The 144,179-nt window shown below is 40.9% G+C and overlaps 4 protein-coding genes across 5 annotated transcripts; 3 read left to right on the forward strand and 1 right to left on the reverse strand.

Moving 5' to 3' along the window:
- The first annotated feature begins 5,662 nt into the window (after window positions 1-5,662).
- On the forward strand, window positions 5,663-25,646 carry CASP7 (caspase 7). Its single transcript, XM_030951202.1, has 7 exons — window positions 5,663-5,700; window positions 6,894-7,006; window positions 20,378-20,526; window positions 21,382-21,510; window positions 21,988-22,163; window positions 23,553-23,691; window positions 24,233-25,646. The coding sequence occupies exons 2-7, from the start codon at window positions 6,894-6,896 to the stop codon at window positions 24,454-24,456; spliced, it is 930 nt and encodes a 309-aa protein (XP_030807062.1). The 5' UTR covers window positions 5,663-5,700; the 3' UTR covers window positions 24,457-25,646.
- A 3,327-nt stretch (window positions 25,647-28,973) lies between these two features.
- Window positions 28,974-39,820, forward strand: PLEKHS1 (pleckstrin homology domain containing S1). The gene is given in 13 exon segments (XM_030951565.1): window positions 28,974-29,052; window positions 29,472-29,563; window positions 29,655-29,761; window positions 31,140-31,274; window positions 32,166-32,241; window positions 32,919-33,026; window positions 33,671-33,766; window positions 35,430-35,540; window positions 36,525-36,644; window positions 37,964-38,148; window positions 38,374-38,475; window positions 38,854-38,989; window positions 39,738-39,820. Coding segments are annotated over 13 exon segments (1,368 nt in total). The 5' UTR covers window positions 28,974-29,021; the 3' UTR covers window positions 39,807-39,820.
- Window positions 39,821-50,781: 10,961 nt separating this feature from the next.
- On the reverse strand, window positions 50,782-65,950 carry DCLRE1A (DNA cross-link repair 1A). Its single transcript, XM_030951682.1, has 9 exons — window positions 65,015-65,950; window positions 62,004-63,488; window positions 60,538-60,671; window positions 59,255-59,373; window positions 57,600-57,743; window positions 56,576-56,721; window positions 55,446-55,600; window positions 52,162-52,303; window positions 50,782-51,534 (listed from the first exon to the last, which is right to left on the reverse strand). The coding sequence occupies exons 1-9, from the start codon at window positions 65,427-65,429 to the stop codon at window positions 51,368-51,370; spliced, it is 2,907 nt and encodes a 968-aa protein (XP_030807542.1). The 5' UTR covers window positions 65,430-65,950; the 3' UTR covers window positions 50,782-51,367.
- A 473-nt stretch (window positions 65,951-66,423) lies between these two features.
- On the forward strand, window positions 66,424-100,129 carry NHLRC2 (NHL repeat containing 2). Of its 2 annotated transcripts, XM_030951045.1 has the most exons (12): window positions 66,424-66,609; window positions 69,348-69,537; window positions 71,419-71,571; window positions 73,763-74,218; window positions 76,555-76,676; window positions 77,755-77,884; window positions 87,840-87,939; window positions 88,348-88,579; window positions 89,032-89,154; window positions 90,227-90,436; window positions 91,496-91,721; window positions 92,530-100,129. In XM_030951045.1, the coding sequence occupies exons 2-12, from the start codon at window positions 69,375-69,377 to the stop codon at window positions 92,793-92,795; spliced, it is 2,181 nt and encodes a 726-aa protein (XP_030806905.1). In that variant the 5' UTR covers window positions 66,424-66,609; window positions 69,348-69,374; the 3' UTR covers window positions 92,796-100,129. The 2 variants fall into 2 exon arrangements, with proteins under 2 accessions (XP_030806905.1, XP_030806904.1); XM_030951044.1 differs by lacking the exon at window positions 66,424-66,609 and having other exon boundaries at window positions 69,154-69,537.
- Window positions 100,130-144,179: the final 44,050 nt, after the last annotated feature.

Genomic DNA, 144,179 nt, shown 5'->3' on the forward strand with positions numbered 1-144,179 from the left:
CATGATGGTAGAAATCCAAACTTCTATCTCCTACAGGAAAAACTTCAGAAAGGAACCATTTACTTTTTAATAGAGTGAACAAAGCAGCTATTTAACAGTGTTCACCAAGAGTAGACTGCAATAGATCAGAATATAAAAATTCCTTCACCAAAAAATGATAAGGAATGTCTGATATTAGGATTCAAGCAAGCTATTAGGTTTGTGAGGTCTGCTCTGAACAAAAGAAGCTATTAAATTCTACCAGCTACAAATGGTCAGGATTTAAGATTTACATCTTACCTAATCATAATACCTCCAGCTGCAGGGCTCCATAACCCTGGGACACAGCTAAGAGTTATCTCAATCTGAGTAAAACTCTCTTAGTGATCTCTGCATCTGCCCCACCGCCTGCAGCAGTCCTGGGATATTGCTAAGCACTTCCCTTTTCTATAAATTGCAAACAATTCCATCAAAATAGTTTCTGTCTAAACCTTCTGGGTATGCTTAGAGAGCCTCCTGTTCATCTCTCTGTTGAGAGATGCAGTTCTGCTTAACTTACTATTGCTACTTTTATTGAATGCTGACAATGTACTGGCACAATGTCCTGTCAGCAACTGGTGTGCTGAAAATAGAGTCTCTAATCTAAAGAGCAGTGGCACTAAGTCCTGAAAACACTTAAGGCCTTTCAAAGTAACTTTCAAATATCAGTACATAAACAGATGCATTTTCATTTTTTAAAAATGTCCCCAGAACATAATTTCTTATACTAAAATAACTGCTGAGTTACCTTATGTTATTCTTTTTGGGATCAAGAGAGAGTTATGTCAACCATATTACATCACAATAATATATTATCTCACTCACACCTGTGAACCAAAGTCATTTGGAAGGCTTCCAGTTCCCTTCTCACACAGCTTTGCATCTTGTCCCAGATTGCCATTCTGTTTTTGCAAGTGACCTGTATTAGGGTCACAGTGGCCAGGCTGTCTCCCCCTCACTTAGCACTTGGCACACTACCAGTTGTCACCTCTCTGGGTTCACCCACTCCAAGAGTCACCACACTGTGTATTTTCTAGACAGTCCCAGTGGTCTCCATGCTGTCTGAAGCCATGTTGGAGCCCTTGTCTCCCACTTTAGCAAGAATAAGAGTGCATGATCTGCTCCTGTCCCTGCATTGCTTAAGACCCTCCTGAAACGAGTTCAGAGAGGTGGTGAAAGCAGGACATCCCTGAACCACACAAACCCATGAAGACTTGGCAATTACAGAACAAATAATTAATCCAGGAGTCACCTGGACACTGATCACCTGGAGAGGACTCCAGCATGGATCATCATGCTGTCCCTATGGCTGTGTACCCACAGAGCACACAGACATCCCTGAAGGCAATGAGACCGTGTGCTCCTTCCAAGAGGAAAGAACAAATAAAGCCCTTTATTTCACAGATAAGTCCTACTTCATCTCAAGACATACAAAGCCTGTTTTTCTCTTTTCACAGTGACAGATACTACCAGCTTGGCTGGAAGTCAGCAAATGCATTTTCCAAGTTCTCCTCTTCTCCCAAGTCACAGCATGTTCAAGAGGAGAAGTGTGGTAAAACACATTGTCCTCTACAGCTACTGCCTTTCCCAGCCACACTACTTCCCTCACATCCATTGTGCACCAGTTCTGCTGGAGTCTCTTAAAGATTTTCCCATTTCTGAGGACCCCAAAGCTGTCCTGTTCTTCACCACCCTGGATTAAAGCTGAGTTGCTAACAAAAAAGGGAGTTTATTAAAAAGTAAACATTGAATGGTCTCATTACAAAGTACACGCTGCATTTTGATCATGCAAGGAATTAAATCACAAAACCAGGGCAAGTTTGTTATCTTGACAAATCTTAGCAAGACTTTTTCTCTTCAGTTAAAAGCTCATTGTGGCTTTTTTCCTCCTTTAGTAAGGCCTCATAAAGGCTTTTTGATATCAATGAAAATCTTAAAAGTCTTTACTTAACAGTAGAACCTTAATCAATGTGGTTTAAAAGTACTGTGGTTACACATAAAGTACAAGGAGACAGTACCTTGAAAGTGCAAATTAGTGGGAAGAAACATTGTTACCTCTGCAGCCTCCTTAAATTCATTGAATTAACTGCACAGAAAACTTCAAGCATGTCTGCATCCTTAATCTGATTGTAAAAAAGCACATATTAGTTACACAAAGTAACCTCTCAAGAGACATTAAAGTCAGGGTCACCTCCTCTGTCACTCCTGAATTGAACCTGTGCCCTTCCAACCACATGAAAAACAGGAAGGCACACATCACAAATTATGGCAACCCCATCTTCCCTCTGTTTGCAAAAAAATCCCAAAGGTGCTGGTTTACTACACAAAGTGGGAGTTTTATCCACTGGTAAAAGCTGCCTGTAAAATTTCAAGCACTCAACCAGCCTTGTCTATGTTCACCTTCTCTGAATGCTGGGGTGAATTACTTACCTGGGCTCAGGGCCTTTTGCCTCATACAGTCTCTCCATGCTAATCAAATTTAGCATGGTAGGAAATCGAGCTTGGAAAAATATTGAAAGAAAACTGGAAAAGATTAATCAACACCAAAATCTCACAAGACTTGAATAAAAACTTCTAAGGAACCTTCCAAACTTTTACAGTTGCTTTTTCTATTTTTGCTGTTTTGGAAACCAACCAACAACTGTTTATATTTCATGATTTAAAAGTTTATGCTTACACTTTCCCCTTGTTGCCAGTGTCAGGAAAACTTGAGAGTGTAGGGATTTTGCAAATGCTTCTAACAGAGCGAGATAAAGTAAGAGAAAAATCGAAAAAAGAACCAAGGGGCTAAGAAGATATCACTGTTACAGAGCAGAGAAAGAATGGTCAGGATGTGCTACAATGTAAGTTAAAAGCTTGAAGAAAAGTGTAAAAAACATGTTGAGCACAGCCCACATCACCACCAGTGTCCAAAAATGTCCATTTGTTGTGTATCACAACACAAATAAGACTCAAGTTTAAAACTCACAAAATATGGCATGTGCATTATTCTCATCTCTGCCTGATTACAGAGAAATCCTAACAAAACACATGCATCAATCTGACTGAGGTGCATCACTCTGCAGAATTCCATAAAGTTGCAGTGTGCCCAATCACCCTGCCCTACCCACATATTCCTCACAGCATACCAAAACCATTCATCCTTCCTTGCAAAACACATGAAAATCTTACAACTGTTGTTTAGAAGGGAACACATTCTGAGTCACTCAAACCCTCCATCCTAAAAGTGTCCCCACACCTCCCAGGTCTCACAAAAGCCCATCCTAGTTTTCTCAGCAGAACACAGGACACAGTTGTTATTCCAGACAGGTACTGTGCAGTTGCCTCAAGTCTTCTGGTTTGTACCTGCCATCCACCTTCCAGTTTCCCAAAGGCACACCCCATTTTCATCCTGCAGCTGCATCCAGTGGTTAAACACTTATTTTCCCCAATGTAAATATCGAGTCAAAAGCTCCATTGTTAATGTTTTTAAGGAGGAGGCTGAGTCTCCTGGGCAAAGGAGAGAAATGGTGATGCTACAGGTATCACACTGCTGGCTCTTTCCCCTGCCCAGTAATGCACACAGCCAGCTGTGCCATACTCTACATGAGAAGTTTTTCCTTCCTGACCGTTTCCTAGGTGGCAATCACTCCATGCCCTGAAGCAAGATACTTCCTTCTTTTTCTATTATATTTCAAATTTTCCCCCTACTCTATACTGAAAATAAGAAAGATTTTCTGAAAAAGAAGTCCAGCACCTTGGACTGCATTAAAATTAAGATGTATTTAAGAAAGGTATTGCAGCACACTGAGGAATCAAACTTTCTCTTTGTGAAGACCAGCAACCAACGTGAAAAGAAAATAGAAATATAGAAAATAGAAAGAAAACAGTTTGAGTATGAGAAATTCCCCACAACCAATTCTAATCGTAAACTCTTGAAAATTGGCAAGCATTATCAGACCACTTTTTTGATAGCAATACAATGATGTTTAGAAAAAAGCCATTTCTAGGTCTGCTACTTTGGATGTGGTGACCAGATGGCAATGGGTAAACATTTTCATGAAGATATAGAAGCAAGCAGTTTCTGTATTTCCTGGGTAACACCCATACATATCATCAGAAAAGCATATTGGGATGTTCTGAATTTCAGGTGTCACTGGCAGTCAGTGCTGGTGATTACAGAGTCCCTCTCCTCTCCTCTCCTCTCCTCTCCTCTCCTCTCCTCTCCTCTCCTCTCCTCTCCTCTCCTCTCCCTCTCCTCTCCTCTCCTCTCCTCTCCTCTCCCTCTCCTCTCCTCTCCTCTCCTCTCCTCTCCTCTCCCTCTCTCCTCTCCTCTCCTCTCTCTCCTCTCCTCTCCTCTCTCCTCTCCTCTCCTCTCTCCTCTCCTCTCCTCTCCTCTCCTCTCCTCTCCTCTCCTCTCCCTCTCCTCTCCCCTCCCCTCCCCTCCCCTCCCCTCCCCTCCCTCCCCTCCCCTCCCTCCCTCCCCCCTCCCCTCCCCTCCCCTCCCCTCCCCCCCCTCCCCTCCCCTCCCCCTCCCTCCCTCCCCTCCCCCCTCCCCTCCCCCCTCCAATCTATACATTTGATCTCTCCATAATGATCTGTACATTTCCAGTGTCTCTGCTGTCCATGGTGATCCATTATGGATTTGGAAGTGACGCTGTTCTCTCGAAAAGAAGCAGCTAACAGATGGCATGAGAGGAACCATGGGATTCTGCTAGTTTGATTTTCAGGAGAAAACTTTGGCTACACATCCAGCCAGGAGCCACAGGCACAATCCCAGGGAGCAGGGAGCAGTCCCAGTAGCAGCGTGCAGGCACACGGCAAGGGCTCCTCCATCACATGGAGGCACTGACCTGTCAGGGAGCCAAAGCCTGTTTGTTACCATGCCTGTGTTTTGTGCCAATTAGGAGGCAGTTACACTGAAAAATGTCTCTTTGATGTAAATCTCTTCAGGTAGTGAATGTTAAACACCACACACCGCTGGGTAGGTGTATGATTTTGCAGGATTGGAGCCTGCATCCAGGAGTAATTAGCAAGACTGTGCCAATCTTCAGTCCATGTACTGGACCGCTGGGCCTGATGCTAGGCCTGCACAGTGGGATACCGTAATTAGCAGAGATGCAACATGCACAATAATTGGGAGGATAAGGAAATGCCACTGAAGTTTATATAAGGGGGAAAATTTCCTTAGATCTAGACAACCTCGTGTCACCAAGAAACTTTCGACTCTTCTTTGGCGGGGGTGTGCGGGAGCACAGCTATTAAAAAGTGATCATTTTGTTTTCGCTGTGATGGGCCCGTCATTACCTGGGGAGCGGGGAGGGCCCGGGGGCTGTGCCAGGGACCCTCTGCCGGGGGGGGGGGGACAGATGGGAACAGGGATGGGGAAAGGGATGGGGAAAGGGATGGGGTCAGGCATGGGGACGGGGACAAGAGTCAGGGATGGGGACGGGGACGGGAGCAAGGGTCAGGGATGGGGATAGGACAGGACAGGGAGAAAGAGTCAGGGAAAAGGGTCAGGGATGGGGACGGGAACAAGGGTCAGGGATGGGGATGGGGACAAGGGTCAGGGATGGGGATGGGGACACGCCAGGGGAGCCCGCCCCGCCCCGGCGCCGCCCCGGGGGCACCGCCGGCCTCTTTCGCTTTAAGTGTTGCTTTAAGTTTCGCTTTCGCTCCCGCTCGGCCGGACCCAGCAGCAAGGCAAGCCCCGGGCCCTTCCCGGCCCTTCCCCTGCCCCTGCCGCCCCCGGCCCCCTGCCCGGCCCCCTGCCCTGCTTTCCTCCCTCGGTGCCCGCTCCTCGCTGCGCTCCGCTGCCCTGGCAGCCGCTCCCGGCACCGCGGCCTGCGCGCTCCGCTTGCTTTGTGTGGGGGGGGGGGGGTGTTTGCCGCTTGTGTGTGGGTGTGTTTGCCAAAACCGAGCTGGACCCGGCTTGGGGAGCTTCTCTTACTCTCGGGGAGCTGCTCTTACTCTCGGGGAGCTCCCAAAGCTCTGCCAGGGCTCCGCTCCCTGGCTGGGTGGTGCGGCCTTGGTGCCACTGGTGGGCTCTGAGCTGCTGCTGGTACCGGGGTGGTTTTCGATGTAAACGTGTGCTCTTCTCAGTAAATGGGTGATAAAAGCGAATTTAATCTGCCTAACTATGGGAAAGGGGCAGGAACCAGTGCTGATTTCCTGGTGAAAGTCTGGAAGCAGAGACCAGATGTTTCAGTGCATCCCACCCCGAGCGCAGATCCTGTGTGTGCCCCGCGCTGCTCTCCGCTGAGCTGGCGCTGATCCTTCTGCTGGGGTTTCCCCATTGCTTAATGATGACACTACAACCACCCATAGGAAACACACAGGAGTCTTTCACTTACACACATCTGACTATGTATGTGCAAATGAAAACACAGGAGCCCTTGCTTTCATCCCAACATGCTTCTTCCCAGACTATGGGAAACTATCTGGGAATTCCTTCTGTGATGAGGACAGCTCACTTGGGCACATGGCAGCATACTTGGGATTACCAGGTGTTGGACTTTGATGATCCCAGGGCATCCTTTACAACTCAGAATATTCTGATTCTATTTTATGATTGTATTCTATATTCTGTGATCTTTCACCATAGAATTATTTTTGATTTTGCTGTAATCTGCATTTTTGAGAGTGATGTTAGACGGGTTCCTTTTGGTAACTGGCACAAGAAAATAGAGATGGCTGAACATCTGCAATGCCATAGCAATTCAGGACCAGAAATCCATAGCCACTCTTTCTTCAGGAAGTATTGTACAATAAAACTGACTAAAACCCTCACATGTATCTTCTGTAAACCAGACCATAAACAATCTGGTTCATAGAAGTATTTCTAAAATGTCAGTGCTCACTGAGGGACACTTACATTCTTGTACTTTCATTTGTAGATGTCAGAGGATCAGCGTGGTGATCTCCCTGCTGGAGAGGGAGATGATGAAAATGGCTGTGATGTAGTTGATGCAAGGCCAGACAGAAGCAGCAGGTTCTCACTTTTTGGAAAGTAAGTTCCTACTTATACTCCTGTTTTTGTTGTTGTATCAGCTGCCATGGTACCCTTTTAATCATAGAAACATAAAAAGGCTTGATTTGGTGTTCAGTTTGCCATGTTCACAATGTTATTGATGGTCTGGATGGAAAGATGGTTTATGTTGTATGAGTTTAATGTATCTTCTCTGTACCTTAAAGCATTTCTTTGTAATATCCTCCATAGGGAAACCTATAATATCTCCCATAAGTTTTATTTGGCATCTAAGAGACCACCAAGTTCATTTAGCATCAATTACAGTCCCACATCTTAAACATTGACCTTTGGTGGAGCTGGGAATTGAATATGCCATTAATTATCTATTTTACTGCACTCAGCTCAGCTAATCTCCAGCATCACTGGAATCCCCTGCTGGCTGTCTAAGTTACTTTAAAGCCTGGATGTGCCATCTAGGTTGTAGCACAAAGAAGCCTCACCAAGTCTAGAGATGTAACCCCTTACAGAACACATTAAAAGCCTTTCATTTTAAAGCATAGCAGTCTCACTGAAGCATAAGCTTGCTTTCATTAAACCAGTGGGAAGCAAGAACTATTTACTGCTTGTCTGTACTCCTGAAAACAGTGGATAGATGTGATTGGAAATGCAAAAGATGAAAAATGAACATGCAAAGTTTATAAATACTGTTGAATGTCAGCAAATGGCTACTTCACGTTGGATTTAGTGAGATTGTGCAAGATATATTTGATGCAAAGTCTAATGCTTTTACATAGAGGTTTTCATTTTTTTTACTCTTGGAAATTTACATTAAAGTGAGCAGTGTAATTCAGACAGTACATGGCTAATATACTTTAATTTTTGCTGTTTATTCTATGAGTTTAATAGGGGTAACAAATTTGTGAGAGAAGTGAAGATGCATTAGTCTTAAAAGACTTTTGATGTGCTGTTAAGCAAATCACTGTACTTTCTCATCTAATTTTATCATTCCTCAAATTTGTTTCATGATGTGTATGTGTATTATTAATTTTAACAAATAGAGGAATGTAACATTTGTTTCTAAATCTTGTCAAATACTTTTTCAAAGGTTTCTTTTCAACTTTATAAAATGTGTGTTTTGATATTTGATTTGGTCTTCTTTATAAGAGGTGATATGCTAATACTATTACTAAATTATGCAACTCAAAGTTAATAATTGCCAAAGAAAAGGCAATAATCAGCATTTCTATGACTTTTTTCCATAAGAAATTTTTCTAATAATTTGGCTATTCATCAGTTTGAGGCATTCATCTTTTGGGAACTTCTTGAAGATGCAATTTACAACATTTTTCTTTAGAAGTAAAAAATTACTCACATTAAGTATGAGGTAATTGAGAGAATTCAACTTCGATTTTGTAGGAAAAAAATACTTTTGAGAAATCCAACAGAGTTTCTTGAAGAAAGTAGTGATTTCTTAAAGATTAATGAGGTGCTTGACAATTAAGTTATTTGTCTTTGTCTTACAGAAACTAAAAGTCTTTGATCTGTAGGAAGATAGGGGAGGAATGTGAGAGGATAAAGGAAAATGGGATCTGATCTAAACTATGATTGTGATAAAGGAGAAAGTGAAGAGAGAATGGTCACTCTTTGTGCCTCACAGGCAATTCTGGGGACATGCAATGAAAAGTTCATGCTGCAGGTTTGAAACAAGTGTTAAAATGTAATTTTAACATAGTGCAGAATGTCGCTGTAGCCAGGAGATATGCACATGTCAAGATTTTGGGTAAATTCAGAAGAGATGTATGTGTGGAAGAAAATTCCAGATGTTAACATCTTTGGTGAAGATGTTCCTAAGTCTCTGTGAGAATATATTCTGTATCCAATCTCTTTTGTTTGCTTTCTTCAGACTCATTCCTAGTCAGTACTGTAGATGTATTTGTACTTGAACCAGTGCGGCTCTCTGTCCTGATTGCCAAAGCTTCATTTTGGCAACATGAAGAAATACATCTTAAATAAGGTGTTCAGAAAGCTTCAGAGTGACTACAATTTTATTGTCCCTTTTAATTTGTTTTATCCACCCAGTCTTTTACCAGTTGTGCAGTACCCTCAATGAAATTCTTCACTGCATTTCATGTACTATTGCTTAACATAAGTTCAATAGGAAAACAAGGAACTTGTGATGTTACATAAGCACATCAATTTTAATTTCAGAGAACAGAGAAGTGAGAGGCCAAATTGAAAGCTGTGCAGAAAGACCAGCTGTTTCCAGGAGCTTCACAGCTCCAATTTGCCACTCCATGGCTGTGACTGGAGATCTGCCCTGTCACAGCAGTAACTAGAAGTAAATTAAAATCTTACTCACTGCAGCTTATTTCTCTCTGAGAAGTCTGTGAGGCTGCTGTACCAAGGAAAAGTGCTAATTCTTAGCTAATGTTGGTGAGAAAAACTGTCCGGTGGGGAAAAGAGTTGGAAGAAATTTTGGATTAAATGTGCCAGCCGGGTTTTTATTTAGCCACTAGATGGCAGGAGGGGATTAATTTTGTGTACTGCCAAAAGAGCAAAAAATGGGCTGTGCTGCAGCTGAGCAAAAAGTTATGTTCCACAAAGCAACTGGTGCACAGGCACATTTTTGGTGCACAGCCTTGCACATTCTGGCAAGGCTGTGCACCAAAAATGTTTAAAACATGTTTAAAGAAAGAGTCAGCTAAGGATTTCAAATGTGTATTTTATTTTCTTAGCTAACTAATATAATTTTTTCTATACAAGTTTGGGGTTTTTTACTATGCTATGTGTGCTCCTTTGACACTTGCAAAGATTTAAACAAAGTCTTGCTTCTCCACAGGAAGAATTAATAACTTCCTTTGGTATCTTTTTTGTTTTATTGGAGACCTCCATTAGGGAGTTTGATAGCAGCAAATGCATTTTAGCATCCAGGAAAGCTAATGTAACATGAAATGGAATAAAATTGCACTGTGTTAAGTAGAGTGAAGATTTCTCTTAATCCTAATTAAGATAAATTAGGATTTCTAATTTAAAAACCAACATAGGTTTTTTTTTAAAAAAGCTGCTTCCAGAAATTCATAAGGCTTGGTAGACTTGCATTTGCACTGTCAAGAATCCTGACTGCTCATGGGCTTCAGTGAAGGAACAGTACAGAAGAGTTTTGTTATTAGTAGTATCTAGGCACCAGTTTTATCCTAATTTAATTGTATAGAACCATTTGTCATCCGGTTACTTTTATCTGCTCCAGCCCTACTGTCTTGTTTTATAGTCAATATTCCCCTTCTCATCTGGAAACAGTTTAAATATCACAATTTAACTAAATTAAATAACACAATTTAAATATCTATTCAGAAATCTTTACAAATACTTAGTTACAAAAGGAGGTGTGTGATTCTATAGTGCCCTCAATGCAGACACATTAAATGGATTGTAAATAAATCCCACTAAGAAATTTTAGAGGTTTTGTGGGGTATGCAGTCACCAAGAATATTTTAGCTGTTTAACACTGCAAATCCAAAATATCTGTAAGATATTTATTTCTGTCAAGTCACACCACTTTAAAATTTGAGACTTTTGAGTACTTTGGAAGTTTCCTGGAAATGCCAGTGTGCCTCTCACTTTCTGTAGTGCAGTGGTTGTGATAGTTATATTGTTACGATACCCACCAGGTTTGTAATTAGTATTTAGATGAAAAAGATTCATGGGTATATAAATTTTCTTTTCGTATGTACAGTGTTTATTTGGGTTGTAGGACATCAAAGTGGGGAAGCGAAGATGTTACCAAAGGCTGTCTGTTTTAACTTCATGACCCTTGTCTCAGTACAGCCATATTTCTCAACATAAATAACCTTGTCCTTCAAAGAATAAATACTCATTTTTGAGATTCATCCTCAGCTGAACCTCAGGTCTGCAGTTGTAACAGGTGTAGAAGGTTGTCTTTGTTTCAGCTAAGCTTTTCTGGTGTTCCTCTGTCTTTTGGGGATCTATTTTTACAGTATCACATTCATTCTGAATTGGAAGGCACCCACAAGGATCATCGAGTCCAGCCCATAAGTGCCTGTATGGGCATTACCAACAGCTTATTTTTATATTGATTTGTCAAAGCTGCTTTCAGGTAGAACTTTTATGGAGAACAACTTCACAGGGATGCAGATACATATGTTCTCCAGTGTTGTCCATTCTGTTACACATTTTTCAGTGTCAGAATATAGTAGACCTTTCAAAATAAATATTGCTAAGAAAAGTATCTCTTTTATCCTTAGATAGACTAAAAATAGCAAGCTACTTTAAAGCAACTAACAGCTGATGAATCATTATCTGAAGTTATGTTCTGGGCTGCAGCTCAGATGTCTGAGCTGACCTCCTGTTTCAGCCTCATGTTTCCTTAATGTCTCTAAGGAAGTCACTGTCACAGCTCCAAAATCTGTCACAATATAATTTTAATTTTGTTCAGAGTTTGCTTGTTCTGCTTAGCACAAGGTAAATGTCAATTGTTTAGGTTCACCTGAAAGCATCAAACATAAAATTTCAGAAGTAATTTATAGTCTGGAAAACTTCCTACAAAGATAATTAAGAAATTGTAACAAAGAAAACAGGAATGTTTCATTTTTATTACTATTTTTTAAATCAGAGGTGGTTTTGGTTTGTTTTGGTTTTGTTTTGTTTGTTTGTTTGGTGGGGGTTTTTTTGTGTATATGTGTGTATGTCTGTGTTTTGGAGGTTTTGTTGTCGTTATTTTGTTAAAGCAATTTTTTTTAGCTCTGGAAGTCAGCTTCTGGAGAACACTGCAGGAATATTTAACAATGGGTGGAAACTGTGGCCAGTGCTTCTACTTTCCCTTGGATGCTTACTGCATTTACCTCATAGGAAAAGCCCAAGTGTCTTGAAATAGTATTTAGTCTCTATTACAAGAACTCATTGATTCACAGTCAATATTTGTTTCCAGTCTCCTTGGAGCCTTTTTAATGTGAAGTAGAGCAAACACTGTGTTATCCAGGAACTGTATCTGAAGTAATCACAGTCAAGTATCCTAATTAAGTTTTGTAATTAGTGTAGTAATTTATTTCCTTCATTACAACAAACTCTGGCCTGTATCATACAGAATTTGGAGGACATCTGTTTTGTAATGTGACATTTGAGGTTTCAGAGCAATCCAAACAAATTTAAGCCAAATTTATAATAAACCAAAACTGTTTGAGGGTAAATATGTCTCGGGGTCTTTTGGGTCGCCCCGAGATAAGTTAGAAAGTCTCTTTTCCCAGCCCAGCACTTGAAGAAGGAGGCAGGGCTCTTCAGTTCTCGGTCTCAAGGTTGTTTCTTGTATCTTATCTATAAAAAATGTTCTCCTGCCCTGCCGAGGTCTGTCCATCAGCACAGTCCCAGGCACTCTGCCTGCCCCGGGGCAGTGCTATGTCTTTATACTAAAAACTAAATATACAATGTTTACAATTACTTTCCACTACCTATCACCTATGTTAGACAGTGAGCTGCTACTCTAAACCAATCTGTAATTGCCAACATCACAGCAGAAGATGGAGGCCAAGAAGAAGGAGAAAGGCTGGACACGCCCAGATCCCTCCATCTTGCCTTCTGAACCCCCATACCAGAAACCCCAAAATCTACTTTTCCACCCCATGATAACTTCACTATTATTCTACCTAGACTGTTGTGGCTTGCTGATCTTATATAAGGCTGGTAATTTGCTCCACAGGTCATAATCAAAGCCACAGGTGTTTGGGCTCCATGCCAGGGCTTCTGAGCCCCCTGGCAGGGGTCTTGGCCATCCTGGACAGCCAGAGGGATGTTCTGGGTTCCCACAAATATGTAGGAAGTAGTTGTATTAGTTAAAGTATAGGGAGGCTTTGTAAACTAAGCATGTTAATTTGCATTATTGTGCTGGAAACATTAGTTGTGTGAATTATGTAGGAATGGCGGATCAGGTTTTGACAGAAGGAAGAGGAGAAGTGTGCTGTCCCACCTCCATCTCAAAATCTATTTTCCTGTGCTCTTGCACAGGAGCAGAGATAGAATGAGTGATGGGAGGGTGTTTTCTGCTTGTCAGCAAAGGTGGCTGGGGCTGCATGACCTCAGCTGGCAGGGTGCTGGCTCGGGGGCTTTGAATGGCCCCACAGAGCAGAACAGTCCAGCGTGGCCCAGCGCTGACACAGGCGAATGCTGGGGCCCGAGCTCACAGAGTCTCCTGCTCTCTCTGCAATGCAACCCCAGCATGGTGGGCTCCTAGCAGTGCCACAGAACACCAGACTTGCTCCTGAGCACAGGCTGAAGCTGTTTTCAGATGCAGTGTGGAGTACCATTTGATGATGAGCCAAGGTATTATAGAATGTTATTTACCTCCTTCCTTCTCTGGCACCTGTTTGGAAAAATCATGAGTTTATACCCTAAAACAGTTCAGTTTAGCTAATCCTAGCTCCACTGGCATTTTGCAATTGCTAATCCTTGCCAGAGTGTTCTCTAAGCATTAGTGTTTGGAGGGCTTGCTTTATTTTGAGTCATTTTGCGAGCAATCCATATGTACCTGTTAATTTCTCTTAGTACCTGTGAAAGGTAAAAGAGGCTTCATCTTTTTTTTTGCATAGAATTGTCAGTTGCCTATGTACATTGTACTGCCTAGGGTATGGTCATGCAAGATTTCAGTTTCCAGAACACCCACAGAAGGTATGGAGGTGCAGGTTTTCTAGAAATGAGCAGAAAGCCTTTCAGCAAGCAAAATCCTTTATTTGTAAAAATTTACCTTTTGAATGTTTTTTGGCTGTTATGTTGCATACAATATTGTGAGGCCTGCATGGCAGATATCCTGCAGCTAATTGGGAAGCTGAATCTCAATTACAAAGTGATGATTGAGAGTTTAGAACTCTGTTTTGCAGGCATCACACCACAAAATTGTCATGTGGGTTGTAAGTGAACCCTAAAATATTAAATGCACAAAACTAAGGGACTGCTACCTGTTTCTTTTCTTTTTACTTTTGTCTTTTTTTAACTGTTGTGAAATGTGGACAATATTAGATATTTTTCTGTTGAAACTTCTTGTCCAAAGTGCAGCTGGCTTAGTCCCAATGCACTTGGTCTGCTTCATTTGTATATAATAAATTAAATTGCAGTTGTGGTTTTGATTCGAATTAGTTAAGGCCATCACTAACACATACTTAAAAAGACAGGAAGGCATATTTAGATTAACTATCAGAACTTCAAAAGACATTTACAAAGTATGCCAGAAGTTGTAGTCTGAGGCTTGTTCTTTCAAACAGCTCAACTCTTGCATTATACTGTGAGTTGTTTTGGACTGAGTTTCTCAGTTTTCCAGGTTTTTAGAGAAGATTCTCTCTCCTAATTGGAGATGGATCTGAAACTAAAATGGGACAAAAAAGCTACAAGAGTAGCTTAGGGTCTGAAAAATGTCTTATAATGAGGTATTGAAAATGTATCCAGTGTTTCAATTGATGCTAAATAGTCATACAGGCACTAGCATTGTTCTCTCTTCAGGGAAACTAATGTGTAATAATCAAAGTTAGGAATTTTTTTCTGGACTGAGATCCACTGTAATCCTTCATAGTGGATGTTTACAATAAGAATGCAAACAATGACTTTACAGTAAGGATGGTTTGTTCAATGCCTTTTCTCTCCAGGGGGCACCTGTCAGTGAGCTAACCCACACACTCTAGACATAAACATTGCACAGATGGACAAAATGTGAATTTTGGAAGTATTCTAGTTTAAAATTATTACTGGATAGAATCCCAGAGTGTGTCAGGTTGGAAGGGACCGCAGTGGCTCCTCTGGTCCAAGCTCCCTGCTGGAGCAGGGGCATCCCAGAGCAAAGGGCCCAGGATTGCCCCTGAGATTGGCTCAGCTGGTTGGAACACGGGGCATCAGGTTTTGTACCACCATCCCCTTGGAAAGAAGCCACATGATCTGCAGTTGCTTTATGAAATACATTTGTTTAGACTTCATTTTGTGATGGAAGAACTGAGACCAAGAAATACGGAGTTACTTTCCCAAAGTTATTCCACAGCAGAAGCACAACTCATTTTGGTTTGTTTAATACCTTTCGTCAAGTTAAATGGGCAAAGCATAGCTAACATATGGCCTTAATAAATATATTTTATTCTCTGTTGTACTCTCAGATGTGGTATTAAAAAATGTAGGGAAATGCCAGGACTTCTTTAAGTAAATTGAAGAGGTTTATTTTGCAAATTTTCTGTGAAATCTGGTATAGTACTGTTTCATATGTCAGATCAAGAACAAAAGTACTTTTTTAGTATGACACTATTTTTTTTTTGGATGAATAACTCAGTTCAATATTGGAAAGAATTTTTTTAATGATAGCTTAGGTCCTTCCCAGCTCTAGTATTATCAAGATAAGTTCAAGGAAATAATCACATTGTTTTCCTAACTCCTTTCTTTTGATACTGCTACAGCAATATTCTCTGTTCAAAATGACTGTGTTTACCATTATTTGAAGGGCCTGTGACACGAGTTTCCAGATGAACAAGGGGTACTGTCCTAGTTGGTTCCTGACTTCAGATTCATTCAAAGAAAAGACTCTGCCTCTGTTGGCTTTGTCTAGTCAGCTGACAATCTGATTCCAAAGATGCCCTTAAGAAGTCATGAACTAATGAGCATTCAAAAAGATGCTGAAGGCTGATTAATTCCTGTGGCCCTGTTCTTGAGAGCATTTACAGTCATTATTTGATTGCCTGAGCAGTCCTGCTGCTCCCAGGAGGGAAGTGGAGTGGGTTTGTTGGGGGCTGTGGTGTTCCAGGAGTCACACTGGCCATTCCCCTTTATTCCACCCATTCCCAAAAATGACTTTCAAAGTTTGGACATTTCAGCAAACCAATACATAAATAGGCAAGGGCAGCACAGACTTCGTATATCATCAATAAATATGAACTTCAGACTCCAGTATTATCAGCTTAGCCTGTTTCACTGAAATTTTTATTTCCTTTAACAGATGAAACAAGATCCTGACAGGGAACAGAAATCTAGGAACACTGGGTTTTTTTGTGTGGTATTGTGTTTTTTATGTTTGCTATTCTAAATTGCAGCTGTCAGTTTTCATGCCTTTTGTGTAAGACATCTGTGTGCCATGGTTAGCAATGTAGGGGAAATAATATTTAAATGCCTTTTTGGGGAACTTCTGTGTGCAGTTTTGTAGGATCACTTTTCTTCTCTCTGCTAAATGAAGACTTTCTATTGTGTGAAAAATATCCTGACTTTAATATTAGAATTTTTTTTCAGTTTTCTTTTGACATCTATCTGGAAGATATTTTAAAATAACCTTCTAAAGACTGGTGATTTTGTTGGTGCTCATCTATCAAAGTCAGCAGTCCTTTGCTAACATTTGCTAATAGGGAAATTGAAAGTATGCAATGCTTACTTGAACTTCCTCCTATTCACTTGCCCATTTTTCCTCAGGAGACTTCTGTTTCAGCTAATCAGCTTTTTCTTTCAGTTTCTCTCGTGGCACATAATTTGCAAGCCTGAGTATGCACTTCCAAGTGCACTGTAATACAGTTTTAGTATTTGGCCTAGACCTTGAGGTTTAGCCTTCATCCCATTTAATTTATGCTTTCTGATTTTTAACAGTAAAGGAATATTCATTTTTATGAAAGACAATTCAAGTAGTGACACATTGTTCTCGTCCAGAAATGTTGCTGTTCTGCCAACCTGATGCAATATTAATGGAAAAAGGCAACAGGATAATCTGTTATTTGCATGCAATTCTAAATCTGTATGACACTACCAAAACAGATCTGACAAGAACAAAGAGTGTGGCTTAGGGAACTCAAGATCTAAAAAGCTCTAGTCAGGTTTAACAAGTGTCTTTTGCTTGATATTGCCCACAGGGTTCAAGATTAAAAAAAAATTCAAAGTGGGGAGAGTGTACAGTAATTAGAGGTGTATAATACAGTGAAATTAGACTGGATAAAGGCATTAAAGCTGAATAAAAGTATTAAAGCTGGTAATTTGAAGAGAAGTTTATGTAGAAGTAGGAGATCATAATGCACGATCATCAGAAAGCATCAAAACTATAAATTATGGAGCCCACATCAGATCACTAATTATTGAGGCTAAAGTAGAAACATAGAACAAAATATTGAACCATGTTTTGGCTTATTTATAAATTTTGTTTCCTGTTCATTTTTTTTTAATGGATAAATCTAAATTGATCTCTAGCACACTCAGTTTTACTGCACATAGCTTAGTGATGCCTTGGAAGGGAAGGATCAGTGACTACTAATGGTGTGAGGAATAATGGCACAGATGTAATTAAGACCTGAAGAATGAGTAAACAGTAATGAAATTCAACTTTCTGTTTAGTCCAGGCAAGTTTGAATCCCAAAAGAGGGAAATTAAAGACAGTAGATGTCCGAGAAGCAGAAACAAATCAAGCAGAGGGCACATAGTTTAAAACATTTTATAACAGCATATAACTGATCAGTGGAAACCCTTTTGGAAAATACAGTAAATAGAAAGCTTAGTAAGAACAGCAATAAACATTTATACTAGCTGCTGTCCAGTTCAAAGTTCAGAAAAAAAGATTTAAGCTTTCAGTCATAAGTCTGCCTGTCACTGCCAGGAGATTTCCCTTGAGGCCTGATTATTACTTATTTATAACTTTATTAGTTATCATTACAAGATCTGATTTAGCTTGTTAAGTCGGAAAAGTTGGGCATTATGCTGTCAGTGTAGTCCAGTCAGGCAGTTCCCATATTGTGCTAGGTTGGCACAGGAGCCAGAATCTTGTCTGGACTGCAGGTCCAGGCTCAGTGTAATCCACAGCCTTTGCTCCCTTATTTATTCACTTGGGACTGATGCCAGAAGATTTCTGGAACTTTTTTATTGTCTGCCAGTAAGGAAGTGATAGGCGTGACCATGCTGTGGGTTTTTGGGTTTCTCATTAACCTGGGAGGAATCACTGGAGTAAAACCACAGTGTCCTGTGGAAGGGAATGGGGAAATGAGCTGCCAAGGCTTGTCTCTGGTGTTTGCCATTGACTGGCACAGAGCTGCTGGCTGCTCCTGAGAATTCCAGCAGCAGGAATTACATCCCTTAAACTCACGAGTGTTTCTGCATGAATGAGTGCGAACTATTGACCTTGGGAGTGAGGTGGTTTCAGAGAAGTTGTGTGGCTGCATTGCTGTGCCACTTAACCCTTGCTGCTGTTTTCAGTGGGGCTTTTTGTGGGGTAACGTGGCTGCCTGATTTCTGGGCTGGATTAGGTCACTTCCAGGATTTTAGAAGAGCAGACAGTGTAAACATGTTGCTGCTCAAATGGGTCCATCCCTGAGTGCTGACAGCTGCTCATGGGTTGGACATAAAGAGAAATGTGTGCACAATCCCCTTGAAGATCTCCTGTTGTCTATAACAGCCACTGTTATTTGAATGACTTTTTCAGGAAATCACTGAAGCCAGATAAATGTGTAGAAACTAGAACCTGTGGGCTGAGGAAATGCCTCTTCATGGACATGAGTGGTTTATTTGCTGTTCTGAAATTTCTTTTTCTGTCTTTCACAAAGAACTGTCTGGTGATGGAGAACCAGGGGGAATTATAGGTTAAAATAAGAATCCAAAATCTCTTTGAAAGTCAAATGTAACATCAGCATCATACAGCTCTGACTGATTCTTTAGAAGAATTAGTTTAGAATTGGTTAAGACTTTTTCTTGAGGCAAAGCATATTTAATTATTGCTTCCAGAGCCCTCAAGAAGCATATGCAGGGATAATATCCATACTTGCAATTTGTCAGGGAAAAAAACCCTGTATTTCCAGACATAATCCTCAAGTAGATACAGTTCAATATCTTGTTTTTCAGTCTCTAAGGGAAGTCTAAAAGAGGACATGATATTAAGATGGTCACATGTAAAAAGAGTATAATGGAAGCCTGCCAGGTGCAGCTATTTAATTTGGCCCTTTATAATAGACTGTGACGGCACTCAAAGATAAGATGAAGCTGTTTTGAAATTGAATTGCAGTAGCATTTATACATGATGAATCATTTAAAGGAGGTTTATTATAGATTCCAATTGGTCTTGTCCTTTAGTAATGAAAAAAAGAACACTTAAAGCTAAAAGACAACCATTGTTAAATCAGGCAGGTAAGAAAATAGATTCCCTAAACTACATTTAATCAATTCATAGCAATCTCATGTCTACAGGTTATTATTGAAGCAAATAAATTAATATTTCTTTAGGAAGATGTCAGGATGAGAATAGTGAAAGTACTTAAATTAATTGAGATTATAGGAAAAATTTAATGTTATAACCAAACTGTATTGTACAGTTCTTTGTGTTGTGAAAGTAATTTATGTTTTCCTCTCAGACATCAGCACTAAATACTATTGGAAGCTGGATGCTGGAACAAATAAGAGAGGTGCCAATAACTTCTTCTGCCCTTTCCTGAGCATTGTTTTTATGTGGGCTCCAAAGCTTCCTTATAATTCTGGGATTGAATCAGACTCCTTATAGGCTCTTCCTGGTGTCAGTTTTTCCTGAGGAAATCTTAACCACACCTGAAGCCCCCTGCTTGGACCAAAAAGTCCACCTGTAAAAGCAAGTACATCTCATACTTGTGGTGTGCATGCTGGCTGTAATTGATTTGGTATTCATACTTTATTTAGATTAAATTTGTGAGTAATGTCTGTGCTATCCCTTGGCATCTCTTTCTAATCCAGTGTAAGGCTCCAGTACAGAGCAAAAAGATCAGTACCAGAGAAGATTTATTAATATAACCCATTAACATCATTTTTATAATAGTTTGATTTGTTTTTTCTTAGGTTTTATTTTACAATGTTCAGGTATCAATGATTACATTGAAATGTGCTTGGGTCTTTGCATAGATTCAGACTGCTGTTTGGCAGACCAAATTAACACCTGACTTGTTCACATCTGTAACCTTTTTTAGTAGAAACTACCTACTTCTTAGTCTTAATCTGAACAAAATTTAGGGATGATGGTGATTCAGTAAACAAATCACACAGTTGGGTAAACTGCATATCTTATGTTCCTGGAATGGCTACTGAGGGAAATGTGTTTGTTCTTACATTAATTACTTACAGTAAAAGTAAAATATGTCCAGAAACAGTTTGCAAAAGGTTGCTGCCAGCCTCACTTCATGCAGGCCATTTGTTTTATCTCTGGGTCAGGATCTGTGTCCTGCTGTTGGCTGCAGTTCCCTCCAGAGTTATTTCACCTCGTCAGAATCCATCCACACACAATAATCACTTCTTGGAAATCACGAGGTCTTTATCCCTCAATCCAAAATGTAAATGAAGAAAACAAATATTGGAGAAAGAGAAACATTGGGCAGGGCTGCACGAGTGGTTTGAATTACAGTAAATAGGCCATGCATGTGACTGGTCACTAACAATAATTTCATTTGGTTCCCCTAGAAAAAGGAAGAATGGAGAAGAAGAGCAGCCAAAGCCCTCTCTTAGTAATCAATACCGAATTGTTACACCCACATTCCAGTATAATATGGATTACAAGAAAGTTGGCAAATGTATTATTATAAACAACAAAAATTTTGAAGACAAGACAGGTAATGTTCTTTCTTTGATGATACTCATTACAGACCATAGAATTTTTACACTTTCTCTAATTAATAAGTATTCTATTTTTAGGACATGCAATTTTAATGAATGTTTTTATCTTTTTGATAAATAGTTGTTCCTAAAACTTTTCCTGTTCTCTAACACCAATGTTAGTGGCTCTTTTCAACATCTTTTCAGTATATGTCTCAAACACCATGTCTCCTTGCTGTACTAACTTCAAACTAAACCTTTGTTCCGGAGTTTAAAACTATGTTGTTAAAATTTGAACTTTGGCATCTGCAACCCATGTTATAAATTCTCTGTCCCTGAGCTGCAGCTAAAAGCTACAAAAGCTAATATCTGTAGCTGTGCTCTGTTCACTCCTGCATTCAACTTTCCAGGCCACATGTGGTTTCAAAGTAGACAAATACTTGTGTTACAATCAGGTTTGTAGGATTTTTCCTGTACACTAGGCAAACACAGTAAGTTGTTTCCCCCAAAGATTCTGTGTCAGTTCCTTTTACTGGGTATAATAGGGACACTTTTCAATAGGTTTTCCATGGGGTGCTTTGTGTTGTGCTGCATAACCAAAAGGAGCTGGATCATCCTTAGAGCTCCTGTGTTTCAAGGTGCTGGGGGCACGCCAGCATTTTTCAGGATAAGATATGTGTTAACACTGAAAATTGCCTTATTTTTAAAATCTCACAATTTGTTCTCAATGCTGCTAGAGGATTGTTTTAAAAACATGTCACCAAGACATTGTTTAATTTTATCAATGATAAACTTAAACATTTGCCTTCAAACACGTGAATCACTTTGAGTTGTGTAATGTGCAGTCAACCATGTTCTTTGTTTTCTGGCAGGAATGGGCACACGCAATGGCACTGACAAAGATGCTGGAGACCTTGCTAAGAGCTTTAAGAACTTGGGCTTTGAGGTTGATATACACCATGACCGAAGCCGTGATGATATGGAAAAATTACTGAAGAAAGGTAGAAATTCGGAAGCATAGAATAATTTAGAAGGGGACAGACCTTTGGAAATCACTGAATCTGCTCCCTGTTCACAGCAGGTTAAAGTAGAGCAGATTGCTTAGGCCCCACACATACAATTTTCTGTATGGAAGGATTTGTTTTCGGAATGGACTGGGCTTAATTCCACACCTCATCCCCCAGCATCAATTCAGAAATGCACGGTGTTCTTGTGAAGCACTTGTCCCATGTATTAGCTGAAGAGCCTTCATATTAGATGAGGAGTTCAGCCTGTTGATTCCAGTGGGCTAAACTCAGAGTCAAGTGAAGGATGCATCCATGTACTCAAGGTACTCACCACCTTGTAAAAGATGATCCATTCCTCGTGCCTGACAGTAGGAGCCCAGTGTATATTTAGCCTCAGAAAAATGCATTTGTTAAATATAATTTCCATTTAAAACGTGGCTTCCTTTTGACTCAGAAGTGTTTGCCTTGCAGCTGCTGAGGAGAACCACAGTGATGCTGCCTGCTTTGCCTGTATCCTCCTGAGCCATGGGGAAGAAGGGCTCATCTATGGCACAGATGGGCCCATGGCTATCAAGAGTCTGACTGCCCTGTTCAGAGGAGACAAATGTAAAAGCCTTATAGGCAAACCCAAACTGTTTTTCATTCAGGTAATAGCCCTGAGGTGAATACAGTGTCCTACCGGTGCAGCAGGGAAAACATGCTTTGTTGGTTGTCTGCCCTAGAAAAATCCTGTAGCTTGACTTACTGAATGCTGCTGGAGGTTTGTGAAAAAATGTGTTGAGAGAAGTTTGTCTATGGATCAAATTATTGTTTGTTTTTAAAAGATAATTTATATATGAGATTTACAGGTGTAAAGAATATTATCATTGTAATTTTCTACATGGTTTTTCTTGGTAATACGTGAACTTCAAAGTGGAAAGATAGACTCACTTCTGCAAACAGAGCTAAGGACAGTATATGATTTTCAATAGGAGTAATATTGTCCAGGTCTCTTTGAATTAAGGCTGCTTCTACAAATCACTGCTTAATGAAACACTTTTCTTTCCCTCAGTAGCCTAAAAATTTATATTGCATTTTTAAACTACCATGTAAATAATTATACTAGTTAATACAATTATTAGTTAATGTATTAATTGTATTTGTTAAACTTTTAAAGACAACTGTTTCAAACAGCAGTAACTGACGTATAGTGGGTCTGAATTCTCTTTTTTACATTATACATAGTATTATTTACATACATGAGTTGCAGCAGATGTGGTTTTCCCTAAGCTATTAATCCATCAATTAATCCTCATCCTCAAAGGGAAAACTGTTTTAGACTCTTCATACTACTGAAGTGATGTTTCTTCTAATTACACTTTTGACATGGTTGCTTTATAGACTTTAAAATTATCTTAATAAAGGTAATCAGCCCTCTTACATAAGCCAGTCAGACTTGTTCTTTTGCAAGAGCTGTCAGTCAAAGCTACTGATCAAGAGCTGAAAATTACCCACCAGGACCATTGTCCCAGTGTGCCCTTTAGCTAAACCCACCATTAAGAGAAAATTAAGAATCAAAGAGATAAATGGAAAAGTATTAAAAATGCAATATATTTGTAATGGGTGGTCAAACACTAGACCACATTGTCCACACTGTAGAGTCTCCACCTGTGGAGTCCACTGTCAAGAAATTGTCCAGAAGTCACACTACACACAGCATTATGTAATAATTGGGTGCTGACAATAACTCTAGACTGGTAAAATTAATCATGGTTAGAATAAACCAGTGCTGACATGGCACTTGTTGACAAACAGCTGAGATGCACAGCCTCAACACCTTTGCCTCCCTCTTCTTACAGGATGTATATTTTTCAAAGGGTAAACTTGTAACTTTGTCACTGAACAATTAGATATCCCCCAGAATTGCATCTCTGCTTTTAATACATTCAAAGTACTGCTTAGAACTGAATCCAATAAAAAACTTTGATGAATACCAATTATTATAACACCTTGTTTCTGCTTACTGGAAACATGCTATTTGTATTCTCTGCTTTCAGGCCTGCAGAGGCTCTGAATTTGATGAAGGAATACAAACTGACTCTGGACCTGCCAATGACACCCTGGAGACAGATGCCAACCCAAGATACAAAATCCCAGTAGAGGCAGATTTTCTGTTTGCTTATTCCACAGTGCCAGGTAAGGAAAAGAGGGTCAAGATGGGGGTAGAAGCCTGAATACTCACCATCCGTACTGACTGGATTGGAGATTGAGCCCCTGATGATACATTTTACACTGATGGACAAAGCACAAAGGCTCAGTGTACATTGGGTATCCATCCCTTCTACACTGGCTGTAGAGGAAAAGGGAGATTACAGATGGCAAAGGCCAAAGGATTCCCTGTGTTCTGGGAATCTTGCACTTCCATGTCCTGGAGTGCTGAATGTGTGATGAAGGCAGGAAGACGAATAGTTACAGTACAATACTTATCCTCAGAAAGGAAACCTGTGTCATTTTACTTCTTGCAGATTCCCTAATGCCAAAATGTAGAATGGTTCTTGAGCAGTGTGAGGTTTGGAGAGTTAATATACATTATTCTCAGCTTTAATGAAGTAGGATGTGTAACACAGCCATTAAGAGTTCAGCTTTCAGTGTGTGCATTGTCAATCTTCGCCCAGAATCTTTCTCACAAAAGAGCAAAAATCACTCCCTGTATTTTCTTCCCCGTCTTTCCTGTCAGGTTATTACTCCTGGAGGAATCCTGGAAGAGGCTCCTGGTTTGTGCAGTCTTTGTGCTCTGTGCTGAACGAGCATGGGAAGCAGCTTGAGATCATGCAGATCCTCACTCGGGTCAACTACGTGGTGGCCACCAACTTCGAGTCGCAGTCGGACGATCCGCGCTTCAGCGAGAAGAAGCAGATCCCCTGCGTGGTCTCCATGCTCACCAAGGAGCTCTACTTCTGACAGGGCACTTCAGTGCAGCCCCTGATGGAAGCTCAGGCTGTGGTTTTGGGTGGAGATGTGGTTGTGGACAGGAGTAACGCATTTTTAATAACAGACATGTGGTAACACGAGATTTTTTTGTAAGATGGGGTATCTGATCGATGGAGAATATGCAATATTTTAAAGAAGCTGTGGGCCAGCCTGACAGCTACCACTAATTATTGTGTCTTGATTTCTCTTAGTGTGGCTGTCATGATTTATGGCTACTGAAGATGTTATGACCCATAAAGCTTTTTCTCAGAAAGCAGATTGTAAATTAAGAATAAAACCAAAAAAAATCTTGCGACTCCTTCTTGTTCACTGCTAGCTCATGGAACCATAATCTCCTTGGAAATTTCCAAAGACCATCATATTATGGGTATGTCCAGTAATAAAAGAGTTTGTAGCTATTTAAAAGGGTGTTTCTTAGTCTAATATATTAATTTTGTTTTAATTGATGAACATTATTCATGAAGGCTAATGGTTGCTCTGTGCTCAATCTGGAAGTCAGTTTACTTAGTCATCATTCTAGCATAAGATGAATGTATAAAAAAATCAATATTTTTAGATTATTTACCTGAGCAGTATAGAAATGTAACAAATAGAACAATCAAAATTAAAATCTTCGTGAAAGATTGGCAAATTCTACTTGGATGGAACCATATTAAAGTGCCTTTGTAAAGATATTTTGCCTTGCAAATGACAGTTGACTGAGAGAACAACCTGAAACGGTGGCATTGCATTTCTTCTGCTTGCAGAAATAAAAATGTCTGCTTGTTGATTCCAAAGTTAATGACAAGGCTTTAAAACATTAAAATTTAATGTTGAAAAGGTAGAATTATATGTTCCAGTAAAAAAATGTGTGTTTAAATTTAACTTCTAGTTGCCAAAACTGGAAATGGTTACTTGAATCAGAAACCAAAAGTGCCTTCTTAGTTACTGTATGGTCTTGATTTTGTGTTTTAGAGTTTTGTTGGTGATCTTTATATTTCTACTTTTATATTTCCCTTAGTTGGTAGCTAGGTCAAAAAAAGTAAGTTTAATGATTTGGTTACACTGATAAAGAATTAGTTGTTCATCCTTTTCCTTGTTAATGTACTCTATACTCCTTGCAATCTTCTGAGAAAATGAAAACCAAGTTAGCAAATTGTTAAGTTTATTTTCTTACAAATACTGTGAAATATTGAGACATATATTTTTTTCATGAGTCAAATTTACAGTTGTTTGAATTAAATAAATGATGATTTATGGAAATATTGAGCATGACATCAATAAAAATCATTTTTTTTTAAATTCCTTTGTATATCTGCGTGTTTGTCACCCGATTCGGTAAAACAAAAACCAACCAAGATATATCCCAGTCTCTTTCTCTTTAAGGAATGCAGGTGGTCTCTGGCATCTTTTCAGGAGGAGGTTTACAGTGTCAGGGGAAAGGTAGATTAGAAAAGTGATTTGGCACTGGGTGACTTGGGTTGGACAGGCCATGTCCTCTCTTGGAGTAAACCAAAGTTAGGGGAAGTATTATATTGGAAATACCATGTTCCACCAGTGCTTCATCTTGCCCTTTATACTGTAAATTGTACAGTGCTCTAGCAGTGCACGTGGAAGTGTTCTCCTGTTGCTTCTGACAAATAGCTCCATCTTAAGCTATTTTCTGGAATTAAGGATGTTCCTGGTTTACCATGGCCAGCCAACATTTCAGTATTTGTTACTTCTCTAGAGGGTCTTTCATGTCTTTATAGTTCATTAGTATTTATTTGTTGAGGTCTAGCCTGTTTTTAAATTTCTGTGAACAATATTCCACTGTCTCCGGAACTTCAGGCCAGTTCCAATATATGAGATATAGAAAGATCAGCATAAAATCCCTGAATACACTGCCTGAGAGGAAAGATTAACTCAGAGAAGAAGTGAAAGACAGAAAAACATCCCCTTGTGTCAGGACCAGGATCTCTGCTGGATGTGCATTACTTCAGATCATGTCCAGATAAAATTAATAATATTTCAAAAGAAAATTGTATACCACCAGACATCACCCCTGAATGGTGATACTGACAGAGCTGGGATCTGTGCAGCTCTGAGCCTGAAGGAGCCCACTCAGAGTGAGGAACCCTTGACCCTTCCACTCCAGCAGAGCCAGCTTGCTGAATAGTGATTTACCTTTTTTTCCCTGATCAAATTTATGACTATTTTCTATTGGAAAGCAATTCCCTTGCCATCTGCAGGATTAGCCAGATGGTTTAGTGTGCAAATCCACTTTCATTATTGATACACTGAATGTTTCTGGAGAGAATCCCAAAAATTCACTTTCAGCCAAGACTAACACTGAAATTACATTGTCATGACATGGGCAGCGCAAGAAATCCTGCTCCACCATTGTATGTTTAACTAAATGCTGTTTAAGTCTGAAATTGGTTTCAATTTATGGTACTTTTATGATCTTTTAGGGTTCTTACTGCTGCTTTATATTCCAGCCATGGGTGGATATTGTGCTTTAGAAACAGCTCAGGAAATGAGGGGACTGTTCAGAAAGCTGAACCAACAAAACCAGGTTGTCTCCAGGTTTTTTTCCTATGTGGGAGACATCACTGCCTCAAATGTGCATATTTTTCATTGCTTCTAAGTGAATATTAATCTTCTGGATTTCCCCTTTCCAGAGCAGTCTTTAGTTACTTCCCATGCAGAAACAGGAATTTCCTTGTGGGTCATATTTCAGGTGTTTGTATTTATACAAGGACTAGAAGAGGGCAGTCACAATGCAGGGCAAGGACTCGTCGTGTTTTGCTGCAGGAGGCAGTACAGGGAATCTGGATTTACATGAAAGTGTATTTCTCTAATAACCTTCTTCACCATGAAGACATTTTGCTTGTAAGTATTAACACAGTTTGTTTTCCTTATCTTGGAAATTTTTGAAGTTTTATAACAGCTTTCATCATAATAATTTGAGGCATTTTCTTTGCATTTTGACTGAAATGTCTCATTGCATTTCAAAAGGTTTGAAGCAATCAAATCCCTTAATGCCTAGCATACAAAAATCTGAAGGGGTATAATCATGGAATTGGCATTTTCTGTTTTGAATTAGACATAACCTGTTTACCATGTTGCTTTCAGTTGAAAAGACAATTAGATGTAACAATTAAAAATTTTTTCCCAAAAGGCAGAGTGAGATAGCACAACTAATCTCACGGGTATTTGTCTTCCTACATGCAAATCTTGACTTTTACTGACATCCAGAAGAGACTTTTATCCTGCCAGAGACTCTTGGAACATTGTTTTGTAGTAATTGCATCGTTTGCCAGTTGAGGTGACTGTCAGTCACACTGAACAGAACAATATATTGCCTTTCATTGCACCCCCTGGTTTGTGCCCCTACTATTGACTTTGTGTACAGTCATTTTTAGTTTTGGAAATTGCTTTTTTTTTCCTTTTATTTTTCTGGTAGGCAACAGATGAAAACTCTAGAAGCAAATTTCGTAGCAGTTTGTACAAAAAATCTTTCTTCCCAAAAGGCAAAAATTGCAAAGGTGTCCCTGAAAGAAAAACTCAAAAAAACACTGACAGAAATGTGCAGAAACCTCTGATGGACCTAAGCTTGCAGTGGGTCATTCCCATTTACAGTCTAGAACAGGAGGAATGAAAGTTTATAGCTTTAGTTGTGTCTCAGGGGTAAAATTCCATGTGTAACCCACCCCATTCCTGACCACCCTACTCCTGACTGGACCACGTTTACTTTTGGCACCATGGAGCAAAATAACTGAAGAAAGAGAAACAGAGGAAAGCCCTTGAATCTCTCACTGCAGCCAGGGTTCTCAGTAGAGCCAGAGAACAGCACTTGTAATCCTTCAGATTTTCCCAGGAGAGGCTCTGTGGCTTCAGGTGGCACAAGGGGGTCTGTGTAACCTCCTTGTAGGTACAACAACTTCCAGCCAAGACCTGATTTTGCAGGGAATGAGAGTTTTGAGGAAAGGCAAAGGGAAACTTTTGAAAAGGCATTGTATTAATACGACAAATTTGCAAATCATTAAAATTGCCATAGTATTAAAACTGTATTTTCTACATATATTTTAAACTCTTTAGGCCAAGTTATGCCAGTTTTGTACAGGACTGATCATACTGGCAAAGCAGTGTCAGAAACATACACGGGTGCAGTATTCCTAGGTTACAGGTGTTGTGACTAGTGCAAAAGAAAGGGCCAAATGAAGTTCTCTTGGCAGCCCTCATCACTTCTAGGCAAATCTTTCTGGCTTATAAAAGTGGATAATATTTGTTATTTGTAATTTTGTGATTGTATTACACAATAACAAATATAGCATATAGTGTACAATTTAATATGATATAAAATTATTTATGAATATATTTAAATTAATAGTTATTATGGCTGTTTTATGTATTTTGATCATCAGTATGAAAATTAATCATTGTAAGATTTTTTTTATTTTCTCAACAGCAATTGTGTGTGCAGTGAAATGCTGCTCTGCAGCAAGCAAATTGAAAGGCATTAGTTCAACATTTATGCTCTTTTTGTTATCTGGGTGGAAGACACAATCAGGATGGCTTCTACAAGTAAAAGAAATTCTGCAGGTACAAAATTTCTTATACTAAAATTTCTCAGTGGTAAAGTGGTGAGATGATCTATCCTTACCCGAATGCCATCTATGAATTTCTTTAGGGGTGCATTTCAGATCACTAATTAAGAAGCTAAGTAAGACCAGACCCCAAAAGTTAAATAAGATCAATTAAATAAGGCAGCAGCTCATGATATCTTCTGAGCCCCTACATTTTCACCACCTTTACTTTGCAGTTTGGGCCAGTTGTCAGCATTAACACCAGGGAAGCAGGGCCTGGCTCTATATTTTATAGCCTTGATTTATGTTTGTTTTATGGCCATTTAAGCATAGAAGCCCGGTGCTAAGCAACAATTTCCAGTTCAAACAGGTCTTTTTAAAGAGATTAATTGGCAGCAAGTTAAGTAATGGTGCTGTTCATTTCTCTTTGATTAGTGAGAATTCAAAATACATTTTGCCCTGAAGGTGGAGTCTGCAAGCACGGATTCCTCATCAAATCACCACCTCTTCAACTTTTCAGCTCACAGGTATACCAGCACAGATTAGACATATTTCAGCAACCCCTCATATCTGCTGTCCTGAATTTTAATGAGACACAAATTGCTTTCTCTTTGGCAGAATTCCTGGAAAAGGCGTCTGTTTGTCCTGTCCAAGTCCAGCACAGGGAATTACATCCTGAAGTATCTAAAAGGCCAAAATGTGAAAGGCTCCATAGCTGTTGACCAGTATGTAGCACAAATGCATCATCTTTTTTATTTTGAGTCATGTATCAGCGCTCTTCAGTGGCCACTGATTGTGCAAGCACTTGCTCCTGACCCAACAGGTCAGGATTGGGTTCTTGATTCAAACCCAATGAACTCCACAAAAGAATCCCTTGGGATTTGTAGGCTTTGGGTGCAGCTAGGATATATGTAAAAGTGAAAATCCTGATTTGCTTTATTGTGATTTACTTTTGTGTGAGTGATTGTGATGTATCTGCCAGTGAGATACCTGGCCTGGCTCCACAATCCCACTGTGTTCCTGCATCCCAGGCTGTGTCCCTGCAGTAAAACACATTTCACCTCCTGTCAGGACAGTGCCATGCTTTCACTCACAGGTCAATCAGGACAGGCTGTGCCACTCTCAGCTGTGGCACACACCCTTTCCCAGCTTGCAGCTTCACAAGGTCCTTTGCAGGTTTGTGCAAAGGTCTCCTGACTTTCTCATAACCCTTTGGGCTGATTATGGTTGCTCACTGCCTCTTATTCTGCCAAGAAATTGCCCTGCTTGGCTCATTTAGGTTGGTCATTTCCCTCCTGTCAGCCCATGCCTACTGCAGCAAGACTGAGTGTCCCTGCCTTCGGACTGGTACCCTTTACTATGCCAGGGATGGTCTGAAATATGTGCAAGGGAAACAGAAAATGTAATGGGAAATGTAAATATTTCCTGTCAGATCTAGAAGTTAATACTCCAGGCTCCTGGAATTGTTAGGCAAGGACGTCACTCAACACATTGCTGTTGCGCTTCTTCCATTAAAAGGATTTACATTGTGAAGCTTTCAAAAATATTGCAGCTTGCTCAGTGGTCTGTGGTTACATTATTACCATAATTATTGTTGTTATTACTTTTATTAATTTGGCTTCTTGGAAGTTAATGGAAGTAGTGCTTCAAGTGCTTCAAGTATCCATTAAGAGTACTTCTGTTCCCCTTCCCCTTCATTAAAACTCTATTAATATACAATTAGTTTCAAATCATTGTTTTATAGTGGTTAAAAAACTTCCACAAGAAATTTTTCTTACTATTGTTTCTTTTCAAGATTCTGAATTAAACCAAAAGCCCCTTTTTCCAGAAATGAGGATCCATATTCTGGGCACTTTTCAAAAGTTAATTTTATATATTTTGCCTGGAGACTTTCTTTGTTGAAAGACCACCTCTTTTGAATGTGTGCATTTATTTTCTTGAGAAGTTTTTTCCGTGGAAAAATGTTTAACTTTCCCCTTGCACATCACATCATATTTTGCTGTGCTCAGAGTAAAATATGGACATGCACACAAATATGTGTGTGTCTATTTGCATGTAACTGTGTAGAGTTATCTAGGATGTTTCCCATGGTTATCTTCACAGAATCATAAGTATTCAAGTTGGCATAAGTAATGCTGAAATTATGGAAACGGTGAGGAAGATGTTTAAATGCCTTCCTGAGCAGGTGATGTCCATCAGCACTGGAAGCAGATGTTACTACCTCGTTGGGGACAGCAGGTGGGCATAGCAGGATGTGCAAAAGCAGTGGGACAGGGCTGTTAAACCAATGCAGCACTAAGCTGTGCCCCAAGGAAGGGCCCTGCTCCTTCACAGCCATTCCCTTCTGTGTCTCAGCTACTGATGGCCCAGCTCTGGGATGAGGTGATTCAGCTGCCTGATCCAATGGAAAACTGCTTTTTTTTTGTGGCATTGCCTCCTCTTACTCCTGGCTGGGTTAATAACAGATCCTCAAAGTGCTGGCTGGGGCTTTTGCTGCAGCAAGGGGGTGCAGTCTGTGCTGTTTCAGGCTGCAATTGAGTCCTGAGGAGGGGCAGGAGCTGTTTCTGTGGAGGTGATCAGCCACAGCTCAGTTAGGTGAGGGAGGAGGATGTTTGTCACAGTGCTCCTGTACTGCTGGTTCCCAGCATCTCCTCTTCAGTTTCCCAGTCACGAGCACGTCAGGGGGAATTTTGCTTTTTTGCAGAAGAGCAGCTGATGTGTGAAATTCTGATAAGAAGAAAAACACATACCTGGGTGCTGCTTGAGCGTGCCACCCAAAGCCTTCCCCTGGGGCGCGGCTCTCACAGCCCACACTCATGGGAAGCATTCCAGAATTAATCCGACTAAATCCACTGCAAGCATGAAAAACAGCTTCAATAGCCCTTCCATGGCATGTTTCTCATCCTGGTGGCCCAAATGCATTCCCAAGCCTTGTTAGCTCTCTGAGTCAGAATTTGCCATCTGGCTCTGACCACACAAGCACTCTTTCCTGAGAGGCAGGTACAGGGTTTTTCCCCTTGATCTCAGGAATTTTTGGTTTGGGCCCCATAGGAAGAAGTAGGTAGGCAAAAGAATTGGCCTTGTGTGTTACCTGTCAGTAAGTTTTCACTCCTCTTGTTCCCACTTCAGGCAGGAAATAGATGACTGGGTCACTCTGATATCTTCCGTCTGCAGGGAGGACAAAAGAAGTGGATGCTGCCCTCAGGTGACATGTTACTGTACTTTCTTGTAGGGGGAAGAAAAGGTATTTCTCTTTTTCATTACAAAACTCTGCAAAGGAATTTTCCTGATCTTTGCCTTGCAAGTTGCCTCTGACCTTGGTTATTCAGAAATTCATTTTCATATAAATCCTGTACCCTGGCTATACACATCAAGCAGGTATTGCACAGTCTGTCTGCACTGGGATTGATTTTACATTGTAGAAATCTCTTTGAAGAGTTAGCTATATATGGAAATGAGGGGAAGATTGATATTATGCTGCAATGAACCACACCTGTGATGCATCAGAGAGAAAACTTGTGTGTTATACTTAGGGTATGGATTTCAGATATATTTACATGTTGTTTTACATCAGTCTGTCAATGTTATGAATCAGCTGGAAGCCCTGGTAGTTCAAGCTCAGGCCCAAGTTTCTGCACTTTGTTAACCAGCCAGGCCCACCAGTTTAGACTCAGCTCTAAGTTCTCCCATCCCTGCAGCTTCCACACAGCTCAGAATGCAAGCAGGGCAAATTTATGTCTGCCTGAAAAATGCCATGCAGACAATTAGAAATAAAATATGAGCCATTAGAAACAAAATATGCTCTAATGAGATGTGTCAGTACATTTTAGCCCACATCCAACAGGTGCCTGTTTTCTTCTACTGCTTTTCCCTTATTTCTAGAACCAAGATCTTCCAAATCCAGAAGTCAGAAGCCGGACTTCCTCTTTGCCCCTATTTTTGAGTTCTGTAGATATGGCCAGCTTTCCAGACAGGCAAAGCTGCCAGAAGGTAAACAAATTAACTGTCCTTAATAACGAGTCTGTGCCTAGGCATGACTGTGACATTTCTTTTGCATAGTTGGTTTTTTTCCATCAAAAGTTGTTCAGAGTTTCTGCAGTGGGTACCTGGGTGGTCTCTTCTGGTGGGGTTCCTGAGTAGGACCTGGGTGTTGCACCACAAAGGAAATGCTTTAAGAGGCAAGTCTGCGTGTAAATGAGGGCAACGAGAGACAATCCTCACTGGTTGTCTCAAATGACTGGTAAATTTTAGTGAACATTAAGTAAACTCCTGAAGATTTGCTTTGACATGCCTTGGCAGAGGCATGTGATGATTGTTTTGGCAGCTGCTAGCCACATTCCTCCTGATTTGTGATTGTGCTTTTATTTCTCTCTCTCTTTTTAGGCTGTAAAGATTAGCGGAGAGTTCAGATCCAATTCCTCTCTGCCTCACTGACTTTCCCCTCAATATTTAAATAGAAGGGAGGGAAAGCATTGCTGCTGTCCCACAGCAATTGCAGTCCAGTGTCAGGGTGAAATAGCAGCCAAGGAATTGCTGAGTTTCTGTAGTCATAAAGCTCTGTGAGGAAGCTGAATGTGGGTCAGGAACCTCCAGTGTATCTTTATGAGGAGTTAACTTTTTTCCTTTTTATACAGGAGAATGGCTCCTCAGAAGACAAGAACAGGCCTTATTCAGATCCTGGCCCCCATCAGGCTCAGTGTGACTCACCAAGAGGAGTTTTCCCAAGCCTGGTGAGCAGAACAAACCAAACAGCTCTTGCCTTGTTCCGTCTGCAGAAGTGAATATTGGCTTTTATCTCACCTGGCTATCTGTGACTACAGATTATCCACCTACTTTCCTTGCACATCGAGTTGATTTCCACTATGAAAGTTTCAATATTTATTCTATTTTCTTGTTTATCACTGAAAATGATCTTCTAAAACTTGCTTGAAATACCTGTGTTGAGGGGTTTTGGAGTCAGGGCCTCAGAGTTTCTGTTCAGCAACTGCAAATTGTGGCAGCTCTCGCAAGCTTGATGAAGAAAGCTCTGCATTTGCACTGGTGGAGGATTTGTCCCTCCCTGCACATTTCTCAGCTGTGCCACAGTTGCTCCTAAATGGTTTATTTCTTCAGCCTTTGCCAGTAGCAATCGAGTCAATGTAACTAAATTACAGAACAAGAGCTTGTTAAATTGAGGCACGTCTTAGAACTGACCTGTCAGCATTAATACGTCTTCAAGTAATTTCACTTCCATATCTAGCAGGAGCGATTTGGAAAGATAAAAAGATGAATGTCATCTTGTATTAGTGGCTAAGTGTTCTGACCTGTGTTCCCCGACCCAGTGCCTGCACCAGTTTTCCTCTGCTGTGGATTGCTGCCTTTGCTGCAGAGTCCAGAGGACAGAAGGCACAACCAAGGCTCTACCACACCCCTCTGCAGCTTAAACCCATCTTTATTGACAGCTTATGCATTGAACTCTGGCCTGGAGTGGCTGAGAGACAGGGCAAAGAGTCTGTTCTGCTATCACAGCTAACAGGGTGGTAAATCACATGCTGCAATCACCATCCTTGTATATAGGCTGACAGCAAGTGTGAGATAATGCAGCTAAATTTAGCGGAAAGAAGTGAATAGTTGAAACTACATTGCAATGCCATGGGCAGTCAGCATAGCCCAGCTGGTGCACAGTAGTTTATAAAGTTGCAGTAATTCGGTTGTGAGTCTGAGCTCTGAAATCCACTGAGTTAACCCTTGGTCTGATTTTAACCAGTCCTGCTCTGCGTGTATGTCAAGAATTTCTTTGTGTCTCTTTCTTGTGCATACCTTTTCTGTCTTATTCATTAATTCTTCTCATACCTACAATGCCTCAGAGAGCAGGTATTACATGCAGCTGTTCAGGCTGGGACAGGCTGACCATGAGGGTTAGAAGATAAGGAATTTGGATTTTAGCTTTTTAGCCTGAGGCAGAGGGAATAGCACAAAGGTCATGTTTCTGTTTTGGCATGTGTGAAAAATAAATAACCATGCTGTATAGAGAACAAGAAACAACAATATTTGTTCATTGGATAAAAATATATCTCTTGCCTCATAAGTTTAACATCTGTTAACATCTCTGGACATATTCTCTGCTCAGTGACATGCAGACAACTGACTTCCTAACTAATCCCTTGCATTTACTTCCTTTCAGCAGTGTGAGTCCCCACTTCAAGCATCTGATGTGTTTTTATTGGTGGTTTTCTCATCCAGGCCCAGATCTTGAAAGCTCTTTGTTAAGTAATTGTCGCTCATGCCAACAGGATGTATCTTACCATGTTTTCTGTGAATATTTGCTGATTCTGTTACTTCTCCGCAAAAAGGAAAAATGCATATTAATCTCTATAACTGAGCCTGTTAAATACAAACCCATTCTTTCAGCAGGATAAAATTCTGGGAAGAAGTGAGGAAAACCTGCTGTTGTCAGATCCAGAGGAAAACATGAAAAAGGATGAAGAAGATTATTACCAAACTCCCAGCAGTGTTTTAGCTAAGGTAGTGTATCAGCTGTGGGTTCTGCTGCCCTGTTAACAGCTCCAAGGACACAGGAGACATTTAATGAGCCAAAGAGGAACTGGTAGGAGGAACCACTTGTACCTTGCAAAAGGAATGCATAGATAAAGCACTAGGTAATAGAGCTTTCATTTATACCAGAAAAAAAATACACTAGATTTATTCAAAGGATCTTCCTGGTGCAAAGTGGGATTTGGACAAAAACATTGCTGATTTTGTTGAAATTCCCCAAATTGACTGTTTCATTGTTAATGGCTTTTGCCTGTTGTATAATGGGGTAGGGTTGGGGTTTTTTCTGAAATTGGAAGCTTCATTTAGAGAATGTAACAGTACATTAGTTTTATATATTTTGAAATGTCATTCTGTTGAAAAACCAGTAAGCTGCATAAAAGCAGTACTTTAAAAACACTGCAGTACATTTTGGTATCTGCATTTCACTTCTCCTGAAGGCAGCAGGAGAAATCATGCTGCTAATTTTATACAGATTTTGACACCCAATTTGGGAGGCTAATTTCAGGAGAAGATAAGTGGTCAGGAGAGGTAGTCACTTTTCTGCAGAAGTCACAGACTGTACATCTGACTGAAGGACACTAAAAATGGTTATGTGGTCACATAACCTAAGTGCTCTAAGTCAAGCATACCCAAGTACAACTCTCCTTTTTCAGCCTGCTTAAATTAAAAGGCAACAATGTTTTTTTTTTTGGTGGTAGTACTTCAGAATATACAGAATATAGCTGGTCATGTCCCAGTCTGGCAGTGCCAAAATTCCAGCATTAACTTTTTAAGTTTCAAGCACCTTTCTAGCTCCCAGTTTCTGGGAATTGACTGATTTGAGGAAACCCAGGCTATATTAGCCAATATGTTGAAACAGCACGAGCACTGAACAAAATAAGGAAATAAATAGAGGTTTTTTCTGTAGGCAGGGCAATGACATTAATGTCCTATATTGCTGTGTGTTTCTGGCAGTGCACAATTGAAGGATCAAAGCCTGACCCTACAGCTGAGTCTGATGTCCCTGTGCAAGAGAAGCCAGTGCAGAACAGCCCAGTAAAGGAGAACATTTATATGTCAATGAAATCAATGTAAGTAACAACTTCATTAGGGTTTTGGAAATTCAATGTGGCACGGCAATAGAGATAGAGCTGACATCTCTGGTATTTGTGTAACAAGATCTACAGGCTGCATCTTGTTTGAATGAATCCTTGTTGGGTCTTAGTTCACAAAGTTCAGCATTCATGGAAACACTGGAGTCAAATTCAAACTCATCAACATGAAATTTAAGCTCACACTGCAGACTCCTGCACTTACAAGGCTCTGACTGTACCATGCTGCACCTTTTGTTGACTCACACTTTTTCTGGGTTTTCATGACAGCAGCTCGCCACTTTACTGAGTCACTGCAGCCAAACTCCAACAACCTTTCAGACAGGTGCTCTCCAAAGCAGGCAGCATTATCCAGAGGTTAAAAGAGAAAGGTAGAGATGGGGCATTAGCTCCCAGCTTTTCCATGAAGAAGTTGTGTGGGTTAGGACACGTCCTCCCTTTCATTTTGCCATCCAAAGAGTAGCTCTGTTGCTGTGTGTTTTGAAGGTACAGTGTCACAAAGAATGACCTGAACTTTGTTTCGCAGTTCTAGGGCCACAAGGAAACCTTACAACCTGCACAATACAGCAAAGAATACTGAAGACAATTGTGTCTGCAGGGTAAAGCTCCTCCTGAGCCAGAGGAGGGGTCAGTAACTGTGTTAGCTGTGGCCTGACACCTGCAGACAGTCAGATCTTGGGCCACATGGAGGGAGGCAACTGGAAATGCAGACCCACTAACCAGACAATCCCAATAGATTAATTCAAGCTTCTCTGTGTCTTTGGGACCCCCCCCAGAGGGATTAACTATAAAAACCTCACAAGGTTATGCCATCTGAGTTTAAATATACCAAGAGCAGCTTTTGCTACTAACCCCAGTCTTGTTTGGGGCACAATGGGGAGTCAGCTCCAGGCAATATAAGGCTTATCAAATAAAACTAAAATGATTTCAGGTAGTTCTGAGTTATCACATCTCCCAAGGGACAGCTTTACATCCCTGCAGAACCCAGTACTGCCAAGGCAATAATCTGTACTGTTTCTTTGTCAAGACATGCTGTTAGCTGAAATGTTTCCAGGCTTAATAAATAGTTTTTGCATACTGAAAACGTTTATTTTGAGATTTATGGTCCATTTTTAGACGGGCTGTTTATTTTACTTCGATTTCATTTTGTCCACTGCATATTCTACAGGAACTTGTTATTCTTCGCTTTATTGAGGGCTGCTTGATCCAGCTTCACACACAGCAAGAGTGCCTGGAATTGTCAAACCCCTTAACTTTTTATCATCATTCCTCTTTAGTAAGCTGCTGGATGAGACATGCCAGCTCACGTGCAGACGTGATGGGCTCCCATCCCCTCCCCAATGCCAGAGCAACAGTGCATGTCCAAGAGACTTGGAAGCAGACAGAGGCACAAAATTCCCAGAAAGCAGCACCAGCCTGCAGCCAACCCTCCAGAGAAGGCAAAGCTCATTACCCCTCTCAGTGGTTCACTTGTCTATACTGCTCAGGTAAGTGTCTTCTCCAGCTGGCAGCAGAGAAGACAGACATGCTCATGGGTTTCATCCTGCCAAGCATGGCAGCATTCCAGAAGCACTTTAGTCATGCTTTTAGTCATAGCATTCAGTTTTAGGGAGTCTGCAAGGAGCAGGGGGTTGGACTCCATAATCCTTATGGGTCCCTTCCAATTTGAGCTGTTCTGTGATTCTGTGGTCTCTGATGTTTTTCTCCTACAGTCAAGTTACAGATGAGATGCAGCTGCAGAAATTGGATATTTTCATACCCCTGGCTGATATTAACAATTACCTAAAACTTACTGAAGCAGCAGGACGAATATGGTAAGTCTGGATGTCTTGTGGCCGTGCCTGTGAGATGGGAATAAGTGTCAGGCACAGAAGTGTTCAGCTGCAGACACCCATGTGCAGTTTTGGCAGGGCAGAACAGGGCAGGGGCAGGGCTTGCTGGCACTTGAGTGATTCCTTCTGCCCTCTCTGATTCTCTTTGAACTTGAGTTTGTATTTCAAATGCTGTTGTAAAGAATCTAGCATGCTGTGGAATAATTAGTGATGGTTTCAACCAGAACCAGATCAAAAATGTACAAAGTCATTGAACGTGTGTGTCATATCCAGAGGGCAGCCCCACAAATGCAATCCTGTCCAGAAAGTGCAGTGATACAGGATATCCTGTGTGTCTCCTTTGTTCTCTGCCCTCCTCAGTGTCTCACACTGGGCTGGTCCTCTCAGGCTGGGGTGCTTGTTCAACCACGGAGACCACGTGGTGGCCGTGAATGATCTGCAGCCCCAGGGTGTGGAGGAGGCTTACTTCTTCATCAGCAGGTCCACGAGAAAGGAGGTAAGCTTGCCTAACCTTCACTCAAATGTATGAGCCAAATGAGAAAGCAATTCCCTCTTTTCCATTTCAGTTCAAACCTGTTTCCTCTGGTCTAAGTTTGGCATGAATACTCCAGCACCCAGTGTCTCCTCAGCATCATTCTGATGTGGTGCCTGGTGTTCCTGAGCTATGTGGGGAACACAAGGCCAGCACTGCAGAGTTTGGAGAAGAGCTTGAGCAACACCAAGAGATGTTACTGGGCAACCATAAACTAGAGTTACTTGGGATTTTTTTGCCTAATGCTTATAAATTGCAAGTTTTGGGAAATAACCCATTGCCTCCAGTGGATGTGTGGTTATAGTGGTTTGGGTACTGAGGGCAGAGCCCTGGACTCCTATGTCCCATTGCTTATCAAGCACTACACATCTCCTTGTGTGAGACTGGGCTTTTTGAAGAATGTGGGACATTTCTAAGATGTTCTTTAACCCAACTGTGATCCACAATGAGTTTCTGAACTTGTATGCAGTATCAGGTTCATGACCCATTTCCAAACACATTAATATTTGAATTCTGCTGAGAAGGTTGAGGTCATGAGATGCTATTGCCATCTAAAGAAAGGAAAGCCAGTCTCAGCAAGGAAAAAAAATACTCATCTCTCTTAATGGAGAATTTTTATTTAATTAGTTCAAACACAAGTTAGATAGTTGCACAAATATTGACCGGATATAACAAGCTACAAAAATGTCCCTTTTTTTTTTTCTTTTTTAAGGTGAAACTTACTGTATGTAGGATTCCACATTCATATACCTTCCATGCTAAAGGCTGCTCATGTTCCTGAAAAAAATGACCTCAAAGATTAAGTAAGTACCAGAACTCAAGGGAGAAGATCAGGGAGGAGAAGGTGATATATGCAGAGATAATCATCTTCCTGAGCTGCCAGACATCTTTTGTTGCTGAAGTACAAAGAACAGAGAATGTGGATGTTGATTTATGTCCTAATAACTTGTTTTGTGGCATGAATGGCATGTATTTGGCTTATATTTCATGTTGCCACATATTTCTGTTACGTGGAAGAAAATGAGGGTCAGATAATTTAGGTGACCTTTGCACTGTGTATACTTTTCATTTCAGCAGAGAATACTGATTTGTGGCTCTGCTCGCCTCTTTACACTGAGTTACTTTGGTTTATTAGTGAACTCCTAATCACTCAGAGGTGGGCAAACAACCAGATTTGCTAAAGTGGTCCGCCCCACTACAGGGGTCAGGTGAGCTAGGCTGAGGGCTGGAGGAAAGGCTGATATATAAAATATTGTGCAGTGATTCAGTGGGGCCTCCTTTTGTGTTATGCCCCTTTTATGACACAGCCACAAAAATACACACACGGGATGACAGGAAGGAGAGCTGATTGGAGAAAGAATGTGTCTGGAGCACCTTTGGGTTCACCGACAGCCAAGATAAGCCCTAAGTGAAAAAGGAATGAATGGATTTGGGAGAGGGAAGGGCTGGCCTGCTCTGTGAAGAGTAAAAACAGCTGGGAAAACCACAGAGAGAAATGATATATCTGAAGGCCTGTGCTCTCACCCATTGAACTGCAAACAGTTCAGTGTTTCTCACAGAGAATGTTTTGATGCTACCAAGCAGTACCACAGGGATGTCACTGGTGCAGCAGGATTTCCAGAGCAAGTGCTCATTTGTTTCCCAAACAAGGATGTTTCCTGTAAATATTTATTTGTGGAAATACCTTTCTTGCATTGCTACCATAGAAACATGACCAATTTTCAGCTGATAGCACACCAAAAGGAAATTGATAAGGAGCCACCTTCGGGAGAGCTCCAGTGGGTGCCAAAAGGGAGTTTTGTCCTGTCCTAGAGTGACCTCTGTTGCTTACAGCACCATGGTGTGACATGGCAGAACACATTCCTGTGTCCTGCATGAACATGGACATTTGTGTGGGAATTTTCACACACCCATACTGCTGTAAAATAGATAGTGGCAATATGCAGTGGTGTGGCAACAGACAGAGTCACTGGGTTTGAGTACTGATGATTTCATCTTGCCAGACACGACCAAAATAACTACTGGGTTTAGCAGGCACGGGAATACTGATATTAAGAGATTTATATAACCTTTATTAAGGTGAATTTGGCTCAATGGAGGTATTTATCCAGCCCCCAACAGAATAAGGGCAGGTTGGCTGCCACAGTAAGGAACTACACTCACTAAAAATCAGCATTGGTGTAACTTACTTCAGCAGTAAATTTGACAAATTTGCTGGGCTTTAAAAAAATTGTTATAAAATTTTATTCAGCTGAAGATGAAAACAGCATCATGTAACTCAAAGCAGGCAAACACAAATATGTATATAATCTATTCAGACTCAGCTCCTGTTCAAAAGATTAATTTCCAGGCTGAATGTTTCCACAGCCTGTCACTTCTGCCTTTGAGATAAGAGCGTTTGGGACGTGCTTGTTTCTCAAGGTGGAAAGGATCACATTTTGATTTTTCTGTTTCAGTGGTGTTCAAAGGCCTGTTTGTGCTGAATTCTGCATAAATACAGAGGGAACTCCCAGTTCTGGAACTACAGAGGCTGGAAATGGAAGCAAACACATTCCTTGGGAGCTCTGCTCCAAAGCTGCTGTGGGAGTCCTTTGCTCTGCACTGCTGCTTTGAGCACAGCAGATCCATTTCTGCCTAAGGAGCCCCTGAGGGATGGGATGGCTGGCTATCACTGTCCAGGGCTTCTTCCAGCCCTGAAACTCCATCAGTCTGCTAGGACAGTCCCCATGGCCTGAATCCTAAAATCACAGATCACCTACTTCAAGAGCATCTACTGAGGATGTTGCCCTCAGCCTTTCCTGGCCAAAGTTTGCCTCAGCTCTTCTGAGCTTTGGAAAAGGAAAGTCCAAACTTTTCTGTGCTGTTCCAGGACTCATCTCTCTGTAAAATCAGGAAATTGTTTTCTACTATTTATCCCAGACAATTTTTTCAGAAAATTAACATGATTTTTTCTTGCCCTCTTTTCAGTGGGCATAGGGAATATTTGGATTGCCACTGTCTGCACAGAAATCTTCATTATGGAAGATATTTTTTTCTACCTATTCTCCCTTCTCTTTTTCTTAGACCAAACATCCTGCATTCTTCCATCATGTTTTCAAACACTTCCTGAAAATGGTAATGCAAGACAAATACCTTGTATTTCCAGTTATGGATGAACAGAGGAGGTGAGAAATTGAGATGCAAAGAATTCAATTCAAATTTAATCCAAAGAATTCAAACTCTTTTTGAATTTCATCAAAAAGAAACCCAAAGCCATGAAGCAATTTCCTAAAACTTTAGAGAAACATTTCTCCAAAGAGGTGAATTAGTGGAGATCCTCCATGGTGGTGGGAGAAGAGCCACCTGCATGGAACCTGCTGCTGAAGCAGATGTTGAGCCCTGCATGCTGCACCTCTCAGCCATGGAAGAATGTTACTTTTGGACAAAACCAGAATTTGGTTAAGATATAGCATGTACAGAATAATTCCAGGGTATTTTAGAGAACTGGGGGATTACTTCTGTGCCTCAGTAAACATTACTCCATAATGTGTTACTCCTAATTGATCATTATGTCAGTTTGCACAGTGCTAAATGCAGATAATTAATGTCACATACTGGCTGATTCATAACACTTACAGAGATACAATATGGAAATGACATTGGTACAGTAAATTCTGCTAGGATGTGTGAAGTTGTCTGCCCACATATGATTAATAAATGTCCTAATACTTTGCAACACATTGTATGCTGCAAAACACCTCATTTTCTCCTAACACAGCCCTTCCCTGCCCTGCAAAGATTACCTGTAACTTCCCAGTATTCTGCAGCTGAATCACTTAACAGCCCGTTTAAAAAACCTACACTTAAATAAAGATTTAGGTTGTTTCCCTGGCTGTTAATTTGTAGCAGGTTCCTATGCTGCTCTCACTCATTAGTGGCTGCTAATACTTCCCCTTGGATTCCCAAACTTGACTCATGCTCTTTCTACTCCAGCATCTAGCTAGGAAGATGGCAATTGCCCAGGAGAAAAGCAAATCCTGGAAGAGAGATAAAGTAATGGTAAGGGAAGTCTCTATGTTGATGTGAGGTCATTGAAGTCAAGAAAAAGAAAAAGCCCATTGAACAGAAAGCACAAACCAGAGCACACAACCTCCACTCTTCCTCCCAAGGGCAACGCTCCTGAGAGCTGGGCTTGGAGCAATAAAGTGATCAAGAGAGCACAGGTCCTGCAGGAGAAGGAGTCCAGCCAGGGAAGGTTATCTGTGCAGTGTCCACCCTGAAGTGAACCAGAGACAAGCTCTGTGTAATGCTTAATTCTCTTTTTAGAGTCCCTCCAGCCTGGGGATATCTGTATATGTAATAGGGATATCTAAATAAAAACCTACATATTTAACGGGGGTATCTGAATAACAACCAGGCATATTTCAGTGTGGCTGGAATTTCTGCAAAGGGAAGCAAAGAGGAGCAGCTGCAGTGAAGGGGAGTGATGACACCCTGCACACTGCAGAGAGAGTGGATCCGTGGTGAGCTGGGGACACCAGGTGCTTAATCTGTGTTCTGCCCCAGATTTTCTGGTGACCTCAGGAGAGCCATTTCCTCACACACACTCAGTAAAATTCAAGGAGTGGTTTCAGACACATTTGCATCATGTTGTCTCTTACCATGAATGTGATCTCCAGCACCACATTCTACACTAGGAGTTGCTTTAGCTCCCAGAAAATTCCTGGGAAAGCCTCCATCAGACCTGTATGTTACAGGCATGGGGTGGGTAAATCAATGTCCTGTGCTATGGGGAGATGCTGATGTGCTGGTTCCATGCCAGGGGAGAAGCCACCCTTGATGTCCTGCAGAAACTGGCTCACCTGAGCCCCTCCAGGCGCTCTGTCCTGAGGGAACGTGGGGTGGTGTCCCCAGTGCCCTGCAAGGAGCTGGCTCACATCACCTGTCTGCTCATGGAAAGCTGCACCAGCAGGGATGTGGAAATCTTCCCAGCCACAGGGATTCCTCCAGGATTTCAGGCCCTTTAGGAGACACACTGAGATCTACAAAGGTGTTTCCCTGCTGGCGCTCCCTTGGTCAGAGCGTGTCACAGACATGGTTTATGAAAAATCCTTTCCTTAGGATTTTTTCTCCTGAGAAGCTGAGAGACCTCAGGAGCAAAATGTAAACATTGATTATCTGCTGCTGTGGAATGCAACAGGTGGATCTGTGATTGGTCTCGTGTGGTTGTTTCTAATTAATGGCCAATCACAGTCCAGCTGTCCGGACTGTCTTGGTCAGTCACAAGCTTTTGTTATCATTCCTTTTCTATTTTTAGCCAGCTTCTGATGAAATCCTTTCTTCTATTCCTTTAGTTTAGTTTTAATATCATCTCTATCATAAAATAATAAATCAAGCCTTCTGAAACATGGAGTCCGATCCTCATCTCTTCTCTCGTCCTGGGACCCCTGCGAACACCAGCACAAGAGCAGGGGCTGGAAAGTGCATGTACTGACTGTCTGCCTTGGGTCTCTGGAGATAACAGGGTAATCTGAGATCTCCAAGGGCTTTTTTGGTTTCTTTCCCAGGGATGAACACTCCTTCCATGTGCATGCCTCACCATTGCCAGCCACTTCCCTCCTGCAGGCTGGCCAGCAAGTCACTGCGAGGAGCTTGGGGCATGCCAGGCAGTTTCTAGAAATGCCACTGGAATTTTGAATGTTCCTTTTGTCCCCTTACCACCTTCTAATTGATTGCATCCCTTAAAGAAGTGGAGGAGCCAGACAAGGTTGATACAAATCTTTCATTCAGGAAAATCACTTTAAATGAAGCCATCCCTTCACTGTGAGGCCCCTCAGCGACCAGGAGCCCTGTGCTTGCTGCTGACAGCTCCTTGGTGGCTCCATCTTACAGCAGGACCAGCAGTTTGGGGGGCACCATGCTGCTCTGGTGGCAGCAGGGCTGGACTTGCCACAGCAAGTGTCTGACCATGTTCAGTTTTTCATCCTGAGTTGATCTGTGCCTGAGAATTTGTTTTGTTTATAACCCGGCAGTGGAGGATGAAATTGAAGCATTGGTGGGAGCATTGAGATCACAGCTGTCAGTGGTGCTAATTTCCTTTTAAAATGCTGGATGTTTGTGATGCTCATCAGTAGGGACATCACTGAGCTACATCCATTTTTTTATTTCCTGCCTCTGTAAGTTTTCCCAAGAAATCTGTTTCTGTTTCTGTCTGTGCCTGTAAACACGGCATAAAGCCATGGTTTATGCCTCAAGGCTGTTGGAAGGATACTATCTCCATCAGTGATGAGGGTTGCCCAATTCTTTTAACCAGGAGAAGCCAATGTTTCTGAGTAGTTGCTCCTCAGCAGCATCTACTGATCAGTCACATATTCTACACCAGGACACTTTTTGCCAAAATAACCTCATTTATATGCTAAATGTCCTGAAAGTAAGTGCCCTGCAGGAATTCTGGCCTTCTGTCCTCCCATTTGCCCCTCTTCTATTTTATTCAATGTCCAAAGTCATTCTTCACAGATGTCATTTTGCTTCCAAGCAATTGCCCTTGTGCTCCAGTTTCTAAGAATAAAAGTGAATTCTGGCAGCCTAACATTTCTGAGAAATCCCCAGTAGTGGAAAAGTAGCTGTGGGGGGGAGAACAAAGAGGAAGGAAAACTCAGTCACGAGGAACAACTACAAACAGCAAGAGGGACTGTGGATATGAAAAAAAAATATGTCAAAGATGGAAAAACAGGAGTTCTCTGCTGTAAGTACATTTTTGTTATATTTGGTGTTTTTCAAAAAGAAAGTCTGCTTCAGGTTATTTCCCAGCATCAGACAAGTGGCTGTAAGCAGCACCTTCCCTCAAGGTCAGCTAAAACATTGAAATAACCCAGAGCAAATATGTGTGCAGCCTCTCTGGCACCTGGATGAAACATCCTCTGCACAGTGCTCTGGTCACCCTGGGACCTCTCCATCCATTTGTCATTTTAAGCTCTGCCAGTGGCACACACGCTGATGATCCCAAGGCTGGGGTGATCACAGCGTTTGGACACTGCAGCCAGGGGACAGGAGGGTGTCTGTGCCTGCAGGGGGGGGTGGCCACTGCTGCCATCCCTGGGGGGACCCACACCAGCGACCGACAGGTGCCAGCGGGCTGTGGCACCTCGTGGTGATTGTCCCTGCCTGGCTGCTGGCCCCACAGGTGAGCCCCAAGGAACGGGCTGGGCTCATGAAGGTGTCAGCGCAAAACCAGGCTCCTGCTGTGCTGCAGAGCTCAGTTCCTCAGATGGTCGCTGGGTAGCAGCACAAAGAACAGAATTTCAGCCTTACCTCCCTCGTTCAGGCAATAGATGCGACCAAGAGCAGGGCAGAGAGCCAAGTAAATAACAAGGTCGCAGTAACAAGAGAAATCCAGCCTGCCTTTCTCTGATTAAAGAAGCCCTGCTGAGATAAATGCTCCAATCCATCTCTTCTCTGAAGCAGGAGCTGAAAAGTGGGTCAGATCCTGCTGCTGGCAGTGCTGTACTTGGGGAGGTCTCTGCCAGGAGCTGACAAACGACTGGAGCGATCAGAAAAAAAATCAGCTTTGCTTCTCACAACAGAGTTCACTGAAATCATGGCTTCTGCAGGGAGGAAGATTGTGGTGGACAAGGAGGAGGGGTGAGAGGCAGCAGGAGGCAGCACATGTAGAACCCCACAGCCAGCCCTGGTCTTGCTGAACTCCAAAGTCACCGCTGCCGGCATTTCTGTCCTCGTGTCACCTTTTCCTTCAGGGCATTGCTTGTATCTTCCTCCCTGAGGTGCTGAACTTTCTTCCTCTTCCACCCCTAACAAGCAAGGCAATGTACAGAAGGAAAGGTGAACAAAGTTTAACTGAAATGCCCAAATGGGAAAGCTTAGAGGTTTTTAAAACTGCTTGGTTTATATAAAAACTTATTGGAAACTGGCACAAACAAGTGCCTATCTGCTCTGAGATACCAGAGCAGATGTGGCAGAGTGGAAAAGCCTTTTCCCTGCCAGAGTATTTGCTGGGGATTTGATAACAAGGTGCCATTGTACAACAGTGGGTAAAGGTCCAGAGTAGAAAGGAGAAAGAGAAGAGGCCTCCAGGCAGTGCAGGGCTCTGCCTTTGTGGGCTGCAGCTCCTCCACCAACCCTCCTGCCTGCAGACAGCAGGGAGAGCTGGCTGGATTCGCTGGGCAGGCAGCAGTCAGCTCTCCTGTGCTGTTTTCCTCCTCTGCAAACAGTGACAGACTGTTTTATCCCTTCATTTCTGTTAGAGGCTGAAATCTCCTAGCTTTTCTCTGCATTGCTGGGGAGAACATTAAATTCAGCATTCCAAATGCACATTTATAACCTGTACCACAATGTGGAAGTACAAGATCTTCAATTTTTAATATTGGTACTGACAAGCTTTCAGTATTTTGTGTGAATTTCATTCATGCTGGTCATAATTCCCACTATACACTAATACTGTGTGGTTCACAAACATTAATAGTGAATTTTTTGCAAACACATTTGGTTTGGAATGGTGGCTATTGAATAAAATTTCAAATTGCATTATTTCACTATAAATCCTTAACACATAAAGCAGCCTGTGACCCACCCTTAAAAGTAATGGTCTTTTTTGTTTTAGTTCTGAAATGAGAAGCAGCTGGTTTTCTGCAGCCAAGGGAGGATGAAATGTTTGGGCTGCATTCTCTTGTTTTCAAAACTCACCTGCTGCTTTTTTTTCTCTACCAAAGAAAACTCAACAAAGGTCATTCAGACACAGAAAACACATCAAAGCAATAACTGCATCTTTACCCTGACATGGAATTAAGTCTCCCAAAGCAGTGTTCAAATTCAAATTCAAAAATTCATGTTCAGTCAAAATCAATCCCTAATTGATTGCATTGTATGAAGGATGTATCTGAAGTCACACTTCCTTAAAAAAGAAAACATACTTAAATGGCAATTTATCCTAAGAACCAAAGCTCATACGAGCAGACAGGTTTGATCAAATAAGAGAAATATCTTTTAACCATGCCAATGGCATCTCAGTTCCTTTCTCCACTCCAAGTTGCTATCAATTGTTGTTTCAATCAAGGTTTAGAGAGATACCAGCACCCTGAAGTTCCCTTTAGCTGCCCCTATGCTTTTATTCTGCAATGTTTCACATGTGCCTTCCCAGCTCCCTCCCCAGGGGTGGCCACAGGCTCTGGGTGCTTTCATTTCTCACAGCCAGCCTGAAACCCAGAGCCAGAGCCAGCACAGCCAGGAGCTGCTCTCCTCATCTCCCCTCTCCCCTCCTGCTACCCTTTTCCAACAGGGTTGCTTTTAGCTCATTTATCTGCCTGTTGGGGTGATATGTAATCAGAGCAGGAGTCCTGATGGGAAATACAAAGTGATCCTTCAGAGGGGCTGCCTTTGGAAGCCAATCAAGCCAGTGCTGCAGCTGCCCCTGTCACTGGCTGTGCCTCCTGCCCTGAGCCTGGCAGCCCCAGACAAACAGGAAGAGCCTCTGGGATGTTCACAGCACATCTTGCTTTAGTGAAATCTGGTAAGATTTGGGTCAGTACAGGCTGACTCCTCCACCCCCTGTCCAGGGGACCCTGGTTTAGTGTTTCTATGGCATCACAGAGGTCTAAGTTCCCTCCACTGACTGGGAAAAGGTGGCACCTTTGCTGTAGTCAGAACCCCCACTCTCAACCAAAATTACAAATGCTTTAATTCATCCATCTCTAATGCCAGCACTGCCCAAAGACTGAAAAAAATTCCAATTCTTCATTAGGAAAAGCAGAGCCAGACTCAAAGTCCTAATTAACATCTGTACAATAACACTGAAACTTGGTTTATCCCAGGTCTGCACTCCCCAAAGGACTTAAACTGCTGAGATCAGAGAGCTGTCCCTTGGAACCACCAAGACAAGGGAAAAAGTCTTGTCACACACCTTCCCACAAAATTCTTGTTAGTTATATTTAGTTTTCCACATCTGTTTGTATGTCCTCCCACTCAACCTAATCCTGTTATTAATCCTACTTATAATAAAGAGAACAAAAATAATTTATTCCTGGGTTTGGATTCTGAAAACACATTTTTCCATAAAAAGGAGGGAAAGTAAGTAGGTAAGATGGAGATCTCCTACCGTGAAGGTGGATGAAATGCTGTAGAATTCATCCACACACAAAAACCAGAAGGTGGAAGTGCAAATACAAACCAGAGAGGGAGGAATGAAAGCACCCAGTGGGCCAATGCAGGGATACCTACAGCAGAGCAGGGAACTGGAAAAAGCCTCCAGCACTAAAGCCCTTCTGCTTTGCTGACCAAAATGAGCCCATGACCATCAGCTGCACATCAGAGCAGGATTTACTGGGTCTGTCCAGCAGATGCCAGTTTCACCATTCCTGGGGTTAGTTTCAGAAATCAGTTTGCTTTTAAAAGAAAAAAGACCCAATCCCCCATTCTGTGTAACAGGCTAGAAACTGATAGCAGGAGGTCAAGAGTCACAGAGAGGCAACAGGTGCCTCACACTCATCAGGCTGCACTGAAAGTTGAATTTTTTGGGTTCAGAGTTACCAGTGGCACAAACTGAGGGAACTGCAAAAGCAGGAACAGCATCAGCCCAGAGGGAGCCCCCCCACCACATACACACACACTCATTCTCTGTAGGAAGTCATTCTTGAAAATGCAATTATGGAAGCAAGGTGTTAGAATTGTGACTAAGATTTGACTCTGAGGTGCTTATTCCAGCCTCTCATAGTCTGTGCAAAAATTAGACAGGAAAAAGACCCTGAAGGACAAAAATAAGCATGCATAATTCCTTAACAATTCAACTGGTAAAAGCAATTGCGTGCCAAATAGGATCCCCAAATTTGCTCTGATTTGTACAAGGCATTCATTCAGGTTTGGTACTTGCAAAAGCCATAAAAGATACTTCTTCACACACCTCCAAAAAGGAGTGTGAAGAAGTATCTTCTTCAAAAAGGAATCCTAGGAATTCTCCTAGAAACACTCCAGTCCAAGACAGTTACCAGTTCTTGTGACAGCCAGCTAGCACTATGCACGATATAAAGCAAAAACTTCAGATTCCTTTAAATGCTTAATGTAAACTGAGGCATTTAACACTGCCTTATGTCAGTGAAATACTCATTCACAATTCTTTGAGTACAAAGAATCTTATTGCCATCAGTTCCTCAGTTATTTCTCTCACAAGACAAATAAAACAAGTGACTACACATTACAGAGCTCATCACTCAGAGACAAGGATCTGCTTATACTTACATTGATCATTAAAAAAATGTTTTTACAACATAAAATAGCACTGAGACAAGCTACTCTGAGGGGCTGGGGAAAGACTCTTTACATGTGATTCCATCCTGGAACTTTGGAACAGTTTTTATTTTAGTGATTAAGTTTTTACTAGTGTGCCTGCATGCACCCACATGCTTCAGTACATAAACACCAGGCAGATGCAGAAAAAGCAGCACTGGATAATCTGGTAGGAATTAGGGCAAAAAATGCAAAGTGAAATTTACCTTTCTGCTGCCAGTGCTAGTATTTGCCTTTCTTGTTTTTCCAGAATTCAGGTGACAAACCTGTATATAGACAACCCTGCAAACCCCAGTGGAGATTCCATGGTGAGGAACCACTCCTGGGCTCTGAACACCTGCTGAGAACTGGCACTGCACAGGACATAGGAGCAACTTCAGACAAGCAACATACACAGCACATCCACCAAAGATACTGCAGACAGCTTGTTCAGGTTAGCAACTGTGGCTCTGAAAGGAAATGCATTTTGCTCAGAAAGAACACAGAAGATATATTCTTTATTTTAAAAAACATCGCTAAAAAAAGGCAAAAAATCTTGAGCAGAATGTAGAAGTGTCTTTTGTAAACAATTGTCTAAAGTACATATGCTGCAGGAGCCCAAGTCAATCTCTCACAAGGTTTTTTTAAACAGTATTTAAATCACAAGAGTCAGTTCTGCCTCATGAAATGAGCTTCTCTGAAGCCTGAGCTGACAGCATGTGACATATGCTTAGTATTGCCTCATTTATTACAATAACTTATTTTCAGAAATTATCCTGGAGACTGTTGAATCCCCAGCATTACACATCTGAGCATCTCCACAACCTGAGGAAAATTAAGAACAGGGGAAAAGGAGCAAGAAAAAAATAACCTAAAATATGAACTTGCAAAAACAGTATGTTGTGGGGAAACAAAAAGTAATAGATACACAAGAAAGCAAGGTGCCTTTTTTTTTCTTTTCCCAAATGTATCATTCTTCAAAGAATGGCAGTTTAGTCCTCCCTAAATAATGCTTCATGGAAAAGGGAGATTAAAACTCATAGGAACTCAATTCCCATTCCAGTCTACTTCCTTTGAAATATACATTCTTCTTTATTTTTGCCTATTGCCCTCGGTCATCCAGTCTCTAAAATGCATTTCCATCAAGCTTCTGTCTCTCCAGTCACCAACATTGACAGTGGGGATGATTTTCTGTGGCTTCAACCACTGAACAAAACGCTTCATTTCCAGGTAACTGCTGTGCTCACTGTAAGGAATTCCTGAAATGAAAACAAATCACAGCCATCTGTCAGGCCACTGAGCTTCCTCCAAGCCTTCCAGCTAAGAAATACTTTAGATAAAAGGGTTTTTTTAAATTCCTATTTGGGATCTAAAGTTTATAGTTAAGGTAAAACTACCTCCCTCCCTCCCTCCAATTTTCCCTTCTAGGAAAATTACCTTGCATTAAGTCACCAAGTCATTCATCAGTGCAAGCTAAGCAACATCAGTGACCTGGTTAAAGGGATGTTAAGGGTTTTAGCTCCACCCACCAATAAGAACTGAGAGGAAGACACATTCTCTCAGAAACAAGACACAGAATGAAATCTTGGCTCTGGAACTACACTGCCACCAGCATCAGTCAGGCCAAGACTCCATCCCTGAAGTCTGTACCTCTATCAGGTGAAAGTCTTTATTTGCATGACAAGGACAGGTACAAAATGTATTTAAAAATCTGCATTTATGGTGTTATCAATTACTCATTTCACAGATCTCTCCTGAAGAGATCTGTTCAGTTTCTCAATGAGTTTCCAGAAAAAGCAGCAGTTACAAAATCAGAGTTTCCAGAGTAAAAATAGGAAAAGCATCCACACAAAGCCAAATGCACTGAATCTTTGCTATTCTTATACCATATATAGTGATTTTTCCTCTTGTCTGAGGCTTGATATCCTCCAGAGAAAGGCATGAATCAGAGTAGGTCCATCCCGTAGGTTTGAAAGCTAGAATTTGATCAAAATTCTCAGAAAACTTATTCAAGTGATCTTGTAAGCCCTGTGGAAAAAAAAAAAGCACATATTTAATCCCATTAAATAGCTAATTAGACTAAAGTTTGGCCATTTCATGATGGAGAGGATTCAGACTACATTTTCTTTTCATGTGCTGGCATTTTTTAATTTTAATGAGCATCTACCTTGCAATTATTAATGACAAATATTGAGATTTGCAAAACAACTTGTCCCTTGGGATTTTAATTTCTTCATCTGAATTAGGCACATATGTACAGCTATGCATTACAGATTAGAACACATTAGGAATAATCATTCTTATTCTTATAAACCTTGCTCCACAAATCATTGATTTCTTCCTCTAAACTAGAGGTCAACAGCTGAGTGGAGACAGAAGTTGGTGAAATCCTTCTTCATGGCAAAATCATCACAGAGGTTTTGACACCTGCTTATGCCCACAAGTAACCAGATTTAATTAACCTACCCCAAAAAACTTACAGCAAGCCAGTGCACAAGCTAAGTACTGATCTGAGCACTAAACCATGTTTTACCAGCTCTCCAAGACAGGAAGGAAACCACCTCTCATCTTCTCACTCTAAAAAGGAAATTACCTTGAAAAAATTTCCAAGTATGTACAATCTTATGCCTGCATAAAGTGAAGTCAGTATTGCTTCAAGTTAAAAATAGAAAATCAATTTCATGTGTCCTGTACAAAATCTTACAGGCAAATTCCTAATCTGAAAGCCCTACAAGGTTACAGAACTCAAAATCAAACTTTCTATTAGCAGGAGAGAGAGGAATACAAAATAAAGGCTGATTACAAAGGAGAGTAGAGGGGGATAGATGGGCTGTGATAGAAAATTATCTAACCTGTCAGACACTTGAGAACTCTAAAACAGGGCAGCAGAAAGCTGCCACATTTAACAACACCTTCAGTACAATGTCCAGTAGCAACATTTTAAAAGAATTTTTAAAAACTCTACCACAGAAGACATTTCATTCAGCAACAGGAATTATGGCTCACTGCTGTGACTTTCAACACACAGTGAATGTTCAGTCCTCACTTGATTAAAGGTATAACTGTAGCAGTCTAATTCTCCTTCACACTTCATTTTGGGAGTATTAACATAGATTAAGGTAATTATTCACATATTTTCTCCCCTTGCTATGATGAAATCTAAATATAGTACTTCAAATGCAATGATTATTATATTAACAATGCTAATCTGCTTTTGAGTTTTGTTATAAATCAAGTGTGCAACAGTCATATTAAGTATGCAATTTCAAGCTTATAAAAAAATTATTTCTGCATTTCAATCACTTTGACTTCTGAAAGTCTCACCTCAATGCCAGTACAAGGCCTTGCTGAGTTAAACAACATGAAAGATTCACAGACCCACAGAACTCAGTTCCCTGGGAAGTTTCCACCACATAGTCAAGTTAGGCAAAAGCCTCAATTTTCGAGTTACAAAAAAATTGTTTGTTGCAAAAGAACCATGCATGCATTTTGGAAAAGATGGCCTCTTTCCCCAAAACAAATGACTGCTGTGGTTGCTCATAACAAGTCCATTTTAAATACACATTCCAATTTCTTCATTTATTGCTTTAGCCAACCTTCGCCCTTTTGAATGGAAAATGTATTTCACTGCTACACCAGCCTCTTTCAATCACCGTGACAGCCTGATATTCAGAGTGTCACTAAAGTCAGCAGGGTACACAAACAGATCCCATAAGATAGGAAAACACTCAAACATGATTAAATATTTAATTTACCACCAGCACTAACACCACTTAAACTCATCTGGCTTATTCAAGAACAGCCATTTGTCAGTACATACAGCAATCCCTGCATTTTACTGGGCTAAAACCAAATACTGTAGTGAAGTACCACATCTCTGGGTTGGTTTTTTTAAAAAATATTTTCTTAGTATATATCAAAAGCAAAACTAAGATAAATGATCACATGAACTCATCTTTAAGCATTTAAAATTCCTTTTCAGGGTCCAGGCATGGCTTTTGTCACGCTGGAGATTTGTCAAGAGCCTGCTGGTGGTCAGAGGTGAGACCCTGCCTGACACAACTGCCTCCCTTGGGAAGTAAAGCTGCCCTTGAGGATTTCCTCCATCCCCTGAAAGTCCAGCTCTGTCAGTACCCATGCATGCTGGGCCAGGTGACTTAGCTACCCAGAAATCTGCAGAAGAAACTCAAATCAATTCCTGTTTAAGACAGCACAACACACGAAAAATAAATCCATGCATATTTCCATTACTCATTTTCTGCTCCACCACGGAAAACATCATGGAACAAAGTTAAAGCATTAAGATACTAAGTTCCATCTCCTGCAGCTCCATCCAAACCATATAGCCTTTTTTACTCCTTTTTAGGTCAACTCTGACCTCGACTTGTCCTGCAGCTAAATACCATCTTGGTCTGAAGGATTTGCTTGAGATGGCACAGCAGGCCTGAAGCAAAACAGGAAAATTAATCCAAGCCTGTAAGGTATAAACAGCCATGGGTTTTTTTCTTTCTTCCAGGTTACTTTAATCTAAAGCCTGCTGCTTTACCTTACTGCCCTTCAGTATTTTGTCTATTTAGAATAACCTAGGAATTAGTCATCTTTCCAAACAAAGAAATTCCCAGAAAAAATTCTCAACAACAAAACTCAGTGTCTCAAATCTCAACCAAATGCGCATTTGAAATCAACTTAGATGAAATCATGCTTTAAAATTAACTGGTTTACTTGCTTTTGTGACAAATATTAGAGAACTGGTCGTTGGCCATGTTCATAGGCTGCCTCAAAACAGAGGCTCACAAGCAGAAAATCCTTTTAGACTTTTTCTACACTGGACCAGGTAAAAGACAGGCTGAAAACAGGAACTCCATATCACAATATATTAACTGCTAAGAGGACAGATCAGGCAGTCATTACATAAATCTACTTCAAAAAGGCCTGCAAAGAGCAGGTCTTTGAACAAGCCTCACCTTATCTTGTACAAGTACCACATCATGTTTGGAGAAGTTATTCATGTTTAATTGCATTTCATTTTCAATGTATTGCTACATGTCAAAGCCCCACTACATAAATATGATCTGACAAGAGGTTAAAAAGCACCAAACACAGCACTGGTTGGGAAGAGACAAGAGAATGTTACTAGCACGTTCATCAACAGTCCATTTCCTGAACTTACCTTAAAATTAATTTGCATCATGGGAAGAACATGAAGCAAAGTACCCTTCCAGTCCACGCTGATGAGGGAATTGACAGCTGCTGACTCCAAGCACTGCAGGGTTTTGTATTTGTCACGGGACACACTTGCCTTTGAGCCCAGAACTTCAGCAATTGCTTTAGGATTCGTTAGGAAGAAATCAGATAAAGAAAATTGTAAGAGTTCTTTTTTGGCTCGTTTTGGACATAGTCCTGATTACTGTACAAGATAATTTTTACTATTAGAAAAGAAATCCATATTCAACAGGATATAGTGTTTTGTATTCTAACATTAGGAAGAGAATCCTATAATGGGAGTTAAAAACCTTTGTCCCTTACATTTTAGCAGCAGAACTTTGTATGACAATTGGAAAAAGAAGGAAAAGTACCTTGATAAATTCTAAGTCACATTTGTTTGGTAGAGTGTTACTGAGGTCAACTGGTATTTATTCCAAAGATGCCAGAAACATGCAGTTTTTGGAACAGGTGACAAACAGCACACACTGAAGACAGACTAAATTTCAGTGAGAGTAAGTTTTGTATTGATGATTTTAAATATGCACAAATGGTGCATATCTGCCTGCTCTGAAGCAGACATTTGGGCAATCATGTTGGTTCCTGGTGCTGTAACTGAGTGAAGCATAGCACACAAGATCTTCACTTAGTCAGAAAAGATATATAATATAAACTGGAAGGAAAAGCTTAAAATAGAAGTCTAGTCTAAGAATAACATCCCTTTGCTGTTTCTTGAAATTATTAACAACAAAAATGTCATAAAGACCTCATTTATTTATTTTTTAATTACTCTTAGCAATTTTCTCACCACAGTCAATTAAAGAGGTTCATACAGTTAGTATATAAACTGGCCACATGTATATTCAGTGTGGGGGGAAGGTTGTAAACATGGTAGAACACTATTTCTTTCAGAAAGTTAAAACTTATTGATTAGGAAACTTAAAAAATAGCAGGAGGATTATGAAATACATTTAATTTCTTTACACTATATCTGAACATTCAGACTAAACAACCTTTTATGCGTTCAAGAAAGCCATCTTGTAACACCAAATTAGACATTAAATTAGTTATTTGATCCAATACACTTCTTTTACATACCTAAGAAAACTTTTTCTTTTCCAATGGAGTAAGTGCCACAGACAACTAGAGTTCGTGGGTTTAAAGTCACTGTCTCAAAGGCAATGTTGACAGCAAACTGGATAACCTCTTGTTGGGCAGGAAAAGTGTACTCAGGGCTACAATATCTGGGGCAGGGAAACAAAATATATCACTTTGTTACGAAAGATAAAAGACATCTGAAATTGCCATGAAGGCCCTCAAAACTCCAGGTACTCAGGAAGTGAAAAAGACATTACTCTTCTATAAAATAGCACTCTGTTAGAAACACTGAGGTGCCCAGATGCAATTGTTGCAACAAAAACCACACTGAGCATATATCAGTGTTTTCTCTACAATTATTCACTGTCTGGTACTGAATTCTACATTTTGTTCTTCATAAATACCAAGTGCTCTTGCAAGCTTGATATTTCTGTCACGTCCTGATTATATCCTTATATCTATTTTTTGTCATACACACAAACCATAATGTAAGTCATTACTCATTCACAGAAACATAGGGAGCAGAAATGAAAGTCTGCAGCTGGGCATTAGTCATCATTCACACAAAACCAATTTTATATAAAATGAACCAGAGGAAGGTCTGATGAAAACTCCCAAAACTGATTCAGCCTTTTGGCATTCTTTCACCTTTGAATTCCTTCACACTTCTTTTTATAATAGAGTTGAATCCATTGAAAACTAGTGTTCCATAAACCGGAACATTTAATGCATGAGTTTTCACACCCTGAATTTAATACCACTTATAAATAATGTGGTGACCTGAGCAAATACTTCAGCCTCTTTTCCACCACCCACTTTCATTCTCTAATGTAACAGCATAACCAATGAATGAACAAGCTAACATGTTTTTAATAAATCTCTGCTTTTATTCAATACTAAATAGAGGTAAAAAGTGTTATCACAGCAATGTAATTTAAAATTACATTTATTTGGTTCAAAGCCTTACTAAACTGAAAAGACTAAGAATAAGCAATTAAAAAAAATCAATTTCCAGCCAACTCACGTGGTATCAAGGTAAAGGGTGTGGACTTTCTGGCCCATCAGAGCAGGGTAGCGCTCCATGGAAGGGTCTGCTCTGAAGTCCCCTGTGTGCAGAATAACAGCCCCACTTGGCAGGTAGAAAAGGATCATTGCTGCACCTGGACAACTGAAACAAGCAAACAAACAAAAAAGCCCCACACAAATTATGCCAGCTCTCTATACTGATAAACTACTTTAAGAGATAGACCACCCTTCAGCAGTAGAAGCACAGACAGAATAGCATTTTAGATCATAGATACTATGCAGACTAATTTAGCTAGAAATTCCTGATTTCTAAAGGAATTCTGCAGCTAATCCTATGGCCACACACAAACTTGAGTTCTCACCTGAGATGGAAAGAAGAAAAAAACCCACATCAACAGTAAAGCAATCAAACATTAACTGCCTCTTTGGGATACCCCACCTTCCAGGCATGGCACAGATCCTGCCTCAGCTGCAATCATTCTATTATTTGATTCAAAGGGGAAACAGCACACCAAAGAGAAGCAGCATTCTTGTTCAAGACAAACAGAATCATATTGCTGCAGATTCATCTTCCTTCCTGCAGAACTTACTGGAGCATTTTTTTAAATTCTATTTGCAGATTTTAAATGTTGTTCTAGATCTAGAAGTCCCTGGTTATAAATACAACTCCCTTACTGGTGACAGTAAATCCACTGTGCCTTCTGCAGCTGCTTGCCAAAGCTTTCTGAAGGGCAAGACTGGAAAACCTGAGTGGGACTATTTTAGATATCAGTCACCTGCAAAGGGTAAATGAAATCTCAAAAAAAGAAAAACTGGCATGAAACAAAGTTAAAAGGACAGAATTGGTGAACTCTTCAAGAAGCTGAACTTTGTAGCTGAGGTACGTACAGGTTTTAAATTGGAGCAGAGAATCAGAGGGACAAACAGGAAAAATGAGAAGTATACAAATTACATAAGCAACAAGGCTTCCTTCATTCCTAGAGAGGGTTCTCAGAGGACTTAATGGAGTTTTATCGCTTCAAGTATAAACAAATCCTACACCAAGCAATGTTCAAACCAGCTGTGACACAGTCCTGCATTTCAATGTATGTACTGCACAGAATGGAGTCTTCCTCTAGCCCATGGCCAAAAAAAGCACCAAGAGGCAGAACAAGAGCACAGGACTAAAAGTCAGGTGCTGCTGAACTTTAAATCCAGCATTACCACATAGTGCCAGTCTAACAGGCAAAATCACACCCTTTATCACCAAATTCAGTAGAAATCTTGTCCAGATTTCAACAGGCTTTTCTTCAAAGTTCAATTTTCAAAATGTTACCTAGGTTATGTCTCTCACAGGATCCAAAGTACCACATTTTATTTTAGCTCAGGATTTCCCTATCATCCGTTCAAGGTACAGAAACCTAATCTGTCTGATAACCAAATCTACTAGGCTCCCAACCAGACACCAAAAACCAGGAAGTGTTCAGACCACTAGAAAATCATTCAACCTCTCAAGCAAAAATTACGGAGCTACATGTTGTTAACACAACATACAGAAAAAAAGTTTAAATTAAATTCAAAAACAACCTCTGTTTCATTTTTGGAGATAACTCATCTATTTCAAAAGCTAACTACCTGTAAGAAATTTTCCACAAGGAATGCAGTGATACCTACTGATTGGCATCGAGCAACAGCACTTTGATCCCACTGACCACACACGGCGTGTCCATGGGCAGCACGTGGACATACTGCTCCTGGACCCGGAGCTTGCTCTTCACCAGATTGCCAGTTATCTGCAACACAGACAGGATTTAAAACAGGAACAAAGTCTGAAAGAAGCATTGTTTTGCTTTAGAAACAAAAGCTCTCAAAGCCAGACTGGCTTAGAGAGAAACTATAAGGCCCTGGGTGTAGCCAAGCCTTTCAGCAGCATTGCACCTCTGAAAAGCAGACTGAGAAAAGCTGTCTTCTTTTAGAAGCCTGTCAACAGGCTATAGTAAACTTTTAAAAGCCTGTCAACAGGCTCTGGATTGGAATCAGAGAGGAGGCAAACAAGGGGGAAGAAGATCTGTTGCACACTATCAAGTCAAGAGAAAGAGGTGGGTAAAACCTTCTTTAACCAAGTGAAGAACTTTCCAGGTAACAGGCCCCTGGACCTTATCAAGGAGAGCAGCAGTCACTCCAACTGCAAGGGCAACACAGGACACAAGCATTCCAGGAAACTTCCAGAATGAACCATAAACAGGTTTTTTTTGATGCAAGCTCTGGATATGTTGATTAGGCAAGGTGCCCTACCATGTTACAAGTAAAGAAGAGCTGGTTGGACCTACAACAGCTAATGGCAGTCGTGGCCATTCAGCAGCCCAAAGTACAGGACACAAAGCATCAGTCTGAAATAATTCCACTTGCTTAACATGGAAAAGAGATGGCTCATGCAGAATCTATTTCAGACTTCCATCACTGAAATAGTTTAGAGAAAATGGAGCCAGATTCTTCATGATGCACACATACAAGTTGCAAAAACAAAAATTTCAAATGTATTATCAGGGAAAAAAAAAAACCCAAACCAGAAAAAGTAAGCACTGCTACAGGTTGCAAGGAGACGTAGTAAAATCTGGCCAATGTTCAAAATTTGACTGACAAAAAGAGTCCCTGCAGTCTGATCTAACTTTGAAGGTAGACACACACTGTGCAGAAGATAGGTCTATGTGACCTGTACAGATCCTTTTTAAACCTGATTTTTTTCATGATACCTAGGGAGGGAATTTTCACTAATCCTCTAGATCAGTCAAATCAAGGTAAGGATTTCTCACAAACAAAATGCACTTTCCCCTGTACATATCCACTAACCCAATAAAGGACCTCAACCACTGATCTTCTCCTTACTTTCATCAGTACAAAAGTGAGTACAGCTGCATATGGATATGATGGTATCTAGTAATCTTGAAAAGCCTTACCTTATTACAGTAGATTGGAAACCTGAAGTTTTTTGTCAGTCCACTGTAGTGGTCAGAGTGAAAATGAGTAAGGAAATAAGCTGTGCAGCCTTCAATTTCCCCATACTGGAAGGCATCAACTGTAAAACCAGTTCCTACAGCAAAGAGGGAAGAGAAGCCAGCCAGTGAACATGCAAAGTTCAAAACCAATTTCTAATCAGATGTTGTTTTTGTTTTTTTCTTTCTTCCCAGTTAAAAGGTAATAGTTATTCTGCTTACAACTGAAGGAGCCATTTAAAGATTAATGTGTTTTGTGTATCAGTCAGCAGTGGCAAAAGGAGATTTTCACAAACTAAAAATTATCACAAACTGCTCACAAAGGCCCCCCAAATATGTTGTTCAGCTGCCCTCTTATACAGATGGCAACTAGTTAAGCAAATAAGACACATTTATCTGCATTCAACTGGTATTTTTGGAAGTTTTTGGAAGATTGAAATCTAATATTAATATTTTAACACTAAACAGGTAACTGCAGCTTAACAGAACTGCATTTTGCAATCAAACTGCAATTCTTCAATTATCCTAGAGTTAATATTTCTCTTAAAGCATGCAATAACATAATTATTAAGCAAGCAACCTGGGGTTTTCAAATCTCTCTGCTGAGATGAAATGTGCCTGACTTTTTGTACGCTTTCAGTGTTTGTATAAAGATGTTGCATAAAGACAGATGTATAGAAGACAACCTTCTCTCTGCAGATACTTCTTTTAAATGCAAACATGCTGATAAACAGTCCTTTTCCATTGGGTTATACTTTCTTAAAACCACCAAATAGTGCACAGAACTAATTCAGCTGGTGGCTCTCATATTTTTCATTTTATGTTACACAATTTTCCCAAATTTCCCATTTTTCTAGGAGAACTAGAAAGAGTTCCACTTAATTGAGGCTAGAACTTCAAGTCAAAAAACCATAGCAGTCTGATCTAAGTAAAAATCCTTAACCAAAAATCCCTCAAGTGTTTGAGAGTAACCAGATTCAAAACTAACTTTAGTGGTGTGAGCATCTGAAGCTGAGCATCTGAAGGTGCTGAACCATCATCCTTTAAATTACCTAATTGCTTGAGGAGACTGAGAAATTCTTGGTTGTCTTCTTTACTAAACTCTTCTGCTGTTTTCTTTCTTTGTTTTCATAGTTAAAATAAATAATATTTCTATTACTATTGAAGCTCAAATGCAAAATCATACTCAATTATTTAATGTTAGTGTTAAGGAAATGATTGCTACTGACAACACTATTTTCAGGCACAACTGAAGCAATGCAAAAAATTAATTTCAGGAATTAGGAGTGTGCATTAACCAGATATATTTTAAAAATAATTTAAGAAAATAGTAATCAAGAGTAAAAATACTGAAGTCTAAAATTAGGACAAAACCACAACATTCCAGCCAAAATACATTAACCTCTATGAAAAACCAAGTTACCTCTCACCTGGTATTTTCTTGTAGAAGGGGCAGTGTTTTTTTCTTGGTTCTTCACCTGTAGTAGGTAATTCTTTAAATTTTTTTCTCCACCTTCGTTGGCCACCAGAAGGTACATCTGCAATGGCTTCATTTTTACTAGAACTTTCTGTAACTGCTTCCACATCTCCCACAGACCCCTCAGCCTTCCTTTTTTGCTGTCTGGGCCTCTTTCCATTAGGAGACACAGAGGCAGGCATCTGCTTTTTCTCCTTCAAACACGCCTCTCCTTTGCGTTCCTCCTTTGCTTTGGGTTTTAACCCAAAGAAAACACCAATGTCCATTTGTTTAAGTTCTTTGGCAGGACTGGATTTGGTGTTCACAGTTGCTAATGAAAGAGATGGCACTGATTTAGAAGAGATGGGGCTGGGAAAGCACACAGCAGCTGCACTAAGATTTCCCTTTTTCTCCACTGCTGTCTGCAAACTCTCCTGGTGAGCTGTTTTTCCAATGGCACTGGCAGTCATTTTATTTGTACCACTTAAAACGTTACTTGGCTCCCTCAAACCATTACTCTTCTGTGTCAGAAGAGAGCCAGCATCTTCTCTGTCTAGCAGTGATGATGTCCCAGTAAAACTCACATATGCAGAACCCAGAGCACAAGCACCAGCATCTTCTGACTCTGTGGCTCCTGCTTTGGCAGCAGAGGAAATCAATTCTGGCTGTTCAGCCTCCCTGTAACTACAAGCAGAAGAGGATCCACTGGCTACCACCCCTTGCTGAGGATCTAGATGGTTCAGTGTGTTTTCTTCCCCACAGAGGTTTTTTTTAGTTATGAAATTTTCCATTTTTGCATGCTCATACTGAGGTTTCCTCTGTAAAAGAAGTCCATCAAATGTTTTAAATGCCTCAGAATTGGAGTCTTCTTCTGAGTTCTGCACTTCGAATAATTTATTCTGTGATACTTTTTCCTCCTCTTCCTCTTCACTTTCCTCAAATGTACTTAGTGGTGAGTAAGAAATTCCATAGTCATTGAAATCCACTCCTGACTGTAGCAGACTTGGCTGACTTGTATCTTTCTCCACATACAGATGATTTCCTGTCTCACTTTCTTGAGAGGATGCAAAATCAAAAAATTCAAATTTACAATGATTATCTGGCATCTCTGGATGCTGAAGTGTCTGCTGAGGTTTTTCAACACCTGCAAAAAAGGAAGTACTTCCACTAATTATATTTAGAGACTTCATTTTTGGTGAATTCCGTACCATTGATGCACCATCATCGTTTGGAGAGTGCTTTATTTCAGTAGAGGGTTTCTCATTCCCTGAGGTTTCCTCTGCATAACTTGGGGAGCAGCTGAGCTTTGCAGCAGTAGAACCTGTCATCTTCATGTCCACAGTGGTTCCCAAAGGCTTTACAAGGTACTCCCCTGCCCTGTTTGCTGCAAGCAGAAAATGGCTGTAACGCTTGTAGTGGGATGGAATGGTGGAGGTGCACTGCAGACCATCAGGACACTCTGTGGAAAGAGTCAAACAAAGGAGCAATGTTAACACCTTTGCAAGTACAGTTGGCACAGTTACAATAAAAATCTCATGTGACAAGACTTTTAGGAGCTTTTTCCTATAAACACAGCTGCTTGAGGACAGAAAGCACAAATAAAAAGTAATTTTCAAGCCACCAAGGCCTCTTGCTCTGAGCTGAGCAGTGAGAAGCTTCCAGCCTAAAACCAAACAGCTGCTGCTCACACAGCACTATGCCTGAATTATACAGCCCATTAAAAAGAATACTTGACCCCATTTCAATGCTGTGCTCCTGTAATCACATGGCTTCTGGTTTAGAATTGTCTGACATTCAAGCAAAAAGCTCAGAAAAGTAGCACCAGAAAGAGCCACTACACTTCAAATGTAAGTAACAAATAAATAAACTAAACCTCAATTCTGAATTAACCTGAAATTCCATTTTAAATTGATTGATATAACACACTAAGAAAAAAAAAAAGAAAAAAGTTGTGCATTTACCTATATGAAGAAAACATTCAGTGTTGAGATGCTAGGGAAAAAAAAATCCATAGCACTTTCCTAGGCCTTTCCCAGCAACAATTTGCCAGCCTAACTTTTCAGGCTTTTAAAGTGAATGCATAAACCCACCAGAAGGATTTTGCACCTGTTAATTAAAGGAGTAAGACAGAAATGAGGTGTTAAAACACCTGCCTTAAATTAAAAGCACTGCCAAAATCAGCATGAAAAGACTTACTTGTCATTGTTCCAAAGAAGAAACTCAAGGAAGGTTATCAAAATATAACAAGTTGGTTGCATTACCTAAAACAGCCTTTACCTATGTTTCATGACTGTATGCTTTCTGTTTTACAAAAGTTATGAGGTGTATTAAGGACATAAATTGGATACCTGAATCTGTTTAGCTATGGTATTTCCCCATGAAACTAGAATTTGCAATGTGTCAGTTTTATTCTTCTTGTACAGAGCGCAAAAGAAAACAGTTGTCTTATGATACAGGAATGTTCGTCTCCATTTCTATATAAAATTTCTAAACTATAGTGGGCCACAAGTTAACATTTCAAGTAAATTGGCACATTTCAGCTTCCAAATGTCCATAGACAACTGAACAAATCACATGAATACAAGATAATAAAATTTATACCTGAGGAGATAGAAGCTTCATGTCAAAAGTAGCACTCTAGTGCCTGAAGGTTCTTTCCTGACACTCTCATTGTAACAGGTTTCATTATTTTAAATATGCACCTTCAGTTTGTTGAATGAAATACTAGAACTTGATAAACAGCCATGAAACTTTCTCAGAGTTTTGAGATTAGATTCAGAAATGAGATTTCCATGTTTTTCACAAAGAAGCAAAAATTTTGTATAAAAAAAGGACTGATCAGTAACAACATAATAAAACATGATAAAAATCATACCAACTACCATTTCAGATCTTGAGCTGAACATAAAATTGAGGTTTACAACAACATTTCATGAGAAGTTTGTCAAGTTTTCTCTGAAGGCTTTTTTCTTATTCTATTCATACCTTTTTCAATGGGTCCTGGAGTTTCCAAACATTCATAGACGTGCCACTGAGGTGTCTGGACCAAGAGCAAAGAGAAGGGCATCTGGCAGCTGGGACAGAATCCATCGTGAACGGGCTTTGCACTTTGTGAGCTCTGCTCTGCCAGGCTGCCCACACTGTCCTGGGAGTGCACACTACTGTCTTCTTGACATTCATCCCCATCCTGACCTGCCCCTGAGCTCTGCTTGGCTTTCTGAGGTGTACCAGTTTTTGCTGTCGATTTCTTTTTTCCATTTCTCCTTCTTTTTGGCCTGCCCTTGCCAACACTTACTTCCTGCACAGGAGTGGAGATGCTCTGTGAGTTACTCTGATGCTTTCGCTTCCTAATGGACTGGTACTCCCAAATGTCCTCTTCCAATAAAGCATCTTCAGACATGTCAACACATTAAATATTCCCCTTTCTTCTAAGCAACAGTTCACAAAGCTGCCTTTCCTCCCACTAGTATATTTTCTCTTCCCTCCACTCTTCACTATCTGAGGAAAAGCTCCAGAAGCCCATGTTAAAAAAGCAACACTGGCCCACAAACCAAGCAGCAGTCCCTGACGGAACAGGAGCATGGTGGATCCTATCCCAAAAATAATTCAACGAGCCTCTCTTTGTAGATTTGCAATTCCTCCTGTCACACAGGGCCCGACTCTGCAAATCCTTCCAGGTTGAGCCATTTCCTTCAGCTTCTCCCCAGCATCGTCAGCTCCACCCGGCCTCGGCGGGGGCAGGAAGATTTTAAAGATTCCTGCCCGAGCAGCAAAAAAAAAAAAAAAAACGAGGAAGAATTCAGCTACGGGATCATCGTCGGGGGGTCCCGGGATGCTCCTCCGGATTGTCCCACCGGAGTGCCCTGTGATGCTCCTCCAGAGGGTCCCGGTGCTGCTCCGCGGTGTGTCCCAGTACCGCCCTGCTCCTGGATGCCCCGGGTGGGATGTCCCGGGTGCTCCGGAATGTCCGATCCGGGATGCCAGTGCTCGATGTCCCGGTGCTCCCGAATGTCCCGGGATGTTCCCTGGGATGCCCCGGTGCTCCCGAATGTCCCGGGATGTTGCCTGGGATGTCCCGGTGCTCCCGAATATCCCGGGATGTTCCCTGGGGTGTCCCGGCTCCCGCCGGTCCCGCGGCTGGCGCCTCCTCGGCCGTTTCCCGCCGTGGCCGCGCATTCGCTTCCGCAGGTTCGTTACAGCGGCTGTCGCTCAACTGCTCCGCTTCTCCCATATATGCTCCCCAAAAAGCCCCAGATCCCACCGTTTAAATTACTGGAGCCTGGTTTCGACTTTTTCCGGTGCTGCTCAATTTTTTGCATCTTAAAAACGGTGAAGCAGCCGGGCGGGAAGCACGGGCTGTGTTGAATCTGCTGCGCGGGAATCTCCACCGCGGGCTCCCTCTGGGAATGTGCTGCTGCGGAAACCAAGGATACGTAAAAACACGGCATACGTGAGGAGTTCCGGCTTTGAGACGGACGAGTTATTGCGTGTCTGTACTTTGTGCTTTATTTTCTTCTTGAGTCGCGGTTTTCCGCGCTGGCGCCGCGGGCGGTGCCGAATGTGCGGCGGTGAAGCGCCAGGCCGGAGAAATGTTAAGAGAAAGCTTTTCAGCTTAAAGACTCACTTTGAAATGTCAGCATTTATTTCCCACCCTTTCATATTTTCCTTCGAGACTCATTTGGCTGATCTAAAAACCAAAATACAGTGTCATGCAAATGGAATGTTTGAGACAGAAGGTGAGCAGTGAGGGGGCTGTGCCATGGCTATGGCTTCAGCAAAGCCCTCAAGCTCTTGCTCAACGTCCTTCACCATGAAGGATGACAGTATTCCTGTCACTGGAGCTGGAGCGCAGCGAGGAGCATAGTGCAGGGTCGCTGACAGTTAGCAATTGCGCATGCGTGGCTTAGGTCACTGGCTCAGCGTGGAGAGACTGGATCGGGACCGGGGCGTGCTTGTCGCGTGCCAGTCGCGTGCCGGTCGCGTGCCAGTCGCGTGCCGGTCGCGTGGCGGTCGCGTGCCGTCGCGTGCCAGTCCGCGTGCCGGTCGCGTGGCAGTCGCGTGCGTCGCGTGGCGTGGCGGTCGCGTGCGTGGCGGTCGTGGCAGTCGCGTGGCGGTCGCGTGCACTCGTGTGCCGGCGCGCGTGCCGGTCGCGTGCCACTTCGCGTGCGGTCGCGTGCGCGGTACGCGTGGCGTCGCGTGCCGGTCGCGTGGCGGTCGCGATGCGGTGCGCGTGGCGTTCGCATGGCACTCAGCGTGCGGGCGTGCGGGCGCGTGCCGGGCGCGTGGCAGTACGCGTGCGGGCGCGTGGCAGTCGCGTGGCCGCGTGCGGCGTGTGCGGCGCGTGGCGGTCGCGTGCGGGCGCGTGCCGTCGCGTGCCGGGCGCGTGCGGACGCGTGCGGGCGGCGTGGCAGTGGCATGCGGTCGGCGTGCGGTCGCGGGTAGCGCTCGCGTGCCGGTCGCGTGCCGGTCGCGTGCCGGTCGCGTGGCAGTCGCGTGCCCTTCGCGTGCCGGTCGCGTGGCAGTCGCGTGCCGCTCGCGTGCCGGGCGCTTGCCGGGCGCGGCGGCAGTGGCGGGCGGGCGCAGCGGCGGCCGCCCGGCGAGGCAGCGACGGACGCGGACGGAACCTCGGCCACCACCCAAGTGTCGGCGCCGTGTCGGCGGGGCCGAGGGGAACTTGAGGGGCCGGAGGAGCGGCCGCACTAGCGGCTAGCGGGGGGAAGCGCCGGGGCTGCGCTGATGCTGCTGGCCGGGCTCGTAGAGGCGGAATTGAGGGGCGGGGCCGCCAGCATGGCCAAACCAGCGGCGGGAGCCGCGGTAGCCGGCAATGCAGGGACCAACGGCATGGCAAAGGCGGGGATGGCGGCAGCGGTGCCAGGGGCCACGACTGCTGCTCTGTGTCTTACGGGAGTTTAAATGCCCCAGGTTTGACTTGGTTCTGAGCAGAGGGCAGTGAGGAGAAAGGGAGAAGGCTGTGCTGCAGGGCAGCTGCATCCAGGCAGAGCCAATTTGGGGAGCAGCCTTGTCTAACAGCATTTCATTTTCCAGTTTACTACATTACATTTCATTTTGCACTTCTGCTACAACTGCATGTCAACAGGTTTCAAATATCCTCCAAAGTCCCAGCAGCCTGCTTGAAAGTGTTGTGTCTTTATCAGACCATTGATGCTCCTTCTGAAATGTGACTCTCACTGGCTGCATCCAAACTTTGTGCTTGAAGAGCATTTCTAATTAAAGCAGTTTGGGCCTTTGGGGAAGAAGGGGCTGCAAAGCATTTCCTAAAGCATTTTCTACTCCAATTTCATTGTGAGGAAATACACCTGATGCATGATGCAGGGATTAGGATTGAGACAAAGATGACCTTGGTGCGTCAATTTTACTTGGAGAGATTGAAAAACACAGGAAGCCCAAGTGATGATCCCAGAGGGTATCCCAGTCTGGGTCCTGTGAGCTGTTCAGGAGCTGTGAGATGCTTGTCTTCATTCACTGTGCTATTTAGGGTGTGCTGAGTTCAAAGGAAACCCCTCTTGGGTGCTTTTGTGAATCACAGCTACCCTGCCTACTTTTATTCTTACCTTGTTTATTTTTATTCTTATTCTTACTTTTATTCTTAACTTGTCAATTTAATTGACAAGTTTCTTCATAAATGTTGTCCCAGCATTTGGATTTCTGAAATCCAGCCATTCAAATGGGCAATGCAATGACTGAGTATACCGGGATATTCCCTGGATTGCCCCGGTGCTCCCGAATGTCCCGGGATGTTCCCTGGGACGTCCCGGTGCTCCCGAATGTCCCGGGATGTCCCCTAGGATGTCCCGGTGCTCCCGAATATCCCGGGATGTTCCCTGGGATGTCCCGGCTCCCGCCGGTCCCGCGGCTGGCGCCTCCTCGGCCGTTTCCCGCCGTGGCCGCGCATTCGCTTCCGCAGGTTCGTTACAGCGGCTGTCGCTCAACTGCTCCGCTTCTCCCATATATGCTCCCCAAAAAAGCCCCAGATCCCACCGTTTAAATTACTGGAGCCTGGTTTCGACTTTTTCCGGTGCTGCTCAATTTTTTGCATCTTAAAAACGGTGAAGCAGCCGGGCGGGAAGCACGGGCTGTGTTGAATCTGCTGCGCGGGAATCTCCACCGCGGGCTCCCTCTGGGAATGTGCTGCTGCGGAAACCAAGGATACGTAAAAACACGGCATACGTGAGGAGTTCCGGCTTTGAGACGGACGAGTTATTGCGTGTCTGTACTTTGTGCTTTATTTTCTTCTTGAGTCGCGGTTTTCCGCGCTGGCGCCGCGGGCGGTGCCGAATGTGCGGCGGTGAAGCGCCAGGCCGGTAAACAGCGCCCGGGTGCGGCGATGGCGGCGGGCGGGCTGGCGGGGCTGCTGCCCGCCCAGACACAGCTCGAGTACGCGCTGCTCGACGCCGACACCGCCCAGGAGAAGGAGAACCTGGTCTACCAGTACCTGAAGAAAATGGACAGCCGCGAGCGGGACCTGACGGTGCCCGAGCTCGGCGGAGGTGGGTGGCGCGGCCCGGGCGGGGCCGGGGGCTCTCCCCGTGTGGGCTTTGCCCGGAGCTGCCGCTGCCGGCGAGGCCGGGCAGGGCCGGCCCCGTGAGCCGCTGTTCAAATGGCTCTTGAACTACAGGAGATGTCACTCCTGGGAGCGCCAGGAGAGAAGGGCAAGGCAAAAGAATCCCTTCAAACATCCTCTCCGTGATAAAACACGTTCTGTAAAGCCTCTCTTCTAAATCTGTTCCCATCTGTGCTGTGTATTCATATCTGTCGCCTGTGGTCATAGTGAGAACTTTACTAAGTCTCCCTGCGTTCTCTGAGCTCTCTTGGTTTCCCGGAGCATCCCTGAGGATGTTCCCCAGCTCTCTGCTCCATGACTTAGCCTTAGTGCTTGTCAGTTTTCATGCCCCGGTAATACAAACTGTGCTGGAGATGTCATTCGTCCTCCTGCGGTGTTTTTCCCCTCTGACACATTTCTGTCTCTCCTTGTGGCAAGGGGGAAATCAAAATGTAAGATCTTGCAGGTCCTGCTCAGGATCTTTGTAACCTTTGAGAGGCTCCCTGCAGCTGTGGGAGCTCACATCACACTGCAAGACAGCTCAGGAGGTGAATTTCAGGGTTAAAATCACACATATCATGGGAATGAATTCCAACTTCTAACGTGTGGAGCAAAAAGGAATGCTCTCTCTGTCTAGATTTGGGGCCCTAAATTGAATTTTGGCTTTTGCCATTAGTATTGTTTCAGTATTCTGTCAAGGCTTATTTTCTCCTCTAAAAAGAGCTCAAAGAAGTAGCCCATATCTATGAAAGGTATTTTAATTCTAGTGAAAAGGGAAGAAATGATGTGAAATATATAAACTACCCTTTTCTTTTGAAAAGTGAACAGCAAAGCTCCTACACTGTGGGAATAATGCATATATTTGAATTATCCTCATTATTCTCACCAAAGCTAAATGTGTGTGCAGCCATTTATGTTTATAAATATATGGAGATAGAGAACAGTCCTCCTCTTGGTGAAACACAAAACAAGCCTCCTGCTGACTTGAGTAGGAATAGCTTCTGGAGCTGGAAGAGTTTATTTTCTGAAACTGTCAAAGTGAAAGTTCAAAAACTAGTAAGCTTTGCATTTTATCATAACTATCTTTTCCCTCTATAATTTTCAGAAATGCTGAGAGATAATACTGGCAGACCACATTCTAGGATATTTATTCCTTATCTTGATACCTGTAATGGGATCAGAGGAGGAAAGAATGTTTTCATGTGTCACGTCAAGTGTTTAAAATAAATGACCAGGAGTACTGTTGTGTGAATCTGAAAAAGTTGTCTTTCTTCCTATGTGACAGAAATAAGTGATACCTGTCATTTCAAACTTTGAAAATCAAGATCAAAGGTATAAGCACAAGAATATTTCAATCTCTAAAATCAGTTCTTTACAGAACTGTTGGAAGAAATCATTAAGAGTTTAACACTTTTAAACTGTTACTAGCTTTTATGTGAGTTTTAAATAATGGATTGTTACCCAAATGGCATTGTTGGGGGTTGAATAATGTAGATCATGTTTTAAAATGTATGAAATTTGTTCTGAGGCTTACATGTTCTTTCAGTGAGAAAGTGCCTATATAAAGCTGCAAACTGCACTTTCATATTACAATGAATCTTATTGATAATATTTTCACTTACTAATTATGAAGAATTGCGGAACATAAGGATGAATTGCATAAATAAAAGACTTTTTGTTTGCTTTTCTACCTGCATAAAAAGGGATGTCAAACTCTTTTTTTTTCCCTTTCTTTTTTGTTTTTAATTTTGTTTTTAGGTTAAAAGTACCAGGAACATTGTGTTGCTACCCTTCCCCTAACTGGCTGTCGCTGTTCTCTGAATTCCAGATCTGCAATGGTTAAACACTGAAGGTCCTATTTCTCTTCACAAAGACCTTTGTGGAAAAGTTGTGGTGTTGGATTTCTTCACTTACTGCTGCATCAATTGCTTGCACCTGCTGCCTGACCTCCATGCCTTAGAGCACCAGTACTCTGATAAAGGTAAAAGTGCTTTGGCTGGCTCAGAACAGAATTTCCTGGCACTGTTGCAGGCTGAGGAGCTGAGTCACTTTGTTGCTGGTTACTAAACTGCTGGCAATATTTCAGGGGTGTCTAAAAATGTCTTCTAATCTTTTAAGTAGCCTGAAAAAGGTGACTGTGTGCACTTCCATCACATTTTTAAATGGGTTAAATAAAGTGTCTGTGTAGTTAGGCAAACAGGATATGTGCTTAAAACCCAAATCTGATACCTCTAGAAATAAGGTGACTTTCATAAAGCTACTCAGGAATGTGAAATACAGGCTCAAATAACGGTAACTTTCTTTCCTTCACTGAGGAACCAGCTCTGAGAAGAATATAGCGAAGGTGGTAGAGTGGATATAGACAGGTGGTAGAATAGGATGTAGATCACTTCTTTTTTCCATTGGAACTGAAATAACAAAATATGTAAGCTTAATGTAGAATTTTTTTGTATTGGCATCATGTTGTATACCTTTAATAGCCCTTTATTCTAGAGAGGGAATTATGGTTTTTAAAGTCACATCTGAAATGAGATCAGTCTCTCACTCTGACTGAATAAAAATGGAGGGTAATTTCTGTTTGGAATGCAGTGTCTTGTCATGATGGCTTGTCAGAGATAAGCTGTAGTCTTACACAAGAGTGTGTCAGCTACTCACTTATCTGGGATATTTTAATTGGCTGAACAGGGAGATGAAGAACAGTGTTACTTTCAGTTCTGAAATACTGTATTAAATACAATATTTTTGTAGTAAATAACATGATAATGTTTTATTCTCCATTGTTGTTTCTGATTTGTTCAAATGCCCTTACGTGGAGCGTGATGAAACTTCAGCTGTGTGATCACCAGAGAGGAGAAGTTTAAGCACAGGAGGCTGTAATGTTAGGGTGATCCTCAATCATTATAAATGTTATAGCACATGTGCCACGGCTCCGTTGTCTGGAAGTTCAGGAGATCTGTTTCAAAGTGAAGACTGCTTTCCATAGGATTGAATGTCGCCCAGCATCTTTATCTGATGTGCTCTCACTGCTGTCTTCACTGGTGCTATTTCTGTATTTCAAGTGGCATTCAGAAAGTTATTTTAAACCCCAGTGCATATTCAGTTCGTGTTATCAGCAGTCCAGAAATTACTTCTATAAGAGGAAGTACTTTTTAATATTCAGAAATAGCTTGGCATAAATCCAGTGTTGTGCTCTGCTATAATCCTTCAAAGAAATTGTTTTAAATGGAGTGTATATTGTTATTTCTGAGCATTGCATTCATCATTTCCACAGCAATTTTCCTCATGAGGGGATGTTGTACCTTACTTGTGCTGTTCAGGTGTTGACTATAGAATTGTCTTTCCAGCTTTAATGATGTTTTTGAAGGATAGCTACAAGCACTGGTGCTGATCCCTTCACAGTTAAAATATTTGACCTGCTTTTTAGACTTCAGCAGTTAATGATTGCACAACTTCAGCTGTCTGATACTGCAACATTCTGTTCCAATAGAGTTGATAAGACTGTATCAGTTAGAGTGAATTTTTAATTTTTCATTGTGAAATTGTTATATTAAGCCTACCATGTTTGTAATGAGTGTTGTTTGTCATTTTGTCATAGTTGTCAGTGCTGCCATTTTTATTTGAAATACAGAATACTGTATTGATTTTGGAGGCCTGTTCATTATATCTTTCACTATATATCCAGAAGCAGATATGTCCAGGTAATTCTGGAATTCCAAGATTTGGTGTTATTTTTGTTTATTCTAGTTAACTGTGAAGAACAATTTTCTAAAACATTCTGGTTGTATACAGGAATTAGAAGACAAAGAGGTGTCCTAAGTATCTTAAAAAAACCCCAAAGTATCAGTTGAACACCTACAACTTTCCCACAATTATTTTGAAAATATTTTCTCCCTTAGTATATAGAGGTTCAGGAACTGAGAACAATTCATGTCAGCTAGCTGGGGAAGTAATGGTCCTAAAATTTGGTAATTTTACCTAATAGTTATTTCTGAATTTCATTATTTTCTATACATAACTATATGTTCCTCTTGAGATGTAATTGCTTTCTGTTTGTTCAAATCCTCTCTCATTGTGGGAAGCAGTCAGTCAGATTATGAGATAACTGTTCATTTTTCCTTTTTTTATTATTATTCAAATACATTTCAGTGGCACAACTTCATTTTTCTTTGCAGATGGTCTTGTTATTGTTGGTGTCCATTCAGCGAAATTCCCAAATGAAAAAGTTCTGGATAACATACAAAGTGCTGTTCTGAGATACAATATTGTCCACCCTGTAGTAAATGATGCAGATGCAACACTGTGGCACGAGCTGGAAGTGTCCTGCTGGCCAACTCTGGTCATTCTTGGGCCTCGTGGAAATATGCTGTTTTCTCTTGTTGGAGAGGGACACAGAGAGAAATTGTTTTTATTTACTTCTATAACACTGAAATTCTACAAGGAAAGAGGACAAATCAAAGATAACAACATTGGAATAAAGCTGTACAGAGACTCCCTTCCACCTTCTCCTCTGCTGTTCCCTGGCAAAGTGACTGTAGATGATTCAGGAGGGAGGTTGGTCATAGCAGACACTGGGCATCACAGGATTTTGGTTACTCGTAAAAATGGACAAATTCTACACACCATTGGAGGTAAGGCCATATCTGTAAGTTTATTATAGCAATTTCAGTTTAGGAGTAGAGTGTGTTTGCTGTGCCTCCTGGCTGATTCTTTTCCTACAGGACCTGGCAGTTTGTAGGCATGGCCAGAATTTTGTTTTGTACTAAAATCACTTTGACTCGAATTGGGGGGATGTGGTGTAAGGCCATCAGTGGGAGGCTGTTAATGCTATTGTCAGAGATACCTAATTGTTTTTTATTGCTTCATTGACTAAAGTTCATGTTTTCATGTGATGTCTAATATGAATTACAAAAATGCATTTGTATTTCTGTGAAGGAATTGCAAATGGTTTTAGGTGTAAAGGATATACATCCACATCAAGCAGCAAGGTAGGGAAAAGACCAGAGACTCTAATGGCTCCCTTTCCAATAGAAGTGAATTTTGTGTTGTAGTGGTGTTGTGAAGAGAGGTTTTTCATGTGTGTTTTTTGTTTGGTTATTGAATTTTTTCTATGGAAGAACATTCCTGTTTAGGATCTCCTCTGGTTTCAAAAGCAGAGGAGAATTACTAAGAACAGTGGCATTCCAGTAAGTGCACAGGTACCTGAGAATGCAGTTGCCTTAGTACATATAAAAAGACCTTCTCATCAAATCTGAGATGATAACGTATAAACAAGTTGTGAAAATAGTGAAAATATTTTAAATTTAGTTACATTTGTTACAAAGTTTATATAAGTTACATTTTGGCTTTAGAAAACTAACAAACATCCGTAGTTGCTTTTGTGAAATAACAATGTGCCTTACAATGCAAATGAAGACAATTTGCACACACTTTGTATGCTTTGCTGTTTCACAAATGAAATTGTTCTTTTTTTTAAACCTATTAAAATGGTCAGTTACATCTTAGTGCAGCAAGGATGTAACTGTTAGGACAACCAAAATAGACAGATTTAGGAAGCGGTTGAATCCTCAGATTATTGAAAACAATGGTTTGTTTGTGTCTCAGAATCAGGACCTGTGTGCTGATGTGTCCTAGATTACTTAGTCTGGAATTGACTAATGCCTGCCCCAGGGCAGGATCCTGCAAATCCCATGAAAATACTCTTCTGTTTAAAGAAAGGAGGAAAAATTCTCTTGCTATTTGAAGTAACACTGCATTGTCTAGACAGGCTATTTATCCAAGTTAACCTGATTTATCATTAAGGCATTAGCCTAAATACCTTTCTCCTGTAGGATGTGCAAATAGAATTTTTTACAGCAAATACGAGAGAATTTCTGCTTGATATGTGAGAAGAAGTCCCTGCCTACAAGCTACCCTTTAGTGTTCTGGGACAGTCATTAAGCAGGAATTCAGGAGTGTCCTAAGCTCCAAACTGGTACCTTCCTTCCTGTGGCATTGTGTGCTATTCCCTTCTCTGGGAATGTGCACCCTCCCACTTAAAGGGGAGCTGCTGGAATCTGACACACCAGTACTTCAGTCCTGTGTGTCTGATAAGGCCTAAATTGATTTCTGACAGGAGGTTGTAAAAGTTTGTGTATTTCAGTGACTCAGTTAAATGATTCAGTGGGCAGAAAATAATGTAATGAAGTTGATAATGCAGTAATAAATGTGGGCATGCACAAAGGTTGAAGTTGTTATTTGCATCATAAATCACGGTACACACGTAACTCATACCTAAATGTCTTCTGCTGACACATGCTGCTAATGCACTTTAAATGCTGCCTCCTCTGCAGTACAGTGCTTACCTTCAAGCTATGTTCCTTTCTGTTTCCTGACTGTTGTATGCAGAAGAATGCCACTCCATCATTCTTAGTGTTCGTTTGTGTAATTACTTCCGTGGCATCTTTTCCGTAATTAACTTTCTTAATGAGAAAATGTTGCCAATCAAATATTAGTTTCATTTGTGATTACACCAAAATCTAAACCAATGATATGGAGTTGAGCTTTGGAATTTTTTTTTCCTGCTGGCTTCCTTTGATGTAGTCAAGAATAAAAAAAAACCCTGTTGTTTTTTATTTCTGTCTTCCATTGTTCCTGTTGGTTTTTAATGCAATTTAGAGCCCTAATAGGACTCCTCTAGAACAATTTAGAACCCTATTAAGACTTCTCTTTAAAATATGAGCTTAAAAAAACAGAGAACTTGTGCAGAATGAGTTCAGAGCTTAATAGCACCAGGTTGTTTTGATTACATAGCACAGTGACTAAAATGAGACTACACCAAATAGTAATAATATAAAATGTATAAGGTGCTGCTGTGAAAGCCGCTCCTGGAATGTGTCATTCTCCTAGAGGTTTAAATGTGTGCACTTTATTTTTAAAGTGACTTTTTTCAAAAATTACTTTTGAGTTTCCTGTGTTTTATTTATAGGTCCAAACAGTGGAAGGAGAGATGGAGGATTTTCAGAAGCAGCTTTCAACTCACCACAAGGAATCGCTATAAAAAATAATGTTATTTATGTAGCTGATACAGAAAACCACCTAATTAGAAAGGTAAATTTTCCATAAGGAAATTCAAAGTTTAATCTCTTATACTGTATTCTGCTTGCACAGGTGAAAATTTACACCATGTGAATTACTCTCCAAATAACATCAGAAAGGAAATTTGGTCCACTGTCTTATAAAGAAATACTGTTGTGCAGGGTTTTTTTTAAGGACTACATACATTTTTGTGCTTCCTTTCAAATGCAGATGAGGTGATCTACTTCTTATAGCATAACAGGCTTTTGGTTTTAGTTTGTTTTTTTTCCTAGTCACTCTTACTTTCCTGTTTTGAGAAACATCTATTCTTAGTACTGGAGGCAAAAACTGGTTTTGTTTCACTTCAGTAGTATCAGATTCTTATCTACAGTTATTGTAGTGCTGTGGTGCAGTGAATATCCAAACTTCCCTTGGCTCTCAAATGCAGGTAAGTGCCCAGAATTGTCTGCAAGTGTATTCCTTCTGATTAAACACTTGCAAAGTTTTAGCATGTAGGAATTGGATCTGACATTAGGTTAGGTGAAATTTAGGATAATCAGAAGGTGAGTTCGGTGATGCAATAGAATATTGCCTTATTATTTGAAGTATTGTGTGCATCTCAGAAGATCTTGGACTTGGGTCCTCACCAATATCCCATTTGTGATCAGAGGAGGTGCACCCTTAATGCATCTGAGGTGCCTTTGTACAGATTATTTTTTATGGATATGGGAAATACTGTTACAGTATGTGAGTTATGTCATATTCCTATGTGAATTTAAAATTTAAAAACCACATCCATTGTTTATCTAAGTATTTAGGCAGAAATTTGTGATGATTTCTTCTACAGCTGCTGAGCAAATGTTGACAGAGCAGTATTAAATTTTGTTGCACATGGAATAGAGTTCTATGTATGTGTTTTTTATATTGCCTGCTGCTTTCCCACCCCACATACTCCCTGTCCATCAGCAAGCATTGTGGTAAAATTAATTTCCCTAAACCAAACCCTGAATGCCTGATATTTGTTAGGATTTGACATCTATCTCAAATTATTTGTAACTTTGGTCAAGTTAATTACATACATTCATTTAATGTGTCATTTTGCTTCACACAGATTGATCTGGAGTTGCAGGTGGTGACCACTGTAGCAGGCATTGGGGTACAAGGTGTTGATAAGGAAGGTGGAGCAAAAGGAGAAGAGCAGCCCATCAGCTCTCCATGGGATGTGATCTTTGGAAGTTCAAGTACTGTATCAGTTGAGCTTTAACATCTCATATTTGCACATGTGACTGTTTGCTAAATGTTTTCCTGTTTTGGTATTAATCTGAGACAGAAGAAGTAAAGATTTGCTGTAAAACCCAGTCTAAAACGCAATAGTTTCTATTGCAAATGGTAACTGCAATTCTGCTTTGGATCCTGAAATGTTACTTGATGGAAGAAAAATTCTTTTGTGTCAAGTTATGTAGTTACTGGATCCAAACACAGAAGGAAATAATGATTGCTTTTGTTAGGCCAGTGCTTTAAGCCAGGGTCACTTAAGAAGCAGGTACATTTTACAGGAAGTGAGTATTGTCTAAAAGTTCCTTTCCTTGACTATACAGACATGTCCGACCACTTGTAAATATTTGAGTTTCGGAAGTAAAAATAATTTTACAGGGGACCTCTGTTTATTCCTGTTTAGGTGACATAAAATCATTAGGCTCAAGATCACTGTAGAGTTAGTCAGGCAGGAGAGGAATACTTTAGCACAAACCATGCAAGCATCTGGAGGTAAAAGAAATCTTTGCATAATAGGATGGAAGAATCAACTTCTGAGGACTTAAGTAGCTTTCTTTCCCAATCCGCTTAGCACACACCTGAGCGTGACATCTCATAGCTGCCATGTTGTTTTCAGCTCTTACTGACTGTGAGTTGAAACACAGTTTTCTCATGTTTCCATTTCAGTCTAATTTAGAAGTTGCAGATGCCAGTTTATGAACAATGACAGAACAATGCTTTGATGTGGCATAAAACCCTTAGGTTGGTATTTCAGACGTGAAAAATTGACTTCCAGTATTGGAGGTTTTTTTATCTGTAGAAGAACGGGGTGGGGAAGGAGCATGATTTATCTCTAATATCTTGATATTAGAGGTGCTTTGCAAGTTTAGTAAGATTTTACTGATGTGGAAGCATTTGTTAAAATCTTGTGTCAGTTATGAGGGAGGAAAAGACACTGGAATCTGAGGAAACATAGAATCACAAAATGATTTGGTTAGAGAGGACTTTAAAGACCATTTTTCCTGCCATCAGCAGGGACATCTTCCACTAGACCAGGTTGCTCAAAGTCTCTTCCAGCCTGGTCATGAACAATTCCAGGGATGAGGCATCCGCAGCTTTCCGGGCAACCAGTGCCAATTCCTCACCATCCTCCCAGTCAAGAATTTCTTCCTAATTTCTAATGTAAATCTGCCCTCTGTCAGTTTGAAGCCATTTCCCCTTGTCCTATCACTGCATGCCCTTATCAAAAGTCCCTCTCCAGTTCTTGTTTGGCCCCTTTATGTACTGGAAGGTGCTCTAAGGTCTCCTCAGAGTCTTCTCCAGGCTGAACAGCTTGACTCTTTCAGCCTGTCTCCATAGCAGAGGGACTGCTCCAGCTCTCAAATGATCCTTGTGGCCTCCTCTGGCCTTGGTCCAACAGGTTCATGAAGCTGCTTCAGAAATGCTCATAGTGTAGAATTTTCTGGTACAAATACATTGTCAGTATAAACAGAGTACAACCTGCAGCCTTGGGTACTTGAGTGAGCAACTGGGATGTGTTTCCAGATTTAACACTTCCATTCACATGTCTTGTACAGCAAAAAAGCACCTTTTTTCAAAAGTCTGGTCAGCAACCCTTACAGTCTGTGTTAAGCATATGGAATCCTACTTGGAAGGGCAAGGAGAAGCACCTGAAAGAGAATCTCACTAGATGTGGGCTGCTGCTAATGCAGGCACGAGTTTTACTGAATTTTGTACAATCTGGTTTTCCTTTTGTGAACCAGGAGACTTGTGTGGCTGGATGGTGTCATTTTCATGAGATCTTGAACCAGAAAGCTGATCCCTGTGGGATGTTATTGCAGAGCTGTTTCATAGATCAGCAGAGGAGACTAATAACTGATCAGTGCTTCAGAAACTTGAGCTGGTTAACAGGACTATTCAAAGTATCCTATAATTTTACTTTTAATTTTTCATGATGCTTTCTTCTGCTTCTGTCAGTAGTTAAATATATGCTGATTTTTTTTTTAGTTTTGAGAGCTCTGCTTGTTAAATGTTAATTGATATGATAATTGTTATCAACATGAACATAGTATTTACTGAGTTAGTCACCTGTAGAGGATTAGTCATCTGTACTGTTCAACACTGCTGAATTTTAATGAGCATTTGCACAGAAATGTGATCTTCTGAATGCACTTTATTCACATCTATGCAATTTTTTTCATATTCAATTAGAACCTACTAGTCAGCTTGCTATTTAGATTGCCACAAAATACAATATAAGCTGTCAGTTAAGCAGAGATGAAATCAATTAATTTATTTTTTTGAGAGGCTAATAAGCCTAATAGATAAAACGGGGGAAAATCTACATTATGTAATAGCAGTAAATCAATAAATTCTAAAATTCTTTAGGAAATTACAACTGGAGAGAGTTGTAAAAATGGAGAGTTATATTGAATGGAATGTTAGCAGGAGTCTGTCTCAGAGCATGAGGAACCAGGGCTGCAGTGCATGTCTAGCAAGCTTTTTTTACTGTCATAAGCTGCAGTGACTCCTTTAAGTTTGTTACCAGACATCAAAATAGTTTGTCAGAAATGCAGCAGGGTTTGCCAATGTTGCATTGTTGAGTTGCAAATTGCAAAGTTCAGTTGCAACTTGCTTGAGCATAGTGGGATCTTCTGCTGCTCTGGAGTATAATACAGAGTGCATTTGTGCCTCTCAGAGTTATACCCTGCTTATATAAGCTTATACCCTGCTGTCAGAACATTAAAACTGGTCTGCCAGGGTCTGTTTAGGCACTTGGGTGGGTGAAGTGATTGATGAGAGTTTCAAAAATTACTTCTGTTTGCACCCACCCAGCAGTGTCCTTTTGTTTACATATGCTTACATCTTCCTGTGCAAGTTGTAGGAGTTAACATGCACTTCAACAAATGTAGGTTCATTATTACAAATTTTAAAAGTTTGATTTTTGTGTTAACTGCTGTGGCACGTGGGAAATAACACCATACCTTCCCATTTTCCTTAGTTCTATGTATCTTAAACTGCAGTTTCAGAAGATAGATTTATAGTTGTTTATTTAAATATGGATTGTATAGTTTTTAAACAAGGGATACTTCTGGGAGTTTCCTTTCAGTGTCCACAGCTGTGCTATCCAGAACATGAAAAGGAGAAAAAGGAAGCTGAAATGTTTAAGCAAGTTATGGACTAAACTAGATAGTATTAAACAGCTTATGCTGACCTTTTTCAAAGTCTCAGAGGGGAAAGATGGCAATCTTTTAGGAGAAAGGTTTTTCCTCTATCACTGTCATTTCTTGAGTTTACTCCTGTATACAGCTTAGAGTATGTATTGACCAACTGAAAAAATTATTTTTTCTTTAAAACCTTAATATGTAGGTGGCTGAGAAATGGAAAATACTGAGAAAAACTTTGAGGATGTGGATAATGCTATGTAGCATTCTTTTAAGTATCCACATAGTATGTTTCTAAGTAGGCTTTTGTTGCCCTGTTCTATACAGATGCTGAAATCTGAGACAGAGATTAAGTAAGTGAAACACCATTTAAACCAAGTTTGGCACAAATGTCTCCCTTTGAGGCAGGGAAGTTAATGGAGACAAAACAGATGGTAGGATTCACACAGTGTATTCTTCCTTGTCATCTTTTTTATTTCTTTAGTTGTGGCCACTGAGCTTGTGTTTTACCCCCCTGTTAAAATTCTTGAATGAGCTCCATGGATTAAATTCTGGCTTTGCTGAGGTTGCTGCTGAAATTTGCATTGATATAGATTGTGTGGGAAGTAGAAGGGGAGGGACAGCAGCTTAAAAATACATTACAAAATTACTGTGTGCTTTTTTAGCTTTCTCTGTTGTGCCCTTCTATTTTTATTTAGTGGGTGTTGAAAGCAAGTGATACTTTAATGCACAGTTGATTTGAGCATGAAATGTTCTTGATAGCTGCATTCTTGCTGGAAGGAGCAGGACAGTGACCTGTGCTTGGTGACATAACCATGTGTTTCACATTCCAAAACCTGGTCTTAAACTGCATGATTGGAATCTATTTATAGGAACTCCCCAAGTACAGTTTTGACCATGCTTTCAGTAAATTTGTTGGAATTTTTTACATCAATTTAAGTATTATGTAGATAGGATTTAAATGAAACTACAGTACCTTATCATACTGGTGCAATTTTTATAGCCCTTAAAAGGCAAAAGTATGTAAGACATTTTTCATCCTTCTCTGTGTTTCTGCTAGGGGCTTGTTTGGTACCACTGCATTCCTGAGCAAACACTTTTTTTTTCCTGTATTACTCATGGTGATTCTTTCATAATGTTAAAAAAAACCTAAAAATCACTTAAGCAGCAAGCAATTAGCATTTCCTGCTTGAGCTCAGATCATACATGAAGTGTTTATGTCTGAACTGTCTGTATCTTGAAGGGATGTTCTCTTTTACGTGTCACCATTTTTCCTTCTAATCTGGTCTCATTCTGTCATTGAGGCTGTGGCTGTCACTGTCCTGTGGAAGGAATTTTCCTGGGTAATAGCTGAAAATAAAAGAGCTGCTTTTGCTATCATGAGGCTTTAATTTGGAATCATTTTCCTGGACAAAGCAAAGCTAGAATTCTTCCAAAGATATGTTGTGTATGTGATATGACTTCATGATGTAGCAATGTGGATTTACTTTGAATGCAAAAGGCCTGCTCATCTCTTTAGCAGTTTCCTGTGCAAAGTACAAGCTCAAAGATTTCCCATTTGGCTTTGCCATTATACAAGTTTAGTTCCACAGAAAATCATGGTAAGAGACATCACTGACACAAAACTGCATTGTCTTTCTTGTTGAACTGCATCCTAAATTACTTGTAAATAGCCATTATTTTTTATTTTAGATTCTTGGAATTTCAAAGTAACTTCATTAAAGAGAGAGGTGAAGTAAAGTGAAAGTTTTATTCCTGTGTAAGAACTGTTTTAGGTGAAAAAGTCTTCAGAAAAATAAGAATTTAGGAAGTTACAAGGCAGGATTGCAGTGAAGCAGGACCTTACCCAGTCCTATGAGTATTGCTGAAAAGTAATAGTAACAAAATTGATTAGAATTTCCCATGTTCATGATATAAACAATTTAAGAAATGATGTACTTATGTCAATATTTTGGTGTAAACATGCCTGTGACATACAAAGGCTGAAGTCTTGATATAAGGATATAATGGGAGTAGTGACTGAGTATTCAACAGCAATCTAACTCAATTTAGTTTGACAGACTGTTTTTTCAAGTTGTACTTCTCTGTGTCTTGACAAAATGCATAATGACAGTGATTACTTCCTGCAGTAAAAAAGAAGCAGTTGAATTAGTAGAGTTGCCATCCTAACTGGTGTCAAACTTAGAATTGTTTTGAAGTCCATGACTGGAAACTGCCTTCTGTAAAAAAAGTATTGTATTTCTACATGGAGTGATGAATCTCATTCTCTTTGTTCCACAGTCTATAGTCTGATTCTCTTAATTAAATCAATGTTCACAATAAAGAAGCTTAAACTACAAATCAGATTTCTAAAGAATACTTGGCGTATCAGTTCTTAATTTCAGATGCAGAACTGCTGAAAATACACATCTTAGCAAGTCTTAGAGAGGCTTTGCCAGGTATGCTGGTGTCAGGAAACACATTTTTAGCTGTTACCATTTGAGGCTGGAAGTGCTTTTGAATATGGAATGCAGGTATTGGAAGTCGAGGGAGACTGTGATGCTGAAGTACCCTCAAGTGTGTGTGTTTGCTGTGCTTAATTAGGAATGAGTAAAACTCATAACCAGACTTAGCTCCTTCTGTAGTTACAATGATGCATCCCAGCACTAAATAATCCAAATTAGTTCTTTCATGTTTGCAAATACCTTCTCTTCTGCTTGGGATTTTTTGCAATATTTACTGCCATTACAGTTAGAAGGCCTGAGTTAGAAAACTTGGGAAAGAAATAAAATAGTACTTCATTACAGTCATAATTTTTAGCTCCCTATTATCTCCACTGTATGAAACCCCCTTGGTATCTAAATCCAAGGATTTCCCTTAATGAGAGGGAAGGTATGTTAACTAAGGAGGAAAATTCCAGAAGCATTTTGTTTCATAAAGAGTCATGCCATTTGCGTGATGCAACACTATGTGAAAGAGTGCCAGGTAGCAAAAAAAAAAAAGGAAAAAAATTGATTTTTAATCATCCAAAAAGGGTTATGTGTACTTGTAAAAGTGGAGGCTTCACTGCTAAAGCATTCCTTTGGAGCTTTGCTGTTTGTGTCTCACTGACAAACACTGATTCTCTATTTTTGTGTCACATTTGCATTTAATTTGCTGAACTTCCACTGACTGAAGAGCAGGTGAGATGTGCATTCACTGTGCATGTGCCTATCTGTGAGCTGCAGGGTGTGTTGTGTAGCCCCTTTTGCTCCTTGAGAATTTGCAGAGGATGAGTGTACCAACAGACTTCTTCCTTGGTTCTTTTTATTTCTTCAAAGATAAAATTAGTAGACAGAAATAATATTTTCAGACTTTGGTCTATTTAGAAAATGTCAGTGGTGCCAGCCACAAAATGTAACTTTGATTCCCAGGCTTTTATTTCCCAGACTGGAAGTAAGCATGCAGTCCCAGATAGAGAGGCTGAAAGTGTGGCTGGTCCTGGGAATGGAATCCCTCCAAACAGATTCTGCTCATGACTGCTGCCAAAGTAATTTCTGTGCGTTCAGATTGACTCACCAGTAATGGTCAGCAGTGTTCTGACTGTTTGAAGATGTGCCTGTGTACAGACAGGACTGTGAGTTCTTAACACACAGGCACAGCAGAGGCAGATTCAGGAGCTGCAGCATTGTGCAGTAACTGGGGCATCATCTCATGGGGAATGTTTGTGCACTCAGAGCTGTAGGTCACTATTAGTGAATGTTCATAGCACAAGGATATCCCATTTGCAAGCCATACCTCACTTGGATACAGGCACAGCACAGGTAAGAAAGCACATACCCTAATAAGGAGAAACTACTCTGCATTTTTAAAACAGCTCAGGATGGCTTGGAATGTGGTGCTTAATTGAATAAATGTAAGAGAATTGCTTTTTTGTCTTACGTTGTTTTGTAATAAATTCTTTAGAAATAAATACTTTCCGTTCATGGATGATAAGGAATTATTTTAATGATGGTATTATCATAATTTCAGCATTCTGGCTCTCCCTGGCCCCCGTCTCCTGTGAGAACTGTACAAGGATAACAGTGGTGATGTCCTCAAACTGTTCTGTCATGAAAGAGAAAGTTTTTCTGCCTTTTGTGTCAGAACATAAAGTGTTAAACCATGAGAGGACTATTGTGTGATAAACTACCTTAGCTGTGTAGCATTAGTTTTAATTTTCTAGGTTCATGTAATTTTTTTAATTAAAGCTCTAACATATTTTTCACAATTTCACAAAGAGCCTGTGCTGTTTCCATGCTTGCATCCATTCTCTTTGTTCTAACATTCATACAGTAGAAAATATTTCTGTTAAAATTTATGACAGTTATGGAGCTCTTACTTATTTTTACTGCCTTATTCTCTAGTTGAAGAAGAAATCTTCTCTCTATCAATCTTACATATCCAGTAAAATTTGAATTTAATATCAATACTTTTTTCTCATATTTCATATGTCTTGCTGGGCGCAGAATTAGAGTAAGAAGCCTTTTCAATTTTTCAACATCTAGCTGTCACAGGAGAGTTTTCAGTCTGGTATTAGAGAACTGGATAGATGAATGGAACAGATTTTTCAACAGTACTCAATTCAAGTCTTACTCCTTCATTTAATTGGTGGATAAAGTGAATATTAAATAATTAACAGAACTTTCTGAGATAACTCAGAATGAATTGCATAGCATAGCAAGATAAAAAAGTTCACTTTCTGAATAGACCAATGATTTTAACAGTTTTCATTCTGTGGTACTTAGAATAGTAACATCTGAATGTGCAAGATATGCATAATGGAAATAGAAAATCCTGAATCTGAGCAGTTCCTATATAGGAAGGAGTGAAATGATTTCATAATCTCTTTTCTCAACTTAAATCTCTTGGAAATGAGCTCTAATCAAAAAGTGATGGGGACAGGAAGGTGTTGTTTTTGATTTTTGTACTGGAATGTTTTTGGCATTGTTGGAGCTTTGGTAGCATTTCTGGTAATTTATAAAATGTGTGTTTTGCAACTCAATTTGCAAACCTTTTTTGATCCAGAAAAAGCTTTTAAGTACTTTGCAAGTTTGAATTTCATTTTTAGAGCTCTAGTTTATGTAAAAACATGGAGCCACAGGGAGATGCAGAAAAGAGTCACCAGAGTTACTTTGATAGCAGTCTTGAGAACTTGTATATTTATCCAAGAAACAGAAAATGCTGAAGAAAAACCCTGTTAAAATCATACCAGCACTGTTCTGAAGAGACCTCACAGTTTAGGGAAATGAATTCTGGAGAAAGAAGGATGCCATTTTTCCCCTCTTGTGCTTTGTAGTGTAGAAAAGATTTAGAATTAGAAGAAGAATGGCAGGATCTCAGTTGGGGGAATGGTGGTAATTTCATTTTTTGGATTAACTTGTCAGATTTAAAATGCTTGCAGGCATTTTGCATAACATTGCTTTTATTTTGAAACTCCAAACTATTTTGGCTGAGTGGAGGATTATCCATGAGATTGTTTTCAGGAAAAGCTGAGATGCACAGTGCTTTACAAGTTCATGTGAATACAAAGCAATTTGAAGGTATTTTTCTGTTGAATGACTGATGGTTATTCCAATACCTAATGTATTTATTTAGGAAAAATGTGTTGATGTTGTCTGTAACTACATGGGACAGTGTTAAAAAGATAATACTGTCCTCATTTTAATGCAGTTTTTGAATGTCAGCTTTCTGTTCCTTAAGATTTTCAGGAAAGACTAAAGTAAATTTCTTTTGGTTTTGGGTTGTTGGGAGTTTTTTTCATTGTCATCCACAACCTGCCTTTATGCATTTTTTACTGCTGTACTGTGATTACATTTAAAGCTATAGAGTACAAATGTATTCTTCAATTTCCACTTGTATAATTTTGTTTGAGAAGTATCATCTGGGCAAAATTTGTGTAGTTATTTATAGATTTGGATTGCTGAATAGTAGTTTTATACTTCAAGTTGAAAAAAAAATTAGATGCCTGACACGTGCTTGAACACTTCTTGATCAGAAGGTCACTGTTCCACAGGTCTGCATCTTGCATTTGTGACATCACATTCACATGTGCTGAGGGAGAGCAACTTGGAAACTGGGTGGTTACTTCAGGGGGAAATTAGGAAATGCCCAGGTCACATTTACTGTTTGAATAAACTGCAGTTGATGCTCTCCAGGGCAAGCATCAGTTACCCTTAGCTTAAAACATGATGTCCTTTGTGTATAATTGTACATTATACACGATGTCCTTTGTGTATAATTGTACATTATACACATGATGTCCTTTGTGTGTTATGTACAAGGGTACTGCCACAGTTATTTCTTTCAAAACCTGTAAGCAACCCCCAGTATTTTTTGGAGTATCTTATTTTGTCACTAGTGTAGTAAAAAAAAAAATTTGCATCCCCCAAAACCATGCTTAGCAAAGATAGGTACTTGTTTGGGAGGTATGAATCAAAAATAGCATGTGAAACAGAATAGTAGAATGTTGCAAAGAGCAAATCTCACTTGAAACATTGCCTTTATCAGGTAAGGATATTAAAACCACAATTTTTAAACCCCTGGGAATAAAATAGCAAGAAGAAAAGAAGAAAAAATAGCAAGTTTTGGTAAATGAAAAACATTCTCTCTCTCACTCTCTTGCTCTGTTTTTTTGGTTGTGTTTTATTTTTTTCCCCTATGGGGAAGATGAGGAGGGGGACAGGTGGACAGCGGGGTTGGTTTGATGATTTCTTTGTGTTATAAAACATTTCCAAAGTGTTTTTTTCTTAATCTGGTTTTCTCTGTCCCTTTCTAAAAGTTTCAGGGACGCAGGAAGATGATGTGTTATGGATAGCAATGGCAGGCATTCACCAGATATGGGCACTGATGCTGGAAGGGGGCAAACTACCAAAGGGAAGGTAAGCAACTGTATTAGGAGAAATGTGAAATTGCTGCTTGTTTTGATAAACAGCTTTCAAATCCCAAAGAGAAAGATAATCAAATTAAACTGAAAATAATTTAGTTTAAAGGCTTATGTGCTTAAAAGTCTGCCTCCTTTTCCCACATCTGTTAGATGAAATGAAAGATGCTACTTCAGCTATACAGCTATGACTTGGTAAGGTCCATTCATATAATTGAATGTTATTTTTCCTTGCATTTGCTGAGTTACCTAGTAATGAATGATGTGCTGAGGTGATAAAAAAGCACAAAGGCATTGAGTAATTCCTCACTGCTGCATTACAGTTGGTTTATAACTCACAAGTGCCTGTTCTGTAGCTTCTGTTTACGCATCTTGTCTGAGCTGTTTGGGTGCTCTTTGCCTTTAGTGACTTGAAGAAAGGAGTCTGCCTTCGCTTTGCTGGGAGTGGGAACGAGGAGAACAGGAACAATGCTTACCCCCACAAGGCAGGCTTTGCCCAGCCCTCGGGGCTCTGCCTGGCCCCAGAGGAGCCCTGGAGCTGCCTGTTCGTGGCCGACAGCGAGAGCAGCACCGTGAGAACCATCTCGCTCAAGGACGGGGCGGTGAAGCACCTTGTAGGAGGAGAGAGAGACCCATTGGTAATCACCTCAAACTTCCCCACACTGCCCTACTAATATTCCTCAAGCCTGACCTGGAGGAACCACTTTTGGGGTGAGAGGGTAAATCAGTTTCCGTGGCCATCAATTTCTTAACTTCACTGCTCGGAATGCAAATGTGTGGCAGTTGTGGTGCTCAGGTTGTAGCGCAGACTGTTGCTCCTTAGATAAGAAATTATTTCACTTATTTTTAAAACAGCCAATTTGATTCAGCATTGTGTGGTTATGAAATCAGCTGGATTCATATTTATAACTTAGATGTGAGACTTTCCATTTCTGTGGTTAGCACCCACACTTCCAGGTTTCAGTATCTTTGTGTTGAAATTGTCTTCATTTTTTTTTTAAGTCAGTAAATTTCCATTTAATTACAATCATTTAAATTCATGTCCACATTGGATAATCAAATCTATTAATGAAATAAAATAATTTTTCAGAATTTGTTTGCTTTTGGTGATGTGGATGGAGCAGGCATAAATGCAAAGCTGCAGCATCCCTTGGGAGTAACATGGGACAAGAAAAGACAGCTGCTTTATGTGGCAGATTCCTATAATCATAAGGTAAGTGTGCAGTAACTTGTTATTTCCAGACTTGGAAATTTTATTACTGCAAAGAATTATTTTAATAACGCAGACAGATTTTGCTTGGTCCAGTTAAGCTGAGGAAATGAATTACACAAGTTCCTTTGTTGGTTCTCTTTCTTTCCTTCCTTCCTTCCCTTCTGGGTCCTTCTCTTTACCATTGTTTTGCTGTCACATTCTTCTGTGCTGATATGATGGTCTCTTGGGGAAGGTGAATTTAAAGTGCCAAGTTACAGTTCAGACTAAAGACTTTCTGTGTGCCTTCCCAAAGATGCTGAACTACAAAGAGCTAGAAGGGCTTATTGAGGAATACTGCAGGTTTGCTAAAACTAAGAGGACAAGAGGACTTTTTTTCCCTTAAAAAAGGGAAAAACCATTTTTCCACCTATTTTTGAGAAGTATTGTGGGTTACCTCCATGGAGCTCTGGGATAAGAAACATTGTTTTGCATGTTTGTTCTTATGTGATGTTATATAAGCATCCATGTCTAGAAGGTTTTTAACTGTACACTGACTACATGCATTTAAAGAGAAGTAACCTGTTTGATTTGAAGAGTAAGGTGTATAATACTATATGCTTATGGAAATTTTAAGGCACATAATGGAGTTTTTTTCAGATCTTGTATAAAACATTATAAAATTTTAAAAAATCCCATCTATTTGTAGAAGAAAAACAGTCTAGAAGTTAGCCTGCTAATTTTGTTATGCTCTCACTGTTTTTCAAATGTTTCTAGAAGGGCAGCAAACATTACAAAAACAAGTGATCCAGAATACTTTTATAGCTGAGGGTTAGATACCTGCAAAATCATGGAAGGGAACCCTGAATGAAGACCAAAGGAAGAAGTGAAGTCCATGAGGGAGTGGGGAGAGGGAAAGATGGGACTTGTCACTTGGTAAAGAGTGATAACACAGCATCTAGGATGGACACCTGGTAGCTGAGGCACTCAAAGAGCAGTGCTGGCTACTGGAAATGTGGGACATGAGATAATCCAGAACATCTGAATCCTGCTGGGTTTTCTCAGAAAAGCTTTTTTGTGTCTTTGTTGATCTTAGATTAAGGTTGTGGATCCCAAGATGAAGAACTGTGCTACCCTAGCAGGCACAGGAGAAGCAGGCAATGTTGTTGGTTCCAGCTTTACCCAGTCAGCTTTCAATGAACCTGGAGGTTTGTGTGTGGAAGAAAACGGCCACCTCATGTATGTTGCAGACACAAATAATCATCAGATTAAAGTGCTGGATTTGGAAACAAAAATTCTTTCCATGGCAAGTAATACTTATTAAACAGGCTGATAGTGATGTTTCTTGTTATAAATTACTATTTCAGACTTCAGCAAGTGTGATAAAAATGAGACAGCTAACTTTGGGTACAGTAGCTGTATCTACAGGATGTTTTGTGATGCTCAGGGAAATGAACATTGCCTGTTAACACACTTGTTGAAAGCCTCAGTCTGCAGAAAGACAACTTTTGCATGAAAACAGAAAGTGGCAACCCTCTAGAAAAGGTTAATACAGAAACATCAGTCATTAAAATGTACCACCCAGTTTTTCAGCATGAAGGTCATTTCATGAGCATTTTGTAAAAAAAGGAAGTGAAATCAATTACCAGGCCATGTAATTACACTAGAAGAAACAATTTTGGGAAGTCAGTGACTTAAAGCAAGATGTATAAAGGGCTTTCAAGTTGTTGAATCAAAACTACTGTCAAAATTGAGCACAGCTTTATTTGATTGTAAACAAAAAAATCTGTGCTCATGTCCACCTTACAATGCCACTGTATCTTAATGATTTTTTGAAATGTATATATACATATATTTATGACATAATGATCCTAATGTTTTCTTATATGTTTCTTGCACTTAATAATACACAGTCTCCAATGTCTGTTTAAATTTTCATATCATGTAACATGTTGGTGGCTTTTCTGGGAAGTTCTCCTCTATTTTACTGTGCAATATGCATTAGTTAAAATCCTATATTTTACTACTGAAGCATGCAGTTTAATACCAGAATTAGGAGGAAATACATTTACAGTATATCTAAAGCAAAAATGTAATCCAGCTGTAAAAAAATTAAATTAAGGGATACTGTAAAGTAGTTGTGGTTTTCATGGCTTTAATAGTAAATATTGCTTTTATTTGGATTAATAAGGGGTTTTTCATTTTAAGAAAACATTTTGTCCTTTTTCTATTTTGTCATAGTATTGTTGCATGCTGAAAGTTTTAGGTCAGTAGCCATGATGTCACTTTGAAACTGTGATTGAGTTGTGAAAGCCCATTTGTAATAAAAATAAAAACAAATATTTTGTTTGATTTCTGCTGATAGTTGCCTATCCTGAAGCCAGAAGCATGTGATGTTCCAGATAACCTGCCTGTGCAAAAGGATAAAATAACAAACCTGCCAAGACTGCCTAAATCTGCACCAAATATTGAACTTCCTTCACTGACTGTAGCTCCTGGCCAGACAATTCAGTTTTTATTAAAGCTGACTCTTCCTCTGGATTCAAAACTGAATGAGGAAGCTCCCAGTGCCTGGTTTATCACAGCAGAAGGTAAAGTCCTGGTTAGGATGGGAAGTGGGATGGGTTAGGATGGGAAGTGTCAGCACATCCTGCAGTGCAGGGGACTCAGTCTGATGAATCAAGATGTCCCTCCCTATCCTGTGTTCCTGTTTGACCTTGTGATGCAATAATTGATATTTAGAGTTGATGCATTTACCAGCTGGAGTGCAAAGATTGAAAAAAGCCAAACACCTGGTAGAGTGCTTTTTGCTTGAATTAATACATGCTGCATTATTCTATGGCTCAATGCAATTGAGTTAGGTGTATGTAGTGTACAGTGGTTTTTAGTTCACATACTCTCAAATATTTAAACAAAATGAAATTCGAGTTTCATTCTGACAATCAGCCTGAGCATTGCTAAATTGCACTGCTGTTTGAAAAAGTCATCATTTTAGCTACAGTTTAATGCATTTATGGCAGATATCTTACCTGGTTTATTACATCTCTGATGCAAATGTATGGTAGCCATTAATTTAAGAAGATTTGCTTGTGCATATCAGAATAAATGTTAATATCCTTTAAAGAGTGTATAGGAGAAACTGCAATTCTATTGCATTTAAATAAGATGTACTGTTTATAGATATACCTGTAATGCTGATGCAAAGCCATGGACCTCTCCATCTGTAGATTACTTTCCTTTTTTTTTTTTCTGTTCACAACTGGAATAATCAGGAAGGAAATTTCCTCTGATGTTGAATGTGGAAAGTCCTTGTTGTCCTATAGACAGAATTAGTGTTTTCTGCAGCTTTCAGACATGATGTTAAATACCCTAATGATAAAATCTGTTCTTCCTTTGCAGATAACGCCTGGTTGCTGCAAGGACAGTGCCTGACAGGAGAAATAAAGGATGTTTCCTGTCAAACTGTCATTCCCTTTCAGTTGCCTGGGAGCTGTGTGTCAGCTGAAGCCGCCCTGGCCATCAAAGCGTGCCTCTACTACTGCAGCAAAGGTAGCAGTGCCTGTATGATGGCAGGAGTCTCCTTCAGCCAGCCCTTGCAGCTCACTGGCACAGACCAAGGCAGCTCAGCCCAAGTGGAACTGATACACACCTTTGTAACCAACTAACACAAAGCCAGCTGATTTCATACTTTATTTTGCTATCCATCATTTCTGTGGGAGAAAGTACAGATAGATAACTTGGCTCTGTTTTTTCCTGGAGCTTATGACAAAGCTGAGAAATAATTTGCTTGGTAAAATAAAGTAGTTTTTCCTAGGGGCTTAACAGGAAAATTTATCATCACAACCTCATTCCTTTACATTACAGTAGCAGCAATAACTTTGTAATACTGTAGACTCTGTTGCCAATTGTGAACGCACTGGATGTCTGCCAGTCTTAAGAAGTGAGCAACAATTTTTAGAGTCCATTTGAAAGAGCTGGTATTACTTTGTGATGTTACTGTAAGATCTTTGCACAGTAAATAGTGTTAGAGTAGATCATTTTGGACTAACACTTCAAAATTCCTTTTATAACCTAATTGCACTTTGATAGAATGTCAAGAGGAAGATTCTTTCTCCAGTCTATCAAAGTATCTTGCTTATTCTTCTGTAATGACACTTATGACATGTGTATTTTGAAAATACACCTTAAACTAGGTGCAGCTCTAGTTTTATGCAAACTGAGCATTTTGCTTTAACTCAACATCACCACCTTACATGAGGAACAAAGGTTCATGGGAAATTTTCTGTGCAAGGAAACCTTCAAGCTCCTGCAGAAGAATTTCCTGCTGATTTTTAACAAAGAATGTGCCTCTCTGTATATAAAATAACCACCACAAAGCCATGCTGGAGCTTTTCTGATACATACCAATTTACATTTTATAGAAAGTGGTAGGTAATGGTAGAATATCTACACTGCAAAAATTAAATGTCATCCATTTCAAGCAGAGTGATTCACTCCCATTTTTATGATTTCTCTGCAAAGACTATTCTGAAGACTTCTGTGTTGCAGAGATGTAATATTATGAAGAATATTACACTCCTGAAGTCTGAGTCAGAGTCTTTTGAAGTCACTGTTAGTCCTTGGATTTGTTATAGTGGCCACTGAACCAGAATTGCATACTTGATAATGGATTATTTACGTTCATGTTTAGAGCTTCTGATCTTTTGCTAGAACACTGGTAACCTAATCTTTGAGTAAGATGCTTTAAAACTCTATTGCAAAGCTCTGCCCTTGGTGGTTAAATGTTTTGCAAATAAAATTCCCTCAACTTGCCATAAGAAGGGGCAGGGTGATAGTGGTGTGGCAAGTTTATTACTTGAACTGGAAGAGTTTCCATCATGCTTAAGTGGTAATTGGGTTAGGCCCCGTGCTCTGTTCATAATAATCAGTTCTGAGAAGATGATTTTGTTTTAAGTTGAAAGATAATACTGTCACACATATTGTAAAGTGCAGTAGGGAAAGAATTTTTTGTATAGTCTTTTCTAAAACAATTACTCCTGACACCTGTCAGTAAATCCCCACTATCAGCTGTTGTTGCTTTTTCTTACTTAAAGGCTGACTGAAATGTTGGTCATGAACCCAAAGGCTTTTGTTTTAAGGGAGTGGTGTGGTTCTTCCTTCCATTGAAATGCCAGTCTATCTGAGAGTTCTTTGTGGCACCAGAAATGGTTGTTATCTCACCTGTCAGCAAAGCAAGGGCTGAAATGTTATTATTCTTATGTTTGGTTTTTAAGCAACTTTACTAATTCACTGTTTCAGCTCCTTTGGGTAAGCATTTCCATTCTCACATGCCATTTTGAAGAGTGAAAAAGCTTTGCTACTTTGTTCACAGATGGCAAATGCTGTTGGAAGGATGAAGATAAAGAAACTGATTTGGGCATGTATTATTTTTACACTCAGTCTTTCACAATTCCTTGTTTGTCTGTTTACCTTTGGATAGTAGCCAGGAAACCTTCAATGAGCTTCTAGATAGCCTGCAGATTTTTTGTTGCTCTCTGACAAAAACAATCATTAGGTTCAGAAGTTCAGAATAACGAACCAAACTGTCACAGTTACCCTGAATGTGTAATTCATCAGATGGATCTTTTGTCTCTCACTTTGTCCCATCATAGAATGGTTTGGGTTGGAAGGGGACTGAGAGATCATCTTGCTCCAACCCCCTGCCATGGACAGGGGCACCTTCCACTAGAGCAGGTTCCTCAGAGCTGCACCCAGACTGATTGTGAACACTTCCAGGTATCTGACATCCCAGCTTCTCTGGGCAGCCTGTGCCAGTGTCTGACCACCCTCACAGTAAAGAATTCCTTCCCAATATTCAGTCCAAATCTGCCTTTTTCAGTTTGAAGCCATTCCCCCAGTCCTATCCTTACATGCCCTTGTCAAAAGTCTCTGTCCAGCTCTTGTAGCTCCTTCAGGTACTGGAAGGTGCTAGAAAGTCTCTCCAGTCTTCTCCAGGCTGAACAACCCCAGCTCAAATTTTCAGCTAGAATGACATTATATTTTGCTATTTCAATTAGATCAGTTCATCAAATTCTGCCTACTCCAATATTATAAAAAAATATCAAAAATCTGACAGTTTCAATTAATGTATTGCTGTAGGGGAAAGACTCTATTCCTCACTATATTTAATTATAGTGCAATATTGTAGTTATATTTTCTATCTAAATGTTCTCTCCTTGCTCAGTCTCTGTGTTCACTGTGATTGGCCTTTAATCCTACAGTCTAACATAAAGCTTTCTTTGTCCAAGGGATAAGGATGCACATTCCCAGAGTCACTACTTCTGTTTCACTTGTAGTGTACAGATACTCAAATATTCTGTGATTAGAAAAGCACAGATTTTTTTACAGCTTATGATATTTAGGGATACTATTTCCATTTCTTCCTCCAGGGTTTACAAGCTGCTCTTACAGTTAATAACAAGTGCCATAAATTTCACCAGACAGGCAAACTGAATAGCATGTACAAGCTACAAGAAATTTATTTAAGTACCAGAAAGTATCTTCCAAATACGATGCAGAAAAATAGGAAATGTTACTATTCTGTAAAAAGAATCAGATATATTGATGCTACCTCTTTGTATGGGAATTAAGTTTTTTGATGTTCCCTGATATAAAAATTCTAAGCAGATTGGAATGGCTCAGCACTCCCAGATTTGTTTCTCACAGTAAAAGTTTGTAAATCAAGGCCTTTTCCAAACATGACTTTCTACTGCTTTAACAGGTTTTGCAGCAGACCTTAAGGAAGCATTGAAAGACTGTAGCAAGTCTCTAAAGAGTATTGGTCATGGTTGACTTGTATAATGGAAACAAGTTCAGTGGCATTTTAAGTTTTTAGTTGTAGTGTTTGCATTTCTGGGACAGCTTTTGGTTTTGAATGTATGTATTAATAGTTCCATGAGATGTTTTTAGTAATTTTATTCAATTGCAGTATAATATTTTTTATTAGACTAGAAAAAAAGATAAAGTGGTTTCAAAGAGGGAGGATAATTTGGTTTAATAGCTCTTTCATGTTGTTTGAATTCAGTAATATCTTTGTGTAGTTTGCTCCCTTCTATTGAAGGAAGGGTAGGGATGATGATTGTGTAAATCTATTGATGGGCACATGTTTTATGCATATATATTTTTAGTTGATTTCTTTTTGTGTTAGATTCTTACAGCATTTTTAGCTTTTCTATTGGATGCAGTTCTTCACAGTTTGTGTTTGGCCTCTCATATCTTCCACCTGTAGAGCATTATAATGTTTGTACATGCTGTGGTAGTGTGGTACCAAGCAAGAGAAAGTAGTTTTATAGCATCATGTAAATGCCTTATCTGCTTATCCTGAGAAAAGTGCATATGGCTTCCAGTATATTGTATATATTCTTAATGCACTGATTTTATTTTGGTAGGAAAATATTGTAGCTGAAACCATGGGTAAAACAGCTTTTTTGAGAGAACATCAAGAAAAATATATTCCTTACCTCTTGCTCAGAGGAGGGGGATGATGAAAATGAAGAGACTCTCCTTATAATGTAGGGCCATGTCCTTTTTTTCCTTTAATTATTGACTATTTATTTTAGCAAAGCTAGAGGCATTATTGACCATGAATTGTCTTGAATTTAATTCCTAACAAGGTTTTCTATGTACATGAAAGCTTTAAATGTCTGACTTTGTAGAGTTGTGAGTGATGGATCTTGTTTTAAATGGTTTTAGTTTAGCAGAAAATAGCAGAGATTTATGTACATTCTTAAGATTTGTAATTTTTTTAAATCCCTGATATTAATTGACTTACCTCAAAGACACACTGAGGCTACACTCTCACAGAAGTGTGAACTCAAAATTAAGTTTTCTTGTTGTAGAATGTGTGAGATGTGCTGTGACACATTGTGTTCCCCAGGCTGCACTTGTGCTACCTAAGGAGAATTTTCCACACAGAAGCAGCTCATCAGTCACCACCAGTAATTCTCCACTGAAATCTGCCAGGTCACTTGCTCGTTTAATCAATTAATATTACTGATTTAGGTTAGCAAACATTTAGCGTTCAGAATTTATCATTACAGTTTTCACTGAAGTTGGTTTGTCAGGGATTAGAGCAGCTTCTCTGTCCCAAGCACATGAGGTATAGGAATGGTGGCAAGTAATTGGAGATAATTTTTGAAAATGTGAGACCTGGTTATTTTTTAATTAAATCACAACATCTGTTTTTGCATTCAACAAGAGATCATTCATTTAGAAACAATATTCTAATATTCCAGAATAGTCTAGTATTTCACATTCCATTATGTTCATGTAACCAAATTCAACTACTCTCCTCCATTAGAAGTAGCAGATCTATATTTTATAGTTTTTTTACTCTTATAGATAAAGTCACTGCTCTCATTTAGGATTAGGATTCATTCCTGTTCAGGACTCATCACACCTATGAGTTTCCAAGTTTATCTTAGTTTCTTTGTCCCCCCATTTTGGGGGATTTTGGTTAGGTTTTTGGGTCTGTCCTTTCCTCCTGTAGTTTCCACAGTGAAATGCAGCCCATATCATGTTATGTGGAGGGATCCAAGTAGGAAGGATAATTCCCTCCACCAGCTCCTTGCCCCTGTCCTGCTTCAGGAATGGGGATGTAAACAGCAGGTAATTCTAGATAGCATTAGAATAAGATGGTGTCCTCAGGTCAGCTTCATCAAGCTTTGCACTGATGCAGCTGCTGTCAGAAGTTTTCCCTTTACCTCTGGCCCTGTCCACTGAGGTCCTGCAGTTGTTTGCAGCTGTCCCAGAGCATCCCATCAAACTTGAGTAGCCTGTGCAGGGATTCTGATGGCTCTTGCTTTCAGGAAACTTTGACTAAATAGAGATTAAATACTTTAGGTTAAATATTTTAGCTCTTAAGTAGTTTGCTGTCCTGTTGCAGGTTATTTAATTATTGTCAGGTAGTGCAGTCCTGCTGCAGATGAGAAGCTGGAAGCTTGGGTGTGAGTTGAGGAATGTTTGTGCAGCTATAATTAAATATTGCTTAGTTTACCTCTTTGGTGGTCCTTTGCTTTCAAGCATACCAGGGAACTCTGTCCAATTGCAGGCTCTAGGGCTAAGCAAAAGAATTGCAAGTATTTTTAAGTCTTGCCTAGATCCTTTGAAACATTGACAATTTTGAGCTAAAGAAATCCCGTTTGAAGAAAACCTGTTCATACATCTGCCTTAACTTAATGCTCTGTACTCAACATGCCTCAGAAGAGAGATATTCCACACTGTATTCTTTCCCATTTTGAATAAGGATTGAGAAATTCAACCCATCTGGCCATTGTCAGACTTCATAGAAAGCAAAACAGCAATTCCCAATTTGATTTTACATCCATCTAAAGAAAAAAAAAAGAGCCTATTTTCCAAGCTTTTGATTAAACTGAAAGACTGGGTTTGAACCATATGTTCAAGGCATCTGTCCTGAGAGTTGCTTGAATCATATTTCCAAATTTGGTTTCCAGATTTTAAAAATTAATTGATAGTAAAGTGGAGAAACAAATTGCTAAATGTTTCATCTATTGAATACTTAACTTCATAAGTCTCCAATTTCACTTTTAAAATAGAATTAGAACAACTAAAATGTTCTCCTCTCTGTCCTTACCATTAATTTACCATTAATCATTGTATCATTAAAACCTGTGATAGATCTATGTGATTTTGTAAGAAAATCAATAAAGAAAAAGAAAGTGGTTGTTAACCAGTGACTTGGTGAAATCCAGGTGTTCTAAGGTTAGTGGCAAATGCCTTTAGGGCCAGGAGTTTGGCCCAATGTGACAGAAATTCTGTGGTTTTATTACATCCTGATGGCTGAAGGAAAAAATCAGTGCCTTTTGTAACAATACTTGAAAGTGTTTCTTTACAGAAATACTGGAGTACTGATTGAAATAAGCTATTTGACCTTCATGGTTTGCAAGCTTCAGAGGGATTTAATTCTACTAATTCTGAAACTGTGAAGAATTTTCCTTCTCCATCATGTTACTGAATTAATTTGAAATTAAGGTGCTTATTTGTCAAACTCCTTACAAAGTACTTCAAAACAAGGTTGTTTCTCCATCTCATGAGCTTAGTTCTGAAATTATTGTTACCTCTTTTGTACACTCCAGATCAAATGTGGCAGGGAGACTTCAAACAGCTTGCTGAAATCGTGATTTGAGTGACATGGAAGGCAAAACATGCACTGATCTAAAGGGGCAAAGGAGACACTACTTCTTGGTATTTGAGGGATGGAGAGTTGGTCTTTGTTTTGGAGTTGTTTTCATCTGTTCTACAGCTCAGCAAAGATGCTTGACACAGCAGAGGGTTGTGTGTAGGGGCAGTGAGGAAGGGTCAGGTTATGTCACTGTGAAAATGTGTAACTTCATTTAGATTCTGCTGCTGGGATGTCTCAAAATCCCAGCAGTGTAATGCTAGTGAGGGAAGTCACATTTGAGCACTTAACACCTTAATAAATGTCTCCAGGTGGTTTAAGGGGAAAGACAGGAATTTTACATTCTTCCTTGAGAATTTCAGTGTTGCTTTGTAGGCGTTGGAAAATTTTGTCTGTTCTTTGAGATACTAAACCTTTGTTTCTCCATTGCATTTGATGCAAAACCTTTCACATATCTGAATATTTTAAAAATGTGGTTTACATTGGTTGTTACAAAATATGAGAAGAACTAAAATGAAAGCACTTCATCTACAGCTGATCTAGGTTGTGTAAATTCTTCACTGAGTGTTGCCTAACTGTTCTTAACAATATTCTTAGATGATGGTCCTTTTTAAATAAAGGATAAATGTCCTATAATATTATGAGAACAAATAAATACACTGTAGAAGAAATGTCAGGTTTGGCTATCAAACCAACAGATAAATAGTGATTAAAGAATGTATGCTTTCTCCTGTGCAGCCTCTTTCTCCTTGTAAAGCTTTTTCATGGAAAAATAAACATTAAAAATTTTATGTTTTCTTTCATGCCTGGGTTTTTCTGTCAGTCGTCGTGTGAACATAGATCTAGTTATTAAATGTGTCTGCTGTGAGGGGTTGCAGCTTGAATAAAAGGCTTTAATTAAGAAGTTCTGTTTGTTTCCCACTCCCTTTGCCACAGGCTCTGCAGCCGTGGGTGTCGGTCGGCCCTTCAGTGACCAAGGGTCTGTAAAACTGTGAGTCGTGAGGCCTCCCCCTCCAGGGCCCTGGGAACAAGAGATCTGCTTTTATTTTCATTTCTGCACGTAAGAGACATTAGAAATGGTGCACTGCATGAGTCACAGGCTGCCTGATTGTGTCCTTCACTTCACTGCAGAGATCCCAGAGCAAATTTAGCTACAGGATGAGATCCCTCTGCATGGAGCTCCACTTGACTCAGTGTTTGTTACTGTGCATAGACTGAGCCACACTTTGCAGCATGTGGGTGCCTGTTTAATTATAATTATGGCTGAACTGTATTTTAGCAGCAGTGTCTAAAAAGCATAATTGTTTTACTCAGGTAGCAGTTTTGCAGCTTTGACCCAGAACCTGTGGGTACAGGGCAATATTGCAGGCTCTCATGGGCTCCAGCAGAACTGGAGATGGACACCAACATGCCTACAGAGATGATCTATTATTTGTGCTGCTCATCGTGTTTTTATTGATGCAGTGATTTCTCATTAATGAAAGCATTGTGGGGCAAAAATTCTGGAATGTCTACTGTAGGTCAGTCTCATAAACTGTAGTGTAACTATGTTGAATTTGTGTCATTCCCACCACCCCGCTAAAGATTATTTCTCATGTTTATTAATCTATTCAAAGATTTAAAATATTTATACACACTGCTTATAAAACTCAGCTAATTTTCTTTGACTTCCACGCAGATGCAATATGTTCAGCTAAGTGTGATGCAGCAAGTCTGGATTGGACAGACACTCAAATTTGATAATTTCTCTGTTTTACTAAAAAGTTCATCAAAAGCTTCTGCCAAGCTAAACTCAGCAAGTTTAGGTCACACAATCTGTCAGCATACAGGTGACAAAGTCTTTGTGGCACACAGTCTTTGTGCCACAGGTCACAAAGCTGAGCCTTGTCTGGCTTTCAGTTGTCACCTCTGAAATGACACCTTTACCCCCAAGTTCTGAGTGTTCTCGGAACAGAAATCCTGTGTGAGCCCAGACCTGCACATTCCACATGCAAACCAGGCTGTGATGTTTTAATGGCATTTGTGGGACTGAGCTGGGCTGGTGCATTTTGCCAGGGCCCCAGGAGGCACTGCCTGGTGCAGATTTCTGTGGTCACAAAGCCACTGCTCTAGGAAACTATTAATTAGCTTGTTTCTAAAAGCAAGGGAAAGGAGCCTTTCATGTTAAAATCACTAACAGAGCCAAGATATTTTGTTGTTATTGCAAGGGATTCTGCCATCTCCTGCCAAGAGCAATTTATCTGGAGATTGGGTAAATGGGGCTTTAAACAGGGCTCCTCTCCCTGCCCTGTCCTTCCCATCTGAAGTAGTTTCCTGTGGCTGTTCAAACTCAGGACTCTGCTGCCCCATCTGAATTTTATCTTTTCTGCCCGTCACCCTGGTATTTTGTGCACACAATGCCATCAGGAACTGGAAACAATACCTGCTGGCTATTTCACATGCCAGTGTGGGTAGCAAAGTTCCACCCTTGCTGTGTCTGAACTTTGTAGATCGGGTTTGTGCTCCTCTGCCCTCTGCTTTAAGCACAGAAGTCAAAGCAGAGGTGAGGATTTCAGCCTTTGTGTGTAAAGGAGTAGCTTTCTGAAGTGTTGCTAGAGCAGCACATACTGTTTCTTTTTTTGGAAAAGCATTAGCAAGTTATAACCCTTAGTTGAATCTCTCCATAATTTTACTATCTCAGACATTCCCTTAAGCAAAGTATGTGGGAATGCCCGTGCTCAGAGCTCCTAGCTCAGGCTGTAAATTCTGGGTATATTTTCCAAACACTGAACAAAGCTGAAATATTAAGGAGTAGTTAGATATTAATGAAGATTTTGTTTCACTAAAACCAAACACTTAGTCAAACTTACCCTTGTGCTGCATAACTTTTGAAATCCATTTACCATGGAACTACAATGTTATTTTTGAAGCTATCATTGCAATGACTGTCCTTGAGAACTAAATAGTTGTTCTAACATCATCTTTATTTTCCAGCAAGAAGGCAGCACATCAGGTTTAATATCCACTTTAGACTGCAGGGCTTGGGTGAGTGCATTGCTACTGGAGTGAAGTGAACCCTGTGTCTGAGATGACAGCACATAAAGTGTGACATGTTTTAATCAGAGCAAAGCAGACTCAGCAGTTTAATGGTGTTTTTATTGATACAGTGATTTATCATTGATGAGAGCATTGATGTGTGTCAGCAGCAAGCGTAAGCACTCGTTCCATCAAGGTCTGTGCACCTTCCCTCCTCCCCCCTGTGCACACTGACACACTTGACTAAAGCTGTGATGTTTTCCAAGTTATCTGGGGTTGATACTGAGACACAGAGATCACCAAGAATGAGAGATAGAACCATTTTTTTCAAAATCTTAATACATTCAGCAAGTGGAACCGCAGGATAAAATACAACGTTGAAATGCAGCAAGCAGTGTGTAGGTGCATCAATGCTTAAGTGGCAGTTGAATCCAAAGGAAGCTTGCTGGGGGCTACTGAGAAACCCATCATTTAAATTTTTCTTTCCTTTATGCAGTTGAGTGAAGAAGATGGATTTAATTTGCATTTTTGCCATGCTCTTAGCAGTGGAAGTGCTATAAAGTGCTGTTGTTATCATAGACTCAAATCAGACATGCATGTGGCAGAACTTCTGAGAGCTTATGAGGGAGATGCAGAGGGTGTAATGGAGTCTCTAGCAGACAGTGACAAAAATTTGCCTCACAAATTCACTGCTAAGTGTAAAATGCAACATTTACTGAATCATAACTGGATTAGTTATGAATTTAAACTATCAGAGGATTAAAATTCTTATTTACTTGAGGCTGCTGAACAGAACAATTCTCTTTACGGGAGGCTTAGATTACATGGAAGTACATGAAATAGAGAAAAAATACAGAACTTAGCCAGGAGAAGTGAAACAGGATGGATGGTATATTTTATATAGAAGTGTGTCTTTTTTTCCAATATATAGCAAGTTTGCTGATTTTTAGATAATACCTTTGTTCAAATGCTAGTGGATGGAGGTCTCAGCAGCTTTGAGATCCATTTCTGGTCTCTGTGAGTGCATCACCTGTAATCACAAGATTGTTTGTTTTTCTTACACACTTGGTACAGGGTCTTTGACATTCAGGGGTGGCTGATCACCCTGACACCCTCTGGGACCCTGCATTTCACAGCTTTTTTTCTTGATAGTATAAGAAGGACTGCCTTGCTACAGGCACCTGAGAGCAGGCATGCATCTGTTTTCCAAGAGCAGCCTAGCTCAGGTGAACCTGTCAGAGTGACTGTTTTCCACCTTCTCCTAACATGCAGAAAAGTTATGGACTGCCTTGTACATTGACAAGCAAAAAAATTACCAGGATTTAATCCATGCTCAGCTTCTCACAGTCTCACAGAAAAGCTGTATTTACAATTAAAGCGCTCCGGGGAAAGAAATAATTTGCTGTTTGCAAAAAAACCCTACAAGTTGACCTAGAAAACTTGTATGTTTTAAACTCAGAAATGTTTTACTCAAGCAAAGATATTTTCAGGAGGAGGAATCAAGTTTTCCCAAAGCAATTCTGACTTACTGCTTTAACATTGTGAGGACTACAGGAAGAAATGACACGTCCTGGTGGAAGCTGTCCCTGCCCATAGCAGGGGGCTGGAATGAGACAATCTTTAAAGGCTCTTCCTACCCAAGTCATTCCATGATTCTGTAATCCCATACTTTCTGGGTTTTGTTGTTCTTGGGGCTTTGGTTGGGGTTTTTTGGTTTTGTCAGCTAAGGAAATCAGTGAGGAAAATCCACTAGAATTACCTTCCAGCACAGCACTTCAATAGCACATCTCAGCATTAAAGCCTACTGAGTTCTCCTCAGTTTGGGAAGAGACTCAATTCACTGCTAGGTTTGACTCTGATGTAAACCACATGAAGGCTGAACCCTCAGGTGGAATAAATTTCCCTGCTTCTAACTGGGCAGTGGAGTTTATGCATTTCTCTCAGGCCGCAAATAGATGCATTTATCCCTGCATTGCTGTGCTCCTCTCGTTAATCTCTGCTGAGTTTTTTCTGAATGACCATCACGTGACCCTTTTCACCATTCATCTCTGTAATTAGTTCTCCCAAGGCTTGCAGCCCAGTAACTCTCTACTTGTAGCTCCTTTCTCTCAAAAGAAAAGCAATTTAATTTCTCCCGTATTGGAAAAAATTGCTACTGCCATGTACATCCCGTTCCCTTTTCTTTTTACTCTCGTGAGATGTGTTATTTGCAAGAGGTTCTGCTTCCTCTATTTCACCTCTATACCACATCCCACTAATGCGGCTGTCTCCGTGCTGACCACTGAAATTGTTCCCAGCAAGGTTTTTAATTATCCATTCCTAACCATCCTCAGTCTCCTTGGCCTGCCAGTTGCCTTCAATGTCCACAAACAGGTTTTTAGTTTTGAAATTTTCATTTTGTTTGCCTCTCTACTTCTTTTTATTCCAACTCTCTGCATACTTTGGACACTGCACCTTCATCATGTCCTTGGCTGAGTAGTCCTCTTTCCCATCTCCAGTTTTTGGTGGGAATCCCTGTGGCCTGCTACCCTTCTTTCCCTGCTGCCTTTGCACGTTTGTCTCTGGAAGACACAAAGATCCTCAACTCCCATGCTGAGGAAGAGTCCTCCCTCTCTCCTCCAGAATGGTTTCTTTCTACTAAAGGAGTCTCACCACCTTATCTTCCTTTGACTTTATAAAATATACCCAAAAACTCCTAATCATCTGTTCATTACTCCTTCATGTTACTCCTTTCCTTTTGCAAGCAATTTTTTGCTAGATTACAATAAATCTGGATACAGATTATTTATTATTCTGATTACAGACATGCCTTAGAAATTCATTGTTCATTCAGTTTAAACAGCTCACTGCATCCTTGCATTTGGACAGTATCTGAATCCTTGCAGAATTTTTTCCCACCTTTTCTCTGCTCTCTCTAATCTGAGCAGTTGTTTGAGGTTTTCTCCCTCAAGTCTCAGTTTCTACAATACATTTTGTTAGCTACAGAATATTGGCCTGCTCTCACCTATCCCAAATGACTCTGTCAGGTGTTGATTTCCCAGTCCAAAGGCTGCTGACTGAAACATGACTTTCTAGAATCCAGCTGCCAGCTCTCCCTGCTGGTATTGGTCACATGCTGACCCTTCACATATTTCACTGTGCCTCTCGGCCTGGTCATTTCCTATTTGTGAGATTCTATTGATTTTCAAGATACCAGCTCCAGCCTCTGGGGTTTTTTAATCTTTCAGCACCATTATTCACTATTATTCTTGCAAATATTGCACAGCTCAGCTCTGAGGCTTCCCTTAATTTTTCAAAAGGCTTTCCTCATCAACACTGGCAAAGCCTTTTTTACAACACTGAAATGTCATCAACTTTTAGGCTGTTCTGGACTAAGATCACTCACTTCTACACCAAAAATATCTCATTGTTTGCTGTCAGACTCTGGCTCTTGGCTGTGCACCATTTGGTGCCTGGTGTTGTCCATCAGTTGTAAAATCTCAGTGTAAGCTCTCTGTGGACATGGGACTTTCTTCTCCTCATGTTTTTACACAGCACTCAGTGCCATGGAATTTTTCCTGAGAACTGTGGCAATATAAAGGGTAATAACAATTGGTATGACAGGTTTATTTCCCTGGCAGTGCTTAATCTTAGCAAAACAGCTTTTAAAATCCATTTGGGAGCCAGAAGAGTAAAATAGGTGACTTGTACAAAATTTTAATTTCTGCTCCCATCATTCCAATATCTTGATTTTGCCTACTTGTTTGTAGATAAATCTCACATTGTTTGTCCCACTGAAGCTTAAGCAATGTATAGGAAAATAAATTTTAAAAAACTTTCCTGAACTGTGGGAATTTTGTCCTTAGTCTAGGAATTCCAGAAGGGCACATGGAGTTCAGCTGAGCTGGATGTCTGTCCTGGTTAAAATCCTAAAGGATCCAAAGATTTTATCATGCTTTTTATAGGGATGTTTAATCACATACTGAAAAAAATGTTGAAGTTGGCTAGAGATGCATCTGCCTTCACGATATTTGTTGGCTTTTTTTCTGCTCTGGTGGATGAGGAGACGATTGAAGCAGATAAAAAACACAAGAGCATCACACATGGGGTTTGATCTGTGATGTGACCTCTGCCTTCCTCCAAGACACAGCAGATCCTACACATGTGAGGGAAGGGATGAGCCTTCCCACTGTGCCTGCTGCAAAGGGCACATTTGCAGAGTCTTTGGGAGGGAAGCTTTCTGCCTGTGTTCAATTCCCAGAGAACTCCAGTCCCTGGCTTTGGAAAAGCCAGCAGGCTGTCCCCTGCCCTGCTGGCTGTTACCCTGATCTGGGGATCTGAGTGACTGAACAAGGTTTGCTCTTAACACCTCCCTGACTTTTTGGCACTGAACATCTGGAAGGTCACAAACAATTCCCTGGAGTTAATTTGAGGAATTAAGACTGGGGCAGAGGGATTCAACCTCCTCAGCCACAGACCTCCTCTTCTGTATAAGCTGTTCTTTCCACACAGAAAGCACAGCTTTTATAACCTGTTCTTTCCACACTTGTCCACACTCAGCATCAGAAGCTGCCTCCCATCATTCCCACAACTGCTCCTGCAGAGTGGCTCAGGCTCTCAGCTCCCTCTGGCAGGGAGAGGCCCTTGGCAGTCTGGAGCACAGATTGTGTGTGAGAAAAGGCAGCAGTCAAAGCCCTGTTAGCCCCGGGGAGAGGGCACTCTTCCCTGGGAAGCCTTTCCCAGCAGAGAAGGAAGATGTGCTGAGCTCTCGCTGCTGTCGCTGCCAGGACCTTGCTGCAGTTCATGGAACAAGGGACGGTTTCACCTTCAGTGCTGCAGGAAACAGAGGCATTCCTAACTGAGAGCAGCAATCTGCCAGGTTCGGTGTCTCTGGTCAGTGAGGGGAGGTGGAAAGCCTTGCCCTGAGACGGAGCTGTGTGACCCCTCCCTGTCAGTGAGGAATCATGGAGCATTCCAGCTGCACCACCAGTGGGACCGCCCTGACAGATGCGTGGTCAAAAGCCCTTTCTCTGGGGAAGTTCTGCAATGATACATAAATCTTCTCTCCTGGTCTGGTTTATTTTTACCTTTAATCCTGAAGAATTCCTGTCTGATACGCTAACCTTGTTTTCTGCTGTTTTATTAGAACTAACTTGCAAAGCCTATTTCCAGTATGTGTGGAATCCTGGGCTCAGCTCTTTAATAAAAGCTGCCTTTTTAACTCTTTCACACCTTCCCCTAGCTGATTTTTCTATAAAGGTAAAAGAGCATCTACAGAAAACATTGGAAGGAGCAATGTGCTCTTTTTTCCTTTTCTGTAAAATGCAGAGCTTGGAGTGTAAAGCACCAAATACATGACATCAACCTGGGAAAGGGGCATCTGAGACCCATGAAACTCAGCAACAAAATTTAAGATATTATCTTAGGATCTTAATTTTTTTCCCAGATTCCCTAACTTTGGTTTATTTCTTTTACAGACTGAAGAGCTGTAATATACCATACACATATATACCTTTTAATATTAAAAAAAACCAAACAACCTATATTTAATGCAATAATATTCTAGTCAAGAATGTAAGGCTACATAACCAAAGTTGTCATAAAACACAATAGAGCCCAAGTCAGGTCTTGTCCTTTATGGCAGTGGGAGAAGAGAGTTTTCAGTGATTATATATCACTTTCCTACCCTCTCAACCATAAATAAGCACTCTCCTTGTTGGTACTGGCTTACTAATACACTCCTTTCTAGTACACTTGTCTTTCCCCTGCCCCAGAATATCTATATTCTTTCCTGGATGCCCATTATAGAGGTTTTAAAAATTCTGCACTGCCTCATTTAAACCTTGGACTGCAGATCCCCCCTCTCCAAGAGAACTGACAGCCTGTTATAAGCAGGCCTGTGTGATGACAGATATGTGATTATATTTAAATAGCTCTCTCATAAAAAGCATTTTCTAGATTTTCTTTTTCCTTAGGCTGATATTTAAGAGGTTGCACTACATTTTCTGTGCTGTTAATGGAAACTTTCTGCAGTGTGAAAAAGGAATTAAAAGCCCTGAATTAAGCATGTAGGTACCACTTATCCTACAAAATAAACATGGAAAAAATGGGGGGAAAAATCTGTAATGTGTCTACAAGAGCTTCTCATTGTGGCAAAAAAGTCCTAGTCTGCTCAAAGAACAGATGAATTTGGATCTCACTTCCAAAGAAAGGCTCCTGCTGCTAATCTCTGTGTCCTGCTGTTTGAACACATCAGCTTCAGAGGTGATAAGAATATGTTGTTATGCAAACTATCAAAGTTTATTTACACAACTTCTTAAAACAGATTCTTTCAGTGGTATGGCCAGGTGGTTGATGCTGATTGTCAGATTTTTTATGCATGCCAGCTTGGTAGTACACATCCTCCACCCTGCAAGCAAGATATTGTCTGCTGTACAATGCTCTGTCATCCTAAATCTCAGGGGTTAACACGCTCTCATCTTTAATCTCCTGGAATTCCTCTTTTCCTTTGATTTTAAAACATATGAGCATTTTCACAGAGCAAATCCTCAATAAACACAATGAAAAAAATCAAATAACCTAAGCAGCTTTAAGTTCCAAATTAAATGATGCATCAAGCAGGAATCTGGCAATGCAGTGCTAGTCTACCATAAAGACTTTCATCCATGCAAATCCTGTGAGCGCTTTACTGCTCCCAGATTGTCAGGTGAGCTCTCTGTTCTAAATATTTTTAAGTGGCTTAAGCACTTAAGCACTCAGTTCTGGGATTCCCAACTTAATGTTTCCCCAAAGGACCTAATTTACAAAGGATGGCTGTTCATCTTCTGCTATCTATAAACTGAGGCAACAATTTGACTGCAAACCCTTTAGAACAGCTGGGAATTGTCAGGTCTTCTATATTTTAAAAAGCTTTGCTTCTGCATGGGATATAAATCACAGAATAAAATGTATGAGGGAAAAATGGGAAATGCAGATATCACCTTATAGGTGAAGGAAATACTGAAGATTTATTGTCAGCGATTTCCTTAAATCTGCTTATACAGCCAGGACAGGAGTTTCCAGAATGGATATGGCTGTAGTTTTTCACATCCATAGGTCAGCAGTTTGTGGGGAACCTTTGAAGAGCTCAGACTCCAACTAAAGGACACTGACAGTGATGAAATGTCTCCCAGTGAGCAGCAAACTCCAGGGGCTGCTGGAAATCGCCCCCACAGTGAGGGTTTGGTGCCACCCCACCCCTCCCCAAAGTGCTGAATGTGACACTGGGAGCTGTGGTGAGCATTGAGAGCATCTCTGAATCAGAGTCACAGGGATCAAGCTTTCACTGGAGCCCTCAGCACATCAGGGCAGCATCTGGGAAATAAAAAATAAAAAATTCTTATGCCTAAGTCAAGTTACAGCGACTTAAAAAGATCAGTTGGACATTTTGTGGTCTGTGTCACCAGCAGGGTTATCTGAGCAAAGGCCACAGTAACTCAGATTACTTAATGTTTGCTGTGAACTAAAAAACCACAGCCTCAAGGGACAAGAATAACAGAAACAGAGTCACCTGAATGGATTTGTGAATTCTAGACACCTTGGAATACAAAAATTATTTTCACTTCACTGTCTCTTTTGATATTACTTCACCTAATAATGACAAGTGCCTCAAAAACTGTATTGCTTTCCAGCTAAAGCTTGACCTTTGCTGCTTTTCTCCTTCAACAAGGGACACCAATAAAATTACACAGCAGACAAAAAAAGCAAATAAATAATCCAGCTGTGCAAGACTTATATTGGAGCTGTGGGAAAATATATATTGGATATGACATTCTGGAATTGATTAAATCACCACACTTGCAATTCTTGAGTGAAAGACTACAAGCAAAGTTTGCAGAGAGTTTGCAGCAGGTATGCAGCAATACCCATGAACAGCAAAACCAAAACTTCTGAGTGTGTGTGGCATTTGGGGGGACTGAAACACCCGCAGAATATTAGAATATTTTGAGTTGGCAGGGATAATATTTTGAGTTTCATTCATACAGATATCATTCTCACTCAGTTTGCATCTACCAAAACTCTGCTTGTTCAGAAACCAGAAAACTGTTGGCCAGAAGGTTCCCAAGTAGGAGCAAACAGGAATTGTCCACTTCATAGCTATATAATTGCCTTTATAGGTATGTCAGTCTGTTCTCAGTGGTCATGCAGTCAGGCTCCTGAAATATGTCATCCAAGCTGACTGGCATTTGGCTGAGTGCAGAAAGAAGAAATACTGAGGAAATTGGGAAGGGAAATGCCTTCCAGCAGGTATTTCCAGAAATGGTTTAAAATATAGTGCTGGAAAGACAATAACAGACATTTTTATGCAGTGCATTTCATCCCCAGATTTGGTTAATCTTGGGGCTGTTCTGTGGATAAGAGGACTGTCCCTCTCTATTCAGAACCAAAAAGAATGTGCAGAAAGAAGACATACACAAATTAAATCCAGCCAACATTTTCATTATTTATGTTGGGAAGGTGAAAGACAGAGCAGACTTTCTAGGCTATTTTGGTAACTAGAATGATTTAAAAACGTGGCTAGGCAACAGTGTGCACAGACCTTAGGCTGTTCTGCCAGCTCATCCAAGTCATCATCCGCAGCATCATTTGCTCTTTGGTTACTAGAAATCCTCGGGGCTGAGCACTCCAGTCATGCTGCAGCATTCCAAATCATTTCAGCTGCGTTTTTCTGTTTATCACAAGGACATATGCCCACGGAGAATATCACTGGATGAGCAGCTTCATTTGCCTTTGTGCTCTGCTCTTGAGGCTGGGCTGAGGATGCAATGCCCACCCTGTGCTGATGCACCTCAGCTGCAGAGGGGAGTCCCTGGAGCTGCAGGGTCTCATCATGGCTCGGGTGTGACACTGAAAATCTTGGCTGCTGTGACAAGGGAATGAGAGCAGAGAGACAAGAGCCTGGGTTCCTGCTTCCCAAATCCCCATCCACTTTAGGAAGGGGCAGTGGTACCCAGGTGGGGCCCTCTCCTCAAGCAGGGCTGGGCTGCTGTCCCAGGAGGAGGGGAGCTCCCTCACCCCACTGCTGTGACCCTCACAAACACATGTGGGTGCCTAAACATCAACGTAGAGATTTCTGCAGCCAAATCTGGAGATGGGGTTTGGATTCCTCTGGGCCAGACTTACACAGCACCTGGATCACACTCTGAATTTCACCCTTAAGTACAAATCCTCATTTCAGTGTTCTCTGAAGTCCTCCCTGAGCTTTTAAACCTCTGCCCTGAAAAGATATTCTCTTGATAAGATACGTGGTTTAATAAGCCTTTTTAAAAATAATAAGGGAGAAAAAAAATTGAGAACCCAAGTTGTGCACAGTAAGGTCAAACACTCAGCTCCTCCTCCAAACTGAGCTCATCCCACTTGGAAAATTCAGGACATAGCTGGGTTGGTCCAGCTTTCCTTTGAAGCATTTTAACCTGATGTCCAAAACAAAGCAGTAAATTAGATGAACCAGTCAGCTGAAATTCGATGTCTTTAGCTGAAACTTGGCATGTAGTTTTGCCAGCCCAGTTATAGATTTTTTAGGTTTTATGACTATTTGACTTTTTTATTTCTGTCTGGGCCTTTTTTTTTCTTTCTCTTTATTTTCTTCCAAAAAATATACTTTCCATTACAAGGAGCCTAGGACAGCACCACCTTACTAACTTCTCTAACGCAGCCATTTTATTTAAATATCCTAGACACTAGAGACATTTTCTATTAAACTTACAGGTTTCTTTCTTTCTGTCATTGGGATATGGTTTCAAATGTAACAGTATTTTGTTTCTGCGGTGTATGGAAATGAGTGTAATGTGGAAATTCACTTTGCTCAAATGAAGCTAAACAAAGCATTAGAAAAGATACAAAAGAACATGATCCTGATCAATGCAGGGACATCCACTTAATTTCCATTGCTGAGTTCTGGCACCAGTGAAAGAGTTTTTCTCCAGGTAGGCAGGTCTTGCTTCTAACAGTGAATAATACAGTATATTTTGAAGATTCATTTTTTACCAGTGCACATTTTAGGAGTCACTTCACATCAAAGTTAGCAGTGCATTGTTTAGGATTACCAAGGAAGATTTTATACAGCTGATTTGATCCCTTTCTTTTTCTGCCTGGGCCCTGTAGTGATGATACCAGCACTTTAGAAAGCTCTGTGTGTTGCTTGCTCATAATGTTTGGAATATTACATCTTCACTTTGCTTGTGGGTCATTGCCATCTTGAGAGGAATGGCATGGCCAAAGGTTCTTGGGCTGTCACTCTATTCTCCATCCTCAGCTGGTCTGAGAGCAATGCTGACTGCCAGGGACAGTCAGAGCTGCTTAGAAATTGTAAAACTGCTGCTCTTTCCCTGGCTTCTGGATTTGCTGGCTTGTTGATAGCAATTCCAAAGAATCCATGGTTCTCCAGCCCAGACAGAAATATTTGCCTCTCTTCTTGTACTCGCCACGATTTCTTCTTAAATTTCCTTCAATGTCAGTAAGGGAAGCAGAAACAAACAAACCAAAAATATGACCTTTACAACTTTTCTTGGGAGGAAAAATCAGCTAAGGCAGCTTTCTAAGGAAGCAGAAACCAAGTTGAAATTGTCTTTCTTAAATTCAGCTTTAAGGCTTGACCTTCAGTTCTTTAGGTCCTATGAACACCAACAACATTTCTATAGACATTTGGTTCCAAATAAAACCCCAAAAGAATAACAGCATGCAAAGGAATCATCATGTGGCTACAAAGGAAAGTTTGAATTTCCCAGAATCATGCATTTAAAAGGTTTCCTGGGTGTGATATTATTCTATTCGTATATGTCTATACCAAGTGAGTGAGAATTAGATGTTGTATCCTTTCATTCTTACAGTCATTTCTTAACCAAGATGGAATCTCAATCTTGTTTATTTCAGTGAAGATACAAAATAGCCCCACTAAACAAAATAGTACAAACACTATTTCTTTTGTGTGCAAAACATAATAATCAATGCAGTAATGGTGTCTGTATGTCTTAGTTTATGTGCACATGTGTCCTTTACATCTCCTTAAATATTTCTTCAAATATTAGTGCATCAGACTCCAGCTGTATCCTGGGTATGGCTGTCTCAGAGGGGTGTACCTCAGGCACTGAGCTGTGGAGGGAGAAAATAAGTGCCTCACGAAAAAGAAAGGTTTTAACAGAATTCAGAACGGAATCCTTATCTCCTTTCCAGCCCTTCCTTTTATTGTTGCACTTTTTTCTTTCCCTGACTCATGGAACAAAAGAAATATAGCTTAATGCAGATCTTATCTTCTGTAGAGTATCTGTGAGACAGCAGCTCCACAAAGCCACTGTCCTTTACACAGCCAGAGTGACTCATTAGCTGTGTCAAGGGCTGTTTGCTCTTCTGATCTGCTCCTCCACGGACCTGCATCCAGCAGCCTGTTTGCACATAGGATTCCTGCCCTCTGTGTATTGATTGCTGCAAATAAAAATGCTTCCTCCCCGTTTCTCTTGCCTGCCAGAGCTGGTGTGCTGCAGCTGTGAGGTTGGTGCTGTCCCTGGTGGTGGCCCAGAGCTCCCCGAGGCTCCAGCAGGAGCAGGCTGGTGCTCCGTGGAGGTGGGAGATGCCCCTTCAGAATATCAGCAATTATGAGAGGTATCTGACATCCCTTTGGGAAGTAGGACAGGCCCAGCCCATGGGTTTTCCATCTTGAAGCCATCTGTAACTTTGCAGAGTGAGCTTTTTTTTCCTGGGAGAGCAAAGAAACTCCAGCCCGTGCCCACGCCAGGGCTCCTTGGCTCACTCTGTGTGTTTGAGGGGGTGGCTGCTCCCATCTAAAGGAGCAAAGCCCCCCCTGCCATCACTGGACAACATGCAGTAAATGAAGGAGTTGAGGATAATCTACTAATTAGGAACTGACTCCATGTTTTTGCCCTATCAATCTTTGTATCAGAAATTTATGAGTCCACGTGAGGAAAGTGCTACTCTTCGTGGCAGCCATAGAGGATGATTAAAATCAGATTTTTTAGCTAAGATGGAACTCTATAAACATCAACAAAATGGACAAGAGCAAGTAGAGTTTGATAAGAGGAGAGAGAGCTTCCTCCTCCTCCATCACACTGCAACTAAACTTGGTTCAATTGTTTCTAGTTTATCAAAGCTCAGCCTAAGGCTTTAGAAGTTCAAACACTCATATGATCTTTCTCCCTTCTTTACTCTATGAAGTCCAGACTAGTTATTACGTGCTATTTTTGTTCTTGGTCCATCTCTATAGAGTTTAAGTGGGAAACCTGCAGCAGCACCAGATGGATTATTTCTCCTTTTACAGCTTTTTTTCTGTGTATGTGTTTGGCGGTTCCAAAGTTTGAAAATGAGAACTCAGCCTCCCATTACACAGCAGCAATTCCCAGTGGGCTGACTGTTAGAGATGAAATAGCAAATCACAAGCACTGTGCAGAGATTTAAAAGGGGATAATTAAAAGCTGTATCATTTGATTAACCTCTGTGTCTCACATTTGAAAATTAAAGATAATTATGTTTACTTTCATGTAAGCCTAGAAATAATTCTCTGAGAATTTGAAAGCCCAGAGCATTGTCATTTACTTAGAGCTTAGATTCCTCATGCAGTTTTTAATATGTTATACACAAACCCATGTCTTAACTGGTTTTGGATATGTTTACAAGACAATATCTGCAATATAGATCCTTATTTTTACCATACTCTCTTCGTCCCACTGTTCTACAGCTTCACTGTTGAACAAGCCTAGGAGGAAAAGCTGATGGTTTAGTCCCACACTATAATTAAGTGATGGCTAAAGTCAAGTCCCTGATTTTCCAGACAATCTCTCCCTTTTTTTTCTTTTCTATTCTTTCCACTGACTGTGAAGAATAGAAATAGAAATCTGTTCCAGGTGAACAGAATTGTCTGAAACAAATTACTTTAATGATGATGCCTTTTCCACGAATCAATGATGCACATTAAAGATTCAGAATGCACTTTAGAGCAATCCAAAATGTGGAAAATAGTAAGATACCAGTGTGATCCCCCTTTAAATTATAGATTGAGAATTAGATTCTACTTCCAACCATGCAGGTGCAAATTCATTAATTTCAGAGCAGCTTCTCTAGGTTGACTTTGAAAAATATGTGAAGCAATAGTTTAGTTGTCTTTTTCTCCACTGGATATTTATTTATTTATCTGTATGCTGGAAAACCTTCCACTTCAAATATCTGTATAAGCTTTGACACAGTTTTCAGCCTTTCTGATAGACCCCAAAGAAATTCTAGGTAGTTCTTAAATGCACACTAGCAAATCAAATCTGCTCTTAACACCCCCCTCCTGCACCCTTCTGAACTGATGAAGCATAGAATTTTTTACCTTTTTTAGGCACAACAGGACACACCTAAATGATGCATTGCTGGTGAAGGAAGAGCTATAAAGAAAAATTTGGACACTTCTTTGGACAGATCCTCAGCTGTGGTAAACTGAGAAAACCAGCCAGAAGTCAACACATACCTCAAGGGGAGATCTAAGTCACATGCTCTGCATCTGAGCAGGTCAATGTACAGGGTAAAATTGCATGCTGATCTGTCATTTCAGAGGTAATAAAATTGAGTTATAAAGAATTTTTGAGCATTTCCTTCCAAAATTAAAAAGTTACTAGAGGGAAGAAAGACCACGAGTTCCATTTTTATGAATTTAGAGCAACTCCTGTCATGAGAATTAACCTGGTGTGGGGTTCATAGACCTTATTTTGCCAGACCTTGCCTCCATGAGTGTAGCAAAGGGAGTTTTCAAGCAGCTTAATGAGGTTCCTGGCCTGCAACTTCTAAGGAAATAAACCCCATGATTTTTGCATTCCCTTATGCAGTGAGTACCAGACTCCACCATCCTCAGACAGCACAGTCTGTATTTGCAAGAATTTGCAGATAGATTTAGATAAATTTGTCTGAGTAACAAAATAACATGAGGATTAAGAATTGCCTATAAAATGTGAGCTTTGGTAATAAACCAGGATGTGTGGGAGTTCTGCTCTAAGGCAGCAGTATGTCTTGAGTCAAGGAGTCTCAGTGAATAAAACCCTCTCAGCATGGTATTAAATGAAGTTCTTGCTAATTTTGGCTTGGCTTGTGATAGATGGGAATACATTAATTTTCCATAAGCAGGAAAGCCCTGTGTGTTTTCTTTTCGGTAGTAATGGCAGTGAAAATACTTTTAGAAGGCTTTGAGGAGGCAGAGGGGGAGAGCAGAGATTTGCCAGCACTTTTTCAGCTGCCCCTTCTTACCCCAGATTGCTGCTGCAGGATGTCCAAGGAAAAGGATGAAGTTCACAGAAATGAATGGAAAAGACCATTACAACTGTGTTGTCTTGCACAAATTATTTTTTACCCCTGAGCCTCATCCTTCTGCTATCAATGGAAGCATTCCAGATAAAGCGATTCTAAAGGGAAAAAGATGTAAACATTTTGCTTTGGTATGCCAGAGACAGGCTTAATTATCTGGAGATTTGCTGGATATGTCTGCAAACCATTACAGGCTGAATTAAATCCTTTTGAAAAGCCAGGTCTCATTCCTCTTTACTGTTCTTTGCGTCTAAACACCCTGATAAAAGATACATATTTGTGTTTATCAGGCAAGTTCTGCAATCTCTTTGTTCCTTTTTCCTTTGGCCCTTTGTACTCAGGGTATGCATGTTTGATGAAGTGATATTGCCCTGCTGATGTTCCTCCAGTGGCTCAACGGGCTTCTGAAGAGTCCAGCTGAAGTAATTATTTACATCCTTCTGTGTTCTGAAGAAAACCTGAATATAATGGAGGGGGTTCCTCCACCCCAAGATCTACCTAGGTAGAAGCACTGAAGTGACTGAGTGCTTGGTGGGAAGATATAAAACCTGAGAAGCATGAACTGTCCCAGTCCATCCCAGCCGGGCATGGATTCTGAAGCTTAATAAAACTGCCCTTTGTGTGTGGGTACTCTGCTGGTCACAGATGAATGGAGCTTTGTGCTCCCACCTGCTCTCTTTAGGGTGGGGGTCTGTGTTATTGGAGCTGAATTGCTCATCCAGTCATTATCCATATTTTCTTCACCATTTCTGCCTGGGAAAAAGAAAGTATAACTGACAATAACATTTCTAAAGCCTGAGGCTGAAAGCAAGTGATGCTCAAGCTCAAGTGAGAAATTAACCTGGTTTCTGAAGGGCTCTTTCTGGGCTGCTCCTGCTGCTGCCTTTCTCCTGCCTTTCACAAGAAGACATTTTATTTCAAAAGAATTCTCACATTGATGAGCATCTGCAGAACAGATTATTTATGTCAGAAACCAGGCAAGGATGAACTTGTGCCCATCTCCCCATTTATACCCCTATTTAAGTTCTAAAGAAGTTCTCAGATCAGAAGATGAGCTTTTATCTTTTTTTCTCTTTCATTGCAGAAAGCAAATTGAAAAGAAGGTCAATATAGAGATTAAGTCAGGATCAGTCTGAGATCTCTTCCTGAAATCTGTTTACTCCTTCATTACTCTGTATATATGAAGTGGTGTTTAAATTCCAGGTTCCTATTAAGGCCTTTTAGAGAAAACAATGGAATTTCACAGGCTTTGGAGCTTGTGCACTCCCAGATTGCTGGAACCTGACAAACTACAGAGGTGGAACCTATTCCTGGATTTGTAGATCTGGATTTGAGGCTGCTTTTCTATCAGCCACCAGCTTGGTGGTCTGGTTCAGACCTGTGTGCTATCCAAGAGTCAGGAGAGCTCTCACTCTTCCCTGGAAAGCAGACCTCAGTTAAAAGAGACTCCTTTGGTTTCTGCTGGAGAAAGCCACACTGCCAAGTAACCACAGACTGTTCAGCTCACTGTGATTTAATCCTTTTGCTAAGAAAAACAGTTTGAACCCTCTATATTCCTACATAACCGACACTGGCCATGCTTAATTTTTAATTTCAGCCATGTGCTATTAATTTTAGTACCATCCTCGATTTCCTGGTCTATAACTTACTGCTCTCACTGAAATGTGACATGCACAGCAAGCCAACTAAAATGTGACTGGCACAGCCAGGCTATCCTGGCTGACTCCCAGGATTTCCCTGGCCCTGGTCAGGTCTACTCCACTGCCTTCAACTTGTGGGTTTCTCTTCATATTATTTATTGCTGCTGAGGGTTAATTAAAAGGCAATTTCTGCTTAGGTCTAACTCTCTGAATACCCAGTTAAATCTGGGAGAAACCTTCTGAGGTAAGTTAGGAAGTTTAAAAACAACACAGAGCTTTTTACATCCCTCTCCTCCCCATGTACTTTACAAGTCATCTTCACAACTACAATAAGTTTTTCAACTGTATGAAACCCCAGAGAGTGAAGCCCTCACCACTGGCTGTGCTGATTAACACTCAGCTTATGAGGAGGAGAGAGCCCTTGCAGCCAGAGCCTCTTCTGCAGGAACATTTTCCATTGCTGATCTCCTCCTGCGTGCTCCTACTGCCAATGACACACAGCCCATCATCTTTCCAAGCCATTTTACTTTGTTTTCCTCAAACAAAATGATCTAAGAGTGGCAAGGGTGTGCTTTTGCAGTAGTCTCTGGAAAGGCTTATTGCTGCCATCTGTCTCAGCTCAGCTTAACCTCCACTCATGTTCTGTCGCCTTATTGGTGCCATTTACTCTGTAGGTAAGTACAAAGTCTTTTCACCCAGTGTCCCAATTCTAAAAGAAAGTTAGAGGAAAGTGGTTTAATCATGGGCAAAATAAAGTAGTAATATTTTGGGGATGCAAACATTTTTTTTCATTTCCCTTTAAAATAATTTTTGATGAATTGAGTTAATTCAATTTTCTCTTTTGAGACATTTAATTTTAAATACAGTTCTAGCAAAGGAGGCTTTTTCAAAAGGGTGAGTTTCATTTGGAAAACATAAAAAAAAAATGTTTCACCATTTCCAAGAGGAAACATTTCATTTAAAAACCTGTCAAAGAAAAATGTGGTTACATTTAGTAAAAAAGCCCTGGTCAGCTTTTTCAGCTGGGAGGTAAAATCTAAATCTATACAAGTTACAGTCCCCCTAAAAGTCCTCTGCTCTAGAAATAGGTGCTGACTGTCTGATACCTCAGCCACCATCTTCCTGAAGTTTCACATCTCTTGTTTTACAGCTCTCCCAGTTGTAAACCAGAAGTAGGGACAGACTGGACCCCTGCACCCCAGAATAAATGTGATTTCTTCTCTTTCCCTCCCTCCTCAGCCTCTGTAAGCACTGGCACACTCAAGGCAGGTGCCTGCCCTCCTTCAGCCTCTCTCTGTGCCACCAAGGCTCAGAGGTGCAAATTCAGTGTCTCACACCCCCAGTGGGCTGTGGAGGAAGGAAATTGGGGGTGGCTGCAGTTCCTGGAGGAGTGATGAGAGAACAGCCATGGGGGCACAGGGCTGCTGCTCTTGGACTGGCTGGGATGGGATCTCCTGGCAGCCCAAACCTCCCTCCTCTCCTGCACCTCTGTCTGCCCACCCGAACAGGAGGTGACAGAAACTTCAGTTTTTCTGCCCTTTTTCCTTCAGCTCCTCTGCTAAAAGTGCACGTTTGATAAAATCTTCTGTATATACAGCCAGCCAGCCATTAAGAATTAATGTAAATCCAGCAAAGCCCCAGAGATGAAAACAACCCTTGGCCATAGGGACAGGGGATGACATCCAAGCTGCTGCCCTGGCAGCACAGCCTCTGGGAAATGGGAGCCTTGTTCCCAAATGCAGGGACTGCATGGCCACCAAATGCCCTCCTGCTTGAGGTACCCAAGGCCTGCTGCTGTTCCTGGAGGGGCAGGACAAGGGTAAATAGGTGTGATGGAAAAATGTGCTCTGAGGACCAGCAGCACTGCTCCTTTTCCTCTGTGGAACAATTTTTTCAGTTAAAATGAAAAGCCCAGACTTGTTTTCTTTTTTTCTTTTCTTTTTAACTAGCAAGAATCTCAACATGCAGCAGAAAGTTTCTCACCCTGATCCCCAGTGCAATCAGCCCCTTGCCCTTTAGGGGGCTGGGTAGGCAGACACAGCATCATTCCAGGGAATTTCTCATTAAGAAGCAGATAAATGCACCAGGTCTGCTTGAAATGCAAATTATGTCTGTGTGATTCACTGACACTGGTGACAGTTTTCTCTCAGCTCAGGTTAGGTCTTCCCACTTGTTCAACTCATACTGCAAAAACACTCAAAGTGAGCTACGGTCAGCTGAAAACATCAGAGCTGAATAAAGTCTTGCAAGAAAAATAAAATAAAATAATAAAATAAAATAAAATAAAATAAAATAAAATAAAATATAAAAACATTTTTAAAAGTTTTAAAATAAATAAATAAAAATTAAAAATTAAAAATAAAAATAAATAAAAGATAAAAAATTAAAAATTAAAAATAAAATTTAAAAATAAAATATAAAATAAAATAAAATAAAAATAAAAATAAAAACATTTTTAAAAGTTTTGAAATAAATAAATAAAAATTTTAAATTAAAAATAAAAATAAATAAAAGATAAAAATTAAAAATTAAAAAAATTAAAACTAAAATAAAAATAATAAAATAAAATAAAATAAAATAAATAAAATTTAAAAATAAAATAAAAATAAAATAAAAATAAAATAAAAAATAAAATAAAATAATAATTTTTTAAAATTTAAAAATAAAATAAAATAAAATAATAAAATGGATTTTAGAAGAAGAAGTAGGGTCTATTGAGGACTTGAATTCACCCGTGATCCTACCATACTGCAGAGATCACTATTTGTCCACTTGTTTTCCTTTATCTGCCTCGTGTATGTAGATGGTAAGAACTCCAAGAGAGAGGAGCAGTTTAAAAGCTGAGGGTGTGGTACCTGCACAGGGGGCTCTGGTCTTCACTGGTCCAGCAGCACTCGTGGGGGTGGCTGAAAATTAAATCAGAAAAAGTGAGAGAAAAGAGATTGGGCATTTAAGAATGGTGAAGCGCTGGAAAGCACAAGCAGAGTTGAGTTCTTTGTTAGGCTGACTGAAAAAGCCAATATTCAGACAGAAACACAGGAAGACAAGAGGTAGCTAAGGGCTGTAGAAATGTTGGGAATGGTGAGTCTGTTGTTCCATGCTCTTATCCTTCACAGCACTTAAAAACCTATTCTCTGAGTTGGTTATCCATGAAATAAAATATTTTGTTTAACGGACTGATCAGATCTTGGACAACATCAAAATGTGGGTGGGATTGAAAATAAAAGAATGAAGTGGAGGGCTGCAAAGAGGACACTGTTTTTTTCCACAACACAAATTGTCTCAGCCCAGTCCCAGCCCATCCAGGCACTTGCTGTTCACTTTGCTGGAGGTAGAAGAGCAGGACTGTACCTGTTTCTGTTTGAAGTTGCTAAGTTATAAAACCACAGGTTCCACAGCAGACTCAGGGATGAGTAGGCTTTGCTTCCACCTCAAAAAGTGGAATGCAATGCACCATGGAATGCAAAAGAGCCATGCAATGCTCAAAAGGAGCAGCAGCTCCACAGCGGCCTTCCTGGAAAAGGTAAAGGGAAAAGAAGAATTCAACTGCACCTGGCTGATGTGGACAAACCTGCGCAGCTCTGCCTGAGCAGCCTTTCTGCCAGCAGACACATTTGTGTAGAGCAGCCCAGATCAAGGAAGCATGGAGACATTAGAATCACAGGATCATGGAATTGTTCAGGTTGGAAAAGCCTTTTAAGTTCATCAGTTATTCATCTCCATGTTCACCACTAGCCCACATCCTCCAGTGCCACATCCACACTTCCAGGGATGGTGACTCTACCACTTCCCTGGGCATCCTGTTTCACTGCTTAACAACGCTTTCTAGCCCTTCTCTGGCACAACCTGAGGCCATTTCTTTGCTACATGGAGAAGAGACTGAGGCCCACCTTACTACAGCCTCCTCCCAGGTAATTGTAGAGAGCAATTAGGGATCCCTCAATAAAAGTGCCCAAAAACACTGAGTCACAGAGTAGCCTTTCTGCAGTTCCCATAGTTTTCTATCATATCAATTTTGATTCAAAATTACTTATTTTTAATAATAATCCATGAGAAAGAAAATAGAAAAGGGCACATTGTGTATTTCCAAACCACTAGGAATGTCAGATAGATATTTTACACTTTTCTGGACATTTCTGGAAAAATTCAATAGTTTGTCCTCTGTGGCTGTAGTTGTCCTCCTAAGAGGAATCCAGGTGCCACCTCCCTAAGAAACAGCCTAAAGATAAACCAAGCTTTATACTCACAGCTTTAATAACTTCCAGTCCATTGCCTTTTTACAGGATTATTACCACCATACCTAGGTTAATTTAAAACATTTTTCAAATTAAAGTCTAATCAAAGTGTCTTTGCATCTAACCAGAATATTCTCTGTAGGAAACTTGCTGTTTCAGTACCTGGAACAATGGAAAACTTTTCAACTGGTACCCTTGTTTCACAATGACACTGCTGTTAGGTCTGGTGTGCAGAGTCTTCTCAGGAGAGTTGTAGCACTGCTCTGGTAATAAAGAGGGAAAAACCTTGTTGAAACATCTGATGGTTCTGGGAAGAGCTGCATTACATAAGTTGTTTTCTCCACACCGTTTCGGTCTCTCCATATTTTTGAATGACTAAAGAGATTTATCATGTAAGAAAGTTTCCTGATAAGCTACTCAACAAGTTATCACACTCCTTCAGCATGCTATTAGAAATGGATGGTTCACTTCTACAGTTCACTGGCATTTGCTGCTCCTGCTGAGAGATTTCTGACAGTCTTGCAATAATAAAAGCCTCGTGTGGATGTTCAGCTAGTGTAAGATAGGGAAATAGCAACTTTTAGCTGAGACAAGCTTAATAAAGTCAGTTTTTCAGGTTTCAGAGCAATTGGATATCACATTACCAACTGCAGCTGGAGTCTTATCTAAAATTGGGAATGGGGCACCTTTCTGGCAAGTTCTGCAGTAAACACTGCAGTAATTCACTGGTGCTATTCTGGTCCCTTGGTGTGAGTCACCAGGCACACTGGTCACACCTCTGTACACGAGCAAAGGTGAAGCAGAACCCTGAATAACTGAATAACGTGCACGGTTAAATCTAGTAAAAGATTTCATTTCACACTGTTACTCAGAACAACTCCTTTACTTTGACAGCAACCTTGGGAGGCATGTCCAGAATTTTGTGTATTCACTCGAATGCCTGCAGGCGGAAAACAAGTGACCCCACCTGGCAGTGCTGATTCACCTCTGTGATTCTGTGCTCTCCTTTCACTAATTTAGACATGCAAGGAAGTGCCTCATCTGCATCCAGGCAAAACAAAGGTGTTTGGACACCCACTTTTTGAGACCTGTGGGAGTTACAGCATGCTAGATAATGCACCATCACATGGGTTGGCACACATTGTCCAGGTCTGGCTCGGGTTAGGTGTCAGAGGCAAGCAGATTAGGGGGCTCTCTTCCTTGGAAGAGCCTTTGGCTGATGATTTTTGGACAACTGTTATCTTCAAATTGAGTAAGAATATGAAGAATTTTTGACTCATATCATGACCTTTAGAATAAAAAAGAAGAGATGTGTGGGATTCTAGCAGGATTTATGAATTAAACCTGCCTTTTAATACCTGTGTTAACCACAAGATAGTTTCCTGGGGAACTGTTACGTCTCCTGCTTCGTGTTAAACAGTTGCTGCATTTTTTCCTTGCTGAGAGAACAGGTATTGCTGTATTTCTTACAAGAGCACAAGAGGGTTTCAGTACCCTCTTTAGGTTTATGAATCTCTGTGTGCAATATTTATTGTTGCTAAATATAGATGTGAAAAGTGCCAATCCTTTTCATGGTATTTAAAATACAATGGCTCTTCAGCCTCTTCAGTTTTCATCTTGTTTCAAGTGGGGAAAAATATTCAGTGTGCTGTATGTTTTCTGCCTCTAAAAGATGTATGTATCTACAGTAACATCATAAATGCTTGATTGCCTGAAACTGTATTAATATTGTGCCTCTGCCCAATGCAAAAGTGATTACTTCATTACCCCAAGATATACAGCTGAAATAAACATGATATACAGTGAGGTTGTTCTGATTTTGGCTGGATTCTCAGTCAGTGAGACCCTTTTTACTCTGGGAAACATAAGATATCTTTTTTCTGTTTGCAGAGCGAGTGATAACTTGCTCCACAGAGAACAGAAGGCTTACGTTGAACTTGATTTCAAAACACTGCCTAATCTTGGGGCACTATCTGGAATGGTCTCTGCTTCAGCTGAGGTTCAAGTTCACGTCCCTTTGATGCTGTAAATGGAGCAAGTTGGGCTGGCTGACGCAGAATTAAATGTTCTGTGTGCTTTTATAAGAACAAATTAACAAATTATCTGAGGCCTAGCATGCTCTGCTTCACATGCTGAAAATTCAGAGGTAATGACTTTAAAAGCTGATTTGTGTTTTCTTTCATGTCCTACAACATCATTCACGTGCGTTGTCATTCTTGTTCCTTCTGCTGATCTAGAACAGCAGATTATCTCAGCAGAGTTTAGAGACAAAAGGACCTGAAGGCTCAAGTGAGAAACTAGATGAAAACTCTTATGCTGGGATTAATCTCCATCGCAGAAATTCACATGGCACTTGAAGCAGAGACTGGACAATCTGCTCTAGGGGACTCCGAGCAGGGGAGGTTGGATAAGGCAACCTCCAGAGCCCCCTTCCAACCCCAACTATTCTGTAATTCTGTGAAGTCCCCCTTTCCCCAAGAATCTAAGACCTGTGCTTATTCTAGTATGATTAAAAGTAGCAAGACTGCAGTGTCAGATATATTTATGTTCTGGTTTAGTAGCAAATTCTAAAGATATGCATGAATTTTTAAATTATATTTTAAGAAGAGAAGGAAAATGAATAGTATCTCTGCAGTTCTTCACTCCTTCCAATCATTCATTGGATCAGTTGAAAGTTGTTTTCTCCTTTTTCCAATTATGGTACACTTTTAAATTTCTGTAGGAAAGTGTTTTTAATATTTCAGGATTTGGCTTGTTCTTTGCTGCCTACAGTTTTATTTTTTTTTTGCCATCTTTCCACTTGATATCCCTTTCCAGTAAAGGAGAGGGGATGCCAAGGCTTTCTGTGCTCATTGCCAGTGTCGGTGTAACTCCGGCGTGATTCCATCCCCAGTGCCAGCCAAGCAGACAAGGAGTTGTTCACATGGGACTCTGTGTTCCCAGGCTGCTTGCTTTGAAACCTGCCTTTCTGTTCCTCCAAAGCTCCCTCCTTCTATCTCCAGATCTCTTTAGGCTCTGGTTCCTCTCATAGATCATCTGCAGCGCTGCACATGCTGCCTTCACTCAGCAAACATCCTTCTACACAAACTGAAATCCTTTCTCTCTGCCCATTTATAGTGCTTCTGGAGCCATTTTATTCTATTTGATTTTTTCACATCCAAAACATCCCAGTGACAGGCAAAAAAATGGCATCAAATATCAAGGAGGTGTTGAATTTTCAACAGTAAGCCAAACTCTGTGTGAACTTTTCTCCATGCTTCTAATGCTGAGAAGTGAAATGTTTCCCAGTTACCACAAGAAAAGATTTGTCACCCTTTGGAGAGTTTTCCCATGTGCAGCTGGTTATATATGATGCTGTGGGAGGACTAAATCACAAATTTTCTATAAATTCTCTCTTAAAGACAAGGTGTACTTTTCAGTGGGGTGAAATATTAGAACCCTTGTTGAACCAATCTAGTTCTTGTATCAATGAATCCATTTCTGCCATTTATAGGAAGTGTGATTTTGTACAGTTTCAAGGTAATATTTCATCCAGGTAGGAAAACTCCTGTGGCTGAAAACAGTATCATAGATCAAGGCACATAGATGAAAAGATCTAGAAAATAACTCAAGTAATTGGCATGGCAGAAGTCTCAAAAATAAAGGTCCTTTCTTTCCCATCAAAGATAGCTCATGTAGCTGATTTGACTGCTTTTGGATTTCATTGCTGCCCCATTAAAATAAAATATGTCCCAGAAAAATGCAATAATATCCAGACCAACGCACTGAACTACAGGCTCCTTTCCCACTCCTTTGTGGATTCCTTGTGTCATCCAGAGGAGTAACTTTATTCCTCTGCACCTTTAATTCTCCTTGAAGGAGGAGAGAATCATTCTCTCTCTGAGAGGGGACAGACAATAATTAGAGGATGTGTTCATACAATTATGACATGAGGATTCCATAATGACACCCACTCCCAGAAGAAGTGTTCAGAGAACCTTAAAACAGCAAGTTCAGCTGCATCTTCAGGAAGTTTATCTGCAGAGAACCCCATTATGATTTAAAAGCCTGCTTAAATGCCAAGGAAATCTTCAGTCTCTTCATCCTTCCTGTTCTGGAGTAAAGTGCAGCACTAGAAGAATACCATCTGTAGCCATAAGGTGTGTTGCTTTTTATGTGTCAGGTTTTTATGGAGAGGTTTAAGGAGACCAGAGGGAGCTTCTTGAATTATAATGAGCAATCCAGGCAATATCAATTTGGGGTTATTTTCTATTCTTTTCTACTCCTTAATGCCTAAGCTCTACTGCTGATCTTTCTAGCAGGCAGATGCCAAAATAAATTTCTATTCTTTTTTCCTTCTTTAGTTAAGTCTGACATACCAGCAATGTAATAAACTCAGCAGATTCAACATTATTAGTGCTGCCACAGAGTTGGGACCTTGCCCTGGTGGGATTACAGAGCTGCTGGGATTGACTTCCCTGTCAGCCCACTTGACAAATTAATTTCCTTTTAATTGGTAAAGAGTGATTGCCTTTTAAGCCCCTAGGAGTTTGCCCTCATTAATATTACCATATGGGGAACTGTGAGAGGGTGAAGGAATTAGGACACTTGGTGGGTTTAGAGTAGTTCGGAGCAGCAGCTGTTTTTCTTTTTTTTTTTAATTTAGTTTACTGTATTAAACTCCTACCAAAGATGGATGGAGCAAACAGGAGAAAGAAATAACTCTCAGACAGGAAAAGCACTGAACAAATGCTGCTTTGTCTAGTACAAATCCAAAGAAAACGGAATTCTGGCACCTTGGATGGCACAAGGTTTACACTGGGGGAGAGGAGGATTTGGCTCCTCTTTCCTAGGGATTTGTGTGCATAAAACAGTACAAGTGCATTTGCAAACTGGAGCCTTAAATCACAAAGCTTAACACCCAGTCAGTCTGACCTGGCACTGTCCTTTAGTAACACAAAGTGGCAAGGAAATTCCTTCTGGCTCCTGGTGAAGTCTCAAGGAGAGGCACAACCTGAGCTGACACTGGCTCAACAGGAAAGCTGATATTTCCTCTGGCATCTTGGGGTTGTGCAGGACTGGTACAGCCTGAGGGGTTCTCACACAGAGCCCTTGGCTGGAATTACAGCTTGTGGTGATGGATCCTCAACTGCAAAATATGTCAGAAGCTCATGTGAAAATCTGAGTTGAAGTTCCTTCAAGTGTTCAGCTCTCCAGCCAGCAGAAGTCGTCCCACATGTCAGCAGAACTCAGTCAGCAACAAATCCCTGGGAGGCCAAGCTGTGCAAAGTTTATGTTGAATTAAAGGATCTCACTGTGCATCTTCATATGATTTTAGCTGTGACTAAAAGACACCATGAAACCAACTACAATTAAAGGAAAGGAAGGCAGTCTCCATGTTGCAAATGGAAAATGGAAAATGAGTACTTTGGATGTGAGGTAGCCAGGGGTGAGAACAAATTTCTCTATTCAACATAAGTGGATGAACACAAACACATTTTCCACATATGCTTAATCATGCATTCACAGCCTCTTTTTAGTTTTATTGGGTATATAGTCATAAGAAAGAATGGAATGGAATGGAATGGAATGGAATGGAATGGAATGGAATAGAATAGAATAGAATAGAATAGAATAGAATAGAATAGAATAGAATAGAATAGAATAGAATAGAATAGAAATGTTTCAGTCAGAAGGGACCTACAATAACTATCCAGTCCAATTTCCTGACCTGTTCAGGGCTGACCCAGTTAAAGTGTGTTAAGGGCACTGTCCAAATCTTCTTAAACATTGACAGGCTTGGGGCATCAGCCACCTCTCTGGGAAGCCTGCTCCAGTGTTTGACCACCCTGTCTCTAGAGAAAAGCTGTCTGATGTCCAGGCTAAGCTCACCCTGATGCAGCTTTGGCCCATGAAGCAGCGGGTCCCTGTCAGCTCCCTGTGAAGTTTCCCCAGAGCACAATGAGAGCTGTGGGCATCAGCCAGCTCTGATATCAGAAATGCCTTTGGAGCCCTTGCAGCTGGCTCAGCAGTTGTCAGCTGTCAGATCCAGAGCTGAGGTGAGTTAATGAAAAGCTTATCCAAGGGGTGGTGAGTGGGTGAGAGGCAAACAGAGGTCTGGGCATTTGGCACAAGGACTGCACAATACAGCAAGGCCACAGGGTCAGCACAGGTTTTATGGTTATTATGAGTTTTCCTGAATTTATCATATTAGCCCTCTAACTCCACATCCTGATGCCCTGGAGACCTGGCAGCCGACCCAGGAAGCTGTGGAGTGACAGCATGCCAGGCTCCCAGGCTCCTGTTTGAGTGCAGAAAGCGGCCCAGGTTGCAAGAAGAATCACTGAGATGAAAATAGCTCAACTACAATGTTATAAACTCTCTTATATCCTGTCTGCAGGATATAAATTTTGCCCTGCACTTCAATGAGTCATGTGAGATTTTTATAAACCCATATTAACTTTTTTTTTAAATTGGAGAAGGGCAATGGGTTTTGGTTCTAACTTCTCATGTCTTGCAGTTAAAACATCATGATGGTGATATTATTTTTACTCCACACAGACCTTCAGATTTCTCTTTGAAGAAGCACTCAGGATACCTGTATATTTTTAAAATGGCAGGCAGTGACATTGTAAAGCTTTGCAAAGTCAGTTCTTAGTGAAATAAGTGATATTTTAACTTTGCAGAATGCACCATCCTTGCCATCAATTACAGATGAGGTGTAGCAAACAGTGACTAGCTAATGAAAAGTAAAACTGCAAATTAACTTCCTTTTTTTTGCAGTGGGAGGAGGTGAGGCACAGACCAAAGGCATCTTCCTGATACCTTCTGGGCTTTCCTGAACTGCTTTGTGTTCCTGTGCTCCTCTGAGGATTTTGCCAATTCGAAGAAGTTGTGTGGGCAACAGCCACTTGGGATCCCAATTAAGGCTTCTGAATTATGTTCTAATTTTGTTTCTGTGTTGCAAGAGTGGAAATAATTTAGCTTCCTGCAGCACCACTCCAAAGACTCAAAATCCTCAGCCAGAAAGAAGGGAATCAGTCCTGTCACACTCCTACCTTCAAAATGCCCTCTTTAGTTTAAGGAAATTGGTTTTCCTCCATCATTTCCTTGGAACAAACAGCAAAGAAAGTAGCACAAGAGATTTCCCACTCCCTACCTTCATACTCATCAATTTCACAGGGTGGAAGTGAACAGATGCAGCTCCTGGCTCGCAGCATCTCTGTGGCTTGTCAGGATTGCATTTAGCTGCTGTTCACAACTTCTGGGGCAGTGTGAGAGACACAGACTTCATTTTTCACCAGCTGCTGCGTGTTTTTATAAATAGAACAGGATGGGAAAAACACACTTGCTGCTTTTCTAAGATCTACAGGTTGTTGTAACTCAGTTTCCGCTGCACAATTCACAAAATTCAACAGAAATTGCAAAAATGTTTCCAAGTAGACTTGTATTCTATGACCAAAAAAAACCCCTAATTGCATAGTAATTATACAGACATCACGCAGACAAAATGTGCTGCCTGTCCCCTCACACTTTCTGCACATCAAAAATTTGACAGAAAATCAAAATGTATTTTTAGAAACCCTATATTTTGTCTTCATAGATGATGTTTTTACATTTCTCTGCAGTCCAAAAAGTCACAGAAGTAGTGTTTTGGGGAAGGGCTGTGACTGCTTGTTTTTTAATTGCTGTTGTGATCCTTAATACCAAAGGTTCCCAGTCACACTTTGCTAAGAGTGACAGCTGAATTCAGTTCATTCTCCTCCTCCTCCTCATTGTAAGCTGGCTTAGGGCAGAAAACTATTTGGGACAGACTTTAAAAAAAATTTTTGTGCACCAAAAGCATCTTGCATGGTAGCCACTGCACATTTAATAAAGATGTGAGCTAAGGCTGCTAATGCTCAGCCATCAGCCCCACAGCAAATGTGGCACCTACTTCCCTCCCATGGAAACCACAGACCAAAAGAATATCCATGGTACTTTATAAGTGCTTGGATCTAGATATAAAGATTCATGGGTTCTACTCCTTCTGCATAGAAACAGATTAATCCTTTGTTAATCTTCTTAATATCTCTAGACCTGGCTGTTATTCATTATTCTTACTATTGTTATAAGGATCTAAATACGTGCCAGGAATTAATTCTTCATTAGCAGAAGGGAGTCAGGCAGAGTTCAGCATTAGGTGGGAAGTGCTGTAAGAATGGAAAATACATCTGCACATTCTTAGAACTTCTGTGCTTGTAGACTTGAAGAGTATCTAACTTCCCTCTCTGCCAAGTCCTGCTTTTAAAACTCTTTCAAGCTCCTTTGTAAAGACCCGAGATTGCTGATGTTACATAAACTTGGGTAATATTTGTTCATGAAAGAAATCAAAAGATTACCATTATGTTCAAAACAGCTTCAAGATTCCAGCAGCAAAAACCTGTTGTGAAAAGGGAATTATTGAGTTGGATGTTTGGTGCTGGTAAAAATTTCACCACCCACATAATCATTAATAAACAACACACTTTTCTGCTTGCATAAAGTGCTGTTTATGCCAAGACAGTGTGAGTGGACGTGAGATAATTCATTGACAAGGAATCTTGTATTTGATGGAAGAGTTATTGAGTCTGAAGAGCTGTGTTAGCAATGACAGTTCCCCAGCTGGGTCTTGTGGCCCTTTTGTTTTGGGCCTTGTGGAGACTTGTAATTGGAAGGACCTTGCAAATCCCTGTTGTGCCTCCTCATATCTGACAGCACTTATGTCCTATTCCAGTCCCCACTTTTAAACTTATCTTTTCATCTCCCTAAGTATTTCTAGTTTCTGGTGAGCTCTCCTTTTCCTGACTGGCAGTGCAGTTGTTCTGCTGAAAGCACCTGGCCTGCTGATGGATGTGGAGCTGCACAGCACTCAGGGCTAATGAGCTCTCAGCATCCTCTGCTGCATGTGCTGCACTGGGGAAACACCTCCACTTTGTGAGCTAACTTGAAGAAAATGTAGAGAGTGAATTGCTTTAGGGAAAAGAATCCACTTAAATGTAATGGGGTCTAAAACAGATAGCTCCTTCTGTCTGGAAACTCTCTGATACCATTTCTGCTATTCTGAGATTATGTGGATTTTATTTTTTAATGCTGTTGAAACAAATGGCAAGTGCCAACTGTATTTTTCCCCCGTTTTCTCCACACAAGTGAGCCCAGAAGTTCAGATAAGCTGGGAAATAGAGCAGGAAATCAGTGATCTGCCATGGAGCACTCCCAGCAGTTCTCTTTCTGTATCCCACAGCATCATTCCCCATGGGCTCTGTGAGGATGTCCCCATCCCAGAGCTCTCTGCAGCTGCTGGAAGTCCTGCCAGGAGCATGGGCTTCGTGTCACACCAACCTTTGCTGATTTTAGGAGTCTCAATTTCCTCACATCTACGCACAACATTTCACAGAAGGCCCATCACGTCTCCGAACTATTCTCACACACCAGGATATCTTTGAATCATCTTTACCTTAAAGGAAAGGAAAAAAATATATGTCTGGATCACTGTAATGCCACTGTTGCCTAGGAAGAGCCATCCCTGCAGGGCTCTTTCATTTGAATTACCTGAGCAGAGCATCAACCATTGCAGGTCCCATTTCCTTGCACTCAGAAGGCAGATGGTGGTAATTTCCAGACATTTAGGAGGCTTTAGCTCCTAGGTTTATCTACAACTGCAAATAGTAGGATTTGCCTGTATTACTCATGTCTCAGGAGAAGTTTTGAGAGTATTTTGTTATTAAGAATTACAGCAATGTTATCCAAGGAATTTGTCTGGGAATAAAAAGTTTTCCAAGCAGCTGTGATCAGTGTTTAGGACAATGTCAGCTCTTTACTTGACTGGGCAATGAAAATAAGAGCAGGGGAAACATACCTGGATTTTGCCCTCTTGGTAACAGGTTAACAGAGATTTTTTTCCAGCCAGTGGCAAATGACCATGGTATTCACCATGACAGCAAGTCTCTGAGTGCCCAAACAAACTAAACTTCAGAGATGCAAACTCAAGATTGCTTACTCATTGCGTTAACCAGATGCACAATCTCCTCCCTAAATCTGAGAAATAACGAGCCTAATTTCTTAACCAAACCCTATGAGTTTTAAAAGAAACATCAGGATCTTTTTTAATTAGCCCAGAATATAAAGGTTAGATTTTCCTGTGCAAAGCCCTGGTTTCTCTCTGCTACAACTCTCTAGCCTTGTGTGGGTCGCTTCAGGGAAAGGATGATCTCCCAGCTGTGTAGGAGTAAAATGAGAATTTCTATTCTGTGGGAGGCTATGGGAACTGCATGGCCTCTGCTTGCTCATAGACTGAATTGTTTCTGGCCTTTTATTGCCTTTGAAGGGCACTGTAAGATGGAGCAGCTCTGACAGTTCAAAGGCAGCACAGGTGAACCAGCATGACACAAGAATGGGCAGAATCAGAGGAATATGGCAGAAATCTTCATGCAGCTCCTGTGCCAGGAAAGCTGACTTGTGTGCTAAGGATCTGGACTATGAAAAAGAATCTGGCCCTTTGCTTGTGAAGCTTCATGTTATAACATTGGCACCTTAGATGAAAAGCACTAAGCCATCAGATCATTAATACCTTTCACATTTTGTCAAATCATGGGTGAAAACTCCAAGGAGAACTCAGGGCAAAGTTCATTATATTGGCAAAAGTCCTGGGAACATGAGCCAGGAGCTTAAACCCAGACTCCAGTGAGCTCTGTTTATCTGTATCATTGCCCAAAATGGTCACAGAAGGAAAACAACAGTGGACACCACAGCAGGTTCAATTCCTCTGCTTTAAGGTCCTTCTGCATTACAGAGAGGGAGAAAAAAAAAGGAAACAAATAAAAAGTTAACAAACAAAATGTCCATGCTTAAAAGTGTAAATCTGCGTTTCTCCCCTTCTTGAACAGGGAGAAGCTTAAACAGCTGTTGGACATACAACTTAACCCATTTTCCCCTTTTTCAAGAGTTTGTGCTCTCTCTGCAGAGATGAACATCCCTGTTCCATTAAATTTTCTGATGTTTTTTATGACACGAAAATGCTCAGGAGCATGTACAGAACACCCTTGAAGCTGTTGAAAGCTTGATACAAACTTCAATGCACTCTTGTTCTATCCTCTTGCAGCTGCTGTGTGTCATGCAGGGTGCTCCCATCCGCAGGAGGTACCTTACCCTGCAGAAGCATGGCATGAATCACAGAGCCCAAATGCCCTGCTGGTGTGAAGGGTGATGTTCTAGGCACACCAGGCAGTTTGGTTTTTGTACTGGCAAGCAACTGGCACTAGAGCTGTGTGTGCATGTGTGTGCATGAGCATGCTGCAGAATGGAAGCAGCACCAGAAACAAATCCTCGTGTCCTGCTCCCTGCAAGCACCATGGTAACTCCCAGTGGTGCCCTACACGATGCTATAAACAGCCAGCAAGGGCTACAACATTATAGATAAGTAGCTATAGACAGCTTTAAGGTTTCTGTAAAGGAGGAGACAGTTTTATGTCATTTTAAATTCCATCAAGCCACCTGCACCTGCAAAGAGTTGCTGAACATTCCTTCTACTAAAACATCCAGAATAATAAGTTTCTGTTAGCACTGCGGGGGTACTTTTGTGACGAAAAGATTAATGTTCTCTTTTAAAAATCATTTAATAATGAAATTGCTAATGAAGATATGGGCTGATGAGTGTTTAATCTCTCCTTTCCTGGATTAAGAAGCTGAAGGGTTTTGAATGCCTAGGAGACATTCACTGAATAGAGAATAAGTAGTGGCATAGCTAAATTAGCCTGTGGGTAGTCCAACTTGCAGATGCCCCTGGAATGACACACTCCAGCAAATTGGGGACTTCTTGAGTTGCAGGTTCCACCCAGCCAGAAATCAGCTTTGACCACAACAGCAGCCTCTGAACAAGACACTCCAGTGCTGCACATTTTTGGCTACGGTTACACACCACAGGCCAAGCTCACACACACAGCCTCTGCTGAAAACACACCAGAACAGAGAGCTCTTTGGATTTCCAGAGCCCCCAGGTCTAGAAAAGCCTACACAGGGGCTCCTGTCTATTGCTGCTCCTTTGTCAAGTGATACAGGCCACAGGTAACGACATTAGAGAGGCAGGTGCCAACTGGAAAACAGTGGACTGAGCAAGTTGTCCTGGCAGGCCACAGCTGAAGGAGCCCCTCATGATGGGACCCATCAGGAGACCTGCCAGCAAACGTAAACCTTTTGTGAATTTGTCTCAGTTGTATTCAACCGTCCATGAATAACAAACCACAATAAATGGTGAAAGCTGAAATTTTTCCTCTTGGCAACTCCAGCCAGAACATTTGGTTTCCAGCTGGAAATAGGTCTTCATTTAGAAATTTCATTCCCTTTTGTTCAAGAAAATAGGTTTTAGAACATCCTACAATGCTTGAAACTGAAATTAAATGTTTTCTTTACATCAAATTCCAGAAACTTGTGGGATAGGGAGTTGGAGAGATTTTAATAATTTTTAAAAATAAACAGAACCATCAATCATTGGAAAAGTTCTCTTCCTGGCTTTGCCTCTGAGTTCTGATGGAACTTGGGGTATCTCAGGACATTTACTAAGCCTTTGTTTTTCCATCTTAATTTGGAGTATAGCTATCCCTGCCCATGTTTGTGTTGCACTGACCTCAGTGGGCCCTACTCTAATGAAAACTGCAAGAGTTCCTCTGCTCTCATTCTCTCCTCCCCAGGCCCCTGACAGCCTCAGTTCCTCAGCCCCACTAAAACCATTGATGAGCCATGGGCAAGGCCTGTGTGCCTTCATACACCACCTGTCTCCTGCCTCCTCCCTCCGTCTATTTGCTGCTGCCTTCTGCAGAAGAGAAAACTGCTCAAGGGAGAGAGTTTGAAAAGGAGAAATAAGTTGATGTGAGAGGGCAAATGGGCTTCCTGAGCTGGCCCCTTCAGCGCTGTCTCCAGAGCACCAAAGCACAGCCAGGCCAGCCCTGCCAGAAGGGACTGGGTCAGCATCATCTCCCCAGCCCACAGCTCTCAAGATAACCAGTGCAAGATGAGCCAGGACAGACTGTTCTCCATGACAGACTCTTAACTTCTGCTACTCTGTAGCGCCAGCAATTCCTTTAGCCAATCATATTCAAGATTAGCCCTTTCTGTGAATATCAGTACAGTTTTCCCAGTAATCCTCAAGTTTATTTCCTCCTAAGAGTCCTGAGAAAGCTTGTGCTGGCTCAATTTATCCTGACTTCACAGAAATCAACAGAGCTCTGACAATTTTTTTTTCCAAGTCAGGTTCTTCAGCCACTTGGCAAGGAAACCCACAGGGCAACCTGAGAGGAGAATTCAGATCTTTGTCCCTGCCCCTGGAACTGCCTTACTGAGAAGGAAATTGGAGCCCAGGGGACGTTGTTAACGGGAGTGAATGTCACCATAATGCCACCATCATCTGCCCCTGCAATGGGTCTGTCACCATGGCAAGGAGTTTGCAGTCAGGACTGCTTTGACTCAGTCTGCTTGGCCTCACAAAGCCTCATCTATTTTCTGCTCATTCTGAGCAAAACCAGTGAGGAAGTGGATAGAATACTGCTTTATTTCATTGGGTGTTTTGGGAAACGTGATTGATGGGCTGGATGGATGGTGTTAGAGCTTGTGCTGTCACAATAACTCTTCTTGCCTGATAGTGCAGGGCCGCACATCTCACCAAACCTTGTCAGAGCAATAGTAAATAGCCTTTATAAATTAAAGAAAGAGTGAAATCAAGATTAGTACCAGGAAGGATAGAAATTCTTCTTGGAAGTAGTTTCCTTAATATTTGGATATAATCTACCTTATTCAGGAATATCCATCTGAATGCAGAAGCAAGAAATATGCTTTTGTGCCCTGCAGCAGAGTCCAACAATGAGCTAGTAAGCACTGCTTCCTGATCACACACAAATGGGGTTTTTATCTGTGCCAAGATCATAATATGGGCAGTCAAATAAAACTACAAGCAGACAAGAAAAAAAAGCTCATACCTGAAAGCCTTTGGTGACTCCTTCCATCCCCTGAGCTTCACTAGCCTGCTCTAATGAAGCTTCGTTGGAGCTTTGTTTTCTGAGAACATTTATATTCTATTAGGAAAGTGCAAACATCTCTAACAATAGCTTTGTGTCAGGCCACAATTGTAGCCCTTGATGTTAATGCAAGCTATTAAAAGACAAAGCTCAGCCAAAACCCCTCGGGTTCCAGGAGAGCTGAACGATTTGGATGTCAGATTCACTTCCAGTTTCAGAGGTTTGCTATATAGATGATTTCAAACCTCACAATTCCACCAAGAGAGACTCAAGTTGCAGAAGCCACTAAACTGAGAGGGGCTGCAAATCAAACATAGTTAAAATGCCAAAATATCTTGGCACATAGGGAAAAAATACCCACAAGTGTAGGAAAAAAGATAATTCTGGAGGGACTACAGCGGAGTAGAAATAATTAAACTAACTGCAGAAAAGGGGGGAAACTGAATTACAGGCTGAGTTTCAGGTTGTCCCTTTGTAAAAAGGTAAGCAGCAGGTGGGGCTGCCCAGGCTGGACACTTTGGGTCCTAAGGCTGGTGGAGTGGCACTGCTCCAGATGGGGCTGGGAACATCTGAGCTGAAGCATCAGCTGCAACATGGGAAATCCAGAGAGCAGGGAAAACCTTTTGGTTGAAGTTGTAGGGAAGCAGTGCAGCAGATTTCTTGAGGATGCCACAGAATCTGCATGACAAGAGGTTCTGCAGAACGAGTGGGGAATGGGTGAGAATGGCCAAGGCCAAGCTGCTTCTGTCCTGGACGAGGGGCATGGGCCAGAGGAGGCCTCCTCTCCTGCTTTCCATGGTTGCCATGCTGGAATTTGGGCCTGAGTTCTCAGAGCCAAAATGAGTTAGAGCCAATTGCATCCACACAAGCTGTGCAGGACCACGGGGTGTGCAGGAGAACAGGGTGTTTTCCATGTGCTTCCTCAGAGTGTCTTCATTTTAATTCATTGCCCACAGGGCTGCTCCACAGAAAGAGGAAGGCAGCAGTCCAAGGAAAACATCCCTGAGTGACCTTCAGTGCCACCAGTTAATCCCTCTGCTCCAGGGGCCAGCTCACTCCAGCCCAGTGCCAGAGCACTGCCAGCTCACATGAGCAATGAGCTTGGGCTCAGTCATGGCACTTAAGCCAAAAATGCAATAGGTGCAAGCACCAACTCCACATCTTTTAGGAAATACAGACCTCCATGGAAGAGTTCCTGCCATTTCCATGAGATTTGCCAGCCTATAAAGTGTCACACTGAGCCACATCTGTAGCCCATCTCCTCAATCAGGCTGTGATTTCTATTTGACTGCCCCTGAGCATCTGCCTCTAAATCAGCTTCTTGTTTCAGAAAAGCACCTTTGGATGTAGTCCCAGATACTGGCAAGAGTGGCAAGAGTGCAGCAGGGCAAAAGAGGGATCTTGCAGTCATGAATGGTTTTGCCCAGGTAGAATTTTTACAACATGTGCACACAGAGTTACGGAAAACAACTGATTCCCTACAGCCATTCTGAAATCAAAGCATCACACCTCTTTCTGAGACTGAATCTAGATGGTATTCCACATCCTATCATTCCTTATAGGGCTAGGAACTAGGGAAAACAGACCATTTCTTGTGAAGAATCCTTTCTGTTGGAAAGAGCCTGCATGAATCTTCATTTCTGCTTGTCATCTGTAGGACTCTATGACACACACAGGAGGGAAACATTTTAAGTACATCCTCCCAGCTTGAGTTCAAAGGAAAGCGAGCTGGACAAGATGTGCCAAAGGGTTTAACACTTACACCAGTCCTATAGAGCATTGTTTTGTCCTTCACACTGTGTGAGGAGACACCCACATGTGTTTTCCACTTTCATTGTGAAAGCAGGAAATGTTTAATTAAAATCAAGCTTAACCCACTTTGTTTTTTCTTCATGCTGAAGTAACATCAGCTGCTGGGAGGGAGGATCTCTGAGTCCTGGAACACAAATGGCCTCACCCAGCAGAGGGAGGGAGCTGGAGAGATCTGAATAGATCTGCTGGGGTGATGTGTGTATCCCTGGGGCACGGGAACAAGTTAGGTTATGTACCTCAAGGGGCAGGACTTGTGGTGGGCTGGGGAAATTCAGCCCAGAGAGATGTACTGGGCATTTATGTACTCGGTTGCATTTATACAAAATTACAGAAAATGGGGATGGCAGGGGAGTCACCATAAGATGCAATCCACCTGCCTTACTCTGTTCTGTCACCCTGGTGAGCTGCAGTGGCTGGGAGCCAGGAGAGCTGAGGTGAGGACAGCTGCAGGTACTGCACCCCAGCATCTTCCCAACCCAGCGTCTGTGGGTGGAGGTACCAAATCAGTTCAAGAAACTCAGAGCCATGACTGATTCATATCCTCACTGGATCAGGCCAAAGGAAGGGCACTCCATCTGTCTCAGTTTTAAATACAGATTTTATTGTGTGTCCCCTTTCACTTGACAGGGTCTGAAAGACTTTTCAGTCCCCTTTTGGTGGCCATAAAGTAACACAAATCTTTGTGTTCTGTTTAGCAATGCAGGAAACAGCCCAATGGCCATGAGTGGTTTGGGGGGAAGGTTAAGTCTGCATATTCTTTTCCCAGGGATAACTCCACTTCCAATTACATATCATTATGTGTCAAGCACAACTTCATTTTGCCATAGAAGGTGGTCTCAAGTGCTTTTTGCTATGGCACTTCAGGAGAGGCACTAGTTCTCTCAGGAAAAAAAGTATAATTGTGTAGCAGGAACTTTCCATGCAATGATTACAAGTAAAGTCCTTGGAGACTTCCATCAGACCACTTTGGAGAATTCTGTAGTGTCAAGGTAGGCTCTAAATATATTCTAAAGAATATAATTATTTTCAGTAACATTTTCACCAGCTCAGATGCTCTTGAAATGGAAGTATTCTTCAAATAATTCAGTGTTTTGGGTCAAATCTCTCTGTGCAATTTTCTTGTAGATGGTGAGTGATCCAAGTCAAGCTAGAAGCAAATTAGCGTTTGCAATTTTAATAAATTTCCCAGCCAGGTGTTAACTTTCTCATTTGCAAGGAAATTTTGAGGCAGCTTGTCAAAGCTGTGAAGTGCTATTTAAAACCTTTGGGATTGTCCTATTTATCAGCATAATTACTGGCATTTTTCTATAATTTAGATGGGATCTTTAGTGCTTAGATGAACACCAGCCAGAATACAGTGCTAGCCAGCATCCCATTATCAGAAGACAACCCCTGCTCATGGAAGCAAAATCCCTGTCTCAAACACCATATCAAAGCAGGCTGAAATTGCTTCCTCAGTTACCCTTGGAGAATCTGAAGATAAGAAATATAAAAGTTACTCAAAAAGTAGGATTCCTTTCTTCCATGAAGTCGCAATATCTTGCAGCAAAGGGAAGGCTGAAAGACAATGGATTTACCTAAACATATTGTTGAGTTTATGAATTCAAGGTGGGAAGAGGATGGGAGGAATCATCCTGTGTATCAGTGCTACAGCAGAAGAGGTTTGTCTCCAGCTTTGATCTCACTTCTTGTTTTCCCTTCATTCCCCCTTTGGCCCATCCTGACATCCCCCATGCTTTAGCAGTTTGGCCCCTTCCTCCTGTTTTCCCTAGAGCAAAGGAGGTAAGCAGAAGGTTCAAGACAGAGCAAGAGCATAAAGTACTGGGGCTCAGAGGGCTGAAGTACAGCAGTGCTGTTTCCTCAGCTTTACAGCTATAAAATGACAAGCAGCAGCACACAAACCTGTTGTCATGACAATGAGTGGGATAAAAAATGGGGGTTTCTTTGCATGGCTGATGCAGTGAGGGAAAGGTAACCAGGACAGCAATAAACACTTGAGAGAGTTCACTGTGTTGAGGAGCAAGGCAGCACAGAGTTTGAAACATAATTAGAGACAAATAATTTGTTGTTGATGAGATGATCCAAACTTTCCTATCTGCATTGAGGGACAGCAGTACAGGGTAAGCTGTTCCAGCCTGACCTAACACCTGCAAACTGACTCTTCTGCATGGCTGCAGCACCACTGTCAACACATCCAACCAGGAAAGGTGCAGAAAGAACCTCTGGGTCAAACGTATAGTACAGTCTAATACCTTGAGAATGTAAAAGAGGTGAGAAATTGAGAGATGTAGAAGAGAACACATTAAAAGTGCTAATAATTGCACATGTTAAGCGTGAGCCACAGCACAGTGCTCTCCATCCACTCAGGCTGGGTGAGTTGAAGGGACAGGGGACAAATCCAACAGTCACAGCTTGAAGACCCTGTGTGCTTATCTCTGCAAGTCTGTCTCTGAAAAAAATCTGAGTTCATTAATTTTTTTAAACCTTTTTCCCCCGTTTAAGCCTTTTTCCCTCTTCAGATCAGCGACACAGGAATGCCATGACATGACCTGACAACAGGCTGCCTAAAAATGTGCAGTTCTCTTGCTAAAGGATCCTTTTGTCCTTCTCTCTTGTGTTCATGAATTATTTACCTTTGATCCTAAGGAAGCAGATAATGGTTCATTTCAGACAAAAGACAAACTGATAGTAGTAGATCTCTCAGTTCCTAGGAGGGTTTTCTTTGTTTTCAAGTCAAAACCCAGTGGCTCAGATCCAGCCAGCTGCCTGAGTTTCTGGATGTGCCTCTTGAGCAAGGTTTTAAAACTCCATCCAGCATTTTTTAATTGGTGAAGAGTCATATTTTTGAGCTTCTAGGAAAGACATATCAACAATAAGGAATAACGGCATCCAGCCTGACATATTTAGTGAACTGTGTGGATCAGCCCATCCATGGGTGTTCTGCTTACACAAATGAAAATCTCTAGTCTTTTCTAGTCTCAGTGTCATGTCTCTCTTGAAGGAGATAGTCCTTGCTGTGTTGAATTCCAAAGACAGGAATAGTCCATACCTTTCTGCCTGAGCAGAACTGATCACATTTGTGTTCTGCTTTGTGATCTGTCCAGGATCTCTGCTCTTCTCTAAGACTGCTCCACAGCCGACTAGGTCACACTAGCAGGGAGTTTTTCTTGATATTCTCCTTCTTTTCAGCTGCTGTGTTCAAGTGTCTTGTCCAACGCCATTCTTCAGGACATCTCCCATGATGTGCTAAGCACACTCCCTTGCACAGAAGTTCTTCCCCATCCATGTTCACAGCAATCCTTTCCAGCAGCACACCAGGATTGTCATCTGTCTTATAGTGCTTATTTTCTTTCCCCTCACAGCTCACCTTAGCCCCTTTCCTTCCTGCAATCATCTTCCTGCAATCACCTTCCTGTGAAATTAAGAGCATGCAGCCAATTAAAATTTCAAAACCAGGTCTCCCTTGAAGGCACACCTGCTTTCAAGCCCAGCAGGGCAAACACCATAGTTCACCACTATGAAACCCATAGCTCACTTGGGAATGGCTCCTGCTGGGCATCAACTCCCTGTGTGGTGGGCAGCACCCACAGACAGGCCATCTCCATTTCACTCACCAAACCAACAAATGTGGGAACTGCCTAGCTAAGAAAGTTCTGTTTTATTTATGTTGCATCTAGGGAAGAAAAACAGCATATAATTTTGTGTTGGAGCTGCTCTGTGCCATAAGCAGCTCATGGCACTGGGACTAAAAATATCCCAGTCATTGGCTTCCCACTCATACTGGAGGGACAAATCTTGCACAGAAAAAGCTCTATTTCTTCCTATTCTGTCACACATAGGAAGGGAAGTTTTTGCTCCTCTTTCCTAAGTATCTGCCTGTTCAGTATATATGTTGTTTTTAAAGATATCAAAGTTCACCACTTCCAGACAACACGGCACTGTTCTTACACTAAATGTTACTGCTTAGAGAAGAGGCCACATAAGGGTTAAATGTCCAAGGCTGAGAGCACATAACCAAGTGGGGATTGTAACTAAGGGGCAACCAGGCTCCCTTCCTGCTCAGTCCCACTGCTGTCTGCTCTGCAATGATTTCATTCACCAAAACACGGCCATGGACAAAGAACGGGCTCTGCAAAAACAGCGCCTTATCTGCTCCTGCCTGCCTCTTGTCCAGGGCATGTGTGATTAGTTCAGTGACACAAACACCCCTCTGGAGCCAAGGCAGCTGCAGGAGCAGGCTGTGCTCTGATACAGCTCATGCCTCTACAGCAGGGTGAGAGCAGTAGCTACTGTCTAGCTGAGCCCAGGAGCTTCGCTGTTTGTAGAGCTGGCAGAAAAACAGTGTTTGATTCTAAGGGAGCAAGCAGACCTGGCTGAGCTGGCAATCAAAATTAAAAAGTCAGTTCTGATTTGTAACAATAACTGCAGTGAGTATGAAGTAAAGATTGGCTGTAGAGAACAAACACAGAAACATAATTCCCAGGGGGTGTTTAAACTTTTCTTTAGTTTTAATTTGTTGATAGGAAGCAAAGGGGTTCAAAGTACTCGGGGCTGGGGGATGAGGAGTAGGTGGCAATAGAGCAATTGAGCCTCTAAGTGCCATAATTCCAGCCACATATTGTTTCAGCAATTACTCTTCTGAAAATTAAAACTCTGGGGAGCTTCATTTCAAATATGCTCTGCCTTGTGGGTTCTTGGATATCTGCTGTGAAAGCAGCTCTGCAGCTGCCCCTCTGTGAGTGAGGCGCTGGTAGGCTTTCTTCACTCCACCCAAAGACCATTTCCAGTACCATTGATAGGAGATTGTTCTACTGGAGATCTTTTGTCCTCTATCAGTCCTGGTTGAAATTAGACAACAGGAGGAAAGACTTGAGAAGACAGCTTAGAATCATCATCATCATCATCATCATCATCATCATCATCATCATCATCATCATCCTCATTCTTTGCAGTCATTCCATCAGCATTCAGTCCTGCCATGAATAGACCATACAAGCATGGCTGTAACGTATACCATGTAACGGATTTTCTGTCATGCTGCAGAAGATTTTCCAAAGCAAGGGTTTTGATTCCAGCTTGAAATATCAATTCCATGTTTTTTTCAGTTTCAGCTCCACAAAGTTCATTGAAGACCTTCACCTTTTCTTTTCTTGCAGGTTTACAACATGAAAAGCAAACTAAGCACACCCTAAAAGCTCAAGGGGAAAAAATCAACTAGGAAACAAACAAGCAAAAAACAAGCAGAATATAGAGCATTCAAGAAGGACCTCAGTTTTTCTAAATGTGAAACCTCAAGAGTTTTAGGCCAGTGTGATTTTTCTGGGGAGAGCATCTTTGCCACAAGAGAGTGTTTGGTGTTAAATAACCAAGAGGATGACTCAATACTTCCTTAGTTCACAGTAATGAGGTTATACATAAACTTTTGTTAGTCCTACATATTCTGACCTGGTAGGACAGTCAGGTTATTATGGTGTTGCTATGGCATCTTTTTCTAGTTTTTTTTACACTACATCATGGTGTTTCTAAAGAATCTTTGAAAACTGAGACAAAAGCCACTTTTCCCACATCTGCTTTTTAGGATTTACACTGGAATACGACCCAGTAGGCAAAATGTTACTCATTATCAATTATTCTAGAAGGAAAATGGTTTAGCTGATAAAGCCTTTAGAATCATGTTTATATTTTCAAAGGGCAAATAATTAAAGAGTTTGGCAGAGTAAACAAATGCTTAACTTTTCTGAAGAACAGAAAATATGTGTAATGTTAAGGTTGTTTAAGCTTTTGTGAAGCAAAGATTCACTGCATCAAAGAAGTTGAAAGGCAATGGTGAAAGCAGAAACTGGAGACCGTGACACAGGACCCA

This window comes from Camarhynchus parvulus, chromosome 6 (genome assembly GCF_901933205.1).
Source record: "Camarhynchus parvulus chromosome 6, STF_HiC, whole genome shotgun sequence".
Lineage (NCBI taxonomy): Eukaryota > Metazoa > Chordata > Aves > Passeriformes > Thraupidae > Camarhynchus > Camarhynchus parvulus.

Excerpts from the sequence above, each read along its gene's own strand:
- CASP7 (XM_030951202.1), top strand. The coding sequence starts at position 6,894 with ATGTCAGAGGATCAGCGTGGTGATCTCCCTGCTGGAGAGGGAGATGAT. Across the intron at positions 20,527-21,381 it reads AAATTTTGAAGACAAGACAG|GAATGGGCACACGCAATGGC; the intron begins GTAATGTTCTTT and ends GTTTTCTGGCAG. Across the intron at positions 22,164-23,552 it reads CCAAACTGTTTTTCATTCAG|GCCTGCAGAGGCTCTGAATT; the intron begins GTAATAGCCCTG and ends CTCTGCTTTCAG.
- DCLRE1A (XM_030951682.1), bottom strand. The coding sequence starts at position 65,429 with ATGTCTGAAGATGCTTTATTGGAAGAGGACATTTGGGAGTACCAGTCC. Across the intron at positions 56,722-57,599 it reads ACCCTTTACCTTGATACCAC|ATATTGTAGCCCTGAGTACA; the intron begins GTGAGTTGGCTG and ends TCCCTGCCCCAG. Across the intron at positions 52,304-55,445 it reads TGATGCAAATTAATTTTAAG|GGCTTACAAGATCACTTGAA; the intron begins GTAAGTTCAGGA and ends TTTTTTCCACAG.
- NHLRC2 (XM_030951045.1), top strand. The coding sequence starts at position 69,375 with ATGGCGGCGGGCGGGCTGGCGGGGCTGCTGCCCGCCCAGACACAGCTC. Across the intron at positions 77,885-87,839 it reads TGTGATCTTTGGAAGTTCAA|TTTCAGGGACGCAGGAAGAT; the intron begins GTACTGTATCAG and ends CCTTTCTAAAAG. Across the intron at positions 87,940-88,347 it reads GGCAAACTACCAAAGGGAAG|TGACTTGAAGAAAGGAGTCT; the intron begins GTAAGCAACTGT and ends CTTTGCCTTTAG.